The sequence below is a fragment of the Falco punctatus genome (genome assembly GCF_963210335.1).
Source record: "Falco punctatus genome assembly, chromosome: 5".
Lineage (NCBI taxonomy): Eukaryota > Metazoa > Chordata > Aves > Falconiformes > Falconidae > Falco > Falco punctatus.
The window spans coordinates 27,280,735-27,424,913 of record NC_137584.1 but is presented as its reverse complement, the minus strand read 5'-3'; the positions used below and the strand labels follow the sequence as shown (position 1 = coordinate 27,424,913).

The 144,179-nt window shown below is 41.9% G+C and overlaps 3 protein-coding genes across 6 annotated transcripts; 1 reads left to right on the top strand and 2 right to left on the bottom strand.

The window, feature by feature from the left end:
* Positions 1 to 40,958: 40,958 nt before the first annotated feature.
* On the bottom strand, positions 40,959 to 108,698 carry RNF144A (ring finger protein 144A). Of its 4 annotated transcripts, none has more exons than XM_080388703.1 (9): positions 108,515 to 108,649; positions 93,453 to 93,542; positions 72,340 to 72,485; positions 53,754 to 53,858; positions 53,482 to 53,542; positions 52,231 to 52,438; positions 50,222 to 50,369; positions 48,813 to 48,902; positions 40,959 to 45,717 (listed from the first exon to the last, which is right to left on the bottom strand). In XM_080388703.1, exons 3-9 carry the CDS (start codon positions 72,472 to 72,474, stop codon positions 45,586 to 45,588), a joined length of 879 nt encoding a protein of 292 aa, XP_080244829.1. In that variant the 5' UTR covers positions 72,475 to 72,485; positions 93,453 to 93,542; positions 108,515 to 108,649; the 3' UTR covers positions 40,959 to 45,585. The 4 variants fall into 4 exon arrangements, with proteins under 4 accessions (XP_080244829.1, XP_080244830.1, XP_080244827.1 ...); XM_080388704.1 differs by lacking the exon at positions 93,453 to 93,542 and adding an exon at positions 88,937 to 89,011; XM_080388701.1 differs by lacking the exon at positions 93,453 to 93,542 and having other exon boundaries at positions 108,515 to 108,698.
* Positions 108,699 to 110,012: 1,314 nt separating this feature from the next.
* RSAD2 (radical S-adenosyl methionine domain containing 2) lies at positions 110,013 to 118,905 on the bottom strand. The gene is made up of 6 exons (XM_080388705.1): positions 118,199 to 118,905; positions 117,856 to 118,017; positions 117,181 to 117,410; positions 115,730 to 115,879; positions 113,917 to 113,949; positions 110,013 to 113,364 (listed from the first exon to the last, which is right to left on the bottom strand). Exons 1-6 carry the CDS (start codon positions 118,563 to 118,565, stop codon positions 113,200 to 113,202), a joined length of 1,107 nt encoding a protein of 368 aa, XP_080244831.1. The 5' UTR covers positions 118,566 to 118,905; the 3' UTR covers positions 110,013 to 113,199.
* A 171-nt stretch (positions 118,906 to 119,076) lies between these two features.
* Positions 119,077 to 131,448, top strand: CMPK2 (cytidine/uridine monophosphate kinase 2). The gene is made up of 5 exons (XM_080388706.1): positions 119,077 to 125,091; positions 125,205 to 125,319; positions 126,117 to 126,318; positions 127,754 to 127,987; positions 131,194 to 131,448. The coding sequence occupies exons 1-5, from the start codon at positions 124,996 to 124,998 to the stop codon at positions 131,312 to 131,314; spliced, it is 768 nt and encodes a 255-aa protein (XP_080244832.1). The 5' UTR covers positions 119,077 to 124,995; the 3' UTR covers positions 131,315 to 131,448.
* The last annotated feature ends 12,731 nt before the right edge of the window (positions 131,449 to 144,179 follow it).

Sequence of the window (144,179 nt, the reverse complement as noted above, 5' to 3'; positions counted from 1 at the left end):
ACCTTCTGTTTTCAGAGGGGGCAACTCACCTTAGAGATAGCATTGACATGGTAGTAAAACAAGCTGCAAGGGTACTTTTGAAGATATTGGGAGCCCGTTTTACTGGTATAACTCAGGTGATCAACCCAGCAGATTTTCCTCTAAAGGCAAGAGATTTTATAGCCTGAGTGAAATTATTCCTTTATGGTAATCAAGGCTCCAGCAGGGCCACCGTTCTCCGTCTGACCAGTCACCACTGGAGAGGAAGGATACCATGCTGAAGAGGCAAGAACAGTAGGAACAGCAGCTGCCATAATCTTACACCAGTGCTGAAGAATGTAGTGTTTCATGAGGCACTCAATCCACTGCTATCATTTCTAGTATTAAGTAGAAAAGTCATATAGATATCTAAAATTAGTGTCATTGCTATCAAAACTACATTGAAAAAACACACCTCCACCCTCTCCCTTATTGTCCTATAGGAAACCAACACCTTTCCTCTTGAGGGAAGTCTGTCTACATGATTTTGGCCCTCTGTGTATTAAGTCAGATCAAAGGTTCATCCAGTTTAGTAACTTGACTCTTACAGCGAGTACCAACAGATACTCAGGAAAGAATAAGAGTAGGTCATGTGTAGAGTGCTCCCTTCTCTGTTACACTGTAGTGAGTTTGCACGGCAAGGTTTTGGTAGCAGGGGGACCACAGGGGTGGCTTCTGTGGGAAGATGCCAGAAGCTTCCCCCATGCCCAATGAAGCCAGCACCAGCTGGCTCTGAGCCGGTCCTGCCACTGGCCAAGGCCGAGCCCATCAGCGACGGTGGTAGCACCTCTGGGACAGAGTATTAAGGAGGCAGGAAGTGGGGAGGAGTGTCTGTGCCAGCGGAAAGGAGGAGTCAGACTACATGAGAGCAACAACTTGCAGACACCCAGGTCAGTACAGGAGAGGGAGGAGGTGCTCCAGGTGCCAGAGCAGAGATTCGGTTGCAGCACATGGTGAAGACCATGGTGAGGCAGGCTGTGCCCTGCAGCCCATGGAGGTCCATGCTGGAGCAAGTGAATGCCTGATGGAGGCTAGGACCCTGTGGGCAGGCCATGCTGGAGCAGGGTCCTGGCAGGACCTGTGGCCCCATGGAGACAGAGGACCCCAGGCTGGAGCAGGTTTGCTGGCGGGACTTGTGACACTGGGGTGGATCCACGCTGGAGCAGCCTGTGCCTGAAGGACTGCACCATGTGGAAGGGACCCACACTGGAGCACGGGAAGAGCGTGAGGAGGAAGGAGTGGCAGAAAACATGTGTGATGAATCAACCATAATCCCCATTCCCTGTCCTACTGACCTGCTTGGGGGGAAGGAGGTAGAGAAATCAGGAATTAGGTTGAGCCCAGGAAGAAGGAAGGGGTGAGGGAAAGGTGTTTTTTTCTGATGTGAATGGTAATTAATTTCCCAAAGTCAAGTCTGGTTTGCCCAGGATGGTAATTGCTGAGTGTTCTCCCTGTCCTTATCTCATCCTACCAGCCTTTTGTTATATTTTCCCTCCCCTGTCCAGTTGAGGAGGGAAGGGACTGAGTGACTTCGGTGGGCACCTGGCATCCAGCCAAGGTCAAACCACCACATACACACTTCTAGGTTCTGATAATCTAGATGTAGTCCATCTTGTTGAATGAAACACACAACTTCATTCTGTTTTGATGCAAAGTGATGTCTTTTACTTTTAACTTTTTGTTTGTTTGCTTCTTTTTAATCTGTTGCCAGCTAATTTCACTGTTTTCCCTTATTGTACTTTGCCTTACCATGGTCCACAGATACAAACGTAACAATTTTCCAAATGCACCAGTTGCTCTAATTAAAGATACAGTCTCTTTTCCTGCAATGGTCTGCCATTGGCTGCTTTCTAGTTCTAGCCTTCTGAAATATAATAATGAATCTACCCTATACGCTTTACTCAAACAGTCCATGGTTTTATAGACCTTATTATATTCCCTTCCAATTGCTTTTTTCTAGATGAAGAGTCCAGGTCTAGCCTCACTTCTAATGGAGATGAGAAGAAGGTGGAGGTATTGGTACCGTGTCTGAGATTCTTAGCTGAGCTGGTCAAGGATATTTCACCAAAGTGCTTATTCTTGGAAATGCCAGTTTGTAGAAATGTAACATTTTTCCAAGAATGTTTCAGTCTTGAAAAACCTTTTGTAAGAGGTTTGTCAAGTCAGGGTAGCTTTTCTGGACAAAATAAAAAGGAGAAACAAGGGAATAACTGCACATCCTTTAGCTGTTGGGATGGGTGAACACAGAAATGTAAATTTCATCATGAACAACCTGTCTTCAGCACTGGAGCGTTTATACTAATTTTAAAAAAATGCTCACTGGATAAGTAGTTTGTATTTTTTCCAGCTCAAAGAATGAACCAGCAGAATGGTATATGGAAACCCCATATTTTCATGCTTGTGGCATTGCTCTAATCTCCCTGGCACAATGCACTTCATTCTCCTTCATGCTAGAGCTTTTTTACTAAGACTACCGATATAAAGAGACTTCAAATTGTAAAGTAAGAACAAATTATTATCCATTTTCATGTCCTGCTACACTACCGGTGTGCTGCTGCCTTAGAATCAAAGAAACTGCTCTGAAACTATAATCAAAAGGAAAATCATTCACCAAAACTGTGAAATCTGCCTTTGTCACCAAATTGTGGCTTGAGCTACATCAGGACACCAGGCTCTGTCTTTGTTGAATTTGGTTTCAACATTTTCTTTTGGAGGAGAGAAAGATGAGAACAAATTCATCATTTTTCATTCAGGAATCTAAAGACTGAGGTATCTAGGGGTCATTTCTGGTGAAAGGCAGGTTTTGGGTTGAATGCCACAGTTCTCAGATACTCAACATGTTGCTGCTTATTTTGTATAAAGTCAGCTGTAGTGCTAGCTAGCATCAAGGATGTCATATTTAACATTTTATTTCTTGGCTCAGTTAAATATTTCAGGGAAGATGCTGCTGACTGTGAAAAGTGGGGAATGAGGTATTTGTGCATGGAACTCGGTCATGAGTAGCTGTTTTAAGTTAACTTTAAAAAGTTTCAAGTTTTTCTTGTTTTCTTAATTTTAATACTGATATTATTTCAAACAAAACAACCAAGACTGAGCCTTCCAAGGGCTCAATTTCCTCAGCTCCAGCCGAATTCCACATTAAAAGCAGCTCTGAATAGCTAGTGTGTGTATATGGTACAGAGCAGAGCAATACAAAGATACTACCTGGAGTTGTATAGCACTATTATCAGTGCAGTAGTTCCTAGCAGATATTAGCAGCACAGTGGTTCCTAGCAGCAAGGCAGACTGCTACACCGCTTCCAGCCCTGGACGTGATGTGGGTAACTTCACATATGAGTAGGTAATTTCTCTAACCTATCAACCCAAAGGGATAATTAAAAATAAGTATGCTTTGAAAAAGCTGCTCATTTTTTTCCGCATGTAATTTTCTTCTAGATTTGAAGGGTCTTGTCTCTCTATCCTACTGCTAAGGAGGCAGGTAAGCTTTCAGTGAAGCTGAACCAAAGCAGAAAAATCAGTGAAGCATCAGTGTTCTTTACTATTTAAGCACCATGTATGAATACAGCTTGGAACAAATTTACCTCTGCTGACAGGTGGAAGAGATAGACTTACTTGTGTTGGTATAGCTATATGAGAAAGGAGCTAAATTGTCACTTTTCTCTGCCATTCAGTATCCATGCTGGGAAGAGAGCTTATTATCGCTATGACAATTACTCTCCTGTGCATTGCGATATGGAGAGTAGCTCAGCTACAGTGTGCTGTCTCTGATGAACTACAAATGACAAATCTCACAAACTCATATTCAGTGTCAGTTTCTCCTTTGTTCTTCAATTTTTGTAATCCACAAGATTATTATCCTGGCTAAACTACTTAACAGCTACAGCACATACAGCTTTATTGTTTTCGCGTTATCCAGCACATCAAAACCCAAGCCAAAACATAGCCACCCAGGCATAATTTTTTAAAGGGTGGGGCTAAGAACAAGTTTTTCTTTGTGTATAAGAAATCATTTATATAAGCATTTGATTAAGACTGGGTACTGTACAGCCAATGACAAAAACATCTATTTCTTCATGACAGTTACAGCAAAATGTCTCCTGTCCTATACCGTACTGTTGGCTAAAGTGCGCAATACAGTTTGCACCTCTATTTTACCTACACCATTTGTTGGTGTCCATAGTTCTCTGCATTGCAATGAGTTTACAAAAATGCAAGGTCAGGTGAGGAAAGCCCCAGAATGATGATGGATGTTACCTTCAGACACAAATATAACTTGAAGAATTATCAAAGATAAAGAAGAAATCATATACAGAGAAAAAACATACAAGAACTTTGTAAAATGTTTTTATATCACTAAAAATATTTTCTTAACCTGCTAAAAAGCCCCAGTTCTTCAAGAACCATAGATTTAAGATCTTTTCAGGAAGGTAATAAAACTGATTTTTCACTAGTATATGCATGCCACTTATAATTCCAGTCTTAATTAATTTTTCTCAGTCTAATGAAAAATTTCATATCTGTATTCTAGAATCAGATGCTTGCACTGAATCAGAGGCTTTACAGAAGGCCAGACAGATTAGATCTTCCAGATTTTCTTTGTCTCAAAAATCAGATATTGTCTCAAAAAAAAAGCCAACAAGCTAGTACATATAATCTACGATAAACTCACTTTTTATTGGGTTTGCAGTAGTACCTTGCTAGGCTTAACTATTTCTTTTACAGTTTGTTCTACAGTCTTGCCTGCTTTTAAAGCAAGACCAGCAGCCCCCAGCAGTGCCTGCAGCAGCCACACGGAGGGAGGTCCTGGCCCAAGCCCCTTCTCTGCCCCAGACTTTTGCAGGGATCTTGCATTATTTTATTTGCCTGTGACTCCAGTCTGAAACAGAACTGCCCTTCCTTTCAACAGGGTTGGGAAGCAATTTGCAATAGTGATCAGTCGAACTCTATAAAATACATACATAGCTGTGTACATACATTTACATGCACACACCCAGCTTTTTCATTGACCTCTTTACAGCTTTTACAGCCACTCTAGACAGCATGACAGTACTAGGCGATATTTCTTCTCAGGCAACGTGTCTTTCTGTCAGTATTCATGAGGTTGATAGGCACATCTAATTGGGTACCAACCAGCCTCTGATAAAGGTTCTGGATGGCCTATAGGAAAGGAAACGTGACTTGCAAAACATATATTGCTATGCTGCAGAAAAATCTTTTGATGGCTCCTGACTGCATGTGCTACCAACTATTGCCTTTGCAAAAGGAGGTAAAACATGAAATTCAAGGCACTTCTACATTGGAAGAGGCATGAAGGGAAGCAGAAGGAATAAACACTGCAAATGTAGCTGCAGGGGATAAAGCTATCCTCTTTCCACTAAACATGTCTGCAGAAAAACACTCAAGAGAAGCTTCATTATCTTTCTATAGACATTTTTCTAACACAGGTGGGAGTCACTTAGGTAACTAGCAGATGAAGGCTTTGCTCAAGGTCAAGCAGAGTCTGTCAAAGTCACTGCTAAACCCAGTGAAAAAAAATTACACTGAAAATCTCCAACAAAAAAAGAAAAAGAGGCTCTTCTTTCTTTGCAAAATGCAGATTTTCTGAGGGAACAGTTTCTCTTCTTTTTTCCAGTTTTTCCATTAAAGGCGTGAATAAATGTTTGATTTTTAATTGTGATTTTTTAAGACCCTGCATTTTTCATGTCTTTCCAGAGTTTTGTGTGGACAATACTGCTTCTCCCTTAGCTGTAGTCAGTGCCAGTTGTGGAATCTGGAAGTACTGATTTCCAGACCCTTGCACTTAAGTATTTCATTTTATGCTATAATATTTCAGAAACATGTTTAAAAAAAAAAGAAAAAGAAAAAAGAGGAAAGAAAACTCCCCAAACACAGCTCCACATTATCTACATAAAGCAAACAGAAATGTAGATACTGGAATGTGTCCAGGGCTCCTGGTTTCCTACAACACTTACAAGACAAAAGTTAGGGCAGCAGGCTGCAAAAGGATACTGAGCCTTTCCAAAGTAGACAGACTTTCCATGTCTGCAATGCAATGGCTATAGAATTAGCTGTCAGACCCAAATTATCTCTACCGCAGGCTGTACTGCCCAGGTTTGCAAGGCCATAAATCAAATTTATCCCCTGGAGATGGGCAGGGCGAAGCTGGGCACTCCTGGACTCAGCCTCTTCCTCCCTGGCAGCTCCCTCAGAGGCGTCCTCTGCACCCCGCCTGGTGCGTGTCGGTCTACTGAAGTCATTGATGGATCTATGGGGAGAAAGGCCAAGGCTAGAGCTTTCAAAAGTATGACTCCAATCCATTTGTGTCCCAGTTTTGGCTGGGATAGAGTTACTCTTCCTCCTACTAGCTGGCACAGTGCTATGTTTTGAATTTAGGATGAGAATAATGTTGATAACACACTGATATTTTAGCTGTTGCTAAGTTGTGCTAATCAAGGACTTCTCAGTTCCCCGTGCTCTGCCGGTGAGCGGGTGCGCAAGAAGCCGGGAGGGAGCAGAGCCAGGACAGCTGACCCGAACTGGCCAAAGGGATATTCCATACCATAGAGCGTCACGCTCAGCATATAAACTGGGGGGAGTTGGCCGGGAGGGGCCGATGGCTGCTCAGGGACTGGCTGGGCATCGGTCAGCGGGTGGTGAGCAGCTGTACTGCGCATCACTTGTCTGTCTTGAGGTTTATTCCTCTCTCTTTTTATTGTTTCCCTGATCATCATCATTATTATTATTATTGTTGTTGTTGTTGTTATGTTATATTATACTCAAATTATTAGACTTATCTCAACCCACAGGTTTTACCTTTTTTCCGATTCTCCTCTCCATCCCACCAAGGAGGGGAGGAGGGGTTTGAGCAAGAGGCTGTGTGGTACTTATAATTAGTTGCCAGCTGGGGGTAAACTGCAACAGTTTTTTAACCTTTCTGGTGTTTTGCTTGGTTGTTTGGGGTTTTCCCCCCCTCTTGCTTATTATTTTTGTGAAGTGATTCACTCCATGGGAGCTGCTGGAACAGGCATTGGTGGGAGAAGACTACCACGCCTTCAGAGCTGACTCTTAATTAACAACTGAAGATATCTAGAAGCAAAGATAATCTAGAATTAAAATCTGAATTTAATTATTGCTGAACTGTGACCAGCTCAGGCAAAAACTTCAGATACAGACCTGTACCCACAGAAGCATCTCAACCAAAACAGCAGAGCTGAACTCAAAGCTACTTTGAGCTAGGTCCAAAATAAGTGGCTTGATTACTTGATACTGGTCTTTGCTGATCCCCACATTAGCAGAGTGGGGCAGTATTTGTGCTCCTTTTTTATTTTAATTTTTTTTGTCTTCAGAAAAATCGAAGTGTTTCAAGGGAGGGGAGAAAAATATGTGTGTGTCAGGGAGGGGGGGGGGGTGTCCTGCATTTCTGAGCAATCACAGTGAAAAAGAAAATTTTCATCAGAGTTGAAAATCTGAACGTACATCCCGGTAGGAAGGCAGCAGGCAGCTGAAGTGCTACAGCACCATCTCCTGGAAGCTGGACATTTCTGAATTTCTAAAACCAAGTTAATACACAGTCACACAGATAGATGAAATTTAATAGTCAAAACTTGGAGTGAATTTAAAAATTTCTCTTTAAAAAAATGCTTTAACAGAATATGGAGCTAATGAAAACAATTCCCATGACTTGCAATCTTTGCAAATATTTTTTCTCCATATAGGAGATTGTCATCATTGGGCAGTACTTACTCCATAAATTCAAGCATTATATACTAAACCATGAGAAAATGATAAGTCTTAAAAATTGACAGTAAAGTTGATTAGAAATTGTCCTTCAACAAAAAGAATTTGGTTAGTTTCTCATTGTCTGTGGTGAGATAAAAAACGATAAAAATATCTAACTAATTCTGAAAAAAAACTTTAAAATTAGCCTTTGATGTTTTGAGAATTTTTAAGTTATCAAGTTCTGCTGTCTTAGAATCATCTTTAAGACCTGGAAGTATGAATCAGCCTTTTAAAAGAATGTGATAGCTAATGCATAAACATATCTTTTAAAAACAAAATGCAAGTGTGATATTTTTCTGCCATGAGCATTCTTGATGATCTCCTCCAAAATACTTACAGAATTTTTTTAGTTGATCATAGTATCAGTCTATGCAAGTTTTTTCCTGAAATCAAAGGGTTTCTTCTATGTTAAGAGAGCAGTTTCCCACTCCTGCTGAGAACGTGACTCCTTTACGTGCGTGTTCACATGAGCCGTTTATCTCCCCTTCTGGCTTGGGCCCTATCCCCAACATGAATTGCTCACAGCTTCTCCCAGCTACTATTGGAATCTCTACCTGAAATAATGTCGACTCTCACTACATACAGTTGGGTGAAGAGGACAAGCCACAGTCTAAAGACACTGAGTGAGACAATTCACAAAGAAGATGTGGTAGTTCAGCTCTGTTTTCCAGTTCAAATATTTTGCATTGGCACAAGACTTTCTCTTCCCTCTATTTTTGCTCCATATTCATTTTATCTGCAGATGGGTGGACCCCACTCTGGAAAAAGAGTGGAAAATACTGAGTTTAGGAAGCGGAATTTAAGTGATGCCCTGCGTAAAATAGCAATTCAGAGAGCCCTGGAAAGGGCTTCCTTTTGCTACAGCTCAGTTCAGCAATATTGATAAGCATAACAGGCACTCAACAGCTCTCAACAGGCTTTGTGACAATTTGCCCTCAAGTACCACTGCTGTGGCATATTTTGGTTTTTTATACTGGATTCTTCTCTTTTTGCCGCCTGCTCGCTGCAAGAAGCCTTGTCTTGTTGAGACACATCCAGAAACAGCTTATGTTTTTGCCATATTCAGATTTCTGTTTTAAATTTACAGTGTGAAATGTATCAGCCAAGTTTCGCAGTTTCGGGCGGATCGCTCCATCCTGTGGCAGCACTGTTACTTGCAGCAGCGCTTCCAGGCTCCCCCCGGGCGGGATCCGGCAAGTCAGACCCCAGCACCCGGCCATAAATCGTGGCAGCACGCTGCTGCAAAAATCCGCACTGCCTGCAAAAGCTGCGAATGATGCCACGTGTTCTTTAGTGCCATTGGCACCCTGTCAATACATGCTGCACGTTCTCTCTGCAGAGTGCTTCTTGTAGCGCTTGCCTTGTGTTATGGCTCGTGTCAATGTGCCAACTCGGAGTATCACCTGGATCCATTCCCTTATGGCCAGCGAACAGTCCCCCAGACAGCACGAGAGAGACCTCAGAGGAGGCAGGGGCTTCAAATTTTACTCGTCTGGGTGTTTCTGATCCCAGCTAGTTCCACCAAGAGAACTTGAACTGAGCACACAGAGGGTTAATCCAACAGTGCATCCAACACGGAAAGTAAAACACTGTGTAGACAAATCATTAAAAAAATCACATTTAAAGATAGCATTTAGCACAGGGCTTTTCCAAAATTATTCCAGTAGTGAGTGAATCATGGCCAAATGCTGATGTCCTGTTTCATTTTAAAAAATAGAACCTTAGAAAAAATAACATTAAAAGGGACCTCAAAAACCTACTGCTGTATGACAAGATCAGTTATACTTCCTAATTATACCCTAACTTTACCTTGTAATTATAGATATATACTATATCTACACCTTCTAACCTCCAAGCAACATCTTCCGCTGGTTCACTAACTATTGTAGTAAGCTTTCCCAGTGTCTGACATGAGTTCTGTTTTTCTTCACTTCCCTTATTTTTCAGTGTATCCCTACTGGATATGAAAAACAGATTATCCCTTTCCTCTGTGCACCAGCTCTCTGCATACTTGAAGCCTGTTATTTTGTCTTCCGTTGGGTTTTTCTTCTTTAGTTTGCCCTCACCTCCCTTCCACTATTTGTGTCAATATATCCTCATGCCTCATGTTTTTTAGACCTCTAATTCAGCTTCCAGACTCTCCAGTGGGTCCACATATTTCTTGTAGCATGGTACTCAGAAGCACGGTACTCAAAACCAGCTGCAGTGGTCCAGCCGAGCCCTTACCAGCAAAGCAGGAAACTTTTTTTAGTGGTTGTTGTTAGTGACCTTGCCTTTTATTTTTGCAGATATGTAGATATGTCTGTTTCCTCATATGCTCTTCTGGTATTCTGTCATCAAATGTATAAAATATTTATTATAATTATTATTCAACATTCCAAAATGAATAAAAGCATACCCACCAGCTTGAAATCCAGAGTCTTCAGTTTTGCATGTAAGCTTTTCAAAGCCAAAGCACTCTGGCCCTTGAAACAGAGATTCGTTGCATATAAAATATATTAAAGATTGACTATGTGATGAATGTTACAGTCTAAAAGAAAGTTAGAAACCAAATGGGCTGAGAATTTGGTTCCATTTAGAACAATGGCAAAATGCAGTTGGCCTGGGTTTCTATCCATCATACCTGGCTCAAAGGATTTCTAAGCTAGAGAGTCATGCTGGCATCAGCTGTCGATTACATATTTTTATGATTTTGTGAAATTCCAGGAGAAAGAATGTTGAAACACTGCACATTTTACATATCAAAACCACCTGGACAGATGTTGCTTCAACTATTGACATTACATCATGACAACTGAAATAGCATTGCATAAATCTCTCTAATACCCTTCATAAAGGTCATCAATCATTTTTGAATGTGCATAACACTGAAGTGTAAGATAGAGAAGGTAGCATTGCTCCTTCAGATTTAAGGATGCATGGCACTTAGCCACAGCATTTTTATTAAATTCTCAATAATGAGAAAGTACATAGTGGTATGATGATGGCCTTGATTTGTAACTCAGTTACACCTGACAGTTGTAATGTTTTATTTTAAAGTAACTTAATTTGTAGTGTTTTTCATTCTTTACTTTCTGATACTTGTAAAATGGACTTACTTTAAGATGCAGTTTGAAATCGCTTCCTGAGCAGAAATATTTAAGGGACCTGGAAACAGCTTTCATTTTCACATCTAGATAATCAGGATAGAGTTAAGTGAAAATTAAAGCCTTTCCCTAAATGAACTGGTTTATGAACTTTACAGCCTGGTTTAGGAACAGAAGAAGAGGTATTGCATTGTAAATGTTGTAAGGGTCCTACAACCTAGAACAGACTGGAAAAGACCAGGGCTTTGCACTGTCTAATAAAAGCTACTAGGAAGAACAGCTGGGCATATAATGAGGGACAATATTAAAATGAAAACTACATGTCATTAGATGTGCAACTTATTTCCCCTTTCTTCTTTTCCTATAAATTATTAGCCCATGAATTTCCTGCACTTTACCCTGATGGGCACACTGAGCAGCACCTGCCTGTGGGGGCAGGGAACCCCACACGTGCCACTTTTCCCACACCAGAGAGCCTTGCCGACCACGGACAGCCCGGACAGGTCCAAACCCCCAGGTGCCACATGCAGACCATCCCTACATCATCTGAGTGCCATGGCGAGAGGTTGGCCCTGATTTACTTCTGTGTACAGAGGCGACGCTGCAGGTGACTGTGCCAAGCAGCTGGGACAGGTATTCCTCCTCAGTGGTGCAGTCTGCCTTATAGACCTGAAGGATCAGGAGACAGGAGGAAAGGAGAAAGGATGCTGAGAGAAGGACACTGTAGCTAATGAAAGGAAAGGTGGTATAAATTGTTGGTGTGAGAACTGAAATTAAATGTTGGATGAAGTTCGGAAAAAGCCTAAATATCTCATCCTCCATCAGGCCCCAAAAGGAGAAGAGATGCTGGGAAACCTTGTAAAACACGCCCTCCTGGAGCAGGTGCCCCATGCCAGCTCATCCCTCCTCGCTCCCTTCCTGGCCAGGTAACCTGCACCTCTACAACTCCCTGTGAGTGGGAAGTGTATTAGATTTATCCCGCGAGAAGCGAAGCAGCAGTTCGAGGAGGAGGACAAAGAGCCTTTTAGTCCCATTGTGCTGAAGGCGAAGGGCAAGGAAGAGCAGTTTCCACTTAGGTAAGCACTAAATCCAGGCTGAATGAGCGGGAAGGTCAGTTTTGAGTCATTGACCCTGGAAATGTCGGGGAACAGACTTGACCACTTAGGAACAGAAAGTAAAACAAGGAAAGGTGGAGGTGAAAACTGCATATAACCAGATGACAGGAAAAGGGGGGTGCGAGGGAGCGGGGAAGGACTTGCTAAAGGAATTAAGGGTCAAAGTGACTGAAAGGAACCTGGGAGAGAACAAAATTGTAGAATTCAAAAAAAAAAGGGCAGTGCATCTGTACTAAAAACAGCATTTCGTTAGGACTGGTGAGAGTTTAAGAGAACCTGAAGAGTTTCAATTACACAATTACACAAAAAGAGGACAAATTATATTAAATTAAAGACACAGTAGAGATTTGGATAAGCTCAGGAGAAGAACAGCAATTTGAAAAAAATAGTCACTGAAACAAGGCAGACAAGCAGGCTCAGTAGCAGTTGCTTTTAAAAGCTGAAATAGTGCTGCAGTTTTACCATATTAGGGGAAATCCAGGAAAACTCCTGTTCCCTTTCTGCTTCTCATTGGAAAACCAGGAATCTGATAGGACAGGCACAAGAAAAGTGAGATGGTATCAGAAATTGTATATAGAGTACAAACATACAGGATAGGAGGAGGAATGGGAAGAATTGGATTGAGGATGTGGCAACACTCTAAAGTTAAAAATAAACCAAAGCAAACCAAAACAGTAACTGTTTTTCTGGAAATAAAGACTTTTTTTTTTCCCCTCACTGCCTGCTGCCTATGAATAACATGTAGCAACAGCTATTCTGGTCCTTTGCCCAAACATATACTGAGCCCACTGATAGCTCCGTAGTAACCGCAGGATTTAAAAGCCTCTGTCAGATTTCAGCAGATAAAAATATACTAATGCTCTTCATTAAAAATATGACAGCAGGAAAAAAGCAGGAGAGTGTGTACTACATCTTGTTCTGGAAAATCTATCATATCATAGACATAACTCTGATTTGATGTAGAAAAGTAACCACACAGCAAGCTGGAAAAATAAGTTTTGCCGCTTTCCTGCTCTTTCTTGCCATCTCTCCACACCTTCCTCTGTCATCACATCACAGCATTTAGGTGATGGATAAAAGACCTGGGTAGATTTTTTTTAGAGTTCGAGATTTTTAAGGACCTCTCAAAGTACTTTGCAGGGGTTTCCAACTGAAATAGTAATAGTCTTAGTCTTATGCCACACTGTTCAGCAGTAACTCTCAAAAGATTTTCTAGAATAGGCCTGTTTGATTTTTTTTTTTTCTTTTCTATCAACAAATGAGTAACACCTGGCTCACAGGTGGCTCTTCTTTGAATGGAATTTGCTTTTAAAATATGATTGTGGTAGCAGTTGACTAACAATCTGCCTGCTCTGAAGACTGCTGAAATCAGTATAAAAAATCCCAGTACCACTAACCCCACCAGCTTAAGTCAGACTCAACTGCATCTTTCCTTTAGCTTCCTCTTCACATCACCTGCCAAAAGCTATTGACCTTGTTATCCTTCACCTGCCTTATGAAAGGTGCCGGCGTAGGAGCTGCAGAGGAACAGGCAGGGAGGTCAGGTGCGGAGGTGTGCAGAGGGCTGCTGCTGAGCTCGCTGGGGCGGTCAGTCCCACAGCTGAGCGGGGCCCTGGGCAGCCTGTGGTGCTTAAGCACAGAGGTTTGGTCCGGGCTGCTCATCTGATCTTAACCGTGGTGGCTCATACACAACCTTTGTGGGGGTTAGCTACCACCTGAGAAATGCTGGTTAGTAAGATGTGACTAAAAACCTTTTCAGGTCATCAGCTGACAGGATATCACATTGTGATTTAAAATTTAGTTTCAGCTTTGAAGTATTAAACCAGGGACTTACTGAGAAACCCCCTTTCCTATGGAAAGGTTGGGATCGCTTAACCAGCAACAGAGGGCAACAAAACAGAACTTCATAAAGAAATTGGAATAAACCAGGATTCAGAGAGTTTACAGGGGGATGGAAAAGAGGGTAATAAGGCTGAGTAATTTCTCCTTGCTAGCGCTGACTCAGCAGCCAGCTCTTCCTCTACCTGCCCTCTGGGGAGCTGCGTCCAGCTGAGGATCCCAACCGTAGATTCTTTTATACAGGTCACAGTCTGGATTTTCAGTGAATGTGGTTTATAGCAGAATCCAGAGAGCCAGGAAATGTAATTTCCTAGAAATCAAATGGAAGAATTACAGGAAGGGAGGGTGGGCTGAGAAGCATGAGGGAGCGCAAAGACTTCATAGATGTACTAGACATGGAGACTCCAAGAACAAAGAAGCTGAGGTCTGCAGAAGCCCCAGCAAAGGAAAAGGAACACATTTGTCCACAGGGGGAAAGCTGGCTGTGATCTGCTATTGCTGGCAGATGGAGCTTCAGCCTCAGCTGGCAATCTATCAAACTTTAAAAAAAAGTAGTAAACTGTGTTGGTGATGAGTGGAAAACCAACTGCAGTGCTGAAGGAAGAAAAACCACATGCTCTGACAACTAAGTGGTTCACGACCCCTGCTTGCAATAGAAAATGAAAGGTGGTAGTAGTTGGTGACTCACTTCTCTCAGTAATAGAAACAACCATTTCTTGGAACGGAGAGGTTCTGCCCAGATCAGAGCTCTTGCACAAGTTTGCCAAGGCTCATTCAGCCATCTGACACCTTCTCCATGCAGCTCATTCACTGGGGAGCTACTGCTCTAGGAACAAGCTAGAGAAAGCCATACGAAACAGCAAGGCTCCTGAAGTGACAAGGAGACAATCAGAGCCTCAGCTGGTGTGCTTATCGATCCCATCAGAGAGGGTAAAAGCCTGAGCAAGGACAGACACATCCTGGAGATAAATATATGGCTATGCAGATGGTGTAGCTTAGAAGACTTGGGTTTCCTGAAGGGGGGAGGAGGTATTCATAATAGGGTCATAAGAGGGACGAGAAGGAAATGACTGAATCAGTCATAGATATGTGTAAAGTATTTTGCCTTATATGATGCAGGATGCACATGTTCACTCTGAGATCTGGAAGCTGGTGGGAGACAGACCTGCTGAAAGTCTCCAGGGTAATAACAGAAGGAGGAAAGGGCACCTTTGGGAAAGAAATAAGGCAGGACACAGAGAATGCAAAGCTGGGTGTGTTTAATTTTCTTTTAGCCTTTTCATAGTTAGGTATCTAATTTAAACTGGTCATGTAGGCTGATATTGCGATCAGCCCCTTCCACCTGTCTTGGACTGCTATTTTAGGACAGGAAGAATTGCATCTGGAGAAGTCTGTCTTTCTACGTAGACTATGGAGGAAACCTAGGTAAAAAAGCATCCAAGTTAGTTAAAATCAGACTAAATGAGTATCGCTTATACTGAAAATGTTGTAATAAAGTGCTGAGTGAAAATCAAACTCTTCTCAACTTGATTCTGATCAAACAAGAGAAAATGAGTGAAAATGAGGAGGGGCAGGCAACTTAGGGGACAATGGTCAGTGAAGTGGTAGAACTGATAAATCCTCAAAATGGAAGAGTAGAGAATAGTGGGGAAAAGGACAGTGGGCTTAAGGAAAACAGATTTTCATCCCTCAGAGAACTGATCGGTAAGACCCATTAGGAAACACTACTATAGGAAAAAGAGTCCAAGGGAGCTGGCAATTTCTGAAATGGAGGCACAAGGAAGATGAATGGCAAAGCAAAAGGAGTGGCCACCGCAGGGACAGATTTAACTTTCCAGTTTAAGGGATCCAATAATGTATTCAGCAGCCTTGCAAACCAGAACAGAGGAGGCTCCTTTCACTCCCTCAAAAGTTTCTTTCTCCCTTGCCTCTTAATTTCTTTCATTTGTAATGAAAAATAATCTTAGTTATAAGTTCCACCTCAAATTCTCCTTAATAACAAATATATGAACTTAACAGTGAGAGGCTAAACATGGGTTACCTCTTCAGAAAGAAATGAATATAAAATAAAAACTGGTCAAATTATTAATGAAAAGCATGAAGAATAACATAAACATGAAGTGGCAATGTCAGAAAGACCAAAATACTGGATAATTTCAATACTTTGTCACAAAACAGTAATAAGAAAAAGAGTAACAAGAAAGCATTCTGTAATTTTTTAAGTAGTAAGATTTAGTCTTCTGCTTAATGAAAAAGGAAGGCTAATGACAGATATTGCCAATGGTCCAATGGATCTGAAGAGTTTCATGGTGTTTTGCTGTAGTCTTCACCCACTGTGATTAGATAGCTAACACAATTATCATCAGTGTCAAAGAAGCATAAAATCAGCTGGCACAGAAAAAGAGCAACTTGGAGGCTATCTAAATATGTTAAATATTTTCAAATATTTTGATACTCTGTTTAAATTCTCCTCAGAGATATTAGGACACTGTCTAGGGCCATACCAAAAAATCTAGTCATTATTGAGGATAGCTGGGGTCCAGAGGATGGAAAATATAAAATATGGTGTAACACATATAAAAAGAGAAAAGGTATCCTCAGTCATTTATAGAGCAGTGGAGCTTAACTTCAGCTCTAGAACGACACTGGAATGAATAAAATGGCTAATAAGCATTTGACATGTGGATTTGTAAAGGAAAAAAACTGCTAAGTCTATTGAAAGGCTTTTGATGACAGAAGAAAAGGCTGTGTGGATAGGAAAGAAGAAATAAATATGACACACCTTTGTTTTTTAAGCTTTTGACTTTGTTTCCTAACCCAATTCCATAAACAGTTTAGGAATATGTGGTTAAAATAAATGTGTGCACAGAATTAAATAAGAAAATAATCCCAGCGTTAAGTAACATTCAGCTGGGACAGTGCATAAAGATGGGATCTATAAGGTTCTGTGCTCAGTCTGTGGTAGTCTCCAGTATCCACACTAAATAACTTTGGCAGCAGAACAGAAATACGTTTCAGAAATTTGAGGTTGTACCAACCTGGCATTGCAAATATAGCAGATAGCAGGATTAGAACTTAAAATGACTGATAAATTGCATGCATTCTTGACATCAAGGATGGCACTGAGAAATTGAATAAATGATATGAAATAAATGGGACACAATTCAACAAGGTTGTGTGCAAAACATGGCACTGTAAGAAATAAAAAAGATAAAGTACAAATACCTCAGGAAATCAACTGCTTACAGAAAAAGCTCTTTAGCTATGGTGGGTCACACACTAAACATAAATTGATGGAGGCATGCACTATAAAAGGGCTAACATCACACCGGTAATAATAAGCAGGTGTATGGTGTAGAAGACATGTGATGGAATCCCTTCCACTTAAGTAAGATGTGACTTCAGCCAGAGCTCCATTTTACATGTACTCCCGAAAAACAGGGCACTTGTGGAGAGGGTCCAGAGGTCAGTGACAAGTCTGAAATTTGAAGATAAAGACTTAGCAAGAAAACTTGAACTAATTGCTGCTTTAAAAAAAAAAAATAATATGTGCAAATAAAAGAAGTGAGGGAGAGACTTCAAAGCAGTTTCCAGCTATATCAAAGTTTACTGAAAATGGAAAGAAATGTTTGTTACCAGTTGCTTTGAATTTTCTTTTTTCATGCAGCTGAAGATAGAACAGGTACCATGAGTTTAAACTGCAGCAGTATTAATTTGCATGAAGTTTTCTGACTTTAAGGAGAGGGAAATACCAGATCAGTTTGCCAATGATGATTATAGATCCTAAAAGTTTGTAGACCAGGCTAGGCAAACTCCTTTAAGAAACTTTCATCTCCCAGATGAGACTCACCGTAAAGCATGCAGTTACTGAGCTTTCCATGTGCCTAGGTTTAGAGTTATTTTTAGATATCCTTGGTTTAGACTATAGTGTATCTCAAAGGCTTTGAAATCAGCGTAGAGCTTGGAAGACAACTTGTGTTGCTGCCAGGTTCATAATCTAGAGTATGGTATGAAATTAGTCATAATTTGGGGAGTGAAAAAGCCATAAATAACTGTTCCTTTTCCTTATCTGTCAGGTAGAGCATTCTTTCAGCAGCAGGATATGACTGAAAATTTTACCCACGAGCACCTCTGCTTGAAATCTTTGCACATAAGTCAAAACCCCATTTCATTTGGGAGAATAATAGTAGAGGGCTGCACTCAGTTTTAAATATATATAAAATAAAAAATGATATTGAAAAGAAAAAACAGACACAACAGGAAAACACATCCTTTCAGGTCTTTGCTTAGTAAATTTTGTCTCATAAACCCTAATGAAAACCGTGTATGACAAGCCCCTAAAAATGTAATGTTTATCTGCAAACTGTGTGCTACAGACAAAAAGAAATCATGCCAATTCCTTGATTTAAAAAAAGGTTGATTTCTTGCTTTATGTGAAAAGCAAATAAACAGAGGTACTCTCCTTTATGATAACAAATGTAAATATTGATTTCAGTTCTAATTACTGTGAAACTGTCTTACCTCCCTTCTTTTCTGATACATGCCTTAATCCTAGTTTCATCCTTACTAAGGGCAATTATAATTTTTCTCATGCAAGTATGGGAAGAATTAGTATTTCAAGGAGGTTTTCATTGATTTTGCTTATGTACTCCAAGAAAAAGAAATTAAAAAAATAGTTAACAGAAAAATCACCCAAGAGACATTTTTATGTGTCTAGAGAATCTACCATTATATGAATTTTTTTCTAATACATAACTGCCCTGGTCCATTTACATTTATATACTAGCTGAGGAGGGAAAACTCAAAAATAAGTCTTCAGCAGTCCCTTTAGGTAGTTGAACATGTTTTTCTAATGTCATGTGAAACATGGGATTGAACATATTGTAGGCCCTTACAGGCCTTTTTGGTGAACATTTATTATCAATTCTGTCTAATACAAATTTAATATTCGGGAACTAATAAAAAAGAAAACTTGATTGGTTAAAGACAGAGGATTATTTTTTTAATATGCATATTTCATTATGTGCACTAGAAGTTTAAAGAAACTGATTCTAGAAATCTTTCCAGGGGCAAAGCTTCTTATATGTCTGTCATACAAAAATACATGAGGTTTAGTCTAGGATAAGTCGGTCAATGATTCTATTCGTCCCAGTTTTACCATGTCAGAGGAAAAATGGTCCATACCTTTATTGTTCATTTCATCTGAAAATGTCTTGCTTTTCAAGGGTGGTATGTACTGAAACTGATTGCTGGTTCACTTAGATGTTGTTTCTTCTTTTGGAAAGGTAGAAAAACAGTCCTTAGCTGCTCTTCTCCCTGGCAAGGTTTTTCAGTGCAAATAACCAACGCCAATAAAACCAATTTAAGTGAGCTAGCTAAGTTTAGAGTTGACTTTGAGTTTTTCTTACACAGAAGACCATGGATTACTCTGAATGAACTTTGTGTACTTTCCAATGCACAAAGGTCTGGAATAGAGGCCATGTATTTTGCATTAGTTTTGTACTAACTCAGTGACATTGCAAGGCAAGCGTGAGGATCATACAATCTCCATAATATAACTGTTGGATAAAACCCTTTGTACTAAAAAATGAGAAAGGTAAGTACTAGTGGAGCGCTACAGAGGAAGTGTGGAGCAGCAACGAAGCCAATCAATGTGTCTGTGTCTTCAGGGCATTAAATGGGCAATGCAGCTGTTCTAGAAGTCTGCTGAGTGCATTTAAGGTAGATTTCTGCTTCCAGGTTTCTAGTATGACCAAACCAAAATTAACCGAAACTGCTGAGCAAATAAGAAATTCTGGGCACCTCCACCCACAGAATCACACATTCACAGAATCACAGATCTGTTGAAGCTGGAAGGCACCTCTGGAGATCACTAAGTCCAAACCCCTGCTCAAAGCAGGACCAGCTAGAGCAGGTTTCTCAGGACTGCATCATGTCGGGTTTTAAATATCTCCAGGGATGGACATTGCAACCTCTCTGAGCAGCCTGTTCCAGTGTTCAACCAGCCTCACATTAAAACAAGGGTTTTTTCTGGTGTTTAAACAGAATTTTCGGTATTTCAGTTTGTGACCTCTTGTCCTCTCACTAGATTCAACTAAGAAGTCTGGCTATGTCTTCTGATCAAGTATTTATATACAATGACAGGACTTCCAGTAAGCCTTCTCTTCTCCAGTCTCAATCAACCTTTCTCCATATGTCAGATGCTCCACTCCTTTTATCGCCTTTGTGGTCCTTCATTGGGACTGTATGTACATGTCTTTCTTGTACTGGAGAGCCCAGAACCAAACCAAGCACTCCAGATGTGGTATCCAGGGCTGGAGAGGAAGGATCTCTTCCCTTGACCTGCTGGCAATGCAGCCTTAATGCAGTCCAGGATGTTTTTGACCTTTGCCATGAGGGCACATTGCTGGCTTATGGTCAGCTTGGTGTCCAACAGAACCCCCAGGGCTTTCTCTGCAGAGCTGCATTCCAGCTGGCTGGCTCCCAGTGTGTACTGGTGCATGGAGTCATCCCTCCCCAGCTGCAGGACTTGGCATTCCCCTTAGCTGAACTTCATAAGATTCTTGTTGGACCATTTCTCCAGCCAGTCGCGGTCCCTCTGAATTGCAGCACAAGCACCTGGTGTATTAGCTAATCTTCCCAGTTTTGCAACCACATGGATACAAGCTGACACCATGGATTTGCTTGCAGCGTTGGTGGCTCTCCTTTACACACAGACATATATACAGATGAATATACATATTATACACCAGAATATATAGAACACGTGCATAGGCAGTGGGACTAGATGAACGTTGTAGGTCCCTTCCAACTGAAATATTCTATTCCATTTCACTTTATTCTATCTGTATATATACACAAATGTGGGTATGTGTGGGTGTGTATATATATATAAAAATATAAATACACACACTGATATCCACATAGGTATACCTTAGATGTAACCGACAAGTTCATGGGCTGTGAACAGGTTTTAGGTAGATAAATCCCATTTTAAGCACATTTTAGAAAGTGTCAGTCCCATCCATATTCCACAGACAATGGAGAGATGTTTATGCACAGTGATTCTGCCCCATGCAAATCTGATCACCAGCACATGCCAAGCACAGCCACAGGGACAGCACACATGAACACTCACCAAGTCCTATACATTCTCCAGAAAATCTGGAGATTTCTGTACATAGTATCAAGGTTCATTGAAGCAAACACGTACTATCTGTCAGTCACTTGAGCCAAATATACCTACCTTGACAGTAAACTGCTGGGAAGATGGAATTAAAATGCCTTTACCTCTGTCCAGAGTAATGTGAAGGCAAAACTTCTTTTAAAAATTCTCTGCACTGCAAGAATTGTGCAAGCTGTTAGGGTCAGATATTCAAAATTTGGAAGTCAGTCCCACTTTGTTGAGCATTTTAATTAAACGGTACCTAAAGGTGGGCTGACATTCTGGAATGTCCCTTAATAGGACTTTTCAACCAATATTGAACCTAGAAAACAAGCTGTGTTTAATGTCCTTAGTAAAAGGGCTTGAACAACATAGCCACAGCAGGATCTAAAAACTGGGTTTATATAGAAGCAAGCGGATGATTAGACTGAAATAGATTTAGAGTTGAAATTCAGGCAGAATGGACAGAAAAGATGTAGATGGGTAGACACAGTGCAGAGATGGAGAGATGAAGAGATAGATACAGCAGATAGATTCTCATGAAATAGTCTTTCCGTGTTTGGTGTGCAGCTGCATAGCACCTGCCTGACATTTACAGCAGATAGCTTTTATTCATTTCATGGGATATTCATCAAAATGTGGTTGAGAGATGGAGAAAATTCCAAGTATGTGTCATCACTTTACTGGCTTGTGCAGCTGTTTCCTAAAGCACACAATGATGTTGTGTTGTTAAGGAAATACACTGTCACCCTGCTGAACAAATAAAGCATTTAGTTTTATTGAGTAACATTACAATAATGATGGGAGATAATAGACTAAAAATACTGTTTATTCAGTGAGAATGGACAAAAACTTTACTGTCCATGAAAGATTCCCTTCATGTACAGAAAATAAAAAATCTGTTATTTATTTAGCTAATATTAATTAATTCAAGCTACCTTTTTAATAGTACTGGTGTAAAATACTTCCTGACATAAGCTCTGATCAAGGATAAGAACCAACAAGCATCCTTAGCAGCAGAACTCATCAGAAATACCAGAGCTCTGACTACTGGAACCAGACAGAGGACTGCATCTATTGAGTCTAACAGACAGCAAATAATTATGCTGAGAAATGCATAAGCTGAAGATAGATAGGGGGATTTGTTGTTATTGTTGGGATATTGAATTCATAAATTTCTGATCATACCAAAGGCTCATGTTACCCTTTCCTGGGAATAAACCTGTCTTCATTTTTACATCTCTTTTCATAAGATGCTAAATATTTCTCAAAACAGGATGTTTTTACAAACCTTTATTTAAGATATTTCTGATGATGATATTTCAGGCAAATCATTAAAGCCACAGCTCCACAGGACTAGACCGTTAATTGTATGGGACTTTTCTTTGCACTGGCAAAACTAGCCCAATATCACGTTTTCTTCCTTTCTACTTTATTCCTTTAGATTTTACAACTGCTGTAGAAGAAAAAGAAACCTGCAACAATATTTCCTTCAGAGGGGCAACTGGGACCCATTTTCTGGCCATGGTTTCATTTGTAATGATCCTTCATAAATTTTTCTTATGCTTGAACCTATGTTTTGAGGCTTTTCCTTGAATTCACCAAACCTTCACAAGAAAGCTCAGGCAAAAGATACAGGTTTTACATGATCTGTATGTGAGACTGTGTGCTGGTTCAGATTGGGTCAAAGTCAAACAATTTCAAGCATGCACTGACTCATGTGCTTCACTTGCCTCACCTCGAGCCTGTCACCAACCTCCCACACATCCAAGCTGCCCTTCTGGGAGAGTCACCAGTGGGGACGCTGCACCCTGCACCGCCCCGCACTAGCTCAGCAGCATTGCTGCATAGTATAATGGCAACCCCCCATCCCTGGGCTCAGAAAAATGTTTCCTTGAGGATGATCCTGAAGTACACACAACCTATGACAAAAACAAAACCTCATCAGCCAGGATCACCCAGCAAACCAGTATGAGCTCCCCTTGCATGGGTAAAGGCCAATGTGCAAAGACAGGACACCAGCAGTATGTGACATGCTATACCTGCCTGGCTGCAACAAAGGACTGCAATGGTGCTGGAAGCCAGGAGAGATAAAAAGAGGAAGGTTTCTACAAATGAGAGGGAGCGGGAAAAATGTGTTCAATAAGCTTATGATGCTTATTTGTTTATTGCAAATCTTAAAAAAAAAAATCTAAGAAGAAGCTGCTGCAGAAGGCTGAATGCTGAAATGCTGAAATAGTGATGTAAACCCTTAGGAAGATCTCTGCAATCACAGCTAGGGTGACATGCAGTTACTGAACCCATCTAGGCCATCTGTGGTGGCAGCTGAAGAAGGTAGTTGAGATGCACTGTTGTAATTTATGGAGAACGTTTCAGAGCTCCCTGAGAGCCCTCACTGTTCTAGAGGCAGCCCTAACCACTGCAGCCACAAGCTTTTCTAACTTGAGCACTCGGTAGCATCCTCTCAACTCAAAGGATAGTGGATTCAATTCATAATGCAAACCGTCCATTGAAGCCTCCTGCAGCTCAGTAAGGAACTCACGAGGGCTGGAACGTTTTAGGCTTTGTCCTTTAGAACAAAGTTGTTAAACTATGACCTCATGGTGCCTCTATCACTACCATGGCCTAGATCCAAAGGCAATTGAAGTCAACTCCTATTGACTTCAGCGGGCTTTGGAATAAGCCCTCTTCCACTTCAGCACAAGGCTATTTTTAATGAATCAAGACAGCCTCATCAGAATCCGTTTTGGCCTTTAAAAATGGAGTGTACTGTTGCACTGGAACTGAAAGTCTCATCATGATGCTTGGCTATGATATCAGGATGGAAGGAGAGATAAAAGCCCTTTTCTTGCATCAAGCTGCTCCTGCTGGATCTGCCTTTTTCTTATTTCTTGTGGCTAAAATAGCAGTACTATTATTTGCTTTTATTGGTCTCATCTTTTGGGATTTGGAAATCCCTTCTAGGGGAAAGGAAGGCAAACTGTGCCTACACACACTCAGATACAGACACACCTGTCTTGTGTGCTCATTATTGTCTATATTTCTGCAGAGGTATTTTATTTTCATTGTCTACAAGTCACTGGTTGTCTATTCAAAATAATTTTTTTCCTTATTTATAATCCAGGGCAGATTTCCCAGAGGAATCCACTACCATATGGCTCTGCACAAGCATTTTTTCCATTCCTTAAACATGTAGCAGAACAACTTTCATACTACTTTTTGTGCTTAAGGGAGACTTGTTTACTTTATTGCCTTTAGTTTTCATAGTGTGTTGACCTGTCTTAAAGGATCAAACAATTTTGTTGTAACATAAACAGGAGATACTGATTAAAAAAAGAAAAAAGGGGGAAAAAAGGAGTTTTCATTCCTTACTATGGTACTATGGGGCAGTTCCTTCCACAATCTTAGAACAACAACCAAATTTCGATTTTTCAGTTGTATTTCTATCACGTTATGATGTGTTACAGGCATTGATAGTTTTGCATTTCAGACAGTAATTAATGATAGATGTTTACTGTCTTATGTATAAAAGAAGAAAATCCCATTTCATAAGTAAAGTATAAAACTGAAGAATGATCTCTGACTTGGTATTTCAAAATCTGAATGACTTCTTAGTTTATTATGTTTTATAGAATTTTTTTATAAGCAATACATTGTTCTAAATTAGAATGAGAACACATTTCAACATGTTACAATTTCTTACTCAAAATTAATTACAGTTTTTGGCTGGGTCTGAACTGTGAGTAGTAGAAGGTAAGACGATTTATATTTCCAACCAAAAGGTCTTTATCCCATTTGATATTAATAGAACTCATAAGATGAAATATTCTGAGCTTTCACTGAACTCTGTGGATGTAAGTGACTACAGAATTGGAAAGTGTTGTTATTAAAAAGAATAATAGTAATTTCAGGTCCTGAGCCGAAATGAGCCAGGATATGGAAAGAGCCCGATCCAAAGCCCTTTAGAGTCAATCCGAGTCTTTCCGTTACTTGCTGTGGAGCTTGATTCAAATTGTGAATTTCTCATGGTGACATCTGTGCGTCTTTTATTGATGGATGTGGTGAAACAGTGCTGGAGACGATCACAGATAGATGCCATTGCTGCAAAATGACAATTTCCTGGCTTTGTGTAGCATTTCTACAGTTTTTCATGCCATTCTTTGAATGTCATCATTCATCTGTTTCCCATGGCTCTTTTCTGTTTCCTACTTTGATTTATTTCTCTCTCTCTCTCTTTTTTTTTTTTTCCTTTCACAAGACAAAGTAATAACATATACAATCAGATGTAGAACATTATTTTGGAATATTACCAGTCAGACTTTATAGCCTGTTATACTCTGTAGTGTTTTGTTTCTTTGCAACTATTGAGATTGTGTTTTTTTTCATTCTGTACAATACAATACAGGTAAGAAGAGTGGAAATGAAGTACAGTATTGCATTTGTGACAACCTGAAGAATAACGCCTTCCCTCCTTTCCCATGAGAGATTAATTTATGAGTCACACCTTTTCCTGCCACTACTCCATATGTAAATTCTGCTGCTATCTTACATTAGAAATATGCAGGGAAAATGAAAGTGCAGTTGTCTCCTTGCTTTTCACCTCATAGGAAAACACATTAATAGGATTTTATTCCATTGCTTTGGGAGTAGGGGAGAGTTCAGGTCCAGCTGGGGTCTACCAAACACGTGCAATATTGTGTGAGATCAATCTGTGTAAGAGTTGCATGAGTACTACCGAGCCTGACTACCGGTCCTCAGTGCATGTATTGTTCTGCAACATAATTGTCCAGCTTATAGCTAGCCCAAAGGGACTAAGGAAGAACACAGTACACATCTGGAAAACAGCAGCTTGCCAATATGTCCCTGGGAATGTTATCTTCATGTTGTTCTGCCCAATGTGGGAGCAGGAACAATTTGGTTTTGTGCAGTGTGGATGTGTAGGTTTAGAAATTGTCTCTAGATTCTGGATACCCCATGGTATAGCAGGCTTTTGAGAGATGATTTTACTCCCCTAAAACAATAAGAAGACCAAGAGAGTAGACATTTAGTCTGTTGACTTCTCAAGTAAGTCTGACTTGGCAAACAGTGCTGCCTGCTATTCTTTCCCTTCAATAAAAGCTTTCCTTAAGCCCTGCAGCTGATAACCGCAGACAGCAAGTCTTGCCTCCAACCAGAGAAGTGTTTCGTTCTGGTTTAAATCTAGTCAACCTGGCACAGCTGGTGTGCCAGACTATCCCACTGTTTGGTTGTCAAAAAGCGAATAAGGTTATTGAATGTGTCTACCTAAGATCTTACATTCTGGGCAAGTAAACTTGTCTTCTGTTGTAGGTATGACATAGGCTTTTGAAACAAGGCTTTCCCTTACCGGCGTTTTTTGCCTAAATACCCTTTTCTCAGGGTCATTTTGTTTCTTGAGCTCTCTTCACTCCCAGGCTTTTGTGGAAACTATTTCAAAGCCAGATATTTTGCCCTCTTACTATCTTTTTCCAAAGTCTCTGTAAAACTGAGCCCATTGCACGGGGTGGTCTGTCCTTTCATTTTCACTGCCTTTATTGTGGGCTGTTAGAAGGGCAAGGAAAATCCTCTTCCATTTATTAAGCAAGACTTTACCTCTTTTTTTCACAAACAGCAAGTTAATAATGATATGAATACCTACACCCCCATAACTATGTGAAGCAGCTGCTGAGACAGAATAGGAGTGTTTGCTCCATGTGCTATCTGGAGCACTTGCTGCCAGGGAGCGAGGCTGTGGTAGCATTCCTGTATTATAAAACACCTTAGGGGCTATATGAGTCATCCAAGTGTCTGGACACGCATCTGAACTTTCCTGAAGGTTTGTAGTAGGTGCTACTTGAATGGTTATTCAAGTGACACACGGTCTCATCATGGACTTAGAGTTGTTGGACAGCAGAGTTCAGAGATGTTTCAGGAGGTCCCAATCCACCACCACAACACCCTTCCTATGAAATAATTGTCCAGTCTGTTATTAAAACCTCTAACGACAGGAAATCTCAAAATCCTTAGCCTGCTCTGGGGCTTCACTAACTTAGCCATTAGTAAATCTTTGTTTCTAAGTTCATTGTCCTGTTTGGTTTTTGGTTTGTTTGTTGGGGTTTTTTTTAGGATAAAGCCACTGTTTATGCATCCATTACAGACAGAACATACCACATCCATCCAACACTTCACTCTGAGTAAAACAAAGCAGCTCAAGCATTGAAGGGTAGCATGCGACAGTGGGAAAAGGTGATAGTAAATGACCACAAAGCCCTGCCAGGCAAATTTTGAGATAAACTTTGATTTAGCTGTATAAAGTACATATTTTCAAATTACTCCATATCTCCTGGTTCATAGCTCAGAAGATTACAGTTTAGGTTTGCGAGGGCTGAATACCTGCAGATGCAAGCAACTGGCTGGGGGGTGACTAGTTTTCAGATAGAAACTCAACACCCACACAACCATTAGGAGTGTCCAAACTGAAAGGAGCTGAAGGATCCCTTGTTTTTGTTACACAACCAGCATGACCCCCCTGTGCAACTGGGATTACAGGCCACAGCCCACCTGACAGCCAGGAGTTGGGGCATCCTCTCCAGACACCACCTCATTTGCCCAACTCAGCTTATTGTGTGGAGGGTTGCAATAACCTTCCTCAAATGCCACATATAAGTCAGCAGCCTTGTAGGCTGTTAATTGCAGAATCCTTAAAACACTCAAGTGACTAAAAAAATAAACTATTTTTATTTTTATTTTGTTCCCCAGAACCTCGTCACTTTGAGTTGGAATGGGACTTAGAGTACAAAATAAAATACAAAAAGCAGTAATAGGTATTTCATCCTAGGTCTTAGTACTCCGGAAATAATATTATTGCTCACGGTCTTCAGATTAGTAGATTATTATTATTTTTCAAACAAAAGTGAATCTAAGATCTAAGTGTGAGCCTTGAATTTTGCCAAAATACATCAGAGAGTGAAGTCTTGCCAAAAAAATTTTAATAGCAACAGTAAGAGAATTTAATTTGACCTGTATTTTTTGAACTTTATTTTCATTAATAAAATATCATTTTGGAAAATCAGACTGCTCAGAAACAGACAAATATTTGTCTTAAGCAAGATCTAGAGAGTTACACCATTTGAGGAATTGTTATTTAGCATATTTTTTAATAAGAAAAGATCAAAGCATTCATCCTTCATCAGGATTTTTGAATGTAACACACCCATCTATTTTAAAACTGATAAATTGCTTGAAAAACAAAGATCAGTCAGAAACAACAAACTAAAGGGGACTATAGAATACTTACAAATATTCAAGGTGAAGACATGCTTTCTGGCATTGGTGTTCTCTGGTTACACTGGAAGAAAGACACAAGAACTAGAAAATAATGGAAAGAAGGAATAATACCTGAAATTATATTGATTTAAACTCTGAATGTCCTGATATGGACCTTTTTATATATGGGCTACATCTGGATATATGAAATTATGAACTGTTAGCTGGAAAAAGCACACCTGCATACCTGATGGGTATAAACAACAATAAACAGAAGAGTTGCAAAGATGGCCCCACGTGTTTTAGGTGAGTGCAGGCAAGTCTGCTGCGCAGAGAGCTCAGCTGGCTGTTTCTAATCACAGTTCAGAATAGAAGACACAAAAGTTTAATGTTTTGCCATTCTTAGTATTAATCAAATTCAATTTGCATTTCCATGTGTGGCTGTTTCAAGTGCACTGTTTCCACTTTATTCAGCATCAGGTGCTTCCCTGAGGAATTCAACTGCGTGATACAGAGCGTGTGCAACACTCTCTTCATTTCCCAAAAAGGTTTCTAGACATTTTTTTTTTTTTCAGAAATAACACTTGAAAACAGCAAGTGTATCTTGTCAACTCAGAAACCAGAATGAGAACTGACCTCTGTAGTAAACTGTCAGGAACATAACCCTCTAGCCAGTCCCACAAAAGCAAACACACAAAAGAAAACAGAAATAAAATTATCTCAGGAAGTTTAAGCAGCTAAAAGTCATTCACCTCAGACCACAATTTTACAGTGATTTTGGTGTTCCTTCTGATGGCCTCCTAAGTAAGTATGTGGAAAAGGATCCCACAAGCTCCAGTGTTGGTTCTTGGGAAGGGACAAGCCAAATGACTTCTGGAGGAAAGTCCCATACACGCCTTCAGGCAGGCTGGTTTGGGCTATGGGAAACTAGCCCCATGCTTCTTCAACGTTAATGGACTTAAACAGTGAGCACTTCATCTTATCTCATCTCTCAGGCACCAAACCTACAGACAAGTCTAAATTTCACATAACTTGTGAGATAAGCCCCCTTTGGAGGCAGCTGTTTCTTTCCATTGCATGCAACGGGAGACTTTGCTGTCTAGCTATCTAATTTGTAGGCATCGTGTTTGGGTGAGATAAAAAACTATGAGAATCGGGGTGAGAAATTCAGTTTTGGGCTCCTCACTAGAGCTCTGAAAGGAATGAATTAATAACTTTGCAGAGCAATAGAGATGAAGCACACCAAATGTAAACACTGGAAATCGGTATGTATGTGCGCACGTAAGAGGAACGGAGAGATAAAGATTTTGAAGAAATAAAGCTGTTTTGCAAACCTCTGTTTCTTTTAGACACATTTTCACTGTTGCTACCCACATCCCAGTCCCCAGACTGAAGTGGGATGGAAACTTGCTGTGTTACCCCAAGGTTTTATTGCTTGTTACGTGACCACTGCCAGAGCCATCACTGCTGTTCTGATGCAGCTTCCTTTAATGTTTTCTTAAATCAGAAGTTTCTCCAAGAAATTTAAGGATTTGCCGGTTTGATAGAACGAGGTAAAATAAAGAGAAGATGCTGAATAATATAAACCAAGTGACTTTTGCGTCCATTTTTTTGACTGGTCTTAGCATTTGCTTCTAACGTTTAATACAATAAAGTGCTCTTAGAAACCAAGGACGGGGAAAATCAGGGTTAGAAACTTTGCAAAGGTGGTATGCAGCTGTATTCTTTTGGAAAGACATCAGGCCCTACCAGCAGGGCCAGCACAGGCTGGGACCTCTAGTCTCCTATGAGAGGCAGCAGTTCCCAGCTTTGTCTCCTGAGGGGTTTGAGCCTCTCATGAATGGCACATTTTCTGGCTGAGAAGCAGTGCCTCTGGCTCCCAACAACTTCCTACCAGCCTGCCTAACCTCTCATTTGGGCAGGAAAAATACTGACTGGCACAACACCCTTGAAAGGATGCCAGTCCCTCACTTCAGCCCATCTTCTGCCAAGGTCGAGATCTTCTCAATTTCCAAACTCGTTTCATTCAGTTTTACCCCCTGTGATTGAGAAAAGTTTCCCACGGACACCTTTGGAACCACTTCATCATTCTTTATATCAACATAATTCTTAAATGTTAAGCTATGAGATGCTAAAATTACAGTATCGCAAGGTTTGGTTCTTGAACTTGCCCTGTATGAAGATGCAAAGTGTCCCCTCTTCAGTGACCCTGGCTGGAGGGTGGAAGGAAGCCAAGCCTGTTTGTGCTCAGCCAGGCAGGAGCGCTGCTGCCACTACGGAAAAGTATCCTGACAGCAGCCCTGGCTTGAGTAGATTTGCACAGCAGGTGCAGAGTAATCCTGATACACACTTTTCTACACAGAGAGCTTATCAAACACACTAAGAGCCTTTTACACGGGTATTCTATGAAATAAAATATGTATGGTTTTTCACCTGCTCAAGAATACAGCTGCATACCACCTTTGCAAAGTTTCTAACCCTGATTTTTCCCGTCCTTGGTTTCTAAGAGCACTTTATTGTATTAAACGTTAGAAGCAAATGCTAAGACCAGTCAAAAAATGGACGCAAAAGTCACTTGGTTTGTATTATTCAGCATCTTCTCTTTATTTTACCTCGTTCTATCAAACAGGCAAATCCTCAAATATCTTGGAGAAACTTCTGATTTAAGAAAATGTTAAAGGAAGCTGCATCAGAACAGCAGTGATGGCTCTGGCAGTGGTCACGTAACATTTTACACCTGCTCAATTTGCATTTGGTGTTTTTTCTCCTTTCACTTGTATTTGCATGGCAGTGGTGTGTGGTTGTTTTTTTTTTAATTCCACTACTGTGTCTTTCCCTTTTTTATTAAATACAGTGTCCTCTTGTGCTCTACTGGATGCTTCTCCACCAACTCTGAGCTTTTGTCCTCTCCTCTGCTATGAATCTGCTCTGCCAGGTTTTCAGCTGACACGACATCGCTCGTACCCAGGAACTTTCTGGGCTCCTACTGCTTTCCTGCTCCTTGTTAACTGTGGATTAAACACACAGACTCTCTTCAGCTGCCTGCGAGGTCTCACTGTTCTGCTAACTGGGACCACATTTTTCAGAAGTAGAAATTTGGGAGCACGGTCCTGGGAGAGAGGGGTTACTGGCACATGTCAGTGCTTTTGATCACTGCTTGTTTGTCAGTCGGTATGGAAAAAAACTGGGTCTTAGTATCTCTGCGCACAAAAGAAACACACTCATTTAAAACAATATCCAAAATAAATGGCAATACTCATTTTTTAACTATCTGAAAACATGCTAAAGCAATACAGATGCTATAAATCCTCCATTGTCATCTGTGGCTGTAAACAGGGCGGCTGGCTACAGGCAGTACAGATACGAAACACAGAAAGAGCCACAGTAAGAAAGCCACAGCTAAAGCACTACTCCTCAGAGTAATTGCGGACTAGTAAATCTGGTTGCTTCCTTTATCATCCCAGGTTTCTTCAGAAAGCTGGTGCTAAAGTGGTATCACACAGCAGAGTATCTCCAACCTCCATCTTGGGCAAGCATCTACACCCCCCAAATATTTCTGCTGAAGACCTGAGTAACTTCCCGTCTTCAAAAACTTGGCTAACAGAGTCTTTGTTCATCTCTGATGCATTCTATGTGGAGACAAGAGGAATCAAGAAAGGTGCCTGGATTTCTGCCATACATCTGGTAAGTGGATCAGTTCTTGAACACTCTGCTTGGAGGACATGTGTCAGTGTGTTGTTCAGTGCTTGTTGCTACTTTTCCCACATGTCCTTCTTCAGTTGTTTCAATGAGTAGCTGTTCTTCTGACATAGAAATTAGTCACAATATTCAGAGATTATTTATGCAATGTTACTGATCCCTGATGCCAAAGTCTGAGATGTCAATATCTTCTGGAACTTCCACTGTCATCAGCCCATCTTGTGCAATAACTGCTAGAAATTGTGTTGAGACCACAGAGGCAAATAATGGCGAAGAGACTTACAGCCAAAGTGCCCTCCAAGTAGCTCTGACTGCATGCAGAGGCTTGAGTGACAGTGATGTTCACAAGCCTTCAGGACTGCCTAGTGCTTAATTCCTGAGGGATTAACAGTTTAGTTCAAGGTCTTTTTCATTCTTCATTTAGTCAAGAACTAAATGCACAGTAACACCTGAATATAGCCTTTTTTTTTTTTCTCCAGATGGATATAGCTTTCCATTTCAATAAAAATTTCCATTTCTCCTTCTATTTAAAAAGGAAGAGAATATCATGTTTAGTCATCTGTAGGTTGATTGTGGCTACCTGATACCTGGAACATGTAAATCAGGACTGATTGGCACAAAGGAAATAGGCTACATGCAAAATATTTCATACAAAAAAAAGTATAAAAAAGTAACACTTTGTTGGATTTATTATTTATTCAGAAATCCTACTTTTGGAACTTGTGCTGAACCTCAGTTTTGGTTTTGGTTTGTTTGCTTTGCTTTTTTTTAAGCACATTTATTTTTGTCTTCATGATGAATGAAAACTTGCAGATATGGATGCTTAAGGTTCAAAAGCCAACAGATTGTAGAATCATAGAATCATTTAGGTTGGAAAAGAACTTTAAGATCATCAGATCCAGTCATTAATCCAGAACTGCCAAGTCCACCACCAAACCATGTCCCCAAGAACCACATCTACACATTTTTTGAACACTCCCAAGGGTTCCACCATCTCCCTGGGCAGCCTGTTCCAACGCTTGACCAGCCTTTCAGTGAAAAAAAAATATCTTAATATCCAATCTAAACCTCCCCTGGCACAACTTGAGGCTGTTTCCTCTTGTCCTGTCACCAGTTACCTGGGAGAAGAGACCGACCCCCACCTGCCCACAGCCTCCTTTCAGGTAGTTGCAGAGGGTGATAGGGTCCCCCCTGAGCCTCCTTTTCTTCAAATAAACAACCCCAGCTCCCTCAATTTCCTTTTTCTTTAGGATTTAAACCTTCACATCTCTCATGATTTTCAGGAAGCTGCCTCATAAATGGGTCACTTGTTCATCATATGGGGGTTATTACTGTGTTATGCAGAACAGAGGCTGCAGGAATCTGCTGCAGGGAAATCTCAGTCCTCACAAGCTCTCGTGCCAGCTGTTGTCCCTTCGCAGGATGCACAGCACGTCTGAAGGTGGAACTGCAAAATAGCCTTGCTGGTACTGATCTGCAGAGCTGTCTTTCCAGGTGTAAGAATGCTATCTAATGGTTAAAAACCTGACTTTAGCCTTTTATATTGGAAAATGTATGCAATATATAACTATTTAGCAATGCAAAGCAGAATTAAAAAATGAATAATTTGGGACTTTGTGTTTGAATGAGGAAGTGAAACACCTGTTAGGTTGGAAAGCCTAATTGAATTTTCATTGACTTGTCTTTGTGTAGCATCAAAGTGCCTTTAAGGGTTAAAGCATCATCATATCAAGGCAGGTACTGAACATTTCTCAGATTAAACACATTCTTACATCTGATTACTAAGCCCATAAATCAAATCTTTTTAGATAAATTGTTAACAGCAATGTTCGTTCAGCTGTTCCTATTAAAAAGAACATGCTTTGTTTTACTCATCGGGTTTACTGAAGTTTAACAAGATCTGTTTCTCTTAATCACTTACTACCTTTTTCTCTTTTTTCCTTTGAATCTTCTTTTGTCTCATATCGTTATATTAATTCAAAGTCATAATTTTCACTGACAGCTTGTTACGTGTTCAAATAAGTGACCACAAATTTATTTACCAGAGAAAGAAAAATCCTTAATAGCAAAGAGTGTCTTTGATATTGTTTTGGCATAAATAAAATCACAAGGCCAGGCTAAACCCAACATATAATATAAGTAGAGGCCATCTTGCCTGAATTATAATTAATTTCGAATTCTTCCTGTTGCCATGACACCATGCATGAAAAGAAATAAGCCAGGCATTGTGCAGCACTCCAGAGCTTGTTGGAATTTGGGGTTTTGTTTCTTATGTTTAAAATAGCAAGAAAATTCCATTTTAGTGAAACAAAAGTCAGCAGCAACACCAGAGAGGTTTTCTGCTCTGTGGAGTGGGAGAGGGGTGGATGCAAGATATCTTCTGAAATCTTGCTCATTGAAGGAAATAATAATAATGAATCAGAGATGTTTGCTTAAATTGCCTGATACTACTCCTGGCTAATCAAGTGATAATCACCTTTTCTAATCATTGTGGACTACCCTTATTTAATGTTCCTCTGTGGCCACCCCCTCCCAGCTGCTTCAGGGCAGGGATTAGCCAGAGCACAGCACACAGCCCACACACCCATCACACAAACCTTATTTTGAGTCTTCAGTAGAAGCTGAGTTCTTCAGGCTGGAAATACCTGTTTTACACAAAGGACATCCAGGATGCTCTAGAGAGTAATGGAAATGTTTTTGGACCTCATGTTCTGACTGCTTTTATGGCCTTTAAAGAGATTATGATATTTTCCTGTAAACAGAAGCGGTTTGCCTTCCCCCACCAACATGTTGAGTGTTCCTTGTATCCAGGAGCTTTTACAGTTCCTACTGTTACACATGTGGTTGTTGAATACTCAGAAACATAAAGCCCTATAAAACGCTTCCACTGGGGCATCGTTACTTGTTTTATGGGCATATCCCACCCAACACAGCCTCCTGGCTGAGACCATTAACTGTTGCTCGAAGCAAGACACCAGGAACCCCACAGTCATCTCTGTGGGGCTGTTGCCCACCCGTATTTAGAGATGATCATCTCTGAGCAGAGGCAATCATGGCCATTTCTGCTGAGTGCTCCGGGCGCTGCGAGCTGCAGCAAAGGGGCAGGCAGGCAGGCAGCTCCCAGCTGCTTTGCTGGCACTGGGCAGCAGCTACAGCTCCTCTGCGAGCTTCATATTCGAGTTGGAGTAAGAAAAGTCATAGTCCAGCCAGGCAAAGGAAATGTTATAACCTTAATGAGTTGTGCTGACAGGCTGCACATTTGAGGTTGCCATCAAAAACTTTATAGACCTTAAGTACTGAGTGTCCTGAAGGGTCATTAAGATGTCCTGTAATTTAAAGCAGATGTTGCTGGAACCTCAGGCATTTCTTTTTTCTTTTGTCTCACAGAATCAGCCTCTGGCCAGACCCTGTGGCTCAGAAGGGGTTTTCTCAGGCACAATGGTAAAATCTGTCAAAGAGAGATGTTTGTACCCTACAGAAATCTTTGGGTTTCAAGGGAGCCCTGGCATGTGTCTAGAATGACCAAAGATACTGCTTGCAGGTACTGTAGCTTTTCACGTTCAGTTTGTTTCCACGACAAATGTCAGAGAAAATTTAATCTGGGTCAATTGCCTCAGGTTAGTGCAAAGGAGAAGCTGAGTCAGAGGGTCAGCTCTGACATAAAGGTCTCACATTTTAACCCAGTCACAACTCCCCCTCTGCCTCCCTTACCAAGTTTTAGTTGTAAGGAGATGCCAGTGGCTGACTGTGGAGCCTGCAATGCAGCACATCCTAAGATCGCAAGTGAAAGGATAACAACCGCTAGTAAGAGTGATGGCACTAAGCATCAAACCTACATTTCTATCTGCTACCATACAGGCAGAGGTGGCAGAGAGGAAAGTGGTCTTTCTTGGTACCTCTACCTTTTGCTGCTCTGTATCTCTCAGCTTTCTGTTTCGTACTCTGGCAAGCAGTGAGACGGCCCCTGTAGACTTGCATCTTCCAAGGGCCATTCTTCAACACACAGCACTGCTCTGCACCTAAAAACCATACCCTGCTGCTGGGAAGCCAGGAAAAGTTGGAAGCAGCATCGAAAGGTTGGAGGCATCCTGCATTGAGAAAGTCTTCAGTCTGTAACCACCTGACCAATGCTGAAGACTTGGGAGATCTGCTGAACAAAATGTAGCGATATGGTGGGACCAAAGTGTTGGCAGTCTGCTAAGATACACTGTGCTACCCCAGTCCTCTAATCACACTGTTTTGCATCAGATAATTATGAGGTCCTGAAAAGGAAAAACGAATCCAGCTGAAAAACATGCTCCAAACATCCTTACAGGCTGTAATTGGCATGAACCAGAATTTTCCTGGGAGCCCCTGGAAGTTTGGCAGGGAGATGGTGGCAGCCAGGACAGCACATTATATTTTCTTTAAAAGTTAGAGTTTGTGTTAGTGTTGGCAGGATCCTGAAACATCCTAGGCCACAAAAAATAGAAGAAACTAACTTTTCACTTTGCTTTACTCAGATACACCTGGGAGGAGGGGGGAAGACACACGAACATTGGAACACACATAAACAGAATGAGGTAAAGGCAGAAGGAATCACAGCAACCCCCTGTTGCAGCTTGCCCCCACTGCCAAACGTGTTGACTACTAAACGGCTGGTTGGAGTTATTGTTTGGACAGTTGCATTGTTTCTGCTGAACATCTGTATTGAGGAACACAGCTACGACAGCAGGCGTGGGTAGGAAGGGGGAAAAGAATAATTTGGCTCAGTTACAACATCCGTCAATTATAAAATATAGAGGAGATGCAATGTTATTAGCCAATACTTAATCTGTTTTGAACTAACTGATTTTTAGTGTTCCCCCTTCTTCTCTCAGTGTGATTAATCTCAGTACTCTCTGAACACGGCATTTTGAAAGAGACCTCTGGTTTGCACCTCTCATTTTACATTTGCAGACTGAAACATCTCTATGTGTATATCAGTTTTCTGAAAATTCAACTACTTAGGCTTTTCCATTTTCAGAAAAGGTTTATATACTCTCAGAGAGCAGGAGCAATAATATATGTTAATACCCAGAGACTAAAACAGCCCCAGCAGAGTGTGCAGGCCCATCGTAACATCGTTATTTTTAGCCATGATATCATTACAATTAACTCTGCGGAGGTTTGGAAACACAGACTTTAAAAGCTTGAGATAGAAACCTTGTTAATAGGGATTTCTCGAAGCCAGCGGGTCCCTATTGCTGCAGCGGCGTTCAGAGGCTGCACCCTGCTGGCTCTCAGCAGCACCGCTTACCGCCGGGGCTTAAAACACCCTGCTTCATGTGCTCTTCTAACGCATCAAAAAAAGTGCATCCCTATTCCAACCCAGGTAACCCTCACTAGATGTACACCCACCATAGAAGTTACACCAGAATTCAACAAAATGAGTAGACTAATAATTATTGAGGTGAGAAAAGAAAGAAACAAATGCTATGTTACGCTTACCTGCCAAGGCAATTTTAAAAGGAAAATTTTGCACAGTCTCACACGTTTCTCCTGTGGCTAATCCCACAAAACAAGTGTTGTTCTCAAAATATAATGAGGCCTCAGGATTTTGAGGCACCTCAAGCATTTCTGCCACCCACCAAAACGCAAACATCATCTCAAGGGAGCAAAGAAAAAAAAAAAACAAACCACAAACCCAAACTAAAATGTGTGCTTGTTTGTAATCATTCTCAAGACTAAAACACAGCAGCGTAGATCTCAGGAATGGCTGAGTCCACAGACTTTAATTTAGACTGGTACGAGCAGGTCAAGCCTACAGAACCTGCTAAGCTAGTGCGTTATGTTCACTCTCCTTTAATGATACATGTTTTTCTCTTAAAATCCACAGCAAAACCAGTCTCTTGTATTTTGCCACACAAAACAGGTCATGACAACTGAGGCAAATCACTGGCAAAGAAAACCTGTCACACGAACACGGCAGTCTGTCACGTGTGCTCTCTTACTCAGCAAGACAAGCTTGTGGCTCACCTAAAATGAAAATCCAAACTCACTAAAAAGTAATGGAAAGGTTAATCCCTTTTCATGGGCTCTGAGCATACAATTCATAGCATACATGGAGTCCCACTTATTCAAGCTTATAGACATTTATTTTTTCTTTTCCAGCTACTCGGGGGGGGGGGGGGGGGGGGGCTTGGGCGTGGAGAAGGCAGTGTTTTGAAGGAGGAAGTGATTTAATTCTATTCCTAATACACTTTCTTCCATGCAAAGCTACAAAAAATAACCCAGAACCTTTATCTATCTATCTAATATGGGCAATCTCCATTGCTCCAGGATCACATTTCTTGCTCTACAAAATTACACAGTAGAATTTCTTCTTCCTGCAAACATATATAAACTACACTGACTAGAAGCCACATTTGACATTTAAGGACATGCTGTGCATAAAAATAAAGTACCACACAACAGCCAGACACCCATATTTACATTCAGATTTTACAAAACAGCATTGAGTTAGGATACCTAGCATTTACTCCCAGGGACTCTCTTCTTTGTGACCCTAGGTTTAAGTTTAGTGTTTATATAGTGATTATAGTGTTTATTTCATTTTTGGCTTTAAAAAAAAAAAAAAAAAAAAGGACCAAGGAACACCAGGAATAAATTACCAGTTAGCAAATCCAGCTTGATGTTGTTCTTGTGCACACACCACAGAAGAACTGGACTATTCAGTTCTTCAAGTGCATTTCCATCACTTGCACGTGTGAGTCGGTTCGCATGATTTGCAGCAAATAAACATTTTGTGGATGTGCCACGTGTTAAGTTATAGACATCACACACACAGACACACACTATATGGGAGCAGTGTAACCGGGTTCTCATTTCCTCCACCAAGGTGTGCCCTGGTATCTGAAAGCACTACTTCTGGTAAGGCACTCTGCAACAGTTGCTCTCAGGTTTAGCCACGTAAAAGTTGTGAGTCTGAGCAAAGACAGTTGCCTAGATTTCTTCTGTCATCAGAGTGGGCGGGGAAAAAAAACACATCTGTGAAGCATCTTGAGAGGCTAAAAAAGTTAAGCTCTCTAGATGATTATCTTTGTAAGCAGTAAGCAGTATAGGATGGGAAGGGAAATGTCCCAAAGACCCAGAATGGTGTCTTTGCGTGACTACCACGAGTTAAGGCCAGACACCTGAACGTTAAGACAAACCTCATAATTAAGTGGTGTCAGATTCAAGGCTGGATCTTGGTTCCCAGAGTGCAGAGTCTGAGTAGCAAAGCCATCCGTGTGCAAGACAGCCTTTTATCTCTTCTTATTTTCAAAATCAGAATCAGCAAAGGTTCCATCAATTTCTATATACCCTGCTTAAAATAAGTATAGATGCACTGCTAACAGGCAAGTACCCACAGCATAAAATCTCCTATGAGAAACATCCTAGATGATCTCCAATTAAGAAAATAAATTTTTTTAAAAAGAGGTTTTGCGGATATTGTGGATGCACTGTGCTTGCAGGTTGGCACTGTCAGTCTCTAGAATTCAATTTCTACATCTGCATCTCTATTAGCACCATTATAATTAGCAGAATGCTCGACCTAGCACAATGTTTTTGTGCTGTGGGATTCAATTGTGCCAATTGTTCAGTTCTTACAGGACAGTTACTGGCATGATTTTGACCTGAACTCTCCCACCCAATGCCCAGGTGGGGTTCAGGAGTTACTCTGGGCCTGGGGTCCCTCCTAGCAGAACTTACCACTAGGGATGCGGGTCGCCTCTGGCGACTGAATGATGCTGGACACTATTTGCTAGAACATACATGGGCTACAGTTTGCCACTTAAGAATTCAACTTAAATAATCTGATTTTAGACAGTTGAGACCCTGAAGTCTGTTACCTAGAGTTTCTGAATTGCTTGATTCTGTGATTACAGACTTGTGTAGAAACCCAGTCACAGAGCTGAAGGCTCTGTGTAAGAAAAGCAAGGTAAGCCGAACAGGGCAGACAGACTGAGGAGATGCCCAGGGAGCTAAACGTTACTGAACTACACCATACAATTGCAAGTGACTGAGAAACAATCCTCCTTTCTGAAAGAAAACTGCAAAGCACAACATACCCTAATTGGAATGAACAGACTGTGGGAGCAGGGAAAGACAGGCGATTGCTTTGCTAATGATACCTGCTCATAGAATCGGTCAAAACCCCTAGTGGCATTTATAGACATTTTTCTGCCCAATTGAACAAAATATATAAACTGATCTTTCCCTTATGGAGAAAAATCATTATGCTTCATGCAAATGACAGGAGGCGTGACTGAGTAGCAGCTATTATGCAGCCTTGGTTTTTCTGAAGTTGTCAGATATAAAGCACATACACGCATCAGTTATGCATACCATTTTTTTTAAGAAATTGTGCCTGTGCTTTTCCTAGGGATATAGACAAATTGCACCCTAACAAGTGAGAAAGAAACTAAGAGCACTGAAGACAAGACTGCATCCTCACCTGCAGTTCGGGCAAAATGCAAAGTGCGTGTTGATGGGCTGAGAGGTATGAGAGCCAACTCCACTGTCAGAGGGAGTTCAGTATGCTCTGTTGTTCAGGTGATTGCACTTTGCCTTTGAAAGTTTCACCTACACAACACAAACCCAGGGGAATACAAGCTACTCGCATTTATCTCCACCAGACCTAAATGTGTGGTGCAAGAACATACACGCATCTCAGAGTGATCCTTGGAGCAGCACATTCACCCGGCTAGGGCGTCCATCAGCGGACTGCAACAGGAGCTGGACCAAAGACCCAGCTGTGGGTCAAATTATCTCTAGAGATACCCAGATTCACTCCTACGGCTAAACTGGGAGACAATGAGCCAGAAACCTCAGTTACACCCAGAAACGAGGCAGGAGGTCTCCAGGCTACAGGCTGTGCTTGCTCAGGATCAAGAGGTGGGTAAGCATAGGGAGTCCTACCATAACAAAAGCACTTTCCTTTAGTGAATGTATAGCACTGGGAAGTCACTATGAAGAATCACAGGAGACGCATTCATTTAAAATATCTATTGAAATTACAAATTAAACTCTTCAATATGATTCAAAGTACAAAACACAACATTAAAAGGCATTCAACAGCTCTTTTATACATCACAGTGTTAGTGGCACAAAATGTACTTACATTTCAAATACATCAACAGAACTATTTTTACACTGGTCAAATACATTATTTATAGATATGCATGACTCCTTCATGCTTATCCCTATACAAGTTTAAAATACATCCATGGTAAAATGATCAAGAAAGGTTCAGTTATGTACCATGTACCTGTACCTAATGTTCCTGGAATTCTTATAAGAGAGATACACAACTCAAAGCAATAATGAAGACCACAGGGCTCTAAACACAAACAGCATGCCTTACTTAGTATAAGTGCATTAGCAATTAAGCACTGATGCAGGCTTTTTTGATGCCTTTAATATCACTGTCATCAACAACCATATTCTACCCGTCTTCCTTAGGATTTTAGATTATGCACATGAAATGTACCAACTTTGGTTTTAAAAAAGCAAACCTGCACAAAGCTTTATGCATGCTGCACCTCACTGGGATGAAAACAGCCTGTATCAAATATATTTATTCCTATACAGTAAAAGGCCTACAGATGAAATGCACAAAACTTCATTTTCGTTTTCCTGCTCATAACAAAAGCACTTCATCTTTTTCTGATCTATGAATATCAGCTCCACAAACAGGAGATCTTTTCACTAATTTTGATTGTGTTTCCTGCATGTCAGGAGATGAACTGCAAGCCGAGAGTTGATCCAGTTAGCTCTTATTTGGGATTTTGCCTAATTCATAAGCCAGAGTATTTGAGGAAAGATCATGCTGCTTGGTATGTGGGGGAAAGCATCCCAAATTCTTGGCATGCTAAAGTCAGTAGTAGGAGGTTTCAGATGAATGCCAACATGAATAAAACTGAAATATTAACATAAAACTACAGTAAGCATTTATATACAGTCTTTCATCACAGGATCTTGAAGAGCCTCAAAACCAATGAATTTGCCCTCACAATCCTCATGTGAGGTAGGTAAACATTGGTCCATCCATTTAAAAGATGGTTAAATTGAGATAAAAGGAGATAAGTGACTTGCCCAATGTCACGTGGGGAAACCACATTGCTACCACCATTGAAGGTGGTATGGGCTGTGTGCTCTGACCTCTCAGGGCTGACTTCAGCCCAAGCAATGAATGTCAAGTCTAGGGAGATGCAAAGCCTCCGGAGTCTGGACTTGACACTCGCTCGCTAGACATGACACCACTTCATCCCAACAGAACATGCAAATTATGTATTGTTACAAACGCCACTAAAAATAGCTTTTAAAACAATCCAAACTCCCTAAATAATAGCATAACCATAATAAACTCAAGAGAAATCATGTGGTGAACCTTATTTTTCTGGTGAAATTCTAAAAAGCCAAAGCTGTTGTAACAGAATTTCATCTGGAAAGCAGCAGAGACAAACATTCACTTCTCCATGGCAGGGGATTTAAAAGTCAGAGTTTAAAATAAGGTACTTACAGTTCAGTTTCAGGGTATTGAATGTCACACTATCAATGTAAGCTGTAACATTAAAATGCCCCAAACTCAATACACCACCACCAGAAGTTGCTACTTTGGAATCAAATCAGCATTAAAAAAAAAAATCAAAAAAAAGAAAAACAAAAAAATCCCCGAGAAGAATACAGATGGAACGACATTTAGCAAACCTGAACAAATTAGGTATTTGGTAAACATACATAGGCATATAGTCTATCCCAACAGCCAGGATGTGAAACAAGAGGTAACGTCATAAAAATCTCCAGTAGAAATTCAAATATGTCGAGATCAGAGAGATATACTGACAGAAGTACACAGTTTTCTGATACATAACGTTACCAGTGAGCATCAATTAGAAACTATAATGTAAAGATGTCTGTATTTGTAAAAGACTTTTTTTCTTTTAAATCTGGAAATGCATCAATGTTGACATTGATTATTAACTGGCCACACAGTACCGTGGAAAACTCAAGTTTCGCTATACTGCCGCAAAAAGGCTGTCTCTGAGAAAGGCACAGAGAACATAAACCTCATACCAGGAGGACACTGGTACTGTTAACAGGCCACTGCACCTCTGCTGTTTACTGTCGTCCCAGCAGCCGAACCGGTCATCAGAGCCACTGCCGCACACAGCAAAATCCCTCAGTGCTGCTAGTTAGAAAAGTAACAGCTCATGAAATACTTTTACGTCCTGTGGTCCAGGTTTTTTTTTTTTCTCCAGTTAAATAGAATTACAGGGCCAAGTATGAAAGGCCACTGTTCAAGCTTACCTGCAGGAAGCTGTCCCTTGCAGAAGGGTTTCCAGGACTTCTGCACACCGAAGCAATGACTCGGCACAACCCAGGTGCTCGGCTTGGGGTACATGGGGGGAGACGGACTGAGCTGCTGCCAGAGCCGGGTGAGATAACCAGATCCCTGCCTGCTGAACTCAGTGCCTCACACACACCCTGGGGGCTGGAAAACAGCCGTCCAAGGCACTACCCTGATTTCCTTCCGCAGGTATTTTTGAACAATTACGCATTTTTTAATAACACAGATAGCTTACAATACTGAAAAGACTCTGATAACAAAGGATCTGAACAGCGCATTGCCACAAACAATGTGAAGACACCATGAAGGGTTCAGACTTGCTGGAAACCAGCTATCCTTTATCTTCACATTTAATGGCTGAACTCATTAAAATCAAGCCAGATAAGCAAATTGCAGACAACCTCCAGCTCCTGAAGCTGAAATCTGTGGTCAGATACAGTTTGAATCTGGATACCAATAAACTTGGAAGAAGGAGAAAGAGAAGCAATTCAAGAGTTGTTTTATAAAAATACAGTGGCCCTTTTCAAAATTGTACCCTACAGTCTTTTTATTTAACAGACAGTATAAAACAAACGTATAAAGGAGGAGTCACTTCCTTATGCCTGAGCTATGAAAACATATTCCCAGCCTGTGACAGCAGCCAGAAGCAGTTGCATTGAAGGGTCTTAATACATTTGTAGTGCAAAGCTATCCTGGCTTCAACATATTCATCCATTTCAGTACATTGATAATGCACAGAAATAAATGATGATGAAAAAAACACAGTTGAACTTAGTCCGCAAGCCATTCAAAATAATGTTTTCCTTCAGTACTACACACAGACATACACATTGTTTCAGGTGCTTTATATTTCATAGCAAGAAGTTATTAGTCAAATTCTTGTAGGCTTTACAATCAGAGTAAAATGTTTTTCAAAAAAATATCTCTAAAGAGAAATTACAATGATTAATAGTATGTTGACTAGCACGCTTTACTATCCTGGAAACACAGCACTGTGAATTCCACAAAATCATCAAATCAAGTGATTATTTTTCAAATAAAAACTTGTTTCGTCACAGTATTGTTATTAACAGCATACACCATACAACCTATGATATTAACTCTGAAAATGGGCTAAGTAGTTTAAATGTAAAGTACAACTTCCACAAATATCCCAGGCATTTTTATTCTTAACTACAGGGATAACCCTGATGTATTTTTATACTTAAAAGGAAAGATTCACTGATAACCCAAGAGTCTGCTAAATAGTAAAGTTAGTCCTGTATTTTTTAGTAATTGCCCTAAAGGCAGAAGCAAGCTATTTTGACCTTCCAAAATCTTTCAATAGCACAGCTATTTACACATTTGGTTTAAATACGATTATATATCTCTCTCTATATATATATAAAAAGATTAAGATACCTGGATTAGAAGTTACATAGCCCTATAAGTGTAGCAGAACCCTAAACAACAGCAAAAAATAACAATTCAGAAAAATACTAGTGGTCCAGCGGTAATCAATACCATCAATGCATTTTTAAAAGAACCTTGATTAGATAGCAGGTTTGTGACACCAAGGTTTGTGTCAACCTTACAGCTTCATCAATTCATTTTTAAAATGTAGCTTTCAATCAAACAAATTTATATTAAGACTTCAAAAAGTTCCTGGAAGGCAACAGGACCAACTTTGTCCCTCTAACCCTCCCCAGATTTCAAGAAAGGCATAGGATGGCCTATATGCACCTTATTGATTTTCTTATACTTGGAAAAATAGGTACTGAAAATGACATTGCGATGGCTTTAACAAAAACAGATGTGTAATAAACATGGCAAAGTCACAGTAAGTTGACTATCTGGTTTAAATGATAGGCAACAAATACATACAGGAATAAGAAGACATCAAATATGTAAGCGAACAGATATGCAGACGTTTAGGTTTGTATGCATTTTCAGCTTGTTTTGCTGATGTCATTCTGTACAGTTCCCAGTCCACCAGCAGGGCAGCAGAAACCTTTTGCATTTTTTTTAGCAGTATCATCTCTTCATCTCTGATAGCTACTCAGGTCCATGGTCTCCCTTTAGCACCAAACTTGCCTTCCATTACCCTCCTTGTCTATCATCAATTATCTATGCCACAGTAGTAACAACAGTTTCTGGAACCAAGATTGTGTGTCAATGAAAAGCAGAATGGGGCAAGTAAGGCTACACCAATGTAAGTGCAAGAGGGAAACAGCAACAGCAACAATAAAATCAAAACACATGTTGTGATGAGTCCAATCTTCTTTCAGTCTAGGTAGGCAGAGGGTCATCATCTCCTTTATTACATTTGCACTTGCAGCACAGAACAAATGGTGTAGCAAGCAGAAGGAAAGGGGAGGCCACCAAAAGTAGAAGACCAAATCCTGCAAAAATTCCTACCACCTGCAAGAGAAAAGAATACCATTGCATTAGGGATAGCAATTGTCTGCATTCTGCTGACATCAGTGCACCACCAGTGTCCTTCGATAGGATCTCAGCAAGTGCCATTGACCTTACCACAGTGAGGACTTCCCCCCAAGAGTACGCTACAGTCAGCTCCTGCGATCAGCAAACATGAGTGAAATCAGAGAGTGAATGTTCATGTTTCATGGCTCCAGTCAACATCGTGCCACACAACTCAGGTCCATCACACAAAGTGATGCACACTGTTATTTGCCTTTTTGAGTTCTGCTATATCTCAAACAACTAATGAAGCAACTGACTAGACACTTTTTTCTTGATCAGACGTAAATATCAGGATCAAGACTAGAAGAGAGTTAGAGACTTTCACTTCCAGGTGCTCCCTTTTTTCTGGAGAAAGCTCCAAAATTAATCAGTCAAAGTTTTCATGTTGTTCATGGACAGCCAGGTAAGACTCCCACAAACTTCCCACCAGCAGCAACACAAGCTTGGGGATCTCAGCCACAGCTTACAAACACTATGGACTACAGGAGGACTCTGAATATGTAATGGCTTTTTGCAGTCAGACCTGAGCTCATCCTGCTGCTTCAGGGTACATGACCTAGCTCTAAAAGCTTTTTTTAAATTGACATTTATTGATCACCCTCTTCCCAGCATGGGCAGAGGACCACAGGCCTACCCATCCTGTCAGCGTGCCAAACTCTATTAGTTTCTACAGAGTTTAAATTTGGAAAACTATTAAAAAAACACTCAAGTTGAGGTTCATCGCCTGAGGAAGTTTCCCATTTGCCACAGGCAACTGTAAGTGTAATGCTGCAACAACATGCCCGCAAATTATTTGAGAAAATAATTTAGATTAATTCACATGAGAGAGTCTGTGAATAATATTGAATAATGAAGGCAGGAGCGGAATGCTAATCTGCTAGCAAAACCCCACAACAGAAGGCAAAATGAAATTAAGAGTGCAGTACTCATTAAGAATTCTTCTAGCCGGGGCTAGATACGCCACTTCAATTAGCTGGCAAATATTTAATTAGCCATGGTATAGAAGCGATGATTTACTAGTGCTTTTGTCGGCCACGGCCAATTTCTCGTTCTGATTACTACGTACGTATTTCCGCAGCTCCAGCACCGGGGCCGGGGCTGGGCGGCGAGGCTGGCTGCAGGAGGTGGCGCTGCGGGACAGCGCTCGCCGCCCTCGGGCTGCCTCCCGCCCTGACCGAGTCTTTCAGTCCCGGCTTTTAGCTGTCCAGGGACCAGGAGCTCAAACTTCCACGCCCCAACAATTTTATTTCTTGCCAAGAGCAATTTCTTTTTCAGCTTCAGAGGTGTGCACGTTTCGCTACTTATTCTGTTTTTTTTTTTTTCTTTGAGGTGCTGACAATCTGATGCAAATGTCATGTGCTAATCTTTGTATTTACTTCGTACAGACACAAACCAAAGCCAAATCCTCACCTCCTTTAAAAATCGTGACTACTAAAAATGCAGCTGCTGCCATACTGATCTTCGGAGGCAGCACGCCCCTGCCTACCTCCTTGCAGCCCAGGCTAGATGTGTGCTGGTCAGAGCCAAGCTGGAAGGAAGTTAGCAATTCAGTGGACTGGATTGACTACTGCTGATTTTTATGAGATATCTAACTTTCACCTTCCTTTCTGCCTCAATGTGCTATCAAAGAGATAATTAAGGTTCATTTTGTTTGTTGTGGGTTGGGTTTTTTTGTTTATTTTGGGTTTTTTCTTGTGTTTTTTGCTTTTTTTTTAAAACAAAACTGCCTGCTGAGTATTACTCATCTTCTACTTGGTTCTGTTGCCTCTGAAGAAGTTGCTGTCCTACTCAGCATCAAGCCACTCCCTCTGGCCAAAACAAATATTTTCTTTTAAACCCACAAACCACAAACCAAAGGCTCACCTCAATTTGTCTTGGCTAAATACTCAAAGAAACTTCACATAAGGAAATGACTGCAATGTTGATTTGGCTTAAGCAGGTTTAGCAGAATCATATCCTGATTGGCAGAGAATTACCATTTGCTTTCTCAACAACGACCAGAACATCAAATGTATTGTCTATCAAACATATCTGCACTAACTGCTGTAGCTAAGAACAGATTCCAAATATCAGATTAATCACCTCATATTACAGGTACATCAAGACAACTTATCAATCCACACACTTCCTAAGATACCATTGGCTAAGCCACACAAAATTCAGTCCATAGCTCAGGCACCCAGGGGTGTGTGTGGAGGGAGCGCGGTCCAATCCTTCTCATTTTATTTCAGTTTAGCTGTTTGACCAGAATTGGGGTTTATTCTCTAGACTTGGGGTTTATGCTCGAATGGAAAGAAATGTATATTTCAAGAGCTTCATCTCAAGCTAAGGTAGCTTTTTACTGGCACACAGTTAATTTAGGAAAAGATGACTCAGAAACCCAGATGTCCCTGTATCTCTGAAGTGACTGTAAAGGCAGTAGATTGGACCAAGTCACACATTAGCATTTATATTACATGCATTAAAGTAGTGCAGAGAGCACTTTCATTAGCAGCATTCATGGTGGGTCCAGCAAGACCAGGTCTAGGCTACAAGAGCCATCCCCACGCTCTTTGTAACTGTCAGTTTGAATCTGTGTTTGAAACTACCGATGAGCTCGTGGGGTTACCTTCTGTCCATGAATGAGTCAACTGGAGTCCATAACAAGATATTGAGCATACTCGGGCTAATTCCTTTCCAGTTCTGGATCTGAAGCTAAAGATCCCTTGCAGGATGAGCTCTCCTGTTAGTAATATGGATGGTGGCAACCTAGACCACCCTCTACGTTTACTGAGAACGCACTTGGACTGGCACTTAACTGGCTCTGCAAATGTACCCCTTCTAATTCTCAGTGGCTTTCTGCCCAGGAGTGTCCTCTCTGGGAGAGCAAACTGTTCCTCTCTGAGCTACTGCCATCTTTAACAAAATCTGCTATGAAGATCAGCTACCATTTAGCACAGAATTTTACCCTAAGGTGTTAAAATGAGTAAGGCAAAGGAAGGCACTATGACAGCAGTAGACCTGTAGAGAGCCTTTAAATATCTGAGCTTTACCTGTGTTCTGTGCCAGATAACAGATGCCCTGGAGTGTCCCAGCTTGTTTCGACAAGGTCCTTTGTCGTAATGTATAAGGAGAAAATCATCCTAAAAAATATTAAAATAAAAGGTAGGCAATAAACAGAAGTGTAAACTGTTCTTCAAGTAATAAACCACTATTTCCTGAGAATTTATAACCAGGAACTGTACAGGAAGATAAAAACTTAGTAAAGTGGATATGGCCAGGTCTAACCTTTCCAAAGTGCTTTGTTTACAGCTAAACATCTTCACAAACAGGGCTGTTTAGCAAGTGTTATGTATCTGTAATGAATTCTTCTCCCAAAGGCTCTCAAGCTGCATATTTAAATGCTAGCATGGAGTTCAGCAAGAGGATCCGAGAAAAGGACTATTGCATACATTTTACACGTACAGAAAGAACAAAGGAAAACGAATACTTGTACTGCAGACTTCCCACAGTTGGTTCCTTTTACTAGTTGAAAGTAAAAGGGCAACACAGATCTTTGAGAAATTATGTCCCTACCTGTCCTGCCATCCTTTTGCAAACCAGTGAAGACAGCAGGCCTAATACCAAGGGAACGCTGCTTTTTAACTGAGCACATGAAAAGCCTGTGAGTTAAGGACTGTTATTAAAGCATTCAAATAGGACAACCCCAGGATTTGAATAGTCAGAGTAGCTTTCAGGAACTTCAAACATTTCCTTTGCTATTGTTAACAACGTTATAAAATAAAGCAGATGAAATGGAAACAGATGTTGTATATTCTATATACTCTGATCCTTGGGCATGATAACAGGCTGATTTTAAAAAGACAAACATATGACAGCAGCAGCTTATAGACTGGCAAACTCCTGGTGCTAGGAGAACATTGTATTCTTTTTCGTATGTCAGATGTATTTCTTGTCCCACAGAACACAATGAACGGTAAAATCTGACTGCTAATCTTCTACATGATGACGCACCAAATCTAGTTTGTTAAACTTCCACTAAGGAAGTCTCAAGACTAAGAACATTGCTGTACTCATCCTGTAACTCCTTCAAGAAGGAGAACTTGAAAAGTCAGTATTAAATGAAGTATTAGTGGGGAAAAAAAAACACAAAGCGAAGCAACGTCCCTTCCCAATCTTACTTGCCACTAAGTAAGATTGCAAACAGAGTATTTTCATGAAATTTTACTTTTTAATGATTACTTACTGACTCACATCAGCAAAATGCTAAGATTGCACAGGTCAGACAAGTGAAAGAGAGCACAAATCCTATCAAATTACCAGGATCAGGTCTGGCGGGTTGTGGACCACCAAGTTGGGCAGAAGCTAGTGAGATACTATTTAATTGATTACTGAGCCTGCTGGATGGCAAAGCAATGAAATTCTAAGTTTCTGAGAACCAGACTCCATGGTATGTACTCACATCAAGAGATTCCAGACAGTACCAGCAAAAGGCATGTTTGCAGTTCTTACACATCATTTGGGCACAGCCTTCATCTCGTTCAATGTAAACTTTACACTTTGGACAGCGTTTGATTGGAGCATCATCTTCTTCCATTTTAAAAACTGAACTGTGGGGGAGAGTGAGGAATTAGTAAGTACATGGCCATGTCAGTTTAGAGAAGAACATGTAAGAACCATGCTGAGAAGGTAAGCCTACTGTTTCATTAAAAAAAAAAAAAAAAAAGATAAATTACTAGAGAACTAGGTATTCAGCTGGGTTTTATTATTCAGATATTTTGGCTATTCTCTATTTTTCAAACATATCTCTAGAAAAAGTGTTTAATGACTGTTTAATGTTGAGTGCCTACGTGAGAGTCAGGACATTTTCTTTACCACATATTTTACCAACTGTTTTTGTTAACTAGAGACACTAACAGATACACAGCTTTCTCCTGGAATATATCAGAGGAATAGCAGCTAGTTAACACCTAAACGCTTTGTACATCTAAGTCATTTGCCTTTCTCCTCCCTCCTTTCTCAGAAAAGAAGAGGAAGCAATCCCTTGATGGCACAACAAGCCCAGACCACATTCCTTTGGACCGGGATGCCAGGGAAAGATTGCTTGTCTCTGCCCTCCTTGACGATCCTCCCTAGAAATTTCCCTCCAAATCAGGAACTGTGAGGTTTTGGGGGCACGCCATTCTCTCGGAGTTGATCTCTTCATCTCCAACACTGTCCTAGCAAGACCACTGTTCATGAGTTAGGGTCAGCACTGCCTTTTTTTGTCTTGCATGACTGTGCAAAACCACAGGACATCCCCTTGTATAGCGAGCACAACACAGAGGAATGTGGAAACACTGGAAGAACATTTATTTCCCTTGAGTAGCTCTCTACCACATGGAGGTTTTATGCACACTAACTTAAATGTACCTTAACAAATGACACTTCCTGCAGCCACTGCCAGTGGGAGACACAAGAACAACCGATGGGGAATCAACAGTTTGCTGGAAAACAGGACTGACCCTTGACTGACTGACTGATTTGCCCAACGGCAGGATAAAAGGACACACACACATTAGTCACACTAGGGGCAACTGTATTACAGAAAAATGCTTTGAATCCATAAACTGTATATGAAACTCCAAATGCATGGTAGCACAAACTGCTACTGGCATATTATTCTCCAAAACAATGAAAAAACAAACCTCAACAGAGTAAAAAAATGAAGCAAGAACTAAAAGCATCCAAAACATGAGGGAAAACAGATAAAATTTTTACCTTGTGAAGTTTAGTAAGCTCAGTTCTGGTCAAGCACACACAAAAAGCATGTGCAAAAGTTACTATATTTAATCAGGAACTCATCATGACAGCATCCTAGCTAGTCATCTGTTACAGCAAAGCTTGAAAGAAGACAACGTATGAATAGCTAAGTCCAAGGCTGGCCAGGTCTTTAATGATACCTCAAACTGCTATGCAATCTTTGAAAAAGCCCAAACATTAAGTGGAACATATGCACAATGGCCTTTCTTATTCACTGGCTGCAGTATGCCACTGGAAACAGCTTGAAACAGAACTTAAGATCATTGGCCAAATGTGCAGCAGTTAGGATGATCAAGAGAGTATCCTAAAAATCACTGTCTGGCATGATGTTACCAGCCCTCACGCCATCCAGAATAGCAGCAGCAACAACAAGATCTTCCTGAAGGGAAGCTCATGAGCTGCCTGTATATCGTGTTTTTCCCGCTGGGGCAAAAGGGCCGGTGACAGAGGCTCCAGCAGCTCCTTTGTGCTTTACCAGCAATAGTGGCAATGAGCAATACTGCCAAGAGCTATCCAGTTTTGGAATACAGCATTACAAGAACAGGAATGACTAAGTGAAGGAAGCAGCTTTAAAACAGAGTATCAGGAGAATGCTACTTTACTATTCATACTCTGGTTTGTTCAAAGATTGTTTTGTTTCTAAATATTTGATCTTTTGCAATACTTTACCTTGTTTCTCCTGGAAGAAAAGAGATTGGCATGTTCTCTTGACAGCCTTGACCTGGATGCCAATTAGATTTGCAAGCAGAGCAGAACTCAATGTCGCAGGCTTTGCACTGGACCAGCTGGGGGTCCTGTGGGCTTGATTCCTGGAGCTGGCAAACTGCCTGGCAAGTAGAGGATGGACACCAAGTCCGACACGGATCCAAAAGCACTTCTACAAAGGGACATAAAAGAACAAAATTCAAAGGCAGTTACAAGACTGGCCTTCCATAACAGTGTATTCAAGCTGAGGTTGACTGGCAGGGCATCTGAAGACACGCATTTTTAAAAGAAGCCTTTTAATTTATGCTGCCCATTCAGACATAAATCTGGCCTGCTTTGCAAGCGGGCACCAAGCTAAAGTGAGTTTCCTGAGTTTGAATTAACTGCCCATTTTCATTCACTGAAGTAAACTTGTTCTGAGAATGAGGCGGTGTATTTTTCTTCACTTGTACTTGAAGATAAATAGAGCACATACTATGCAGGTGTAACCCGTCAGAAAGTGTTTTTACAGTGCCTTGCCCAGTAGGACTCTTACTTCACGGTGGCCTCTGCCCTAATGTAACCACATAATTAACAATAGCATAAGACTGTTACACAGTTTCATCCCTTTCTGGGAGGCTGTTTGCTGGTAAGTTATTTCATGTTTCAAAGCCCATTGAAGCCAAAACCTGCCAATGACTTCAGTGGTTTCTTGGACAGGTCCTGCCCTCAGTAAAACACTACTCTAAATTCTCTATGGCCACACAGTTCCACACCCCCATAGGCACCCGGTCAGCTTATATCCTCATAAAAATTAACAAGGTTCATGCTATCATTACACACAGAACTGCCTGGTAATTCTGCACCAGAGGCCATCACAGAAGATAATGGTGGCTCCATAAAAGGGGTCAGTCTACCTCCCCAGCCCCTAAAGTACTGGTAGTCAACTCAAACAGCAAAGCTCTAAACAGAAGTAGCTCCCTCCCTTAGTTATGGAGCAATATAATACATAGTAATTTTCTTTCCTTAGTTTATTCCCAGAACATTGCAGTTCTGCAAATCACTCAGGCAAGAACAGAAACAATGCTTTTTGGGTTGTTGTTTTTTTGACAACTGAACAATTAATGCACAATGCTACTGCATGAACATGTGCAGAGCCCGATTCTGATTTATGGGGTCGCTCAGGAGCGATACCATTCCCACAGCCTTGCAGTGCGTAGTGTTAACATGTGTTACCTCTTTCAAACTGCAGCTTCTTATACCTTTGCATGATTTCTGATGCAACCATGCACTCAATCTGTTGAAGGAAGGAAAAGAAAAAGACAAATTTCCGATTAGAACAGCAATAATCAAAAGCATTTTCAACAAACTGAGACAAAATATTCGACCTTTGGAAAATTATTAAAAACGTATGCTGGCAACTATGGCAGCTGTAACATATAGAGCAAGACACATCTAAACATCCTGGGAACTAAAAAAACCCACCCCTATTTGCAGTAAAAGTGTACCTCATTTTCTTGCAGATGACCTCGCTTTGGGCAGGCAGCATCAGGGCAGCTGATTGCTGTTTCTAGACCTTCTTTGATCAAAAGTTCCACATACTGTTTTAGGCACTGTAAGAGAGCCAAAGACTGAGTTAACCATCCCATCAAGAATAAATCACTCAGTATTTTAACAGCTTTCCTCTGAAAATCTGAATAACTCAAACTTCCTTGAAAAAACTGATACTACTGTTTTTTCATGACCTTTTTACATCCATCGACCATGCTTACAGCTTTTCCCATGGTTATACCTGTAAATAGAAACCAGCAAGTTCATTTCACCATCAAGTAACTCTTCCTCAAATTAAAACACGCAGCAAACTGAAAAACAGCAATAATGGGGAGAAGCACAAATCAAACAGGGAGCTAGGATGGGGAAAAAAAATAATAAAACACCACCAAGATAAAATTAGATTAATGACACTCCAAAAATCTTTATGTGACTGGAAACCACAACACAGCTTAGTAAGCAGTAACTACCCATAGACAGACATCTGTCAAGCACACCAGTCAGCAAAAGGGAGTGGTGTATCTTGCCTTCTATTTCTAGAAAATAACTATCTGAACTTCATGGTTAAAGATGTATCTTTTCCATAGGAAGGAAAAATGTGAGAATTAGGACTCACGGAAGAACCACAGTTTCCATAGCGACCAAACAATAAATATTTGTAACACTAATACTTTCCTCCCCTAGCAACCACAGCATTTTACCCAAATTATAACTGAAAACATAGCATCTAAAACAGTAGCACACAGCACGACCATCAACACAACAGAGAAGAAAGGTGGTTATTTTAGACTAAGGGCAAATTGAGACCAAACCTTGTTAACCTTGAAGAGCAACCACCTCTCTCAACCTCCACACCTCCACATCAAGGTGAGAGCTACTACATCGGTGTCTGGCTGGGGAGGCAAGGGTAGTGATGCAGAGCGCACGATATCCTCCTCTCTGCAGATACCGTGCAACTTCTACCAGCCTGACACTACACAGAGAACAAACGAGGGTCTGCTTTCCAGCAGATGGGTCACCCTGTGGTGTTCTCACTCTGCTTGTGAGCCCAGCTGGCAGTGGCAAACCGGAGACAATTACAGAAAGCAGGTACCTCTCTGTTACCGGGTATGCGAATAAAGAGCGAGGCTAGACTGACGGTAGCATGAAATGAAGATACGAAACAAGCCCAGCGTACGGTTGGGTGGGAGGCAAGAAGGATTACATGCTGCAGCAAGCTGGCAAAACAAGGACTTCACTTACCATTTCCAGACAGAACTTGCAAAAGGTACACAGCCGCCGACTCAGCACCAGCCTGGGGAGGCAAAGGGCTGCACTGACCCTGCCAAGTCCAGCACGCCTAACTGCAGGTCTGAGCACAAGGCTGCTGCTTCCCTCCAGCCATGCCATCGAACAGGCCCATCAACAAGCACACTTCCAGCCTAACCTTTTGCATCTGGCTTGTAGCTGGACCTTGTAGGTTGAGACTTTGACACTACTCACCTCACCTCTTCTCTTTCTGCTCTGCCTCTTGATATGTCTGTTCAGCTCCTTTCAGAGACCCTACTGCCTATATTAACGTTCTAGTCTAGATTTTACCTCTTGCAGCTTGATTGCAGCAAAACCTTCTCTTCCTGCCCACACAATTTCTGCTGCTCTGGTACACAGCTTTTCTGGTGGCAACATGCCACCACCTTGACAGCACAACAAATCATTTTGCCACAGTCCCCTTTCCTGTGTCTCCTACTCAACAGAGATAGCAGGTCTATTTTTTCTGAAAGAAAAATGGAGACTGGATAATTGATATCTTTAAAAGTTTTACACGCGTAAAAAATCCACATGATAGATTATAGTCTATGTCCCTTTTTCATCAGTAGGGATTTAATGAAGACAACCGTTCACTTAGTAGATATTTGGCTTGCAGAAGCTTTCCAAGCCTTCACTTTGAGCTCGGCAGGGTGGGTGGTGGAGCAGTTCAAGAGAACCACCAGCAGCAAACACAGCAGGCTGAGCCCTGCAAGAACCAGATCCTAGGCTGTGTGCCTTGGCAAGCTGTGATTTCAGCTGTAGTGAGGTATTAGTGTTGCTGTAATGATACTGTTGGCTCTTCCCTTTCCCCTCCATTTGCAGATGCCAAGTGTGGATTAAAATGAAAATGCATACATTTTTAATGTCAGCACTTAGCACTTACAGAAAGTACTTTTCAAGCTGAATGAGCTCTGCCGTCATTAATCATTAATGTGGTTAATTCTCCTCCTCAACCTGTTTGGGACCATTGCCAAAGGCTATTCGATTTGCTTCCCTTGCCTCACATTTATAGCCTTGACAGAAAGGCTATGAAGATATTTTCTGTCTTTTCTACTCTTTTCTGTCTAAGGAATGACACAGTTCACCCCTGCCACGAGCAGTGTCCGAGGCCTTCCCCTTCCCCTGATGTGGCACTAGAGCCTACTTCCTCAAAGCCAGCACAGCCAAAGTGTACTTCTTATGCTACACCTTCTGGGAACACAGATGCTGTCTCGAGGCTGTGATACACCACTGTAAATTAGCCAGAGGATAAAACACCCTGTCCATTCAAGATTTCCTCACTTCAGAGATTTCTTGGGTGGAGAAAGAGTAAGCCAAAGAGCTGCAAGTGAATTTGAAGCACAGGGTACCGGTGGCTTCTCTTGAGAGCAGACACAAGATGTGCCACTTGTGTCAGAAAATTTTAAACTGGTTATAGTACTAGAAATGCACCAGCACACAAGCAAAACACCACAGCAGGATCAGGTACTCAGTTATATACTATGAAAAGTTACAAAACAACTCCTAAAAGGTGACAAATACATTGTTGATCATTTTCTGTGCCACTTGTAATTGATCTCATGCTGAAAGAAAATATCTTCATAGTCTTTCCATTAAGGTTATAAAGTATTGTATAGGATAAAGTAAAAATGTGGGAGTGTAAGTCACCCCAAAGAACTTTCAAAATTAACTGTATTACATAATTTCTCTCAGAGAAAACAGGAGCTGAAATTAGGTACCTAAGAGCTAAGCTTGGAATAAGGTCATGAGATATCCTTCTTGTCGCATATTCACCCTTATAAAACCAATATGCTGAGAGGCATCTTTAGTCTTCCTTTCATGGATGTGTGTCAATGGAAAGTTATAAGCATAAGGCATTTGACCAAAAAAAAAACCAACAAAAAAACCCCAAAAAACCACCAACCAAACTCTACTGAATTAAGTAAGTCATAAGAAGAAACATTTGCTTTCTATTCAGTTTTCTACTTCACTTCTGTACTCTGACAATCTTCACCTGGAATACTGAAGAAGCTGCCTAGCCAGCGAGAAGGGAGGACCAAGTGTGTAAATTTTTAGTCATTAGTTCAGCTACAGTAAAAAACCATGTGTGGGCTCTTACTCCTTTCCCAATTCAGAACTAAAACATGTCAGTTTGTAACAATTGTTAGGGAAGTTACTTTGGTTTAAGTTGCAATTGCAACAACTGAACAGGTAACTGTAGTAGCTTAGATTTCTGTCCAGCATGCACGCTCTCAGCAACACCAAATGAGTGGGGAGGAAACAAACTGTTAGATGTTGGCACTTCAGGACGCTACTGAGGCTGCTTGGGTTCCTTAACTATACAGATCTATACCTTAACACTCATTTTACAACTTCAAATAATTATAAATTAAAAGGAGATTGTAATATGCTACCATATATGACTGTTAGACAGGGAATCCCATGAAAACTGCCATATAACTTTTGTAATTTCCTGTAGACAAAGGAAAGCAAAGCACTGTGCAACATATGTGCTACATATAAACTATATACAGACTATATATATATATAAAAACATATAAATTATATTTCAATCTTTATATAAGGCTATGTAAGCTGCATGTCAAGATGAATCGCGTGCCCCGATTGCTGCTAAGATCAGTGAGAAGAGACCAGTTAGCTCCCCTAAGCATTACACCTGTATTTTCCCTGTGTATGCACACTCCTTGTGCATCCCTGCTGCACATCACTGCTGTCCTTTCGGGTGTCTGGATGACTTTTTCTTTCACCTGGTAACCCAGGAATCCTACTGCCATTTGCTGTCCCCATGACAAAGAGCAGGAGCACATCCACTTTGAGGAGTTTTGGCCCAGATCCACTCTCATAGGGATCAACTGAGAGCCCAACCCAACAGTGGTTTTACTATCAGCTGCCTATATAAATGAGAAACACTTTGTTTGGTGGGTTTTTTTTGCCTCAGCCTGAGAGATAGATGGTTAATAAAGGAATGACTTCCTTTCTGAAGCTGCCAAGCATCACCTAACATTTAGAGTTCCGCCATATGTGCTGTACTTCCAGCTTTTGTACATCAAGAACCGTGCCACACAGAAAGGTATATTCAGTGACCACTGATGTGCTGCTGCTTTAGAGCTGCACATCATTTTGTCTGATGTTATAAAGATCAAAATACCCTGTGACAATCAAAACTGTTATTTTTTGCCTAATTTCCAAACCATAAAAATTTTACTCTGCTGCATTCAACAAACCTGCACAGGTCACAGCAAAATCTTGATATAAAGAATTAACATGTCTGGCTTTTAATTTTCTTTTAGGAGAATTCAGGCAACACTTATGCCTATAAGAATGCTTGTACTTATTCCTCCTGACACCCAAAACCAAATAAAATCCTTCACAATTCCTAAGGAGGAATCTGACTTTCATTGCTTCCATGTGGGGCAACATTTATCTACCATCTCCTTTGACAGAGAACATGTGTTCACTTGGTGGCTAAGGTAATTTTTCAATATAAGATGCATATAATTAAAACCACTTAAAGATATTTTTGGTTAACATCTTAATTTTTTTAAATTGAAGAGCAAACATTTTTTAAAAGTTACAACAAATTTACTTTTAAGAAAATGTTATTGCTGCTATTGCAGGAGACAAGGAATGTCACGTTTTATTTGAGAGTTAGGCAGGCAAAAAGATTATCTTGTATTCTTCTCTTAACAGCTACTAGGTGGATTTTGTCAACATGCAGACTTCTGACTACGCTAATGCTGCAGATGCAATTGCAAGTCTTATGAAAAATTTTTGTAAGTCAGTCAATGGATTTGGAAAGGCCAAAAAAGCATGACAGGACTGCAGAGCCAAGTATATCATCACCATATCATTTATTTCTGAAAACTTTAAATGTATTTTCATGCTGGCACTAGGCCACAGCCATCCCAAAACAAAATGTGCACTGTACGCACAATCATCATGTGCTGGTATTGGTAGAACATTTAAAAAAAAAAAAAACCAAACACCTACTGAAAAAAATAAAAGGGAAAAAAGAAGCATTTACCAAGTTCTAAAAAAGAAAGGGAATTAATTGTTTACAATGCATTTATTAAAGGTAGACAATTGCACTTACTATTGTGCAGAAATATTAACCAGGTGAATAAGACTTCACCTTGGGCAGACAGCCACTAAGAGTTCTGCACCTCATTTCAGGAACACAAGGAAGGGCTGGCATGCTTTTCCAACAAGGGAGGAATTTTTTTTAATTTTATGTGTTATTTTGTTATTTATTAACAAAAAAAAATCTTTTTCTAGAACTAGTGGGCCTAAGTTTCAACGCAAAGAGGAGAAATTGAAAGTAATACTGGGAAGAAAGTTCAAACTGAACAAGAAATTAAGATGATCATTAACATGTAGCCTAAATTGCTGGTCTCTCACATTCTGTATCACCTGCAAACCAGGATTAGATGAACTTCTAAAAATATACATACATATACACACATATAACAATTTGCATTTGACCACATGAAGAGTCAGGAAACACTGGTTGTTGCTTTATGATCCATATGACAAATGACATCAGGCTAGATGAATGTAAAGATCCCTTTTGGCCTTAAATTCTGGGAAAGAACATGAGGAATATTGAGTGAGAAGCACTTATTTAGCAGTGTTTCGTAGCTACAAATCTACAGTTTGGTCTATGGGTAGGTTTTGTGCTAAAAGGATACTAAGCCAAAGCTCAAAATCCATGTGATGAGGCTACACAGATGAACAGAACTACTGCAACAACTACTTTTAACATTATTTCATAATATTTTTATGTTCTGCACACCACGTATTTTTCTTTACATTACTTAAAAATGAAGACTGAGAAAGGGATACCTTTTCTTGCCATAAGACAGTGTAACACCAAGGTTACTCCACTGCTCCATGCTAATTACACCAAGTTAATTCTTCAGTCAGTCTAGTGACTAGGTATTTATACTCGTAGGAACATTGTCCGTAAGTCTTTTGGGTAATGTGATTTAAAGGTCATTTTTAGCTTCAGATTAGAACAGTACATAGTGATGCACTGTGCAGGACTCACGTGGGGAAGGGTAAGAGAGTGTGCATGAGAGTGAGTGAATGGCTCAGGTACACGTCCGTGTCCACATCTGAGGTGGAGACTTAATACTCTTGGAGTAATCGCTCCCCTCCCTTTTGTCCAAACAGCAAATTCACTCTGGACTAGGGAGCTTTTCCCTGAAGAAAACATTAGTTGCTAGAGAGACTTTCCATTCAGACAAAACTGAACAATCCAAAGAAGAAAGACTCCCTTAAAATAAGCAGCCTACAGCTGGTGTTCTCTGAAGAGGAGGGAAGAATGGCAGAGTAAGGTTTGAGCCCAAGTCTTCCCTACTCCTGAAAAGCACAGATTCCTGTAGCCACATATAATTGTCATACGCTACCTTTTTTAAGTGTTTTGTGGATACTTCTAAAAGCAACAGGAATGCTCATCTGGCCATAACACAAATTATAGAATCACAGAATGGTTTGGGTTGGAAGGGACCTTTAAAGATCATCTAGTTCCAACCCCCTGCCATGGACAGGGACACCTTCCACCAGACCAGGTTGCTCAGAGCCCCATCCAGCCGGGCCTTGGACACTTCCAGGGATGGGGCAGCCACAGCTTCTCTGGGCAACCTGTGCCAGCATCTCACCACCCCCACAGTGAAGAATTTCTTCCTTATACCTAATCTAAATCTACCCTCTTTCAGCTTAAGGCCATTCCCCCTTGTCCTATCACTACATACCCTTGTAAAAAGTTCCTCTCCAGCTTTCCTGTAGGCCCCCTTTAGGTACTGGAAGGCTGCTACAAGGTGTCCCCCATGCCTTTGAGTGCAAGCATCCAGCCAATTCTTTATCCATCAAGTGCCACATCTGTCAAGTGCATGTTTCTTCAGTTTAGAGGTCATCACTGTCACGCAGGACAGTGCCAAATGCTTTGCACAAGTGCAGGTATATGACGTCAGCTGCTCTTCCCTTACCCACCAGTGCCATAAACCTGTTGTAGAAGGCCACCAAACTTGTCAAGTTCGATTTGCCCTCAGTGAAGCCTTGCTGGCTGTCACCAATCACCTCCTTATTTTCCATGTGCCTCAGCACAGTTTCCAGGAGGATCTGCTCCATGACCTTGCTGGGCACAGAGATGAGACTGACTGGCCTGTAGTTCTCTGGGTCTTCCTTTTTTCGCTTTTTAAAAATGGGGTTGTTTCCTCTTTTCCAGTCAATGGAAACTTCACTGGACTGCCACGACTTCTCAGATAGGATAGATAGTGGTTTAGCCACTTCATCCACCAGTTCCCTCAAGATCCGCTGATACATCTCATCAGATTCCATGGACTTGTGAGCTTTCAGGTTCCTTAGGGACCTGATCTCATGCAGTGGAAGGTTCTTAATTCTCTCAGTGCCTGCCTTTGCCTTCCACAACTTGGGCGGTGGCTGGGACACTCGTCGGTGAAGACCAAGGTGAAAGAATCATTCAGTACCTCAGCCTTCTCTTTATCCTGGGTAACCAGGGCTCCAGTTTTCTTCAAGAGAGGGCCCACATTTCCCCTAATCTTTATCACCAACAAACCTATAGAAGGTTTTTCTTGTTGCCCTTGATGTCCCTGGCCAGATTTAATTCCATCAGGGCTTTAGCTTTCATTACCTGATCCCTGACTGCTCAGACAATTTCTCTGTATTCCTCCTAGGCTACCTGTCCTTGCTTCCACTCTCTGCAGGCTTCCTTTCTGTGTTTGAACTTGTCCAGGGTCTCCTTCAGATTCCTGAAAAGGCTGAAGTCTGCTCTCCTGAAGTCCAGGGTAGCAAACTTGCTGTGTGCCCTCCTTGCTGTGCTAAGGGTCTTGAACTCCACCATTTCATGGTCTCTGCAGCCAAGGCTGCCCTTGAGCTTCACATTCCCCACGAGCCCCACCTTGCTGGTGAGAACAAGGTTGACACAGCACTTCTCCTCGTTGGCTCCTCTGTCACTTAGAGAAGGAAAGCTATCATCAACACATTGCAGGAACCTCCGGTATTGCTTATGCTCTGCTGTGTTGTCCCTCCAAGGTGATTCAAGTCCCCCGTGACGACTAGAGCTTGTGAATGTGAGGCTGCTCCCATTCACCTATAAAGGGTCTCATCTGCTCAGTCTTCCTGGTTGGGTGGCCTGTAGTAGACCCCCACTATAGTGTCACCTGGCCCTGCCCTCCCTTTAATCCTGACCTATAAGCTCTCATCAGCTCCTCACCCAGCCCCAGGTGAAGCTCCATGCACTCCAGCTGGTCACTGACATAGAGGGCGACAACTCTTTCCTCCTTTCCCATCTGTCCCTCCTGAAGAGCCTGTATCCTTCCATTGCAACAATCCAGTCATAAACAGCCTTCCCACTTTTAATCTCAGTGTTTCACAGAACAAGAAAACTACTTCTGCCAAATTTCTGTGGTACGCTTAAAGCATGCAAGAAAACATGTGAGAGAAAATAAAAAAAAAAGGTACATTATTCCTCAGAGAGCTTTTAAGCTTCTTTCAAACTTCCCACATGGCCTCTTTGTGTAAAGCAGTAGTTATTATCCTGCCTCAAATCTATTCTTATTTAATCACAGGTTCAACTTTGAAATACTCCTGCACTGCTGCTCCAGCGTGCACAATTCTTTACGGCAGATCTACAATCTCGCTTTTTAAGGTACCACGCTGATTTTACTTGGTTGACAAGTGACTTACTGGGAAACATCTATACATGCTTAATCAGAGAGATGTTTGAGGCATACAAATGACCGTGGGAGTGATATTTTTTTCCCTTTATTAGATATGCTGTTAGCTACACTGACCAAATCTAAGAACACAAACTATATTCAACCTCATAAACCACCTAGATCTGAGACAAATACATATTGCACAGATGTTTAATGTTTGTGATATTACTTTGAACTTTAATAGATCATTTCCACTTCTATAAACATCTTCCCAGAGACAATCTACTTTCAAAGAAATCTTCACTATCAAAATTCAAATTTTTATTATCCCCGCAGCTGATTCATCATCCTTAAAAGTAAATCACAGAAGGAAACAGTCACTTATCTTGACATGCAGCACTTCAAATCTACAAATGTGAAAGCAGTAACAAAGAATAGTCTTCTTACATGTTTGCTCTTTATATCCTTTGTTTTTTTGCAGAGACAAAAATCATGCTACACATACAAAGACAAGCACTTGCAAGGCTCTCTAGAGCTCTGCAACAGGGAAATACCTAGTGCACAAAATTGGCCTCCTATGCCATGAACAAGAAGGTACACACCAAGAAAGGGAGCTCAGCGAGGACCAGAGATGGACAGCATCACAGGTGATTAACTTTTATCCCAAAGTGGCAAGTAATTTGAAAAAGTTCTGTTTGACAGGCTTCCTGCCTCTACTTGCCCAACACTTGGCCTCTTTTTAAAGATTTTTTTGTTGTTGTTAAAAATTGCCAAAGGCAAGTGCCTTTCCCCACACCCACACTGTCAGTTTTTAAAGGCTGCACCAGCTATTCTGCAGCCCTGCTACAGCCTGTATTGTCAGCCTAAATCCAGTCACATCATCTTGCCTGTGTATGATAGCCAAACATCTTGGCTGGGGAAGATTAATGTAACCCACGTGCTTCCATGTCTCAGGGCAAACCACATAAGCGTTCCTCAGTGAGCTGTAAAAATTGGTCTTGTCCAAACGCCCTTGTGCTCCCATCAGCTGGTGAAACCTCAGGATGGGAACAGCCAGCAGACTGAGAGGAGCAGGGACTCACCCATTGCAAATGCCACTGTGGTTAGTTAGTGCAAACACGGCTGTTGATTTATCCTGTGAACAGCAGCACAGATTTTGCTGCTTTGGCTCTGCCTCTGTTCAAATAGTTTCCAATGTTACACCCAAATATCACAGTAGTCCCTGGTATACACTTAACTGATGCAAACAATGGCCTAGACAAGATACTTTAGGGATGAGGTACAGCGCCCCTCTGCTTGAGGGCAGCCACCAAACCCTCTGCGTTGGGGTAACTGTGCCTTTGAGCACAGGGAAGTGTCAGCATCAGGCCATCAGTCAACAAATCACAGAACGGTCAGGGTCAGAAGGCACCTCTGGAGATCATCTAGTCCAACCCCCTGCTAAAGCAGGTTGCACAGGATCACATCCAAATGAGTTCTGAATACTTCCAGAGAAGGAGACCCCACAGCCTCTCTGGGCAGCCTGTGCCAGGGCTCTGGCACCCTCACAGTACAGAAGTTCTTCTTCATATTCAGGTGGAACTGCCTGTGTTGCAGTTTGTGCCCGTTGCCCCTTGTCCTGTCGCTGGGCACCACTGACAAGAGCCCGGCCCCATCCTCTTGGCACTCGCCCTTCAGACATCTGCAGGCATTGGTAAGGTCCCCTCTCAGTCTTCTCCAAGCTAAACAGGCCCAGATTGCTCAGGCTTCCCTCCTAAGTTGCTTAATCACCTTTGCATCCCTCCATTAGACCCTCTCCAGTAGTTCCCAGTCTCTCTTGAACTGGGCAGCCCAGAACTGGACACAGCACCCCAGACACAACCTCACTGGGGCAGAGGGGCAGGATCACCTCCCTCCACCTGCTGGCCATGCTCCTCCTGATGCACCCCAGGGTCCCACTGGCCTTGGCCACCAGGGCACACTGCTGGCCCATGGGCACCTTGCTGCCCACCAGCACTCCCAGGCCCTTCTCCACAGATGGAGGTGAGGGAAGAAGAAATGTACTTATCATTAAGGATACAGAAGGAGGAGCCCTGCTGACTTCTTCAGCTTGAGAAATACTAGATCATGACAAACATCCTTTGAGACACAGCAATCAATGGCTGTGGAAGGCACAGGCAGGACCAAGCAACAGAACTAAACAAACCTGGAAAACAAATGTCCATTTCCAGTTGCACACCTTAACAGAGAAAGGGAAGGCAAAGACGACTTACATCTGCCTATCCCTTGAAATGGTGGTGGCTTGGTTTGGGTTTTTTTGAGGGAGATTATATACACATTTATATGTGTGTACTGTAAAATATATAGATGAACAATTTCTTTTCAGAGAAGTCTTTTAGATCAGTAGTCAGCAGAAAATGGCCAATCAAGACAAGGATAGTATCTTGCAGTTTGCACATATCTTCATCTTAGCATAGATATTTCAAGTGGATGTACATATAAATTTTTTCATGTTGGATTTTTACTACTTCATTAGCTTGCATAAGCTGCTTGTTCTCACTTATTCAGGGCTGCAATCAGTAGAAACACCTGGAGTAAACGTTACAAAAAGAAATTTGTTTTCAAATGCCAACATATGCAGGATAAAACTCAAATATTCAGGAGGCAAAAACAACAAAAAATTCAGTCTTCCCTTATATGGTTGTTTGAGAAAAGTTTATTCTATTTTAGAACAGAACGAATATTTCTGAGTGGGAGGACAATACACCTGCAGCAAACAAAAGACCTTTTATTTTCACATGCAAAACATGCAGACAAAAATGAACTAGTTTTCCCAACGCTCAGATGAAGACAGATAACGTTAATCTCATTTAGTAACATCACACAGGAGAGGGAAGAGCTGAAGGCTCTGGATCAAATTTAGTTTTCAGTCAGAGTTCTACAGTTCCCAACCACATATTAATTACTCCGTAAATAGTAGAGTTTATTATTTAAGCAGGGGGGGTTGTCATCACAGCACCTACAAGACAAGTCAGAACCCAGACAGTCATGTGAACTGCTGTGCAAACACATAGTGACCTCTAACCATGAAGCCTCTACTGACATGTCACGTGTCAAGATCAGTATCGGTTCTCTGCTAAGGTCTGGGGGAAGCGAGCACAAGCGGCAGGCTCCAGGCTTTGCCAGCAGCTGGTGGGAAACAGGAAAACATTACAGCTGCTAGGAAGTACCCAGAGCTCTACAAAATCTCAGAAGCCATTAGATTTCCCACACTCATATATAAATATATATGGGTTTTTTATATATAAAACACTTATCACCATATTGATAAACATTCTTCGGAACCACTCTTGATGGCAGAGGTAAGAACAGGAGTCAGTCTGTTAGTACCTCAGCACTTTTTTTCCAATCAATTAAAAGAAAAAAAGCCACAAGCAGGGCATCTTGTCTTGATAGAGGTAGGGACAGCCTGGCCTCAGCCCAGCACTGCCCTGCTAAGGCAGGTTTTCCTTGGCAAGCAGGGACAAACCATACAGGACAGAGAAGGCAACCAAGCCACCTGCTCCCATCCGCACCGCTCCTGGTGTCTGGTCTGCCTTGCCCCAGGGCAAGGAGAAGGTGATGCTGCCTCTGCCTCATTTGGAATGAGGGATAACACTAAGTAAATCATGCTTTTTCCAGTCATTCAACTCAGAGGCCAGCAAAACTATCTGCTTCCAGTCAAGCATTACAACAAGGTGGGAAAGGGGGGGGGGCGGGGAGGGGCGGCAGGGAAAGGAAGAAAACACGAAAAAAGACGCCTTCTGCCACTTACTGGCAGGATAATGATATTTTCCTTGCTGATCACAGGGTCTGCCTTTCCAGTCTTCAGCCTATGGAGAAGCTCTATTAGGGGGATGATTAGAATTAAGTAGACATGTATGAACAGTCATGATTAGGCAAATGCAGTAATCCTGGTGAAAGCGGGCCAGTGATAGCAGGAGAGCCCATCACTGTCATGCTACTTGAGATGGAATATATTTTGCTATAGACTCAAATCACAGTTCTACCGAACTCAGAGGGATGCCTAAAGGTCCAAGGAAAATTAGCTAGCTGTCTCAAGGGCTTAATGTAGCGCCTAGGAGTAAGAATCAGAGTACAAGTATCTACTGAACAGACAAAACCAACCTAGCAGTGTTACTTTCAAACACCGCAAAGCTGATCCACATGTCCACAGCTGGACAAGAAGTCACAGACAAGGAACAGAATGTAGGTCTTAACATTAGGTTTGTTACTTTTTTTCTGATTATAGGATCTCTCTCTCATGTACCTGAATAGCAGTCTTCCCCTCCATCAGTAACAAGGTGGATTGCAGGTGAGCAATCACAATAAATTTTTCCATCAAAGACAAGTTGTCTCTCAGGCTTTGTATTTCTTCTAGATACTTGCTTGCCTGGACTGCCAACTTGACTGATTTTCTTTTTAAACCTGAGAAAGGTAAGCAAGTGATGACTCTAGTACTGGAAGACTTGGAATATGTAACATCTTGAAGGGAACAGAGCAATCTAATGTGAAGTCAAGAGGAGCTGAGCTTGTCTTGAGTAACAGTAGCATCACTATACTTGCAACACATCGACACTTCTATGTGTATATTTATATATATAGCTATAAATTATATATATGTACACACATTTATAATGTGTGTACAGCTAAATCAGAACAGGTTTAAGCAACTGGTTGACTTCCATGCAAGAATATCAACTGGAACAAACCCCGTTGTAACTTTAGTACATACCCAATCATTAACACATCAAGGGAACATCCTGTCCTTTAAAGACAGGAGAACATCATAGGTTATAAAGTGATCAGAATTTCAGGCAGGAATTGGACTAAAATTGCTCCCTCTCTATCCCCTCTTCACCCCCAAAAAAGCAAAGGCTAAGTAATAACTGGAAAAGTTTGGTGCAGTAACTAATACAAAACAAATTAAACAACAAAAAAGTGATGCCCTGTTTGCTTTACTCTTCCCTTTCCTTCCTTAAGGAGAGAAGTGTGGTAAGAAAAACTTTCTGCAGAAAACATGCAAAATCAATTACTTCTGCTGGGGCAAGCAACTGCTGACTACCTTGAAATTTTAAATTACCAGCTACGTACAGTGTGCTATTTCAGTAGGAAAAAGTGATTTAATAAAAAACAAGACATTTAAGCATTTTAGTCCAAAATTTGAAATATATTTCAAATACTTCAGATCGGTCCTATTGCTGATGTGATTGCAGAAGAAAAGAGATACTAGTTTGCCCCTTGACAATACTCGGAAAAACAAACAAACAGAAAACCAGCACAGCAGATAAGCTTGTTTTTCTTTCTACCCTCTAGACTTTTGTTCCTCTGGTACCTCAAGCAATCCAACAACGGATACATGCCTAATGGATGAGATATACAAAACCCGAGAGCTCACAGCATTGTGTGCACATTAGTGATCATAACGATAAAAACCATAATGGAGTATTGTACTAATAGCCACAACTGGAAAAATAATGCGATGGGAAATTGTAGCATCTATGCCTTATCAGCAGAGGAGTGGCAGTCTGCTCTATTCAATCCATGCACAGCTCTGCCAGAGAGCAAAAGGAAACAGTGTCCCCATTCTCTCTTTCTGAATAGCAATGTTGTGTTATTGTGTAAGTGTTGGGAAGAGACAATCCTTCATGAGACCACAGCACTTCTATGGTTATAGAGAGTGAAGACTTGCAGACAGAAATATTATAGGATTGAGAAATCTGCCTGTTGATCTAAATTCTGCCTACGTATCAGTAGCACTGCACTTCAAAGATCTCTTTGTAATACATGCAGCAGGCTGAGACAGCGCGAGTTGTTTAGACAGAAGGGCTAGAGCTTGGAGCAAGAGCTGTGGCAAAAATAGTTTTCACACTTGTGACGGACATCCCTTTTTCTGTTTTGCTCATATCACTGCAGTGCCCGTTAGTTACCTCAGATCATTTACATAAAAGCAAGAAGCCAGAGAAAAATTGTATGTTGGTCCATCAAGAACAAAACAGAGACAGTCAAATATTTCTCCAATTGTATTTCCACTTATCCTAGTATAATATACTGATCTACCGTACATAGACTCCATCCGAAGTCTTCAGTCAAAAAGATAATTTTTTCCTGTGATTTTCAATAACTTTAATTTGGCTGTTTACAAAACACAGTTGATCTAGAGGACTGCAATGATCATTTCCAAAGACACCAGTGTCAGGCTGTCCATGAGGTAGAGATAGAGGCCTTGGGTTTCAGTCACGCTGAATTCCTGGGCTGTAACAGGTTTATAGTTATTGCCTCTTGCAATTACTGGGACTGATTCTTACTTCCTCCCCCACTGCCATCAGTGAAAGCAAGGGTAATATTATTTCCTATTAATTCACAGGAAAACTTAAGGGTAAATAATTTTTCCAGTGCACTCAAATGTCACTGTAGTGAAGATCATGCAAATAGCAGACAAAAGGCAGACAAGATAGACTGATTTGCTTAAACAGGACAAAGCTGAATGAACTATTCAAGACAATCAAATACAAGTTGTAAAAATGGACTGATGATTCCACCTGAATACAGTTCGACACAAGAACCCAATGTCACCGCAGCAAGTTTCCTTATGCCAGGTCCTAAGAATAGGTTATTAGCAAAGGTTGCATCTTCAGCATCTATAATGGGCTCTATCTTTCGAAACAGCAGTAAGAGTCAATAACCATATTCTACCACGAAGAAATGGAAGATCAGTGATGGCAGCAAGTGTCAGAAGGAACAAGGTGGAGAGCAAAGATGCATCTGGTAACCCAGTCTTCCTTCTGCCACTTAAATGTTACTGAAAAATGAAATTAAAATTCTCTCCATGTCCAGACAACAGGGAGACACACTGAAAACTCACCTGTAAACACCAGGTCAGCAGAGAACAGTTTTAATTAAGTCTATTATTTTATATACTTCTGCATGCTTGAGCAAACACTCCTTTCAAAGTGTGGAACAAAGCAATACTTATCCTGTAATTGGGCAGGCACAGTGTTTGCAATGGATTATATCTGTTTACCTGCCTGTGTGCTCACTTTCTCTTTTCCCAAAGACCATCAACATTAAAAGTTACTTGTAACAACCTGGGAGTTTTTAGAGTATTACATGTATTAAAAACTGAGCAAAACAGAAGCAATGCAAACAGCTGTTCCTGTAAGCAACAAAAAGAAGCTGTCTGTTTTATTGGCAATCCCCTGTATTTTCTCAATAGCCATCAGAAAAAAAAATCTATTATTTAAAAAGGTAGCATTTCCACGAAGAAAAAGATATAGAAGACAATTTAAAAACCGCTTACTCTTCAACGTAAAAAAAACCCAAATATCAAAACCAACTTTGTTGAAAAAAACTTGCAAGTTAAAAAAAATAAATTACTCAATCCTATGTCTAAACTTAAAATTTCTCAAGAGTTTATAACATGGTGTTAGAAGTCTGAGCATCACTTATCCCAGAAATTATATTCTTACTGATATTACTGTAACTTTCCCACTGCCGAACAATCTTTACAAGGTTTTTGGTGTACCTGTACCTATTGCAAAATTAGAGGATCTAACATTTTCATTCCAAATAATCATCAGGCACAGAAAGCTACTACTACTTTTATTTCTCTGTTCATAAACCAGCAATACCTATTTACCATAATGATGATCTTTGCTACGTACTACAGTTATGTTCACCAGCATTTAGTACTTAACTGACAAGATGCTTGTTTTTCCAGGCATGCAGTTGTACAACATGGTAATGAAAGCCACTTATATGATTGTAACGGTGATACAGGAGTACTAGAATCTGTAATACATTAAATACTTTTCTAGTTGCAAGTGCGTGCATGGCCATACTGTGTACTATTAAAAGGCATTTAAAGAATGATGCAATCATCAGGCACAGTCAGCATGGGTTCACAAAGGGGAAGTCCTGCTTAACTAGTTTGCTGTCTTTCTACACTAAGGTCACCTGCCTAGTGAACGAAGGGAAGGTGGCAGATGTCGTTTTTCTAGATTTTAGTAAGGCTTTTGATACTGCCCCTCACAGCATCTTTCTGGACAAGTTGTGCAGCCGTGGGATGAGCGGGTTCACAGTGCGCTGGGTGAAGAACTGGCTGCAGGACAGGGCTCAAAGGGTTGGGTTGTAGTGAAAGTGGCTACATCTGGCTGGCAACCGGTCAGCAGTGATGTTCCTTCGGGCTCAGTTCTAGGGCCACTTTTGTTCAGTATGTTTACCAATGATCTGGGAGTTGCAGGAGTTGAATGCACCATCAGCAAGTCTGATGATGATACCAAACTGGGAGATGCTGTTGACTCTTGAGGGATGAGAGGCCTTGCAGAGGGATCTAGGTAGATTGGAGTATTGGGCAATCATCAATGGGATGAAAATGAACAAGCTGAAATGCTGGATTCTGCACTGGGATGGAGTAATGCTGGGCACATGTATAAATTGGGAGAGGAGTGGCTGGAGAGCAGCCCTGCAGAAAGGGATCTGGGGGTGCTGGTTCACAGCAGGCTCAGTATGAGTCAGCTGTGTGCCCTGGCAGCCAGAGGGCAAGCCCCATCCTGGGGTGCATCAAACACAGTGTCACCAGCTGGTCCAGAGAGGGGTTATTCTGCTGTATTCAGCACTGGTGAAGCCTTGCCCTGAGTAATGTGTGCGGTTCTGGGCCCCACCATGTAAGAAGGGTGCGGAGGTCTTTGAATGTGTCCAAAGGAGATTAAAAAAAAGCTGGTGAAAGAGCTGGAAGCAATGTCCTGCAAGGAGCAGCTAAGGACTTTAGGCTTGTCTAGTTTTGAGAGAAGGAGGCTGAGGGGCGACCACATTGCTCTCTCTCTACAGGTCCCTGAGGAGGGGACACAGAGAGGGTAGTGCTGAGCTCTTCTCCCTGGTATCCAGTGACAGGATAGGCAGGAATGGGTCAAAGCTGCATCAGAGTAAATTTAAACTGGGCATTAGGAAGCATTTCTTTACTCAGAAGGTGGTGAAACACTGGAACAGGCTTCCTAGAGAGACGGTTGATTCCCCATGTCTGTCAGTATTCAAGAAACATTTGGACAACATCCTGAATTACATGCATTAACTTTTGGTCAGCCTTGAAGTGGTCAGGCAGCTGGACTATATGATTGTTGTGGGTTCCTTCTTAGTGAAAGATTCTACTCTAAAGTTAAAAGGAAAAAAAAAAATCACAAACAAAAAACCCAGCCCAGAAAAAAACAACTGCCACACCAAAAAAGACCAAAAAAAAACAACTAACCGAAAACAACCCAACAAATCCAACCCAAATCCAAGCCACTGACAGGCAAAAGGCTAAGGGTGAATAACCTTCCTAAGGAACTAAATGTATACTCAGCACTTCAGTACACTGCCGTAAAAACCTTTTATTTTTTTAAAAATAGGAAAACCAGAAAGTTTACCTGCTAGCATTTGCGTCAAGTACACAGCAACAGTATTCATTTCCACTTCAGCATCAATGCTTCAGGGTGAAACCCACTCAGCAGAAACACACGTGACTTCTGCAGCTGAAATTGTGCATTTTTTTTTTATGCATAATAAAGAAAGGAAAACTCACCAGGGTACAGAAGATACATTGGCATTGTGCTATTGTTGTCATCTGCTCCACGGGATATTCACCAAGACAGAGCTTGCAGGACACTAATGGGTCAAGTACCAAGTCCCAAGTAGGCCTATATCTTGCTGTAGTCATTGCAGAGCAGTCTGAAAAACAGCACAAAACTCCATTATTTCCTTATATTCATAGTACATTTCTGCCACTGAAAATCTCATTGTCAGCTGCTGCCTGTCAGCTCTACAGGAAAAAAGAAACAGCTATAAACAGCAATGGCTAATTTGACAGTGTCAGCACTTGCAGCAGACTATATATCCTCTGCCTGACCTGATAAAACATGCATAAAGCAAGCAAAAGGAAAAAAAAAAAAACAGGCCACAATACACTGACAAAATATGAGAACAAGCAGGAAATATCCTTAGGTCAGACTTGTCTGACACTATACATGCAAAAATCTCATCCCCAATTCTTGTCGTTTTAACCACCAGTTACAAGCTTATACATTCCTTAACCCCCACAACTCCAGCTACCCAGGCAAGACCCACAAGGTCTTTCATGAACCAAGCACCTATTATTCCCCTTTTCCAGCCTGATAATATTGCAACTCACAGACCAAGATATTTTTGTTCCTAAAAGCATGAGAGATCGATCAGTTTGCCAAGTTATTTTTAGCAAGAACAATGAATATTCCGAGTACACTCAGAGTTTTAGCCTGCATTTTTCTTCCAAACCTTGCAATATGCTGAGAACACAGCTTTGCTGTAGCAACAACCAACTGGGGCAAGTAAGAACAAAGTAAACTACAGAAAAAGGCTGTAATACCTATGTAACCCTCAAGACAGCAATAAGTTAGGACCACACAGAGCATCTTTATCCTAGGCTTCAGGGCCCAGACAGAGAGCTGTCAATTGACTAACTGGAAATAAAATAATTTCCCACATAACAAATGTATTCCTACAAAGAGGAAAGCTAATTTAAGGTACACACATGGGGGGGGGGGGGGGGGGGGGGGCGGGGAAGAACCAAACCAAATCCCCGCCCCCCCCGGACATCTTAAGGTAACTTATATAGTATGTCCAATCTTAATACCATATTTGCTAGCATTGTTTTGTCACTGACATGACCTTCAAAGTGTGCAAAATTCACATCCCAAGACTGCTGGGAGGTCCACATAATCTTACTTCCCTCCTCAAAAGTAGCTGGTTCCTTACCTTCCCCACAGTGGCAGTTACATTATTCCAACCACAGTTATGGTTGGTGGGGCGGTGGTGGTTGTTTCCCCTGCCCACCCCACCCACTCCCCGGCCCTTTTTTTTCCCCCCCTTCTCCCTTCATTTGCACTTTCAGGAACTGCTTATATCCAAGTTTATTATCCATGAATTATTCCCAAAACCTCCAGAACTGCAACAAATAAATGCTTATTACACTAGGCTTAGGCAGATGCTCAACCAAAGCATACTCCTTGCCCCCAAAGAAATCACACTGAGAGTTCAAAGAAGTGTTTGCGAAGTCTTTGATATTCAATTAATTGTGGACACGGATCCACCCAGGTCTCTATAAATACTCTGAAACAAAGCGAAGATTTTACGTTAGCCCTCTGTTCAGTCTAACTTATTAGAAGATGCCCTTTATAATGTACATAAAGGACACCAAAAGTGCAGAGCCTAGTCATACTTATTTCTAGTGCAGCCATCAGGCAGGAGAGGGGGAGAGAAAGATTAAACACCCTAATTTCCAGGGATGCTCTGGATCACTTCCTCTGAAAGGCCACACACAAACTCCCCACCGTTTCAAAGGAAACTGAGGCAACAGTTCTGTAGAATGGCACATGAATAATGACTCCATGTCACAAACCAGGACTTCTGCTGCACAGTCATTCTGAGACCTTGACGTGACAGTCTGACACAGCGATATGAAACAAACCCCAAAATCTTTAAGGCTAGACTGCTTCTTTACTGTCAATTACCTATACTTTTCCATTCAACACTGAGTATCAGCAAAAACAATTTTCTTCTTCCAGGCTTTGGTTTATGTGACATTTGCAGAGACTCATGAAGTATTTGAGAAGCAGTGATCAAACACACCTGAGCTATTTGCTGTCCTGCCCTGTTTATTTCACATCTGTTGCTTATGGCAGCAAGCAAATGAAACTAGCAGTTGAGCAATGAAGAAGGATAAATTTAAGTCAAGGACACACTTTAATACATGCGGCAGACAAATATCCTAGCAAGTTTCATGGAGAAGATGTAAAATCTGACACAAATCAGACTAAAAGCTTGCCAAACATTAATGAAGACAAATAAGAATAATCCAAACAAAAAAAGAAATCTATGTATTTATTCAGTGTGGGTCAATAAGTGATGATAAAGAGGAAAATATTAACCTTTCAGTTAATAAAGCTTGCTGCCTAGGACTTTCAAAAGAGGCTCTTTTGCAGCACAACTATACTGCAGTTAACACCTCATTGGGAAATATTTATCCTCTTTGTCTTCTGTAAGGCAAAAGTGAATCAAGGTGAAACTTATTTCAAGCCAGCATCCAGCAGGCCAGCAGAAATTTGTTGCCCTACACAGCTGGCACATAATCCATGACGAACTCAGCCACAGAGATAACAGAAAGCAAAACCTGAATGAAGCCTCAAGTGGTAACAGAGCTATTCCTCCTCACCCCTCCTTGCCAAACACCTTGTAATAATGAAATCTTACAGCCATCATGGGGTGGGGGAATATCCGTTGTTGCTGGTGGCATTAGTGCAACAATAAAGAAATTTGCCACCCAGCCTTAGAAAACATATACAAAAAGCTACCACATCCCACTGCAGCATCTCTACTGGGTATCTCTGTAAAGGAACAAAGAACAAAGCTCTCCCAAAGCACAGACTAGACCCTGCTTCACCATCACCTGCTACACTGTTGCAACTAAGTAATAAGCTTCCATGATTACATATCATGAAGCTTAACAAAGCTTTTTTAAAAAACAAAACCGAAGCAAACTCACAAGATATGAGTGGAGGGGAAAAAAAAACCCTCACACCTTCTGTCAAAAACAGGTGTAGACTCTTACTGTTCCATAGCTGTGGTCCGTTACAGCTTCAGATTGTACTCTCATGCTTTCTAGTGATATGCAATGCAATGTGACTGCGGTCACGTTGATGTAACAATATGTTAATATATTTAAAACATGACTATTATGCATTCTGGGAGATGGCTATGAAGGGGAAGGAATCTTTCATTATTTCTGCACAACAATTAATGAATTAAGTGAATACAAACTGGATTTCTGAACAGTAATCCCTCAGATTTTGGTCCACCTACACAGCCTACATTTTCAAGTGACAACAAATGGCTGACTATCTCTGGTAAGTCAAGAATAGAACAATTCTTTCTTTCCAGGCTTCAAGAAGTTGCAGAAGACAGTGAAACAGAAATACTGTGAAAACTTCTGTGAAAAACACTGTAATCAGGAAATAATGCAACTTTATTCCATGCAAGTCATTCAAGAAATCATAAAACAGCATGAGTTCTCTTACTGCAGTCAAGTATTTCATGGCACTGCACAGTCGAGATACAGTTACATTGTCAACACTTTATAGATACACGACCGACCAGTTTACGAGGAAAAAGGGACTAGAAAATACGGTTGAACAAGACAGTCATACACAGCACGCTTTAACTGGTGGGTCTTTTTCACCAAGAAAGACTCAATATAGAGCTTTCAACAGAATCTAAATTTCAGCTTTAGGTCAGGAACGGGTTTAACTTCTAAATTAAGGGCTTCAGTTCCCTCTCCTACCAGACTAGTTAATCAGCCACACTTAATTCATCTGCCTTAAGGAGTTATCTTAATCCAAATTCACTGACATGATGGAAAACAGCCCTCTTAAGTCAAAGGAAGGAATTTAAATGGGATTTAAAATTAGTTCTCATTCCTGTTGCCCCTTTTTGTCAAAGTAATGCTAGTTAAAATAATCCAGGCTACTAGATGAAATCAAACACATCTGTTATAGTGCAGTTTTAGTTTTGTATATATATTTATCTAAGTATATGTGTGCATATGTCTGTGTATATATAAAAATAATACAGGCTACACTTCTTCCTACGTAAAGTCAAACACATCTGTCACAGTACAATTTTCTATATTTTATATGAAGTATGTTTATATATTTAATATTAATACATATATAAATAAAAAAAAATTCTCCCATTTTTTTACTTATGTGGAAAAAATGCACATTTCTGAAGCGGAGTCATCTGCAAAGGCTAGTACACTGCACTCTGGAACTGGCACTGCCTGCCACATGTATTAAGTGATTATTTTGACTTTGACCTAAGCAATTCTGAGCCTTCCTATGTAGCTACAGCCGTAGGTCACTGCCTGTGAATCACTAGCAATCTCCAAGACCCCAAGCCAGCAGGGGCTAGTTCACATGATCCAGGTTGGTGGCTGAGGGTGTTCAGCAACAGTCCTGAAGCTTGGATTATTTGTTTCCCCCTCTGTCAGAGTTTGAACTTGCATGCCATTTTTCTCTGTTCCTAGGCTCTTCCAAGGATCCTCAGAATTACATGGCTAAGGAAATATGAAAGAAGCCTGCATGACATAATTGACTAGTTAGCAACTATTTTTTGTTGGTGTTGCCAGTTTTTATTACGCAACTGTACCATAGACTGGTAAGAACATTCAAAAGTCCCCCACAACACAAATTAATGAATAAAAATTTACCCACTAGGTAGATTTTATGATTATAAAAGTTGACAGGCAGACTTAGTATCTCTCACTTACCAATCCCAGTTTACCAGGGAGGTAAGTAGAATAATTGTCTCTGCTAGATGTCAAGCAAACACACAGAAGACAGGATTTATATGTTTAGGTGTTTAGAGATTACTAACTTACAGAGCTTTGCTGCCTGCCTGACTTAAGTTCTTAAATCCTGCCAGATACCTACCTAACTCTGAAGGCTCACTCATAAATCTGATCCACAATAACTGCATGAGTCCAGCAGATATCAGTTGTCCTTTGAATTCCAGGCAACCCCAACCAGTAAAGCCACGTTCTGTCTTCCACCAGTATAACATGCTGCTGTTTTTCAAGCATAACTCTTATCAACACATAAGAAACTTTAGCTTGTACAGAATATACCGCAGAAAGTATTGTCAACACATAGGTCAACCATGAACTCTTCAGACCTGAATTAAGTCCTTACACCGGTTAACCATCAATGCCAAGACCACCATCTCTGTTCTTATTTTCAAGCTATTCCATGGCTTCAGCCCAGAAGAGATAAAAACATGTAAAAGCTTAGAGTACTGTCAGCAACTTCAATCTTCTGGCCAGTATAGCACGTGGGAAACAGGCTCTTCCCTGAGTTGAAAAAATTATTCCAGGGACTTCAGTCCACCCCAAGAATATCCACTGTGTTTCTTTGCTTTACCTTCCTAACTGATAACCCCCCCCATATTTTAAATATATATAAATACCTAATATAGATGCACATGTATGTATAATATTAAAATATATACACATATAAAGGTTACATTCAAACATTCCAATGCCCAAATAAAAAAGAAAGAACAGCTGGTTTCTCACTGATAAAAGGTACTTAAACAATAGCACCAGGAGTGAAAGAAATCTACTGGACTACTTCTGGGACGAGTCACTGTTAGTGGGAGCTAAAAATCTTTTTGCTAAATACCTGGCTATCAATTTATCTTGTTTCTTTTCCTGAGAAATTAGAGTGTTATATAAGAGGGGGAAAAAACATAATAATGTACTCAGCTTGGTTTGATTACGGCACAGACCACAAAATATTTTAAATGTTAGAACAACAATGGAGATCTTCCAGATCTAAGGATGTATGTAACAACACTGCCTATCAAATGTGGGTGGGTAAAGAGGAAAAGATACTAACTTCTAAAGAATACTACAAATAGACATGCTACAAATAGATAAGCTCATCTTCTCTCCATGCAGAAGAAACCTCAGAGGGCAAAATCCTTTCATGTATGCCCAGAAATACAGCTACTAAAAAATGTGACAGTGCCAATACTTTTCTGACCCTGCATTCTCCTGTGTGTGTCACCAGCTCTGGTGCAATTGTGGCTTCTCAAAGCACTGCCAACAGCAGTAACCTGAAATAAACCGGGTGTGGCTGCTTTTCAGACCCCATAGGCAAGGGTGAAAACATTTCAAAGAGGTAAAAAAAAAAAAAAAAAAAAAAAAACAAGAACACCCACTTTACTCCATCTGAAAGAAACTGCAGTCAGGCAGAAGGGAAAGCACTGGAAGATTTAAAGGCATGGAGGAAAAAAAAATAAACCAAAACATTTTATTAAAAAGAAAAAAGGGGTGAGAAGGAAGACAGTAGAGAAAGCAGAAGAGACGGGGGGAAATGAGGAGAAAATAGGGCAAAAAGATCTTCTTCCTGGCTGTTGCCAGAAGTAGTATATTTTGTTGTACGGAGTACAATAACAACTGAAGCGGGATTCCACTGCATTGTGCCCCAAAAACACTCGTGTAATCTTTTGGGGCTATTGAACAAAAGGACAGGGATGTGGCAATACTACAGAATATTGCTCAGAATTCAAGTGCCTAATCAATGTTTGCTGTCCAAGCGACTGTATGAGCCCCGGTGCAGCAGAGCACCTCAGCCCAGAGCCGGGAGGTCCTTGCACCATCCTGTTTCTCTGGTGCCCCAGCCCCTCAGCACACCCCGGGCACCCTCAGCAGCCACAGACATGGCCTCACGGTAATGCAGAACAGCTAGGCCAAAACAATATGCATTTTAAAAGCATTCTCCCCTGTGCTGGGCAGGAAAATTCCACCCCCTCGTCATACTGGAGAAAAGCCCAGACACTGTAGCACAGGTGTATCACCTGCAAGAATGCAACATATTTTGGTCTGGAGAGAATGAGCCTGCCCATCTCCTTGGCTTGCTTTAAGTGATGAACCCATTTGATCCTCATTAAAAAATCCCATGAACTTTAATGCCATTCCTGTTGAAAAACTCCCATAAACTCTAATGCAATGAATCCCTGCCTTCGAATACTAGGGCCAAGAGCAAGGTACCATCCATGAGTTTCTGTGGCAACCACTAAGCCCATGCAAAACTGTGGAAAACCATGGGTTAAATTATCAACAGCTAAGAAATATTTAAGCTCTGTATTTTAGAGACAGGAATATCAGCTGCAAACAGAATCTAGGAATAAGAAAGATTTTCTCCATATGAAAAGCGATATTCTACACTCCATTGTTCTCCTCCTCCCCAAGTTTCAACAAACCAGAACTAAGACTACATGACTGAAACAGTAGCAAGACGCTGAGATCAAGCACAGATTAAAACAACCTATTGGCATCATGACCAAAGGAAGAAGGGTAACTGAAAAAAAAAAAAATCTCAAACTTTTCCTTTCTACTGACAGTTGAATGCAGAAAAAGCAATGTGATCTTTCTTGAAAGGAGTTGTGATATGAGTAACTATTTCAGCAAATGCTGGCAACTACCAGAAGATTTTCAGAGTGAAGGAGCAACATCCTGTTAACTTGGCTTTTTTTGTTACCAGAAAACAGAATCAGTAACAAACTCAAACTCCTTTTCCTGGCTGGATGTTTTCAGCTTTTGCTTCTACTGGAAGCAAGCTGATGGTTACCAAGTTTTCAGATTTTACAGAGTATCCTGCTCCTTGTAGCCACCACCTTTTAACACAATTCATGCTCAAAACCATGGGTACACACAGGGCTATGCAGGTAGCGTTCATCAGCCAAGGCAGGCAGCTCAACACGGTTAAGTCCTACTCCAAATCAATATGGCTAAGAAGACACCTTCACGTTTTCCAGCTACAGGCTCCTATTATCATCATGGCTATAGATACCTGCTTTAGGGTATGCTGACTATTTTGGCACAACTGCTGGCCATACCAACTAGAGCTGCACTACTGGCCACAGAAGCCACCTGCATTTAAACCACCGTAAGCCTTAGGCTGATTCCCACCCATACACCTTGCCCTCTCGCCGGCGCTAACTCTGCCAGATTCACCCCGGGCTCCTTTCATTGCGGGAGACTTGAACATCTGGAATAGGTCTTAAAGCAAGATAAAGATGTAGCTGACCTACAAGAGACTGGTCTTAACCAAAGCCAGTTGTAACCTGAGGACGCACCTTGCGGCTGCAACAATCCCAGAACACTGTCCAGCACTGAAGTCCCTTGTGACGCTCATGTTCCAGCTTGTGAAGGCCACAATAATAACAAGGGCACAGACAATTCCACTGCTCTCTAAGGTAACATCTTGTTACTTTCCAGAAACTCACAAACCACCCAGTCAAAAATCAACTGCTTTGTTGTGCCTTTCCTCCCATCCCTTACATTTCCCCCTGTTTTTATTTTCTCTTCGCCAGCTCTTTCCCCCTCCACCCCTTTCCTTGTTTCCTCCTATTCTTTGCTCCTCTCTGCTTACAAGGAACTGATGAATTACCTCACTCCGCACTGTCTCCACAATAGCAATAAATCAGTAAGGAGCAGTTTGAAACTAACATACCACAAGGTTTTTCCTTCTCCACAGCTGACTCTCCCAGAAAAGTAAAAGCTGTGTTTACACAAAGCCCAAACACCACTAAGCTTGAGCTCTGTAGGTTTCTTCTTTGTTGGGGGGGGGGGGGAAGCCTTGGAAACTTAAAGCTAGAAATGACATTTAAAGGTTGCAAAATTACCAACAAAATGTGAGCATGAGCAAGGGAAGTAGAGCCCCAGTTCTGACCAAGACATCTGGAGAGACCAGCTGAGCAAGTCTCTTATTTCCACCAATCAACAGGAAATAAAAATTGTCTTTTTCCCTGCAACTATGGCAAAATGCATACTTGGTGCACTGCCCAGTGCTGTACTTCCATTGTGCTTTACAAGTCTCAGGTGCAGGAATAAAGTGCACAGGACTGAAAAAACCCACCACAAATCCTCTTACTGTCTGTCACACGTGCTAACAGCAGAGCTCAGGTCTTAACCACCAGCTCACACCTTAGCTATAAGACAATACATACACAAGTACCATCCCTTTGTATGCTACACCTGAACTGCAAAGCAGATACACTAGTAGCTGAAAACAGCAATCAGAGCTGGGTGAAGCCTAGCTAATTTACTCACAGCTCTCCCTGTTCCTGTGACTCAATAACCACCAAATTCCAGGCAAATATTTGTAAGAGACGGCATTTTTCACAGCTCCCTGTGTGGACAGCAAGTTCCCACTCTCATGTCCCAGATCTGCCCCTCAGAGAAGTTCTCCCTTGTTCTAAAAGTTATCTTCCGCTAACAACATTAAGAGGGAGAAGTACCAACACAGCACATATAGCCAATAGGACTAGGAAGAAAATACTGCTTAAGTACAAAAAAAGAGGAAGACTTCATAGAAAGAGTAAAACTTCATAGGAATGTTTTGTGCAGTAATTACAGCCATCTGGAAAATTACTTTTTTTTCCAAAACCATGCCTAAAAACAGCAGCTCTAGCTAGAAGTTGGACAGCTTTTCTACAGAAGTAACAGCTTCTATTATACCATATCGCCCCGTGCATCAGCTATGACCCAGAACTACCCTTCCAGTCTTCAGAGGACAGAAAAGTACAGTAGATTTGAATTAGATGTCATGCTATAAAAACTCATAACTTGTTACGCTTTGTGTAACTTTTGTTACTTTTGTGCACAAAGTGACACACCAGACTATACATAAGGAAAAACTAGGATGGGATTCAGACTTAGTCACCCTATTGTTGGTGCCTAAAGAAGCAGGTTTTCCAAGATAACTGCCTATATTACCTACTCAGTGAGAGGAAGGGAAGCGATTTTGAAGGCCTTCAGAGGAAGATTGTGTGTCTAATACCAGGCACCTCAGCCAAAGAAAAAAACGCACCCAAACAGAAAAAAAAAAAAAAAACAAAAAACACCAACCAAAACCATACACATCGTTCTGGAAGAACTCCATCTTTTGACAATAAATTTAATAGCTTGGGCTCTGCAATTACCTAAATCATAGATCAGTAAAATGATCCCACTCTACCCCCTCATCTCTTGAGCACTGAAAAAACTCTGATCCAGCCTGCTCAGTACATCCTGCAAAGAGGATCTAGCCTGGTCAATAGTACTAGCTACTCACTGCTGCTCTTAATAGTACTATCAAATTTAAAAATGGATAGCAGAAGAAAATATTTAATAATTTCCATATGTCTCACCAACCGACAATGCTTCATTTAATTTGATGCTTTGTGTGATAAAAATGACACCTACGAGCTAGGACATTTTACAACAAACTTCTGGTCTGACAAACTTGACTCAATTCAAGTTTCCTCTGCACACTGGTCAAATCCAATTATCACCAATCCTCTTAAAAGTTTTGTTTTCTTTTCTTTGCCTTTTTATCTCCTTGCCTATCTATAATACTGTTGCTGTTATTTCCTCCTGCTTGAAGCAACCTGCTCTCATCACATCTGCATTGCAATCCTGCTCTTCGGCCTCCCTTCCCCTGCACAGTATCCAAGGGAGGACAGCCCAAGTCAGCCAAACAGGAGAGTTCAGGGTGCCCTACTAGGAAAGCAGCTGGAACAAGTTTTCCTTTTTTCTCTAGGATACCAGCAGTTTGCCTTCAAGCACAATGTTACAAAATGTAATCGTATTGTGGTCAATGTTAGTACCTCAGCTCTGCTAGCTTGGGGAGTAGGGTGATGTCTGTTCCCAAGTTTCCTTTTGCACATGCAGAATTAGGCATTCCAACCACAGCTCTCCAGCACATGCCTGGGCACAGACCTGTCACTCACACAGGCTAGGGAACTTCAGTCAGTCATTACGTAGGAACACTTTGATAAGTGACAGATGCTTACTTTGGTCTGGTTTCTTCATAACGGTCCAGTAAAGTAATTTTTCACAGGCCTTGAACTTCACAATCCAGAGAAAGTTCTTATGTCAGTATGAACCGCTGAGATTGCACGCACCAAAAAAAGATGATGTTCTAATCACTAGATCATCCCGAGTTATAAGAAACTACCGACAACTTCTTCTACCTCAAGCTGACTGCGTAACTGAGCCGCTCACATTGCTTAGCCCTGCCTCTGACCCATCAGCTGGTACCTGCCACACCACTTTGGCTGGCAGGTAGATGAGCAGTGTGTTAGCTGCCTGAGCGCACATTTCCCTTCTGCAGAGTAAGAATCAGCATTTACAGTATTTTCAGAGGTGCAATGCACTGGCCTCAACATCAGCCGCTGCTCTAATCCTTCACAGTAATATTACCGTTGCACAGTAATCCTTCTGGCTTTGTTGGTAGTGGCGATTTTTCCCCCCTCTCCCCACATTTCACAACACCTGCAGTATAACACACTTAAGTAACATGCATAAGTTTACTGTGGAAAGCAGCAGCACTGCAGCACCCCATCTGCATGTGGCAGACAGCAAGCCTAGAACCTCCACAACAGCAATGGCAGAAGGACCAAAAACCAAAGGCTGAAGCACTAAGGGCATGCACAGACAGCAGAAAGCTAAGGGGGAGAAAGGAAGAGTGCAGGTTGGCCACAGTGGGAACACTCCCTTCAGGTATCCTCATGCTACAGTTGTCTTGATAACAAGTACCGGTAACTTACAGACCTTTGATTTTGGTAACACATGCAGGGGAATGCTATTGGGATTTTTTTTTTTTTTTTTTTTTTTTTTTTCCACAGCACTGTACACTTGAACAGAGCTCATAAAAGTCAGTAGGTGTTGGACCTTATTATTTCTAGACGCCATTTAACTTTCTCCTCTTACTCATTGATTAATTGTAAATTAAGATACTTTTGGAGCTTGAACTAGTTTTTCCTTCCTCATTTATAACATCTTAAGAGCAAACTATGAGCAGGTCTACATTTGTAAATGGCTTTCCCTGCCAATTAATTAATTTATTAAGGACAGTATGGAGTTGATTAGGACTTTTGGGGGTGTTAGTCTTTAATATTATGGAAGACACTTGGCTTTTGAGTTACCCAAACAGGACAAGTATTGAAAATTAAAGGAAAGTGCCATCAGTACAGTATAGCTATCAAAAAAATAGAGCTGTTCTAATATGGCATCAGTATAGTCTATTTGAATTGCAATTAAAATATACATAAAATAAAAAAAGCACATGGCTTTACATGTCACTGCATTGTTAGAAAGAAAAAACTGAAGGTGCTTAAGTCTGTCCCTTAAACCTTCTACATACCTGCATAATTCATTCTGCCAGAGAAGGAACAGCTCAGGTCACAATAAAGTAATGCAAAAACACCCAGCGTGATCACAGTTGACTTTGCTATAGATTTGATATGTAGTGAAAGTGACAGCCTACTCACAAGATAAGAATTGCCTGCTAACATTCTGCACTGCCCCTTAGCAATCCTAGACCTTATTAGCCCCTTGCCCAAACTAACACGCACACCGCAACAGGTACTCAGCTCTGGCATGTTGGGTGTATCCCACACTGCACATTGGTAGAAGCAGTTTTGGTTTGTGGCTCTGTACACACCACTTGCATTCTGCTCAATCCATAAACTCCTACCTACTCGTGAATGTGGGCAGGAAGGATACTAAACTGCTGCACACTTCTTGAGGGTTGTAGTGCTGACCTGCTTACTAGCAAGAAGCACACTGGGCACAGGGATAGAAGACATACTCGTTCTTCACAGTTTCCCAGCAGAGAGATATGGCATGTAGCATAAAGCCAGGGAAATTTGCATAGACTGATTCAGGCAAGGAGGAAAACATTTCTAACACAGCTGAAGTCTGGGGTCATCATATAAACCAGGGGTTTATAAAGAGCAGCTTTAAAAACAAAACAGCCAAATGAAGAGCTTTCTTCAGTATTGATCACAGAATGGTTTGGGTTGGAAGGGACATTAAAAATCACCTAGTTCCAACCCCCTGCCACAGACAGGGACACCTTCCACCAGACCAGGTTGCTCGGAGCCCCATCCAGCCTGGCCTTGGACACTTCCAGGGATGGGGCATCCACAGTTTCTCTGGGCAACCTGTGCCAGTGGCTCACCACCCTCATAGCAAAGTATTTCTTCCTTATACGTAATCTAAATCTACCCTCTTTCAGCTTGAAGGCATTACCCCTGTCCTGTCACTACATACCCTGGTAAAAAGCCCCTCTCCAGCTCTCTTGCAGGCCCCTTTAGGCACTGGCAAGCCACTATAAGGTCTCCCTGGAGCCTTCTCTTCTCCAGGCTGAACAACCCCAACTCTCTCAGCCTTTTCTCACAGAAGAGGTGCCCCAGCCCTCTGATCATCTTTGTGGCCCTCCTCTAGATTCACTCCCATGGGTTCATGTCTCTTAACATTACCAGAATTAAGTCATTTTACTTCCTAAAGAAGTAAGGAAACAAACAAAAAAGTAGCAACACTTTTAATTAAAGCACTGACATACACAATATATTCCCAAAGCCACTTCATAAAATGAGCTCCTGCTGTGAGTCCAGGTGATCATTTATTACCTGAAAGGTAACTAAGGCTTGTCCCACAGGAAACAGCTAACAGCTCTTTGAAGACATGCTTCTCCTTACGTAAAACATACACCAAGCCTCTCGCCTCAGACGTGAATTGGGTCTGAAAAAAACATTTTCAGGAGCTTGACAGATACTCTGCACTGTTAGAGCCAGTTTATTAACAGGATTTAAACAAAATACGTTTATCACTAGGTCAGGTCTTGCTTTATAGTCTAAGATACCCAGAACAGGGTCAGCATCACCCTCAGACTGCATACTTCTCTGTGGGAAAAAGATTTTTCTTTTTTATTTGCATAGCGCACACTGCAGTGGACAGCAGGTTTCAGAACTTAACATCAATACAAAGTTATAAAACAATTCAACTAATATGAATAGCCTTGGTACTAAATTCTCTGCCTCAGAAAACTGACAAGTAGCTGAATTGAGTGGACAATCATTCTCTAGACCCATCTGGGTGTCAGGAAGTATCCTGAAGCAGTATTGGTCTGAACAGTTGTGACTTCTGAGCTTCCTCCCTTTTGCATGCAGCCTAAAAAGTAGTAGAAGCAATAACATCAACCATTTAACATTATGTCAATGTTAAAAAAATAAGAGCAGAAAAGCCTTAGTACAACAAATTCTTACTGGAAAAATTTATTAAAAAGGTTGAAATAAAAACCAGTAGGTAAAGACATTCTAAACTTTCCAGAGGCCATGTGTTGAACATTTTAGATAGTAGAAACCTTTCCAAGTTCAACTCGTGCTTTCCCAAACCAAATAAGACATAAACCACAGAAGCCTGCCTTCTTTTCAGCTTCTGGGAAGATCACAGATGAGGTCGTTCATTACGGTCTCAGCCAATTAACATGGTACGCACACACACCACCCACCCAGCTCTTGAGACATACCCTCCCTATTTAAAGGGAATCCACTGTACTAAGAAATGAAACTTTTTTTAGTTCTGTAATTGTTATTTTTTCCTATTCACTTTTAATGGTCACCATAGCATTTAAGTTAAGGAGACTGTGAAAGAGCAGCCACAGCAGTCTCACATACCAGTTCAAAATAGAGATGTTTGGAAAGGAACTGCTCCAGAGGTTCTAAACCAAACAACATAGATTGCAACCCACTGCTTAAAATTAGCTTTTGTGGTTTGTTTTTAGATATTCCTAGTAACAAACTCAATCTGATTGCTCTCCCTTGGTTGACTTTATTGCAACCAGCAATCTAGGAGACCAATAATAGAAATTTCATTTAAAATATGGCTATTAATGTTCCTAAAGATAGTCTATTACATGAGCAAGCCATGTCAGAGGCCTGAAGTCATTCTCTAGATAGTTTTTTCTTTTTGTCAAAGGACAATAAGTGCTTGGCTAGGACTTAAGAGCTCTACACGTTTGTAGGATGAAACAATTTGTCAATATTAAAACTAGACAGGAAGAAAACTTTCAGAAGAAAGGAACTGAACCCTGGAATGTTCTTGAATTCCTATTCCATACTAAACCCCCCCCCCCCCCCCCCCCCCCCAAAGAACAAATGCCTAACCATCAAAAGGTATCCCATATTTCTTTTCTGAAATCCTTGGTTAACCTACACCGTATACCAAGGCAGTATTTTGTCATAGTTAATTGGCAAAGGCAGCCCTGTAGTTTCTTTCCAAGAGGAAACCAATTCAGTAGATCCAAGAGCAAAGCAATGCTACTTTAAAGCAAGACAGAGAAACACAGTAGCTGGTTGCTGCCTCTAGAAAAGAGTTGGAACAAGCGATTTGTTCAAAAGTCAGAGCCATAAGGACAGTACATCTCCTTTACACGGGTCAGCACAAATGGGAACAAGAGCATTGCAATTTGAACAAAGGTGCTTGGTGGGCTTCAGAACTCATTTTGGTGGGAAAGGCCTGAGCAGTGTAGGAATGCAACAGAAAATGGGAAATCCAGGGTTTCTTTCATTCATAACTAATTGTGTTGTAAACTAAGAACAGGGAGGTTTTTGCACCAGACACAGTGCACCAGCTATAAGCCAAGGCAATGCTATGTAAGCTTTAAGCCTCTGAAGTCTAACAGCTGAGGTTACACAGCTGAGTTAACAGGCAGTTTGGGAATATGACTGGCAAAGCAACTAGGTCAGTAACTACTGGCACATTTGTAGTGTATCCATACTTCAAAAGAACAAAAAACCCATACCCCACTAATGAAGGACTACAGAAGACAGTGAAAACAAGAAGCACATGCAGAGCAGGAAACATCCAAATACAAGACTTAAAAACCTATAAAGCATAAACTGATTTCATGGGGCTTTCTAACTATGCGGTTGTCTGTAAATGACTAAAAATAACTAACCATGTTTTAAAATGCCTCCTAAAGAGGATGAAAATTAGTAACAAAAGAAATAAATCAGAAAGCAAAATAAAAAAATTATGGTCACAGAAAAACGGCCCTAGAGCAGCAATTCAGGTTGCTGTGTGGAGACCCCTTCTCCCAGGCACTGGTCAGCAAACAGGCTGTTGCACTTGGGCACAACACTAATACCGAGTAACAAACTGGACTTAACTTCTACCCATAGGTACGAATCACATGAGCTAGGCTGAGGAGGATGCACCAAAACCTGCTAGCGACCTGAAATAACCAGGAGGCCTGGGTTCCTGCAGTGCCAGCAGCGGTCAGAGACTCAGCAGATGGAAAAAGCAGGCAAAGTGGTATGTAGTGCATAAGGCAATATAATTATACTGTCTCACAGACAGTTTGTACTCTCTCCTGCCTTCTCCACTCATACTCAAAATGAAATGTTTTCTTCTGGGGAGATTGGCTTTGTGTTTTGGTTAAAGAAAGCGTGGTTGAGAAGTGGTGTTGTGCTTGGAACAGCAAGCAGTGAGGTTTGAGAGGGCTCCAAGTTCCTGGGGAAGTTCCTTCCACAGCTCCTGAGAAAACTGCTTCAGTTGTGCAGCTCTGCTCATGCCTGTGACAAACCAGCAACCAACCTGCTCCCTCCTCAGCCCTGGGCTCTAGTCTGTACAGAAATGGGAACCAGCACCTCAAAATTATGACAGAGGCATTAAAAGGACTGGTGATTAATATGGCAAGCTGTAAATCAGCCTTTTACCATGGTGGCAAAGGAAAGGGATGAAGCTGACAGGTCACCTTTCAGATGCAGAGATCTTCAGCAGCTTCATTCCCATTGGCAGTTCTTATCCCGCAGAATGGTTTCAAGACAACCTACAAATTTTATATGAAAGTGAAACTGGATTGAGACATGCAAAAAGCAAACCAGAATGAAGAAAAAACAAAAAAAAAGCTGAATTTTAGCTGTTGAGCATGGGAGGAAGATTCAGTAACACCGAGATGACAAACAGAGCTATCAATTCCTGTCAGGATCAATACACTAACAGGAGAATGAAAAACTGAATAGAGAAAATTAGAATCCCCACTGTAATGTAGGAAGGGTCAAGAAAATTTCTCACATGCTGCTGTGAATATATGTATAAGTTGTATTCAAAGTAGAAAAAGTGGAAGTTCTGCTTGTGAAAGCTCAGGAACCAACTTTGCTATGCAGCAGCTAGACCTTTTTGCATAAGGGAGATGATTGCTACAAGGACTGGTATGCAGTGGTTGCCTAACTCTTCTCTATGAAGGTCAAAAATCATAACAGCAGACAAGTGTCTAAACTTGTGCCTCTTTCCCTACTTTGTACGTTGCCAGTACATTCCAACACACTTAAGTACTGGAATGCTACTGCTTTTCCATGTTGCTCTGCATCTGCAGCAGTCACTGTCCTCTACTCCCTTCTCACCTGCTGAGCAGAAGGAAGGAAAAAATAAAAAAAAAAAGCACACCAAAACTCAAAACTACCCCCCAACTCAGACTCTTGCAATCCTCTCTTAACAAGAAAAGTGGCCAGTTATACAGAAGCAGGAACAAACTATTCCAAAAGCCAATTTCATATATGCATCAAATCTGTTCAAAAAGCAAACATTTGTAGCCAGATACCAGTTCTACAGACTAAAAAAAAAGGAGAGAAGTAACTCCCATTCAGGCTGTAGTGTATGGCACAATCCCAAAACGTCTTATTCAATCTGAACTTACTAGAAATTAATACTAGGGTTCTTTTTTAAAAAACAAAACAAAACAAAAAAATCCTAAACAAAAAAAAAAAGAGGAAAAACCCTCCAGTATTTGAAATAAAGCCTCAGAAATGTGACATCCAGCTATACCAATAGGATGCTAAGTTCTTCTGTAGTAATAGTGAGACATTCAGAACTAAGAATTAAAAGCCTCAAAGACTGGGAATGCCTTGGCCAAGCCACAAACCCACATATATAAACAATCAGGCAAACAAAGAATACAGATGGGCTCTAGAATGAGCTGCTGTAATTTACTTTTGCTTACTTAAAAAAAAAACAACACACTATTACTCACCTTCAAACCTCTCTTTGCTATTGGGGGAAATTTTTGGTGTACTAAAGCTAATGAATAGCTTTAATCTTACATAATGTTTGATGAGCTATAATTAAAAACCGCTTTGTGGCTGTCACCACAGAATGAGTTTGTCACCTCTGCAGTGCAGTTCTTCCTTCTTGTCACAGGCTGAAAAAAACACTACAACTTCTGTAGGCAGATTATATTTACATCTTTATTAAATTTCCTTTTAGCTATCAAAGTTTTATATGTTGGACTAAACCAAGCTGTGCCTTTGGCTACTGCTACAAGATGTAACATAATAATAATAAGGCAAATTATGAATGTGTCACTGGAGCTAGATCGTCCACACTGCCCACTTGTCATTAAATTATGGTACACAGACTCACAGAGGTCTCAGCTGCCATTAAGGTTACAGACAGCTACTTCGAAAACATTATTTTTACCTGAAGCAAAGCAAAAATATTTTTGTGGCTTCCCTCCACAGCAAAATGAAACATTACAAATATTTTAAGGTTGTAAATGAGACAGACATGAACAACTTCATAAGAAAGCCCCACAATTTCAAGCCAACACCAGATCATTAGAGAAGAATTTGCCTTTTACTGGCAAACTCTTGACTTTCCCCATCTGCTCCCTTCTCTGCAGACTAACGAGCAGGAGCAAGCTACATCTCTGACAGCATCTCTAAAGATGGTGAGACACACAGGCTTTTCTCTAGATGCTTAGGAAAGATCAGTAAGTTCTGCCACGATGTTTGCTACCACACTGACAGAAGTGGCAGGCTCTTGCCTGCTAGATGAGGAAATTCAGAGGGCAACACTCCTCTGCTCCATATTAATAGTCTGAACTATGTATGGTATGCTCTTGCTCATTACACAAATACCTCACAAGCATGCATATGCCACAAATATTTCCCAATACAGATCTCTGCCAGGATATGCTCCATTTCAGTAATCCTGCAGAGCCATTTCAGTGAAACAGGGTTGGAAGGCAGCAGAAAGATTCAAAACGAAGGCACATGCCAGCTATGTATGTGCACAGCATGTCAGATCTGCTCTCACACTAATCACAGAAGTCCACAAAAAGATCGTAGAAGTCAGAGTTGTTTCACATTTGGCAGAACAGTGACACTAAATTGAGGTTTCTGCTTTTAAAAAGAAAAAAGGATGAGCTTTGCATGCTTTTCCAAGAGACTGGACACCGGTCCCAAGAGCACTTTATGCACACTTTTCCCTTTGCGTTTTCAGAAAATGGGATATAGTGCCTGGAGAGGTCTGAGGTTCTTTAGAACACCTCAGCAGAAAGCTAAACAAACAGGGAGGTGAGAACTAGCTGCACTGCTGGTGAGAATATGGTAGGGAATAGGCACAGAAGTAGACAGCTATGCCTGAAGGCATGGGACACTCCAGAAGAGGGATGGAAAGATCATCTCACGGAAAGAGGCTAACGGACCTTGGCTTATTTAGCTTCACACATGGAGATCAAAGAAGAGATATGGTCACTCCCAGAATAGACATAAGGCAGAGTAATTTGCGCATCACACAAGGGATGAGGAACTATTTAAACTAAGAAGCCATTAACCACAAAGACAGACATATAAACTTGCTATCGTCCATTTATTATAGAAAGTTTCTTCAAGTTTCTAAGCATCACAGATGCATTATATGTTTCTATTACAGCTTTCCAAAAGCAGGGGGAGCAGAAATACTGATTGCTTTAAGCTGGAAGTTTATGAAAGGAATTCTTACCATCTACAGCCCAAACTGTGAGGGACCCAAGAAATCCTTTCCATTTCTCCACATTTAAATTTTAAACGAGTTAAAATAAAAAGCAATGAAACAGTATAATTGTTTTTTGAATCTCAACTTGCTTTTTAAGTGATACAGAAAACAGTATCAGATGTGTTTTTAATTTAAATTTTATCTTGCTTCCTTTCCCCATCCCCCTATTTTGTTTTTTCTGCTAGTAAAAATGTGACAAAAAAGGTTTTTCACTTTCAGTACTAAAAAAAGCAAGCAGAAAAAAATCCCAGATGAAAAATATTTCAACAAGCTTTACAATTAAACAGTACTTCTTTACACTAAGACATGTTACTCAAGCTGAGCATACAGTTTGTTACATGGCTCCTGTACTTAAACTCAAGCCAAGGACAGCATGATTATGGCTCCCCCACAAAAGGTTTTTCCTGCGATCAGAAAAAGTCAAGCAAGAACATCACTACACTTTGATAATTAAGTCATTAATACGAGTTTCAAAGGAAAGGAGAAAAAAAAATTAAAATCTGTCAGTCTGTAAGTATGACTTTTCAATACTATTTCCAGAAGATGCTTGCATGAGAAAGTGGCATTGCTTGGGAAATGGAAAGCTACCAACAGGAAATCATGAGCTCAGGCAAATGAAGAATCTAAAAATGTCATTATTTCTGCATATAGCCATGTATTAGTGTAAGCAAAATGCAGCATTTCCAGCTGTAGCGATATTTACAGGATGCTCTTTTCCAAACCATAGAGAAACTGATAGATTTCAATTATTTAAACAGAATTGTTACTGCCTTCTAGAAGACAAGATGATAAATATGTACTAGTATTTTTTTTTAGTTTACTGGAAATGCATTTATCAAATATATCAACAATTACAATGGCTTACATATAGCTCTGTAGCCATCCCAAATCACGTCACTTGCTTATTTGGACTATGGATTTACTGCTGTTTAGAACTGAAGATGTAGTGTTGTGGAAGCTTAAACTATTAAATCAAGGACCGTATATGAAAGCCAAACAGGCTCTGTTATAGAGATAAAGACATATATGTTACATATGTTATTTTATTACATAAACAAAAGCCTAGTGAACCAATCTGAAGTAGTACCATAAAAGTGTGCTTCAAAGTTATTGGACTGCGTCAAAACAGTGTTTTTCTCTGCGCTTAGGACTTTGCTAGGAAGTTAACTAGAACACAGATTTTGTTTTCCTGAATACAGTTGGTAAATGAACCACTCTAGAGCTCCATAATTAAAAGCAAAGTTTGACAGATTCCCTTCTCTATAGTAGCTGGGGCTACGTGGTTTTGATTTTCATAGGGGAACACAACATCAACTCCAAATACTATAAAAACTATCTCTTGGGCACTTTCCCCCTGCCACAGCTCCTGTTGGCATGAGAGTCCTACAAAAGAGCGGCTGCATTGGAAACTGCATCTGTCTGTGCCCAGGCCAAGAGCTGTCAAGGCAAATGCCTACCATAACAATCTCTCCTTTGTCAGTCACAGGGATCCCATGAGAAAGCACCAACCAGCCTAGGAATTTGGTGCAAGGTAGTGTTAGCCAAGCCTGAAAGACAAGAAATAAGGGTCAGACTTTATTTAGATTGACTGTATAAAACCGGAACCAACAGCTCCATTCTGCCAATAAGCTTCTAAAATTCTGTGGTGGCACAAGTTGTCTTAGCAAAGACAGACAAAATTCACCTCTTAACCCTTTCTACTCTCTGCACTTCCTGGCTCAGTTAGTACTTACCAGTTTGGACAGATTAATCTCATCACACAAGAAATAATGAGAAAGAAAAGCAATTGGTTTCCAAGCCTGAAAAAAAAGTCACTGCACATTTTACTATCATCTTACATAGCTGCAGCCTCCATGGCCCAGAACTTCAGAAGAACACAGTCTGAAGCATTCCAAGTTGTATCCAGCACAAGGTTCAGGGACTTCTTATATACAAATCCAACAGTGAACTACAACAGCTTTCCAAGCACTTAGCAAAGCACTTCTAGAAACCACACCAGGAAAACACATACAAAACCACACACAAAGCCCACTGCTTTGAGCACAGTCAGTATGTAGGCAGAGCATTTTAATAAATGTGATGAACTGCCAGAGAAGAGAAGGAATTTAGAACACAGCAACTGGGAGAAGTCCTACTGTCACTTCAAGCTACTTGCCATTTTCAGATTTATCCAATAGTTTTATTTCTGAAAGAGAAATCGCCAGCTCAGTTCCTTTCCAAAGAATACTCAGAAAACTTAACATCCTCAAAATGAAGTATGTGGATTTTTAACGTAACACCTGTCCTTCATTACCAAATCTAAATAAAGGCAGCCTGAAATGGGTGTGTAGCCAAACACACACACAAGATTCTGGTCTTCCTTATTCACCTTGAGCTTTAAACAACATGCTATTCAAGAAGACTTGTAATTATTCAAGCATGCATTAGCCTTTGAAACTTCTAAAAATGAGCATATAATTCCTGCAACATTCTAATCTTCCACTCTGATTGCCATTTACAGTGATGTGATACGGAAAAAGTATCTGCCATACTTTTAGAAAAACCCAAAATGGTAGTTAAAGGAAGGGCCAAACAACTCAGGCAACCTTTACTTGAACAAGCTCAGATATACATGCACTGTAACATTCCAGGCTACTGTTTAGTTACTCAGCCAACAGTTGCATCGCCAAAAAGAGGTTCCCTCCTCCCTTCTTGCACATCCTCCTCACTTTAACCTTCCCCTCCTACTTGCTGCTTTGCCACAAAACCTGCTTGAAAATCAGCAAATCTTGACAAAATTAAGTTATTGCCCTCCTCCCACTTTCCCTTGACATTTAAGAAGAAAAAAAAGTGACAAAATCTATTTTCCTTATGGTGTATCTGCTTGTAAAATAAGAAAATGGGCTTCCTGGAGCTGATCAGAAGGACCACTGGATGCATTAGTTTGTTAACCTGAACACCGCAAATTATTGCTCATTGTCTAAGTACCGTGAAAGGCAGAAAAGTAACTTGTACATTGCTAACAAATACTGCCTGGACACGTGACCTGCCTTGGGCTGGACCCTGCAACAGATCTGCCACCTTCTCTAATGGTGGGGAGGGCAATTTACTGGTTTGAAGAGCTGCAGCCATTCACCTTTCCTATTAGATCTTCAGCCAGTGGTTCTAGTTACACCTCTCACTCTCTAAATGGGAGGAAGAGAACAAAAAACAAAAAAAAAAAAGGAAGCAAAATAAAGTTAGTAGAAGATACTTTCTTGTCAAGGCAGCTAAGATGCTCAGACTCTTCTCGTCCTGTCGCGGTATGGTTAGTTTAAGCTGTCTGCAAACTCCTTTCCTACAGCTCTACCCCAGATGTTTTCCAGCTCTTCTGCCAGCCCTTCTTTCTTAACACAAAACTTGTCCTGGCCAGCGCTCTCAGTCATTGCATCAGCTTCAGCCAACAGGCACCTCCTGACCTCCTTCCTCCTAAAATCCCACCCTTGCCAGCACCTCACTCGGCACTTTTGCTGACCGCTCTGGCTGGGGCCCTCTCTCCCACTTCTTTTCAAAGGCAGAAGGGATCCTGAGGAAAAAATGCCTTTTTAACAGTGGCATTTGTGCCTCTTCCTCTTTGCTCCTGGGTGCTCTGCTCGCTGGCAGCCACAAAAAAAAAAAAACAAACCAACAAAAAAAACCAGTTATCCTCTCCAAAGGGATCTACCTCCCATTCCAAGCCTCCCACTCCTTACCCAAACTGGAAATTTCAGTTCTCCTCTCTGACATTTCCTTGGAGATATGCAGCTACCAGGTTAAGCTCTGCACAGAGCCAAACAAACCTCTTACCTCCCCTCCCACACAAGGCTTTCCCAAGAGGCTCTTCCCTGATGAGCCACCATCCTGCCAGTCCCCCAGCCTGCAGGCTGAGTACATTCAACAAGAACCTATATGTCTAAGCCCTGTAGAAAGAATATGCATTACATACATAAAATGCAGTCCTTTCCTTTTGATGTCAGATAGCTAAAATACTCACCCAGGCAGTCAAAATCCTCCTCTTTCTTGGGCTTCAATCAACAAAATTTGACTTTGAGAAATATTTCTGAAGGGAGGTAAGCAATGGTTATCTCCCCTGCATGCTTCCTTGCCATTTTAACCCCTTTCTTTGCCATTTAATTCATGTTAAAAAAATACCAAACTCCGTAACTTTAATAACCTTCTCAGCCTGTTTCTCTTGATCATTTTTTACCAGTGTTTAAAAGCCAGCTGCCTACTTCTTATCACCAGTGACATTGCCCTCCATCACCAACACAGCAATCTATCTCAGAGATGGACCTGACACATCACTCCATCTTTGGACATTTGTCTTTGTATGAGATGAAGCCTACCCTAAAATTATCTAGATAGGGATCCAATAATTAAAAATAAAACAAATGCAGGAAAAAAAAAATCAAAAAACAAAAGCTGCTCATGCCCTACCCTTTCCACATTAAATCACTACCAGGACATTTTTCACCACTAATAATCCTTGTGGCCCTTTTTTCTACACCTCCTGCAGGTTTTCAAAAGTCTTTTTAAAGACATGACAACTAGAACCAGATACAGAATTTGAGTATTACTATCATTAATGCTGTACAAAGAGAAAAATGTTTTATTTTACAAATTACATCAGCCAAGGATCAAATTAGCCCATGGTGCACTGGTAAAGTTCTGTAACGAGCCTGATCTCTAGTATTTTTGCAGAGTCGCTGCTTTCCAGGATGCAGTCTTCCCATGCTATGGACACCCAGAACACTTGTCACAGATCTGACTGCATTCTGCCACACCCTGCATACCTACCACCTTTGAGTTTTACTCAAAAGTGAAGAAATCATTGTGACTCCTTACTTATTAAAAATCTTGGAATGACAGACTGGTAAACAGCATAATTCACTGCCTTTTTTTTTTTTAAGGCTTCTGCCTTACAAATGTTAAATGGTGTCTTGTCTAGAACCAGTCCTGGAACATCTTGATTCCCAGTTCATTTCTCACAATGATCTACTTGTTTATATTTTGCAGCCTGCTGCTGGCTCCATTCATCTAGCACGCTTTTTGCTGACATGCTGTAATGGTTTTCCCAACAAGCAAGCTCCATTGTTCAGAGCCACAAGCTGACAGGCAGGATTAGGAAACCTGTGTCAGGCTCAGCACAGGACCAGTGACAGATGAGAAAAGAAAGCCTGTAGGATCTACTCTGGTTTTGTGTGTGACAGCCCATGGTTCATCTGTTTTTTGTGTCAGCCAGGAGTAGCTAAGAGGCATGAATGGCCATGAAACTCATATCCTTCCACCTCATCCTGTCAGAGCTGATGATGCAGCTCACAGCCCAGCAGCCACAGGGTCCAAGGGCAAAAGCAAAAGGATGCATGGGAAAGCACATGACATTTGAGAGGTTATATGCACAACAAGTAATTTCAGCTTTGGATTCTCACCTTTACTTATGGCAGTGACAACATGTGATTATGTAAAACGTTATGTCCCCACCAGCCTCCTTAGCCTTGTCAGGACACTGCATGAAATGCAGTCCTACACTGTCACCCCTACAGAAAGAGGTAAGAACCGCAAGGAGAAAGATGAGATCCCTCAGCAGCGATGGCTCCCACATCAGCCGGGAACACAACGCACTTGTCACAGGGAAATTCTGCTGTGCAAGGTACTTACGTGCCACAACCAAACTGAAGCCCTGTGATCCCTGTGCCAGGGCAGAACTTAACGTGTTCAGTTTAGCAAAGAGAGAAGCACATACGAGCTTAGTAAAGCTCCTCTTTAGTAAATCTCCTCGCTGTTCAGCACCAGCCAAACTCAGCTGTCGCTCAAGCCAGGTCAAATTCCCAAGGACTCCCTGGGGCAGAGTCTGAGGCTACCCACCTGCCACAGTCCTTCCCCTCCCTCCGGTTTACATATCCACATCATTTTCTCTTGGCAAGTGTTATTCAGGTTACCACCGCTGAACAGTTATTAGTCTGACTGGATCATGACAATAAGATGCTTTTTATCAGGTCAGATGTGGAGAGCTTTGTAAAGGCTTTTTACAGAAGGCAGCTACAGGATTTCATGAAGACAGAAAAGCTTAAAGCATGGTGATAAAAGGTATTTTAATAGATCCATTCACACTAACACAGGAGATACTGTGTGCTGAAAACAGGAAAATAAATTACATTTCTAATGTGATAGGCCAGAAGATTTAATTACTAGCTTTGCTTTGAACCTGACAGCTATTACTACTCTAACTCCTGGATGCACTTGCAAAAGCAGCCTTGTCATTTTAGATTTGTAAGACGACATGGTCTTAACTTGGATTAACTACCAGGTTTATCATAATATGTAAAATAGAAAAGCACACACAATTAAGCTTTCATGAGAAGACAACTCCTGACACACACACCTGCTCATTAAAAAGTTGGAATGAAAAAACATCTTCCCTATATTTATTTTTCCCTCCAATGAAGAACACTCAGTCAAAACCTACTGTTAAATACAAAATGATGATTTCATTATGTTATCTTACTGGAGAAGGTTCTGTAATCCTTCCATATGATCTTCAAATGCAGCAAAGCTGATAAAATACTGTACCAATTCCTATAAAAAGGGATATGTAGGCATGTCACACCACTTTGAACAGTCTTAATATCGTGTAGGAAAAATGCTTTTTCCATATGGCTTGCTAGTGTAGTTTAAGGAGAAATATTAAAATAATTTGACTATGACTTGGATGGACATTTCAAGTAGTGTAAAAAAGTTCGAACTTTAGAAAATTTGTATCCAACCCTCACACATGTATGAGAATATGAATCTACGTTTTAACACCTCTATTTGCAAATATTTTTGAATGCTATTGTTCACTTAAAGTACCAGAAATTTAACAAGAGTCTAAGGGCAGGCTCAGCCTGACTAGAATTCCACACAGATTTAACCTGACCTCATTCTGACAGTCAATCACAAAGGAACCAGAAAAGTTGCTGCTCATCTCGGATACTTTGTACATTTCAAAGTATTTGCCTGGAAAAAGGGTAGTTTGGTGTCAAGTGGTGTATTTATTTTTAATGAAGGCAATTTTCATTTGAAATGCCCTAGATTCACATTTCTGCTGTCCTGAAGCACCTGCATTCCCCCTTGAAACTTGAGCACACCACAGGACAACTCCTTTCAGGCCACAAAACATCAGCACAACAGTCGACAAGAGGTACAACTGCACTTTGTTTAGTCCACAGCCAGATGGACAGACTTGACAATGGTTCCATAAGGGCTGACTGGCAGTGAGCTACACAGCCAAAATAAAAGCAAAATAGGAGGCATGGAGAAACTGATGCAATGGCCTTATCCCAAAGCATACACTCCCTATATGCCCAGACCTTTGTGGTACTCTTCCCTGCACCTGCCGGGTTAGAGCTGTACTGTGACCATCAGTGCTCTTCCCCTGTATTTTGTGTTGTATCAGCACATTTACCAAAAGGCACTGTATCGGTTAAGAGAGAACTATGGTTCTTTGATGGAAAAATGAATTAGAAATGCCATTTATCCTCAGTTCTCTGCCCCAAGTTTCCCATGTAGCCTCACAACCATGCCACTACACACACAGCAGAACACTGGGAGAGTGCATAAAGATGGGAATGATCTAAACAAGATTTGTCAGGAAGGAGAGTACAGCTCTGTATACAGGATACACAGCCCCTTCTCTGTGTACTCATTTATAGCGTGGCATGCAATGCTGTAATTCATAACACCACAGTCGTCAATGGCCCCCATTCAGCCCAGTTGCCTCCACGGCAAACACCAGACAATCCTCTGAGAAAGTTCTGAAATAGCTCACATCTTCCTAGTCATACAGTACCGCTCACTCATTTACAGACACACCAAGTTTTTACACACTAAGAGTTCATAGACTTTTAAGATGTACCATCATGTGCCCAATGCTCTTGTTTTGAGGCAGATTGCCCTGAAGCCACTCTCTGCACTTGCGTGCTTTGCATACATGGTACTTCCCCAGAACAGATGACATCTGCCAGAGCATGCTGTACTGAAAAGAAAACCACTGTATTTACGTTATTGTTTTCTGATGGACTCAAATCTTATTTTCTTTGACAGTTCCATTACATTACTTTAACATCTATAGGAAGCATCAACATTCAAAAACAGCAAGTATTTTTGGAAGCAATTTATGCAAAGTATCCCTGTTTCAAAATATCCTCATTTCCTTGTTTCGGCGTACTGAATGGCTGCTGAGTAGGACGAAAAAAATGAAACCGGAGGAGGTTTTTTTTATTATTATTATGAAAAGTAACTGTTGTTTTAGAGAAATACAACAGAATATCCAGAAAAAAGTTCTTGGGCAAATCAGGAATTTTTTCTGACCCTTGCAGACTTCCCATCACTGTAGGTATATATTAGTTTTAAATGGCAAGTGCCAGCTTGATTAAAGAAAGTCAATTTGGCAATTAGACTCCCTAAGCATATAATGAACCAATCACAGAAGATACTGCTACCACGAAGCCCTCTTAAGCATTTACAAATGCATTCAAAACATGTACTTGTATCTGATGTATGTATTCAATCAAAACATGATGTACTTGTATCTGATGTATGTATTCAAAAATGTTCCTATTAGGTATGAGCACCTTATGTCTTCCAATTTATTTCTTATTATCAATTTACAGCATTTACCATTTTCAAGTACTAGAGTTCTGCATATTTTCACTGAATGGAAGCAATCAAAGCTCTGAATGAATGTCTGGAAGGGATCTGGCTGAGGAATCTCTGATTTTCTCCCACTCTAGCACTAGAACATCTGGACCACAGACATGAAGACTTTGGCTAACGTGCAACACCTAAGCTCAGGTCTACAGCTTCTATAAAGAGCATTTCCGACATTTCTTGGAAGACCTGTTGCTGATGGTCAGACACCAGCCTCTTGCAACCTTTCAGCAACTTTCAAGAGTACAGACACCTTCTGCTTCCCAGTCACCACCTACAAATACCTGCTTAGAGACAGGCTGTTCACTCAGCTTCACGTAGTTCTCAGTACATCCTTTAAGTTGCTCTCTTTTATCAGACAAACACTGACCCCACAGCCTTTCTTGCTAGGTGCTGGTCTTCTCCTTCCCCTCCTGGAAGGCAGGGGAGCAGCCTGCTACCAGAAGGAACAGGCCATTTTGACTCGGTAGCACTTTTACACGGGCCTTGCAGTAATGCAGGCAGTTAGGCCAGATAATTGCTTCAGAAACAGCAGCCCTAAGTTGCACTTCACTTAAAGGTTATTTTCTTTGCTTGATTCAGGCCCTCTCCTACAATTAACTTTTTAGTATAACTGGCAAACATTAAACAGGAAAAAACACCCCACAAAGTCCATAAAGCATTTATCAGAAATCTTTAAATCAGTAAAGATCTAGACCTTGCCATAACCTGACAGATTTCTACTGTCTTTCATTTAAGCCTACTTCTCTTTAATTTCCTTGACTGTAAAGCTTTAGAGGGTTTGGGTTTGTTTTTTTTGAGAACAAGAATTTCCTCCCTTTCACATCAAACTCCAGATACTATGAATTCTTCAAAACCTCCATAACCACTAGGGCTGGACAATTCCCATGTCACCCATGTTAAGGGAATCATATGAAAGCTCCCTTGGTACCGAGATGACAAGTGGATTTTTATGTTGGTTGAAGTGACTTTGATATGACACCCACATATTGCTTTACCCTGGTACTCTCCAAGTTGTAATTTAGTAACACTCAGTCCAGTGTAGCACAAACTGTTTTGTTGGAGGTTTTTTGGTGGGGTAGAAGATGGGGGGGACATAAATAGCACCCTTTTTGCCATCTTCCACAGTTAAAGATCAGAATTAGTTAATGCCATAGCAAGAAATATAGCTATTTCAATGAAAAGAACAGTTCAGTCTCAAGGGGTAAGAAATGAAGCTGTATGAGAAAAAGATACCAAGGTGAGAGGAAAAAGCAGAGATCCTGAATGACCCTGCTGTCCTTCCAGTGATCCCTCCTGAAGCTGCCACTAGCAGCAGCATTGCCTGCCAGGAAAACGGTACATAGCTATTATTAGCACAACGAGGGGACACAATGGTTTGACTCTTCCTTATATCGGCAACTATCTTGCATCACCTCATCCAAAAGCAGCAATTCCCATTATAAAGTAACAAAGACAGACCTGTGTTGGTCTGGAGACCAGTACACTACAGTTGTAGAGGAGAGGAAAACAAAACCAAAAGGAAAGAAATCCCAGAAAGCCCATGCAGACCTTTCAGACAAGAGAAAGCAAAACAGATCTTCCCAAGAAAGAGCAGCCCCTGAAAGCACATTTACCGGTAACGATAATAAAGCTTTGCAGCAGTAATCTAAATTGAAAGTCAGGGAACACAGTCATAAACACTGCATTTCATTCAAATCTGTGAACTTCAGCAGTTTAAGGAGCTAATGGAAATATGAAGTGACTGGTGAAAATACTTAGTGCTGACAGTTTGCTACGGAGACTATCACTGGATTTACGAGTAGTCTATTGATTTGACATAAATTTTAAACTAAATATCTAACTTGAACTGACCCTAGAGCTACATTGCTGCTCCCTCTGAAGTGAGATTTTTCAATGGATATGTCAACCTGGAACAAAAGATGAAAGAGCAGTGGGTTATCACCAGCCTAACGTCTCTTTGCAGATGCAAAGGGGACACTAAAACAAGCAAGAACTATACATTTCACCCTCAATAACAGTCACTGGTAAAACATTTGAGAATGTATTTTCAGACATAAATCCACACAAAGTACATGCCCAACACTGCTGCTCCAGCAGAACATCACATCGTGGAAGAAAGGAGATAAATATGGGAGGTTACACATTCTGAACACCACCACAGATGATGCCCAGTGATGGCAGCAACTCGATGCAAGCCAAGCTCCGGCAGCACTTGCTCAGGCAAGCAGCAGAGGTGAGAAGCTGCAGCAGAGTTAAGGATGAACTCGCACTGTGGGTAACAGCTCCCTCAGAGCACCCGAAGTGCAGGGCACAACTGAGCAGACATACAGAAGCCAACAACAGCATGGACAGGTGCCAGGGCCAGCAGCACTCTTTAGCACAAGCCCTGCACAGCACACATGCTCCTATCATAACCTTTCCAGGGCCAGGGACCATCGCATCACAAGATAAAGAAAAATGAATGAGCTTGGAACCTTGAGATAAACTTACACCCTGCAGCTGAGTACAAATGGATGAAAATCCATGAACGTAAGAGGCTTTTTACCTGATTACCATCAGAGCTGCATGTGAGATAACACACCCTGCACCCTTAGGAAGTGGTTGGCATCAACACATGTAGCAACTTCGAAGCTGACCGCTGTGTTGTGCTTAACAAACAGCCTTTACAGATTTCACTTGTCTGTGCTTCATAGGAAGAGTTGCCTGGTCTGTTTTACCTGCAGGTTACCAGAGGCACAAAGACCACAACCCCAGCTTGGTCTCAGGAGCAAGCCAGAGCCCAGCAGGCTCCAAGTCATGGTCCTGAGGATCAGCTGAGACCAAACCTCAAGATGCAATGAGCACCAACAGCTCACCTGAGCTGGCATGTGCATCCTGCAGCTGTGACTGTGGTTATCCTACCTCTCTCAGCTTCAGCTAGTGAAACCTGGTGATAGTCACTCCATCTCTGTTAGAAAGCTAAACACACACAACTAGGAAACAGCAACTGACACAAGCACAACCTAGCAACTTAAAAGTAGAGAGAAATGTCATCTGCAAACCTTTCAAAATCTAAGATGTCAACAAATACCAGAAGTACAAAGAGCATCAGGAAAAAAATTTGAAAGCTTCTTTTGACATTTAATCATGGACTGTCTCTCCACAAATCCAACATCTTAAAACATATCCTCAACACGTACATTTGGTCAGCACTTTTGCCACAGAAGTCAAGACAGACACAAAGTAACGCACAGTTATTCTAAAGAAACTAGGCGTACGTGTTTTCTTCTCTAGGATCCAAATGCATGACAAGAAATGCATTATACATGAAGGAAGATGATGGCACAACATTAATCAAATCAGCACAAAGACACAAACAGAAGACCAAAAGATGTATTCAACATATCAGTGTGCAAAAGCAATCAGCTAATTGAAAGGGTCACAAAGGGTATGTTTATGCAAAAAAAAAAAACCACAGGAGAAATACAGAAATAAGACTGAACTGTTTCAGTTTGTGTCCTACTAAGTAACACGCTCTGTTCAGGGAACAATCTTTATACCAGACAACTACAAGAATCCTAAAAATTTCTGGGTGTCTAAAGAATTGCTATTACATGACAAAATTAGCAAAAGGATAAAGAGAAAAGTTAAAGTAATTATTTTAACAAAAGGGAATTCACATAAGCAGAACACTATTATAATGTATGAAGAACAGTATTAGGATATGTTTAACAAAAAAACAAAGAGCCTTTCCTTTCTTATCATGGACTTTCTGCAGTATTATAAAGCACCAGCAACAGGCTGCACAACAACAGGTCTGCCACCCTTTGTGCATACCAACTACCTGCAACAGGAGGAGGCTATCCCTGATCTGCATTGCTTGACAAAATGAGAGCTTCATTATCAGCACACCCAAATCTGAAGAGGATGCTTAAGGGCAAGGTGGTGAGAAAAAGACAGACACCAGAAGTTATAATAACAAGTGCTTCAGGAAAACCACTGTGGGTGGGACAGCATGTGATCGCTGTCGACAACTCTGCCAGATCTGCCCTCAAACAGACATTGTTTAGAGAAATTCAAGTGTAAAAATATATTTTATATATGTAACAGTATATAACTTATATTATATATACACACATATATAACTACCTATAAGAGGAAATTAATATCCGTGACATGAGTAAGTCCACACACAGTTCCCTCTCTACAGATCCTCACCAGCAGTAAAACATGAAACAGACCATCTGGTAAAAAGCAATAGCAGAAATAATAAACATAGGAAGAAACTGATCATGTAACAGATTGTGGTGGGCCAATAAAGGACTGTTGCCTTAATCTATTTTGCTAAATTCATCTTCATATTCCTCACTAGCTAGCTAACAGCTCTCCACAAGGGCTGGATGCATACAACAGTTGTCAGGTATTACCCAGTTTCTGTACTGTGTATGCCCCATTTCCTAGCAGCTGGAGCTGAGGCGAAGGCAGGTCAGCTGGAACTTTCTCCTAGAGCCACAGTGGTAACTTTCACAGATTGCAGTCCCAGTGGAGTTTTATGGTAACAGGAATTAACCCCAGTACTCCAGAAACAGAATGGTCAGTAACATTTCCAAGTGAAAGTCAAGAGTAAATACAACAACTCCAAAACTTTGCAACCTAGCTAGCTGCTCACAAGCAAAGTAGTGATCACAGCAAAGTTGAACATATGTGGTGGAAGAAAAAAAAAAAAAAAAGCATAAAAATGCTTGAACCTGGTAAGTCAGAATCTGTTATTTTCCAGACAACCTTGAAGGCCCATCTTCACTCTGAAGTATTTCAGATGATCCTTTGGATATCATATGGTACAAAAAGGAAGTATTAAGTAATCTTTAGTCCCTTTCTTCAATTATAAGCCATTTCCATACAGGACAAACAGGATATAGTTTTATTAAACTATCATAGTGGTACATAGAGGATAACAGCAAAGTATTTTAATGCAACAATCTACCACTTGCTATTCTTCGAATGAAAATATGAAAGCGATGCTATAAGAAGGAAATAACATTGTCTTGCCAAGGCTAGAACCATCTGACGAAATACCTTTTCCCCTCACAGTAAATAAAACTATCAGACACATCAGTTCACTTTCTCTGTTCCTCATTTTCTTCAGCCTTTTTGAGAAATGACACTTAGGGTGTCACCACCAGCAAACAATTCAAGCTATTTGAAAACCCATTTTGTACTAGCATTGCCAGCTCCAGTATTCACTGACTGCACATGCAGAAAAACTGTAAGCATTTCTGATCTGATTATGAAATAGAAAAATCATTTCCATCGCTTTGCAGCAGGCAGCCAGAGGAGCAAGTGTATTTTCAACAGCTCCTCCCAGCCATCAGAAGTGAAAAATAGAAATTATCATTACGATCTTTTTGTCTGATCTCCTTCAAAAGGTCAGGGAAAGATGAGTATTATGAGCTCATTTCTGCAAAGCAGAATAGAAAAGGATCCCGTCTTATAAAAAGAACAGCTGACCACAGCCTAAGTTAGACACAGCAGAATTGCTAAACCATTCAAACTGAGTGGTGGGTTGGTTTGTAATTGTTTGCCATTTCCTTTTTGTAAGTCAAGATACAGAAAAGAACACAGTTAGAAGCAAGTCTCCTAATCAAACCATAGACAGTTACTAACTCAACTGCCTAACTATTAATACTACTCCACAGGAAACAGTGACAAATATAACAGGTTCCGTTTCCCCTGCTACATCAGGTCTCCAGGAGAGAAAGAGTCTATGTGCGCAGATCAAGCTGTGGGATCATCAGAGTTGTTATTTTTCCCCTGAATCAGCAAACAACTGAGAGGGCAAACAACAGTTTTCTGCCAGCCTATGAGAGCATTCTTTGAAACGCAGCAGATATACTGAAGCCATTCATACCCCCAGGACGGCACTGCAGCCAGAACTCATAGTTAGGACAGCAGCCTTGTCCTCTGGCTTAACTGAAAGTTGTCACAAGTTATAAAAAAAACCACAGAAGATGTGACAAAGACTTGGAATGCAGTACTGGACTAAAACCAAACACGTTAGATAGAAACAAAAGCAGTTAAGTAAATATATAGTCTTTTTTTTTTTTTTTCCAAAGAAATACTATTGCCTAAAAATACTGAAATATGCAAAATCCAGACTGTAAGTGAAGGTAAGTTATAATACTGTGCTTCAAGGGCAAAAGCCTGCAGTAACTGCTTGCAAAGACAAACACATGATTTGATTAGCAGCTGCTAGAATGGGAATCAGAGTGATTTAGAAAGGAGGGGAAATCAACCCTTTGTTTTATCTAAAGGATGGCTCATTCCAAGCAGTTATATCAGGTCAAAACTTCCGTTATTGTACTCTTATTTCAGTCACAGATGGTTTCTCCCCCTCATGAACAATATACAGATTGCACAAGAGGATAATGAGACATGATGGCCAGGAAAAGGGTAAAAGAATTCATCCGGGGAGGAGGTGGGGAGAGGGGCGGGGGGAGAAATACAGTCTTTTTCAAGTAGGTCCTAAGCAAAAGCAAAGCTTTTCCCACCACTGCTCTTTCCTCACTTGATCTGGCTTCTGTTGGATACTTAGTAAACTTAAAGCCAAGTCACTCTGACACCCTAACATTACCAGGAGACAGGTCACTCAGAACCTTCCACACTGTAAGTCCCATCTAAGCATAAACAAAGCAGTTTCTTTGAAGGCACAAACCTGCTGCTCAGCACACCGCACCCCCACACAACCTTCTCCCACCCCTTCACCTCACACCTACATGGGAAGCAGACACACAAGCAAACAGCAGGGCCATCAATCAGGCACCAATCCTGGTGCCACCTCTCCGCAGCACTCTGCCCAAGAATGCCACAACTTCAGCTGTGCCCACTCCTGGGTCAGCGCTGATAAGCCAACGCGAAGCGAAGCCATCCATCTCACAGTGTAAACAGCCGTTTGGCTACACGGGGAGCAATATAAACAAACGGATCTATTTATAAGTCATCATTCATTCTCGTTGTAGAACACAGAATACTATGTTCCAGGACAGAAATGACAGTATTTCTAAGAAAACAATGGAAATTCAGGCAAATTGCGTCTTCTTCAAGTGTCCTGCCCCGCTGACACTCCTAGGTTTATAGAAGCAATAAAATCCAAGCCATACAGCGCTGGATTCTGCAATTTAAAGGGTCACTAGGGATCCGGGGAGGGGGGGCATGGGGGAACCGATCGTCATACACACGGTTTCTTCCAACACCTCCAAGTCAATGGTAGCATCTGTACAGCGGGGGGGGGGGGGGGGGGGGGGGGGGGGGGAGACGGAGACACACACCGACAAAAAAACCATACAAGCATCAAAAAAGAGCAATCTACTCCTGCTTGTTCCGCGCCTGCAGCCCACAGCAGCGCTTCCACCCCAGCTGCACGGCTCACCTGCAGCCCGGGCTGCGGGCGGCGGTGCGCGCCCCTCCATCGGGCACCGCCACCCCCCGGCGCTGCCCGGCCCCGCGAAGCTTCAGCCCATTATGGAGCCGCCGGGCGAGAGGCACGCGAACCTCGGCGGCCGGTGCGTTACGTGCTCGCCAACACGGGCCGGCGGCAGCGCCCGAACCCCTCGGGCAGCCCCGGCCCCGCTCCGCGACCGAGCGCCCCCGCCCCGCGGGGAGCCGGCAGCCCCCGGGCGCAGGGACGCCCCCGCCCTCAGCGCCCCCGCGGGAGCCGCGCAGCCCGCCGCGTGCGCCCGCAGCCCTTTACGTAAGGGGACTCGGGTGCCGGCGCGGCCCCGCCCCCCGCCGCCCCACCGGGGAGCGCGGACACCCCCCGCGCTCCCGCACACCCCCCGCGCCCGGCACGCCTTACCCTGCCGCTCCAGCCTCTGCCGGCATGGGGCGGCCCGCGGAAGGTGCGCGGCGCCCCGCGCTATCCCACGGAGCCGCGGCAGGGCGCCGCCGCCCCGGGCATGGTCTCCACCCCCCGCGGCGCCGTCAGCCGCGGAGCCGGAGTGTGCGCGGCGGGCGCGGCGCCCGGGCTTTTCTCCGGCGGGAGCGGAGGCGGGCGGGGTGAGGGCGGGCGGGGGCGGGCGCGCCCACAGCCAGGCGGGCGCCATTAACCGCTGCGCTGCCGCCGCCCGCTTTGAAGCGGCCGCCCCGCTCCGCCGCGCCAGGCACAGCGGCGCCCCCTGGCGGCCGCGGGAGGCGCCTCCCGGCCCGGCGGGCGCGGGGATCCCGGGGTTTCCCTCTTGGCAGCGCCGGGCGTTCCCCGCACCGGTCCGAGCAGCGGCGCGGCCTCCCTGGGCGGGCCGTGCCGTGCCGTGCCGTGCCGTGCCGTGCCGTGCCGCGCCGCGCCGCGCCGCCGTTTTTCCTTTTTTTTTTTTTTTTTTTTTAATTTAAGGAATCGCATCTCAGGTTGGCGCGGCGGCCCGCGGGCCAGCAGGTCGCCCAGCGGCAGGAGAGAAGCAATGGGGCTCGGTGTTACAAGGGAAAGCCGAAGGGTTTGCCTTGTTGCAAGGAAAGGAGGAAGGGGAACGCAAGGAAGCGGCGGGCATGGCTGTTTTGCAAGCGCTGTTTAGCAAAAGCAGCTGCTTCCCTGTTGCGGGGTCGATGCGCGGAGCACGGACCGGCTTCCTTCTGTAACGCGCGGAGACACAAAAGAAAAATCCCCGAGCCGGGGGGTGCCCGGGGCTGCCGGGCCCATTCCCTGCAGGCACCTTGCGCCCCCGGCCCAGCCGCAGCCCCCGCGGGCTCCGCGCAGCATCCTGCTGCCGCGCTGCTCCAGGCACCCCCGCTCCGCCGCAACGCGTAGAGAAAAAGCTGGCAAACACGAGGGGGGAGGGGGGGAGCGAAGCCTCCCATCACACACAACGAATTTCTGTGAAAAGCTCAATTTCAGGCTGCCTAGTGCAAGAGCTGATGCTGCAGCCCCAACACGGGAGATGAGCTTAAGCCGCCTCTTGTCTCTGCTCCTCTAAGTTGCCTAGCCGTTCAATCTTTCTTTACCATACACAGCAGATAATCTTTTTTTTTTTTTTTTTTTTCTCCTTACATATTTATGGATAGCTGTGTCTCTCGTAATGGCTGTCATCTGAAGAGCAGAAGGTATTTCAACTGTCTTCTCCCGGCACAGCCCAGTCCACTCAAGCTTGCAATAAATCCTTCTCATGGCAAGGAGAATCAGCGCTATTGTTCTCCGTTTGGGGCTAGATGCTGCCCTTGGCACCGTGCAAGCAGCCCCCTGCGCTGAACACAGCCTGCATCCAGAATTACAGCTCTCCTGTGAATGCAGACACACATCAACTTGCATGTGACTTGTGAATGCAGTCACAAATTCTGCTAGTATGGATCTGGGTTATATTTAAAAAAAAAAAAAGTACAGGCAAGTTAAGAAAATAGAAACATTTATTGAAATGTGCAACATCCTTGTGAAATATTTAGCACTAATTATGTCAGAGCATCATTTAAAAACTCATCGTTTTTAACATTCAAATATATTATCATTCTTCACACTGAAAAAGAGGACATCTTAAATAGCATCTTAAGTGACAGTTTTACTCATTATCCAAGGCATATTCATAATTTTAACTGAGGTCATTCTTGCAAATGCTCATTCTCTACAAATTTTACTGATACAAACAGCTGCATGATGCCAGTAAACTGCAGTGGAAGTTCTCTCCCAGTTCAGCATCTTTAGCAAGTGCTTAGCTGCAGTACTGCGAAATTACACAGGAAAATACAATTAAGCATATCTGTGTTTACGGGACTTAAATTTAAATCCTGAGTATTCAGGGTCACGATGTACATGTAATCTCTAAGCCTGGGAATAACCCTGTTGAATTCATTATTATTTTTCAAGTCCCATGCTGCAGGTTAGGCCCAACTACAGAATAAATGCCTAAAGTCCCTTTTTGGTACCGTGTGAACTGTGTTTATAGATTAAATAAAATAAACTAGGCTAATCAATCTGTAGGCAACAAAAAAATTTTTTTGAGATTTTACACAACAATGAATTTTGCATATAAAAATACCAATGACTGTCCGTCAAACTGTGTTATGTCCAATTCTTATTTCCAACATACATGGACTGGCATTTCCTTTGGAAAAAGAGTACCACGCAGAGCAGAAACTTTTTCTTAATTACTTATGGGATCAAGAGGCAATGTGAAATCCTCAAGATTTTATGAAGATAAGAACTTAGAATTTTTTGATATAAGCCACCTTCAATGTCTTTGCATTATTGACTCGATTTTCGCATTTTCAGCTCCAGTTTGTTTATCCTACAGCTTCCTCCATAGGCACAGAGGATCTCATGCAGCAAAAGAATAGCCATTTACAGAGCAAAATGCAAAGCAAAGAATGGCAGGATTTCTGAATCTGAATGGGAGTTTGTGTACCTCGCATCTGTCTGCTGTGATACAGCTGGCATTTTCTGCAGAAGCAGCAAGCTGGTAGATTTACTGTTACACTGACGCACTAAATCTTTCCCCATGCTGGGACTGAGCCAGCAGCAAAGGAAAATGCTTCTTTTCTACCATGCAGTGGGGATGCTAAGGAAGAGGTTGGATTTAACATCTGAGCAATGGGAATGCAGAGGAAGTCAAGCCCCAGTTACATAAATTTGCACTGCCCATAGTTGCTACTCAGGCAAAACTCCAACTGAGGTCAGCTAAACAGCTGCCAAAAGACTGTGGGGTTAATGTGTGTGGGCCACATTCTAAATGTCACTTAGTAGTAATACAAGAAAAAGAAAGACCTGAAATGTTACAGTCTAGGAAGTGTTGTGATTGCAAAATGCAAAATACAAAGAGACAAAAGAGCACCACTGAGACAATATATTTACAGTTAGGATAGTAGAAATGGAAACAAAAGGAATCATAAATGGAAACATTTTCGCAGTGTATTCAGAGATGCACCTTCCTTTATGCAGAAGCAGCAGCTCCTACTTAAGCACTTTCCCCTTCAACTTTGAAGTGCATTAGATAAATGCAAAACATTTCTCTTTAAAACCTCTCTAAAAAAATCAACTAGCATTATCAGAAAAGTGAAAGAAGCCATAATTTTCTCTACGTGGAACATTCAGTGCATGCTGCCTTCCAAATGCTGCAAACATTTAAATGTGTCAGACAATCCAGGCATTGAGTCCAATGGACAGGACAAGTAAGCAGCACCAGCTCACTTCTGCTCTGTGCAGTGCTTATCCCTGTGCCTTTCATACAGAGCTTTGTGTGTGGGGGGGGGGGGGGGGGGGGGGCGGGGGAGACTAGTTAAGTTTGGAAAACTGCAATTACAAAGCCCTACCAATTGCCAGAAAACCAAGACTGAGGACAGCATATTAGATTATGGCTTTTGCAGGCATTTTTGACCTTTTCCCTATTTTATGTTGATGCTGCCAGCTCTTACAATCAGGCTGCTATCACAAAACTCAGGTAGTTTCACCTGCATGTTCATAACCAGCAAGCAAGAATGATTTGGAGCCAAGCAAGCTTTAAACAAGGTTACATGATATATGAACTTTGTTGTTCGTAATCCTAAGGCTTAGCAAAATAAAAAGTATGCAAGTAACACAGTCAGTATGCAACAGAAGATACCCATTAGGTGTGCTACATAGTGCTAATTAATTTCAGAAGGAATCTTCATCACAACTGTATGTACAGGGAGAGAAAAACATGTAAAAAAATAAATATTTGCAGATAAAAGGAAAATGGAAGCAGTTATTAATAAAATGCAAACATTGTCTTCACCGTAAATATTTGTGAGAACTAAGGCCATTGCCAATGTGAAATAAGAAGTTGCTCATCATTGGGTAAAATGCACTTTTATGTTATAATATTCTTCTGTGACTAAAAATATGTTTCCACAGAAAATTACATCCCACATTTTTGCAAATACTGCGTGTCCGTATGGAGGAGAGGGACAAGAACAACAGATGATTTTAGGGTTAAGTCCTAAAGAATGAAAATTGCTGATTTTTTTCATCCTGATTTCCTTTTAAATATAATATTACAGACAATGATTCCTAGATTCTGACCCTCTGTTACCCCCAAAAAACTCCAGGGCTGCTTCCGAAGGCCTGTCAGCTGGCTGTCTTGTGATCTAGTGAAGAACTGCAAGCCACCTTTCCATGTGAACGAGGCACAATATCTTCCTGGTAAGTTTACATTTACCCATAATTACAGCTGTTGATAATGAATTAGAGATTAGGGTGGTTTTCCATTTGTTTTCTGGCATGTACACTTATGTATTATCTTAAAACTGTTTCTTGTTCAACATTATACTAACGCTTTGCACTTAAGTCCTTCATACAATGGTTGATTGTTCAAAGTTGATTTCAGAGATCTATTTACATGAAAACTCTGAAGGTACTTAGTAATGTTCAACCAAAAAATAGACAAAACCATAATCTTCATCCTAAAACCATTTAACACATTCACATATAGAGTTATGTTGAACATCAATCTGTATAATACACCAAGTGTAGTCAAAACCTTTAGATACATACATATAGACCCATTTTCTTTACATAATGCACCTGCCCTGACTCAGTATATTGAGTTACCAGTCCAGTTTCATGTCTGCTTTACTCCACACATACTTTCCTCCTCTTTTTAGGAACATCTTCTCATCAAATCCACTGAATTTTATAGCTGCTTCCACGCCAATATCTAGGATAGACTTGGAAGGCTCTTTCCGTCCATTTCTACAGTTCAGAAAACGCATCTGGAATATCAGTAGATTAAAATGTTAGAAAGTTAATTTGTAAAAGCTTGATTTTCCTATAGAATTAAACAAATGGCACTGCGATCCCACAAAAACCTATGTAAGTGCATGAACAGTTTCACTCTATTCCTTAGAAGGCTCAGAAGCTCACAGTTAAACAGTGACACATCCTAGCGGGAACAAAGTCATGCCATAATTCCTGAGGATTAAAAGTTTGCTCTTCAGTCACATGTAAGATACGTAAGCTCTTTGAAACCTAACTTTCAGGACAAGTTCTGTATTTTTAAATTAAAGGAAAAAAGCAAAGATGTCCTGCAAAGATACACATCTGCACTTTAATATTTGTGATGCAATGATTATATATGCAACCTAACGGCAACTTCCTCTTGACCATAAAAGTTCTCAGTATGTTTGAAGGGAAGAAATTGCATCTATTCCTTGTACTACATTGTAAAATTATTTTTTAGAATGCACAGTAAATTTAATTTGTTATCAACATTTTATACATACATATATTAGCATACAAATACCAAATATCAACCAAAGACTTACATATTCATCCAGAATGAGGTATGAATCCCTCATCTGTAATAGATCAAAAGAAAAAACTAAATCAATAAACAAACCAAAATTCCATAGTGAAAAATCAAGGACAAAAAAATCAACTATTTTTTTAAAGCCTGATCCAAATCTTTGAAACAGGTAATATCTTACTGATGTTTCAGTGAGCTTAGATCAAATTCACAGAAATAAATGACAGGATTGCTAGCATGACTTAGTGTATGAATAAGCCAGTAATTCTTGGAATATGAGTTTTCAAGTGTCTAACTGAAATGTGGGTGCCCAGCTGGATAAAGGTGTTTTAAATAATAATCCAAATCTTCTATTAACTTCTACACTAGCAGAACGTACACTGTTTTGTATACTGGAATGATTATATCATTTTTCCAAACAAATTACAAGACTGTTTAAGCTGGTGTGTTTGATTATCGTTTCAGCAAATAAAAGTGTTCTCCCAGCTCAAAAAGTTCTCAGGTCTGCACCAAGAAATAGGCCAACAGTTGAAATAAGACATGTTTGCTCAGCTAACCAGGCACCTCCTACACGATCCTCTGGGTAGCTGGAGCTTGCTACTGTGCAGAACGGGAAATCTGTTTGATCAGTCTGGTGCCCATCTTTCCCACAGGTTTAACAGAAATCAGAAAGTGTCTTCTAGAACCAAACCTACTGAGGGAAACCTACTGGGGGGTTTTTTGTAGGACTTATTACATGGAAAAAATGCAGAAACCATTATGGGTTCTCATCTAAACACCTTCTCTTATGAGAGCTGTCTCCCACTGAATGTTTGAAATGCTAGACGTGTGTGTCTTACATAGTACAGGCAACCCAGTCTGCTCACTTGAGCTCTCCGTACATTAAGGAATAAACTGTAAATGCAGAGTCTTAATCTGTGGAACACGAGGTGAGAGATTTAAGGCATTCCTGAACTTAGTTCAACCTAGCATCTCCTCACTCAATTCATAAACTTTCTCAACAGTGAGTCTTCTAACTCTCCTCATGCCATGTATAGGGTCTGTAGGCATCTTACAAAATGTCCTGAGCTCCACCCTTTGACACTAAAGTCCTTTACTGCAGCTAACATAAGCTGGATGGCAGCTCACCAAGCTCACTGCTGGGCTCTGCAGTAGCACAAGGAGTCTCCTTGTGAATAAAGAGCCCAAACGTGCAGTTCAAAGAGGTTCAGACAATGTTAAAAATGTGACTTTACTGTGGGAGGGAGTACCCAGTAAGATGTGTCACAGCAAGAATACTACTTCTTGTTCTCAATACCCAATATAATGCTGACTGGGATGTGTTACTTCGTGTAGGTTGATGACACCGCCGTAGTGTAACATCACAGTGAATCTGTATTAGGAAACTATGCTTACAGTATAAAGTGTGTTTACATTAACAGTCAACCTTTTCAGATGTTATGCCTTGGTGGGGAAGAGCTATTAAATTCTGAAAGGCTTAATTATTTTTAGAGTTCACTATTCAGCTGTGGAAATCCCAGTTTCTCCTGTTTCTGTGCTGATACTTTATACATCCATGTCACTGAACAGAAGCCCACATGATGCTGTGAGAGGACTCCCACTGGTTTCCACAGGAATGGGATTGATGAGTTATTACTCTTCTAATTAACAACTCTGTGCCCAGTAAAATCCTTAAAGAGTATTAAAACCCAGTTGCTGACAGAGTTGTACTGTACCTTTTCTAAGCCAATACTAATAGGAAAAGCATTAAGTGCCATGAAAGCTTCTAGTTCCTTTCCATCTTTCCAACTGTATTTGAAAATAAGGTTTTAAAAGGACAAGTTCAATTTTACCTTCTGATTAGATTCAGGTACCAAACAGGAGACATCTTTGTGGCGATCTAGGAATCGTTCAAAGTCTTCATCGCTGATAACAAATTTCTCTGCTTGTCTCAGGGCATCATCACCACTGTTCTCCCCCTCAATTATCAAGCACTGGAATACCTGAAGACAAAAGACACCTGGTTAAGAATTTATGTTTTCATTTGCCTTGAGGATAAGAGACTGTTACCATGACAAAAACTTTCAGCTGTCTCAGTAGCAATGTCTTTAATTTCTGTTAGTGAAGCCACACTGACACAAATTGTGGCAAGTGAATACTACACAAAGGGCATGGTGTAGATTTATTTTTAGCAAATTAACATTACATAGTTCTAAATGTAATTATACTGTCATGGTTATTGATCAGGTTTCCACAGAATTCTTAACTGCCGTGGTCTTAATAAGGGCACAGATAATCAAAGTTCAAATAAACTTTTGATTGAACCTCAAATAGTATGGCTGTTGTAAATGCCAGTAAGTACTATGTACCATGCAGATTATCAAGTCAGTCTTTATTCTTAAAGATTTTAACCTGACTGGTGACTGTAAGTTTAACTAGCCTCAGATGGTCACAGAAAAAAAATAGGGATGACTCCCCACAAAAAAAATTTAACAGTTTGTCTACTTAACAGCCTCCTTCTAAAAGCCGAGTCCTCAAATACATTCAGCATAGGCTTTGAGGGTAAAAAAGGCACCTTTGCCATCAGCATGCTCTGTAACACCAGTAAGAAAGCAGGCCAGGAAGCTTGATAAAGTATTAAAATTTGTGTCATATTTTCCTTACAATCCTTCAGTAAGACCAAGATTTTACTTACAGTGATTTTTTTTTTTCCCCAGGAAATCATGTGGGTATACCACTTTCCTTGAAGCAATTAGTGAGAAATTATTCTACAAGTTCTCCCATATTTATGTCACATTATGTCTACCCATTTTCAAACTGATAACATATTTAATAAACTTCTAGTAGAAAATATCATAATATATGCATGCTAACCACTAATATGCTATAGCAGAACACTAATGCCTAATGTACACTTCTATATTGCTAGCAATATATTAATTGTAATGTATCATTGTACACTAAGTTTTCCTCCTTTTCTCTACATGATAGATTTTCAAATGTTAAAACCCTTCCATCTTATTTTGAATATCATAAAACCCCTAGATCTACATATGCTGAAATGCTCGTTTCCTGTAAATATCACAACCAGGAAGATGCTTGACGTATTGGGCTCCATTTAAGTGCAGAAAGAGACAGAACTGTCTTCAGCACCATGTAACACTGGTAAGAAGTCTGCTAACATGAACACAAGCTGGAGCTGGAGATATGACTGAGGTCATTAGAGGTTCAGACAACTCCAGGACTTCACTTCATTATTACTTTTCTCTGAAAAGTAAACCTATGGTATACATCAATTTCTTACCTTCCAGCGCACAGGGTTGAGTGCCTTGATCTGCTCATTCATATCTTCCTCAACATTAAATCTGTTGATCACTGAATTTATTTTGAAAGCAACAGCATACTCTCGGCACCATTGTCTCAGTTTATGCAGATTTTCCACATGGTTCTTTTTTCCTTGACCACGGCCGATTAACACATTGACATCCTCATCAAAACTATCACATGAAATTGCTAAAATGTCTAAATATTCACCTGAAAACAAGTTTAAAAAATGGATTAATATTCACTCTCTCACAGAAAGCTGTCAGGACTCTGCCCAGTTTCACTTCCTTGTGATCTGTCATGAAGTGCCATGTAAATATATAGTTCTATGGAGTCATCACTTGAACCACAAAAGCCACAGCAGCAGCACCAAAACATCTTGTTTGTGTGTCTGTGTGTCCCCAGAATTGTGGACATAGTCTGAGCTATTATTTTATTATACTATTACACCAAAGAGGCAATAGTACAAACTGCCTATGGTTACAATATATAATTAACAATATTTCACCGGTATTTATGTTTGGTTTGCGTTTACTGTAACTGAAGCGCTAACAAACCATCTCTCACTTGCACCAAAACCCATCTTTCAGTCAGGCTGCCCCAAGGAGGCTCCCGAGCCCTGCCAGTGCTCCTGTGCGCAGTGGTTTTTCCTTACCGTACTTCTTGAACCACCGTTCTCTAATCAGGCTGCCATTGCTAACGATGCTGACACTCGGCAGCTTCAAGTCCTGCTTGCAAAACTGGACCAGTTCGCCTACAAATTCGCCTCGGTCCTGAAGAAACGGTTCTCCTCCCGAGAAATTTATTTTCTCCATTCCTAGAAAAGGACCAGAGAAAGACGCTGTGAACCTTTGCCTGCCCACTGCCCGCCCCTTCCACAGGCTGCCAGTGCCCGACGGCAGCGCTATGGAGAGGGGGACACACCCGGGACAACTTCGACGCCCCTTGGTCCCGCTGGGAGGCGGGCGCCGCGCATCCCGCGGCCCCCCGGGACTCACCTGCCTCCTTGAGCATCGCCAGCCCCCGCTTGGCCTCCTCCAGGGGCAGCACGAAGGAGGTCTTGGCCGTGTGGAAGCAGAAGCCGCACTTGTAGTTGCACTGCCGGGTGAAGTGGTAGTTGACGCTGGTGGGCGTCGGGGACGCGTCGTCCCACTCCGGCTCCCGCTCCCGCCGGGAGCCCAGCGGGGCGGTGGGGCTGGGGGCCGAGACCCTCCGCCAGCCGGGCAGGGGCAGGGGCAGGGAGAGGGGCAGGGGCAGGGAGAGGGGCGCCAGGCTCCAGCACAGCGCGCCCAGCCGCCCGCGCAGCGCCGCCAGCACCGCCCGCGCCACCGCCAGTGGCAGACGGACCAGTACGCTCAGATGCATGGCTCGGCTCGGCTCGGCTCGGCTCGGCTCGGCTCGGCTCGGCTCGGCTCGGCTCGGCTCGGCTCGGCTCAGACGCGCCGCCGTTCACTTGCACCCGACGGGATGCGCTGCAGTTCAGTTGGACCCCGCGGGGCTCGGTTCGACTGGTGTCGATCCGACTGAACTCGGCCCGGCTCCGCTCGGCAGGATGCGCTGCCGTTCACTTGCACCCGGCGGGATGCGCTGCTGTTCACTTGGACCTGGCTGGGCTCGGGCTCGGTCCGGCTGGACTGAGCTGGGCTGGGCTGGGCTGGGCTGGGCTGGGCTGGGCTGGGCTGGGCTCGGCTCGGCTCGGCTCGGCTCGGCTCGGCTCGGCTGGCAAGCTGCAGCCAGGCGGCCGGCGCTCCGCACTTAAGAGCGCGGCGGCGCCCTCCCTCTCCGCCCCGCCGCGCCGTGCCGGAGCGCGGAGAAGCGCTGGGTTTCGCTTTCCGTTCTCGCAGAAGGGAAACTTGGCACCGAGCCGCCGGTGCCGGCTGGCGGCTTCCTTCAGCCCCCCACCCCGCCACAGCCCCGCTTCTCGGCCCGGCGGGGCCACCGCGAAGCCCCGCTGGCTGCCCGCAGCCGGCACCTGGGGTGAGCAGCTCTAGGGGTGAGCAGGTGGCACAGCTGAGCACACCCCGCACACCGCTTTTGATGAGCGTGAGCTCGGTGGCTTCAGTTCTTCTGGTCACAACCGCTGTGGCTCGTGAAGCGGGGGGAAGGCTGAGCTTGTGCAACTGTGCTGCATCCTGCGGCATCCTCCTCAGACACAGCCATGAGCTCCTGGAAGTTTAAACGGGTTTGCATTGCAGAGCAGTCCAGGTTAGGGAGCCTGAGAACTTCAGATTCATGAAAAGAAAATGTTTGAAGGTTCTTTAAGTCTTGGTCCCCAATACTGCCTAAAGCACCGCAAGCAAAGTTACTGCACCAAGCTGAATATACAGTTAGCTTTTACAGGAGGAAAAGTTGGCAGCTGCCTGAGCTGACATGGGCGAGAGAGATGGCTGCCCCCTCATGTGGACACCAGGACAGATCAGTACCAAGCTGCCACTTGTCATATTCCTCAGTTCCTTGTTGGCACAACAGCTACTGCTGGAGAAGGAGCACCTCCATCATAGCACCAGTTGCTATCTGCAGACCTCCAGGTCCTACACGGCTTTCAGCCTCACACTGCCTTCAGTCAGTCTCCTCATTCTTGCGTGCGCAGTTTAGCGTTGCCACTGCTGCCAAGGTACGGAGCCATACTCGGATCTCAGCACCTACCAACTGCATGTTGGCTACAGCAGGCTTAAACTGGAGCTTCACTCGCTTCCATTAACTGACAGAACTGCTAATGTAGCAGGACATTCTTAAAGACAATTGCAACACTTCTTTTTTTCTTCTACATCTCAAGAAATATTGTGTTGTGTCTCAGTATATACATATGTGCATACATATATATATGTATGTATGCCATCGAGCTCACAATCTCTGCATATAGCTTTGCACAGAGATCTTATTGCAGGTGAAAAAGTATCATTTATCTCACCTTGTCTCAGAAACGTCCCTAACTTTCTGAAAGTTTTGGAATCGCAGAAGATTCACTGAGGCTGGCACAGTGACCTAGACCTATTGCAACCTCAGCCCTGAGCTTGTTGCCTAGTGCCTTAGTTGGATGGGAAAAATAGGTTCAAAATACTTTCCTAAAGCAGGAAATCAGTAAAAATTCCTAAATCACTAAAAATCTTTGATGAATACTGATTTTGCTCAACAAGAGACATCTGATACACAAACACTCCAAAAGCATGTCAGAAGAGTGTTGCTCAGTGATTCAGTAAACCAAAACATTAACATTTGAACTGTTTTTCTTTGAAAGGGAAAGTCTCTGTTTCAAGGATCAAACCACGCAGGGAACCTAACACTCAAGCTTACTCAAAACTTCCTGTTCTCTGTAGTTTTATCTATCCTTTCTTAGAAAATGGCAGTTACAAAAACCCTCTTTTTTTTTTCTCCCTCAACTAAGTATGTCTTCAGATTACACTCTCTGCATGTAAAGCCCCACAAAGTAAACCCAGACCAGGGTGGGCCTCCTACAGATGTACAAATCCTAGCAGTAATAAGAAAGACTCACATTTTACTTCCCAAACTGTTCTAGCTCACAGGCTCTATGGTGAGACCTACAAGAAAACATAAATATGCATTGTTATACACTAGCTTTGGATCTACAAGAAATGTTGCAAGCAGGAACTGTAATGAAAATTTCTGTCCTGGAGTCTTCTAGAAGAGGCTCAGAAAAGCATGATGTTCCTTGAAAGTGGTAGGAAGTCTGATTCCTTCCCTTTCTTTCCCATAGAAGTCATCTTACAGTGGCACGATGGAGTCCCAGTACTCAAAATGTTTCAGTTCTGCAAATCTGCACTGAAAAACCTTTTAAAGATAAATATAATTTTTCAAAAATGGTTGAATAATGTTAGTAATGGTGCACTGGGTGGTACATAGGTGCACAACTAGCATGGAAGAATCGACTGGATAAACATGGATAATGCTGTTGTGCTCCCTAGTTGCTAGGAAAGCAAAACTTTAGAACAATGATATATTGTTTATGTAAATAATGTATTTTTATTTATTTAAATGAAGAGATTGCTTTCTCCAGTGTGGCTAGTTGGCAGTTCTAGTCAAACAGTGTCTTCCTTGGGAAAAGCAAATTACTGACATGAACTTGTAACATAAATGAGGTTAAAGAAGGAGTCATTATCAAGTCACCTGTGAGGACTAGAAATGGTCCAAGGACAACCAGGGAAGTCATGCAACAGCAGATGTAGTTTTTAGCATTTGATAAGTGTATTACTTCTTGCTCCACTCCCAGCTGGAAATGATCTCTTCCCTGCTGCATCTGCAGCACCATAAATGGGGGTTTGTCAAGGGCCTTGTAATTGCAGTGACTCATTCTTCCTTGGGATGCAAGAATCCAAAGGGTGTCACTGAAATCACCAAATAGAAAATTAAAACCCACGTGCAATTAAGTTATGAAATGCATATGAAACACACAATATAAATATAGACACAGATTAGGTGTGTTTGAAAGAAGTCCGCCATGGGCCTTTGATGGTATATATGTGATCTCCAGCTCAGGAAGTATTTAAACAGAAGACTCTTAGAATATGGGAAAAGATCATAGAATTATAGCATACCAGGTTGGAAGGCACCTCAAGGATCTTCTGGTCCAACATTTCTTGGCAAAAAGATGTTGGGAGGGGTTCCTTCTATGTCCTTTCCTTACTCTTCTCCAAACATCTGGCACTGGCCACTGGCACAAGCAGAACAGGAGAGAGTCTTTTGTCTTGACACTGTACTAACTTCTGTGTTCTTTTGGTCTTATCCCCAGAGCTTTGTCTTTACCGGAGGGCCCTTTACTAGTGTCCTTTAAAGTTTATTCTGCATGAAAACAGCTGTGTTCTATTTGCATGTATTTTATGTACCTACGCATTTCATGAGCCTTCAACTGTAGTAATTCCTGCCTGTGTCTCAGACAGCTGTTTATCTACAGGTCAGGGCTGTGCACTTAGATATACTTCTAAAGCTATGGATTCATTCATTTTCAGGTTGTTTTTTCTCTTTTTCCACTTTGGTCAAATGAAAAACATTTTGAATGGTCCTACAGCTTCTTGTTATGCCTGTATCTCAAGCACAGTGAGCCCTCAAAGATGTCAAGAGGCTCCAGAACAGTGTTTTTCATATAATTAGCATATTTGCTCTTCAACATAATTTAATATTATACAGACATCAAAATGATAAAGGTCCTTGTGAAGAAACTGAGTACTTACTGTAAGTTAATTTCAAAACATATTCATGCTCTCTACACTGCTTTTAAATACAAAGACCTGTCTTGGACATAAAAAGCAATTCTTCCTATAATTTTACCTGAACTCTTTCTGTATCATCTGGTGGGAAAGACCTAAAATCTTGCAAGAAGATATTTTTAAATAATTAGCAAGGAGGACAGACATCACATGCCTATTATAAATGATCTCATAAGCATATTATAAAAGAGGTTGGAAGCACCACCAGCTTGGCTCAAGAAAGCTTGTAAACAAGGTTTTATCAAAGTAGTGAGAGGGGAAAAGGAAAAACGAAAGTAAGCTCTTTCTGTTTAGTTAGCAGGGAAGGGAAAAGTAACGGTGTATCAGGAAAACAGAAACAGAAGAACAAGAGGACACACAGGTCAGTGTGGGACGCTGCCATCCTTTCAAGTGCTTTTGAAATGAAATGTGGCTGCAAGTCAATGACCTAAAAAAAATAAGTGAACAGAAATGTGGTAAATAAGCTTCAGTGTAGAAAAAAGGGAAGGCAATACATGCAGGAAAGAATAACTGAAACCTTTAATAGCTGACACTGAGCTCAGTAGTAGCACTAAGTTCTCAGGAAAGAGATCTGGGAGTCACTTTTACTACCCCTCTGAAATCAATGGCTCTGTGAGAGGCAGTAGCAAAAAGAGACAACAAAAAGCTTGGTTATTATCCAGAAAGGTACTGAGAACAAGGCAGATGGCATTATTTGCTGTTCTGTGAAACTTTGGTGCGTGCAGCCATAGCTTGGCTAGTGGTACCGTTCAGCTCTCCACATCTTGGCAGGACCTTATGGAGTTAAAGACACTATCCCCGTATCTAAATGATCAGGGGGACGAAGCAGTTGCCTCAGAAGAGGTGGGGGCTCTCATTTCTGACATGAAAAAGCTGAAGGGGGAAAATCTGAGTCAGCTTTACAAAATCATGACAGTGATAAATAAGCTGAATGTTGAACTGTTATTCACCAAAGTCAGTAGTATTACTGGAAGGGGCACTTGTTGAAACAAGTAGGATATGACTTTAAAACTTATAAAACAAAACTGTTTTATGCAACAGATGCATTGATGGAATTTAAGACCACAGGGGCTTGTGGAGGTAGACTGTACCGTAGAGTCAAAAAGGGATTTAAACAGAGGTATGAACAAGGGTCCATAAATAGGTGTTAAAAGGAAGAGATGAGGATGTGCTGTCTAACATTCTAATTCAGTGACTGTGAATGCTGGATGAACACAAGGGCTAGGAGCAGGCACCATGGATAAGCCAGGCTTATGCACAGCATGTCATTCTACCAGACATAATATTGGGCAAGAAGAGCCACTACTCTGACTCAGTAGTGCATATTATTATGTTTCTAAAATTACCATCTATTTGTTTCTTGTATAATGAACCATGTTTCACTTTGTGTCTTTTGGCACCCATACCCAGCTGCCATAGCCACGTGTTTGAGTGATGTGGAACAACACAGGAGTTCTCAGGTATGAAAAAGGGCATGTTTCACCTTAAAATAAAGTCAGTTTTGGTACCAGCTGCTGAGACTGTATTGAAGAGCCTCCAGAGCTGTATTCCCAGTTCCTGCTGTGGCTCAGCCTTCCAGCAGCTTCCTCAGCATGGGTAGTTCCCAACTAGTACAGCTATCTTTAGCTAACTGGTACTGTCTACCAGCTGCTCCCCTCTCCCTGCAGATACACCAAGCAAAAGATATATATGTGCAGCGTGTTTGAGCTGACCAGAGGAAGACATCAAGTGTCTGAGGGATTTCTTATAGAGTGTGCTTGCTTGCAGAGTATAATTTTTCAGAAGATGCACCAGAAGTTTAACTTTAGATTAACTGAGAGTTTTCCAACTATTGAAAAGGAGAAATAAGATTCTGCAGAGGTGCAGATTCTCCTTCATTTCAGGTTACAAATTTTGAAAACTCAAAATCCACATTTTGGGCAACATTACTCATAGCAGCTGACGTGGGACTAAGTGTGCGTTGCAGCTATTTGCAGTGCTTCTGGTTCCTGCCCCTGAGCCGATGAAAGCTGAAATTGGCCATCACAAAGTTATGGAAACACTGCAGGCTTGGGAAAGTCTGTTGTACTTCCAAAATTATTTGAGCCCGTTGGTCTTGTTATAAAGCTATTGAGTAACAGAATAATGGGAATAAGTTACCGATGTGTCCCGACAGCTCGGTGCTACTTGGGCACTGCAACACAGAAAACCAGTTCAGTGTGGTTTATGCCTTGCTTATCTCTTTGGTCGAGTCCGAAGCAGCGGAGTGTATTTGTGTTGCCTTTTTTTTTATTATTATTATTTATTTTGGAGAACGCCAGGATTTAGCCGTGGGAGGGGCTGGCAGACCGAATCCTGGGGCTAAGACCTCAGCTTTCACTTTCTTTTCCAGCCAGTCCTTGCACGGAGCCATTTCCCACGGGGACCGCGCCCGTTCACCCCAGCGCCGCTGCGGCGGGGCGGGGGTGCCGCAGAAAGCCCTCCCCGCCCGGAGCGGCCCCTGCCTGCCGAGCCTTCCCCGGTAGCCAGGCTCTCTCCCTGCCGGCGGGGCTGGTTTCGTTTCCCTCCGGCTCCTCCTCCCGGCTACGGCAGCGATGCTGCGGCGCTGCGCCCCGCTCCCGCCTGTCCCGCAGCCCCTGCGCCGCATCCTGCCGCCCGCCGCCCCCGCCGTCCGGCAGCGCCTGCGGGAGGTGAGCGCCCACCGGGGCCGCCCGCAGCGCTGCGGGAGCGGGGTCCGCGCCCCGGCGCCTCCAGCTGCGGGGCCGTGCGGCGGGCGGGTGTGAAGGGTCACGTCTCTTTGCAGTGCGCGGCGCGGATCCCGGAGGCTGGAGCGCTGCTCGACCTGCTGGAGAAATGCCCGGAGCGCCAGCAGAAGGGAGGTTTTCCCGTCGTAGTCTTTGAGGGGCTGGATGCCACAGGTAAGGGCAGTGTGTGGTTGAAGAAACACGGATGAGAAATTGTTGGAAAGAGCAAGCGCTAGGGCTTTCAGCCAGGCGTAAGACTTAAAAAGTCAAAATATCCTGGAAACCTGTGACAGATTTGAAGGAATTAGGAATTAGAAATACCAGTCTGTCTTCTCTTGTAAGAGATCAAACAGTCTGTGCTAATTTTCATTCAGTGGATGAATTCTTTATCTACATAAATGAAAGAATACACAGAGTGGAGTGCTGGAAATTACATTTCTTGTGCAGGTGATGAAACACGCTTTTACTGGAGAGTTTTCAAATAAATGAACTGAAGTAGTGGTAGACTGGGAAACTGGAAGCAGTTTGGCTCAGGGAGAAGTGTTAGCTGCCTCTGGATAGCTTTGTTTTCTGACTTATAAGTTAAGGATAAATTAAAATCCCCTCTAAAAAGAAAGTACTGGCAGACAGCATGGTGACATCCACATGAACTGTGACCTAGAAAAATATTGTAGATGCATATATAAGGAAATTGTCTTGCACTTAATGCATTTAAGGCAGCAAAGACCTAAAGCTGGCAAGAGGGAGGGGTGGAAGGTGTTGAGAATAGGAAGTGGAGTAGGTCCTGCAACAATTTCTGCAACTAAACTCAGAATAATTTCCCGCTGAAAACCTTATCGCAAGATACTCTGGTTACATAGGTGTCAGAATATGTGCTCTGAGTGAATGGATAGGAGCAGTTTTCAGTTTTTAAAACTCAGCTGTATCTGTGCATAATGTAACAAATATTTCCTTATGTAAATGAAATGCAGGCAAAACCACCGTAACCCAGTCAGTTAAGGACACCCTGAATGGCATCCTGCTAAGGTCCCCACCAGATTGCATCAGTCAGTGGAGGACAGTGTTTGATGATGAGCCAGAGTCCATTAAAAGAGCATTTTATGCTGCGGGCAACTACATTCTTGCTTCAGAAATAGCAAAAGCATCCACTCAAGCACCTGTGATCATAGACAGGTTTGTATATTTAAGAAGTCCTCTTATGTCAGTGCCATCATATAGTTGTTCGGTGTTACAAGCAGCAGTTACCAATCATAGTGTCTGGGTTTCCTCTTCTTTTCTTTTTTCTTTTCTTTTTTTCTTTTCTTTTTTCTTTTCTTTTTTCTTTTCTTTTTTCTTTTTTCTTTTCTTTTTTCTTTTCTTTTTTCTTTTCTTTTTTTCTTTTCCTCTCCTCTCCTCTCCTCTCCTCTCCTCTCCTCTCCTCTCCTCTCCTCTCCTCTCCTCTCCTCTCCTCTCCTCTCCTCTCCTCTCCTCTCCTCTCCTCTCCTCTCCTCTCCTCTCCTCTCCTCTCCTCTCCTCTCCTCTCCTCTCCTCTCCTCTCCTCTCCTCTCCTCTCCTTTTTTCTTTTCTTTTTTTTTGGAAGCGCTACTTTGCATATAGTCAGATAAATATTAAATTCTCTAGAGAGAAATACTTCTAATTAACAGTAAGATGGGGGACTTCCATCTGTGTAATACTCATAACTGGCTTTAGGACACATGGAAAGTCTTACATCTTCTGTTAGGAATAAGCGGAGGCATGGACTGTGCAGCCCAAGACAAACTAGGGCTCTGTGACCTGCAGAGAATGAGGGCTGCTGATGCCTATCTCTAAGAGGCATCTGAGGTATGAACGGATTAGAAGGACCGAGTTTTAGGTAGACTTACTCCTTGAGGATGTAAAGCCAGAAATATACTTCCCACTTTTTTGGCTTTGTTTATGTCGTTTCTTGTTTTCACCAGCCGTGTAGGCAGCTTTCAGTATTACTCTTACTAAAGTAAGTTTAGATGCACTTTGAAATCTCTGGCTTATTTCAGTACATGTACTTTAACCTCCTGCACAGCACACATACACGGAAGCTGTGTGTGTGAGTGCTAGTTTCAACCAGCCACAAAACCACTGAAATACATAAAATACAGTGCCTCAGAGTGGTGGGAATGCTAAATGCAAGTGGAATGCATAACCCTTAGCAAAGTCTGTCTTCATTCACATGTGGTTGAAGACTGCATGTTCTCTGCCAAATCTGTTGCATGAAGTAGGATAGGTACTGCAAAAAAGGGACAAGAATATTGGATTTTGACATATAATGTAACTCTTCTTTTGACCTCTCTCTCTAGATGAGAAGACTTTTCTTTTGATAGGAATAATTGGAACACTCTTTGCATAATGTGTAGCTTCTGCCATATGTTTTAGTTAATATTTCACAGTAATGCTGAGTACTGTGTTGCATATTACCGCTCTGTTAAGAAATAATGGATGGCAGAGAACTGTTCTTTACATTTCCCTTCAAAATCACAGTGTCACCTACCTTGTCATTATTGCACTTGCCATTATAGTGACACATGTCTCCTATGTTACTGAAGAATTAGTGTCCTCTTTAAAATTTTTCTCTCCATTTATATCTTCCTGACAGATACTGGCACAGCACAGCTGCCTACACAATTGCCACTGAAATAACTGGGGAAGTCCAGGGTCTTCCACCAGCTCATGATGAGGTATACCAGTGGCCTGAAGATCTGCTTAAACCTGATCTTGTTCTTCTCCTGACTGTTGATCCTGAAGAGCGAGTCCGGAGACTTCAGCGTCGGGGGCTGAAGAAAACAAAGGAGGAAGCTGAGCTGGAAACTAACAGTTTGTTTCGCCAAAGGTACACTTTAATGAGGATTAAGAGGATGGAGGCAATCTTGGCTCCTGTCTGATCAGTGGCAAATGTCCCACTCACATTGCTGAGACAAGGCTTTCCTACATCTAAGCTTTTGGGTTGGGGGTTGGGTTCTTTTTGGAAAGGATTCATGGCTGACAAGGAGAGTAAATTCTGTCAGTTCTGACTGAAAGTGTTTGAAAGCCGCAGGTGAAGAACTTCATTCTCCTGCAAAGGAGCTTTGAGTTAAAATACTTGTATTTTGCTATGTGCTACTTTTGTTGTAGCACCTTTGTGGCAGAAGTGGAGGAAGCAGGGCAATAAGCAGGATTGCAACCCTGGCCTTCAGGAAAGCTGACTTTGGCCTCTTCAGGGACCTACTTGGGGGAATCCCACGGATTAGGGCTCTGGAAGGTGGGGGTGTCCAAGAGAGCTGGCTAATATTCAAGTATCACTTCCTCCAAGCTCAGGATAGGTGCACCCTATCAGTAAATAATCAAACGAAAGGGACAGGAGGCCTGCATGGGTGGTTATCAGGAATAGTGGATTCACCAAGGGGAAATCATGCCTGAACAATCTAATAGCCTTCTCTGATGGAGTGACTGGCTGGGTAGATGAGGGGAGAGCAGTGGATGTTGTCTACCTTGACCTCAGCGAGGCTTCTGACACTGTCTCATAACACCCTCACAGGTAGGCTCAGGCAGTGTGGGTGAGATGGGTGGGCAGGGGGGTGGGCTGAGAACTGGCTGAGTGGCAGAGCTCAGGGGGTTGTGATCAACAGTGCAGAGTCCTGCTGGAGGCCTGTGGCTCCTGGCGTTCCCAGGGGTCAGTACTGGGTCCAGTCCTGTCCAACTGATTCACCCTGGATGCAGGGACAGAGTGTTCCCTCAGCACGTTTGCTGGTGACACGCACTGGGAGGAGTGGCTGAGACCCCAGCAGGCTGCGCTGCCATTCAGCGAGACCTGGGCAGGCTGGGGAGCTGGGTGGAGAGGGACCTCATGGAGTTCAGCAAAGGCAAGTGGAGGGTCCTGCCCCTGGGCAGGAATAACCCCCCGCACCAGTACAGGCTGGGGCTGGCCTGCTGGGAGGCAGCTCTGCGGGGAAGGGCCTGGGAGCTCTGGTGGGCAGCGAGGTGCCCATGGGCCAGCAGTGTGCCCTGGTGGCCAAGGCCAGTGGGACCCTGGGGTGCATTAGGAGGAGCACGGCCAGCAGATCAGGGAGGTCATTGTCCCCTCTGCTCTGCCCCAGTGAGGTTGCGTCTGGGGAGCTGTGTCCAGTTCTGGGCTCCCCAGTTCAAGACTGACTGGAAACTACTGGAGAGGGTCCGGCGGAGGGCTAGAAAGGTGATGAAGGACTGGGCCTGTTTAGCCTGGAGAAGACCGAGAGGGGATCTTATCAATGCCTGCAGATATCTTAAGGGCAGGTGTCAAGAGGATGGGGCTGGGCTCTTTTCAGTGGTGCCCAGCGACAGGACAAGGGGCAACGGGCACAAACTGCAACACAGGCAGTTCCACCTGAATATGAAGAAGAACCTTTCCTGTGAGGGTGCCAGAGCCCTGGCACAGGCTGCTCAGAGAGGCTGTGTGGTCTCCTTCTCTGGAGACATTCAAAATCTGCCTGGACATGACTCTGCAACATGCTGTGGGTAAACCTGCTTTATCAGGGGGTTGGACTAGATGATCTCCAGAGGTGCCTTTCCAACCCTGACCATTCTGTGATTCTGTGTTTCTTTCTTATTGAGGTCATGAAGAAGAGAGACCTAAAAATTCCAGAACTGGGAGGCAAGAAGTTGAAACACTTAACTTCCCCAGAAAATTATGGAATTAAGATCCAGATTAAGAGAATAAAATTTAGATGTCCTCTTGTAGATATCTTTAGTTGCACTAAGTGTGTCAGGTCCCGATATAGTCAGTACATTCAATGGAACCTTCCAGCAGCTTGGAGTTCAGTAATCTAAGTATAACTATCTAGAGCCATTTGATATGATCTGAGACATCTGCGTAAGGCTGGCAGAAGTGATGCAGAACCTGTGGACACTTTCTGGATCAGCAACTGGAAGCTGAATGAGATAGTCCTGAGCATCTCTAGCAGTACTAGATAAATTTGCTTAAGCAACTGAATTGCACCCTAGGTATCCTACGTCAGAGTGTGTTGAATTGCTGTCTAGGCCCCACCAAATGTATTGATTAGATCATCATTGTCTACAGAGGAAACTTAAATACCTAGTGCTCATGTAGATACCTCAGTATAGACACCTGAATGTCAGTGTCCGTATCTACAAATTGCAAAACTGACATCTACCTCTAGGGTTTTAACATTTCTGGTGATCATATACCTTAAAAATATCCATTACTTAATTCTGACAGAAACGCTGTGTGGACACAGGGTTCATATAGTGGGACCTGCAGAGAGATGGGTGGGCTAGGGAGCATGCTGCTATTTAAGAATCTTTTATGTTCCAGTTCTCTTACTTCTTATTTCTGTCAGAAAGCCTTTGGTTGTTTCTACTTGTTAATTATGTCAACCTGGATGTGAGAACATCCAGAATCTTGCTTTGTTTGTCTTATGAATCGCAGCCTGAACGTTTGGCATTAGTAATTGTGGGAACATAGAAAATTATATTCACATCCTCATTCATCCTTGTGTGCTAAATGCAGGAAGTTCTGAATTGTGAGAAGGCTTATAGTCTGAGTGAGGAGGTTTTCTTCCTGTATTTCATCCCAATGTTCATCTGGTTAACAAAGTTGATCAGAGGAAAGGGTTGGACTATGTGTCAACTCTGTAATCCAGTAACTCAAAGCTCAGATCAGTCAGTGAGCACACCTACACAATGCCGTGCCATATAGTTCAGAGACACCTTAGTGGGCTTTGAATAAATTAATACAGGTGTTAGAAGCAGGCTGTCCATTGTACTGCTATACCAGACTGTATCCAGTGCTAAGCTGTAAAGAAAAAAATACTTCAGTGCCACTCCATGTGAATATGGATAGAGTTCTGGGAATCAATGTCAAGGAAACTATGTGCTTTGAGGTTTGCATTTTAATAGTTACAAATGGTTTTTTGCTCTTTGCAGTAGCTTTCATTCTTAGCATACTAGATTTTTTTCCCTTTGTCTCTGCAGTGCAAACACTTTCTTCCGAGACTGATGACTAATGCCATTTCATATCCCTGCCATTTGAAGTTTTATTTCTCTTGTTTTGTTTTTAAATAGAGTTGAAGAGTCCTACAGAAGGATGGTGAATCCTGCATGCCAAGAGGTTGATGCCAGTGCCTCCAAGGAAGAGGTTCTCAAGACAGTACTACAACTAATTAGTAAACACTGTGCTTTGTGAAAGCAATTCCTTTGTTATAACAGTTAAAATACACTTTTTAGTGCACTTAAATATTGCCTCTCTGGTTTTGGTACCTGAAAATGCACTGTGATGTATTTTGTCCCACAGAATAATCTTTCTTCTGTCAACAGTAATCTGTGCAGGTTATCTGTTTCTCTGTTGTTTACTGTACTTTTCTGTATAAGGGGAAAATACCACTCACGTCTATTACTGGGAAGTGTAGGTTCGTATTTAAGAGTGCTGATAATATATATACAGTGAGTGGCATCAAACACTATTGATTGCACACATGCAGTATGTATTCATAGTCCATGCTCTTCTTTAAGCCAAGGCTACTTAGGAAGACTAACAGAACATCAAAGCAGAGTACACCAAACCAACATTCCCTATCTCATGTCTGTTAGAATTAAAGGTCTGCCAGAGGTTGTGTGCCACATAAAGGATGTTAATGTGCATAATCACTCCCATACTTCCTGTTTCTGTGGCATTTCTGACACATTTTTGTCCACAGTGTCTAAAAAGACTGCACTATTACTTTAATGTACATTTGTAACGAATGTAGAGGTTTGTCACTGGCTGCTGAAATGCGGGCAGGTCTGGGAGAGCAGCGGCTGGTATGCACAAATGCCAGCCATCACACACCCAGCAAGAGCATCACCTGCTTCATGTGTTTGAAACTGTTTTGCTGGGCAGTTTGATGGTTACAAGGGTTCATATTTTGGGTTCATTGCTTAAAAGACCTAGAGCTCTAAATATATCCATGCAGATTCAGAAACTTAGGCTGCTTCTTGGTAGCTAACTGTTTTTCTGCAGCTTTGGAGTGTGATCATTGGGTAAGACTGGGAGGTTAGCCCGTGACACAGTGCTATCCTGAGGCCATCAGTCTCTGTCGTGCAGTCCCGAGCATGGTTAGCCCATGCAGCATCCCTGCTTACCTGCAGCCAGCCTATTCTGGAGGCCAGGCATTTGCTAGCACAGAAGGTGGCTGCTCTCTGTCAGTCATCCTCAGGGCACTGGACGTGCCAAAGCATGTTTCTTTTATTACTACCCCAGCAAATTTGGTAATTTGATAATTTACTGATTTACTGGACGTGCCAAAGCCTGTTTCTTTTATTACTACCCCAGCAAATTTAGTAATTTGATAATTTACTGATTTACTAGTACAGACCTAGCTTTAGGATGTGATCCTGAGAAGATCCTGATGCTAAAGTTCTCAGAGCATCTGGGCTATTAGACTGGTAAAGTACACATGCAGAAACTTAATTTCAGGCTTCTCAATAGTTCTGTTAAAGTCAGTAAACCCAGCCCTTACTGAACAATAAAAGCAATTAGTAAATTTCAGGTGTTTCTTGAAGTACAAAACAATACTCTTATTGGCCCAAATTAAGCTGTGCGTACTTTTTAATTATTAAAAAAAGTCTCAGAGTGTTTTAGATGAGAGAATTTTACGAGAAATGCTATTTTATTTGATAGAACTCACTATAGTATTTCAAGCACCTTTGTTTCGTCATTTTTAGTCTCATTTGCTTTCTTTTTTTTGGTTTAGAGGAGAATAGATACTTAAATAAAACGGTATTCTGTTGCTTAAACATAGACATCCACAGTCCGTTAGTCTCCCTAAGGTATCTGAGATGTCTGTGAGGGGCTGCCAGATATGACACGAGACATTTGGTTGAGCTGTTGATCTGCAGAGTGGCAGCTGGAGGCCTGCAGGGATACCATATGGTGCCTAAAATGGCGCTATTCACCCATTTAAGCAGTGAGAGGGTTAGAAAGCAGCAGCGCAGCCTCTTTGAGCTGTGCCTGTGTTAGCAGGTGGCCTGGAACAAGTAGGGCAGACCTGTAGCACAGAGGAGCTGGTGCAGAGGACCCAGTGTGTACCCTCCACGTTATTTCAGAGGTTTGTTTCAGACCAGCTCTAATCAGGTCACATTGACTGGTCTTGTGTTAGCAGCTGTAGTGCAATGAGTGTGCTCCTACACCAGATCTTTTGTTTTAGCCTTGTCTGGATGGGGTCCAGTTCGCAGACACCAGGACTGTTCCACAAGGTGAAGCAAAGCATGGTGAGGAGGGGTAGTCAGGAGGATCACTTCAAAATTGTGTTCCTGATGCAAGCTGAAATGCTAATGTGGATGTATGATGCAGATGTAATGTAAAAGCAACGTGTCTCTCTTGGAAGGGTTTCCTCAGAGCCAAACCAGACTTTGGGTCTGGTTTCTTCTGTTTCCTGATTGAGGGCTAACCTGGAACATGCTACAGATGGTTTTGGTCCATGTTCCCAGGTTGTCTGCAGGGGGTAACCACAGGGTGGGAGCAGGGAAGAGTGGATTTTGGTGCTCAATTGGCCCCGTCCTGCAGTAGTATGGGGTGTAGCCATGGTGCTTACCCAGTGTTGGGAGCAGTAAGTGCTGCTGTCAGCCTGAGAGATGAGGAAACCTCTTGAATACCAAATTTCAGCAGTGAAATGTAAGGCTGGTGTTCAGTCATTCCCCTCCCAAAAATAAAAGTTTGCAAGACAAAGACTAATTCCCTGAAGTCACATGCTATGAGGTGACATGCAGACTCTTTCAGAAGACATGAAATACCTATCTCCACTACAGGTACAGTTTCATAGCCAGGATTTTTACCATTATTTTCTGTAGAGGTAACATGCAATTTTATTACAGGATCATAGAATTGTTTGGGTTGGAAGGGACCTTAAAGATTGTGTACTTCCAACCCCCCTGCCATGGGCAGGGACACCTCCTGCTAGACCAGGTTGCTCAGAGCCCCATCCAGCCTGGCCTTGGACCTTTCCAGGGATGGGACACCCACAGCTTCCCTGGGCAACCTGTTCCTTTACATACAAAGTGATGTTTTATCAAGTAGGATTTCACTGTGCTGAGTGCCTGGAACTAATGCATGGTGGCTAGAGAGGCCAGTTCTTCACCAGGTTTTCTTTACTGTTCAGTGTTTTGTGTCTTTTCCCCATAGCATTACAGCTTCTACAAATTTGCCTAAAAATGTGCATGCTGCCTCCACTATCGATTCCTTACAGTTTCAGAGTCTGGAGAGTCAGGACACTCCATGAGACTCTGATGGAAGGAAAAATGTCTCTCTTCAAGCTCTGGATAAACAAAGACCCCAAAGAGTTTTTATTTTTATTTCCCTATTTTTTTTTTTTTTTTTTTTAAGGAATGAACAATTGTTATTTGTCTGTTAAAATTCATTAGCTTTTTTAGCCCCAGTTCCTCTATTTTCTTAATTTAAATATTTGAAGAAACACATAAGACTGAATTGTTGCTGCAGGGGGCTGCACTGACTTTGATCTTTTAAATGGAAAGCTATGTTCAATACAATTAAATCAGCTCTTTTGTAAAGACAAAGATCATCACCCTCTGGCTTAATTTAGCTAAACAGATGTAGGATTTATGTAAATATACAGTCATTGTAATGGGAAACAAAAGCTAGAATACCCTGCCATTAGTGTAAAAATGCATTCTGTGTTACCAGCTGGTCAGTCATGACCTTTTATTCAGCCATAGAGACAGTGCATGTCATGTACTGCAAAGCAGGGGAAATGACAAAAAATGTTATGTCGGCAAACTCATTGCTTATGAAAAGAGCCAGCCAGTAAAAGCCCCATTTTAAGCACACGACAGGTACAGAATGAGTTCTAGTGGGGCAATTTACTTTTTCTGCTGCTCTTCCCCTCTCCCTGGGGCCAGCTGTACAGGTAAAAGTTTCGTGCAGTCTGCATATTTGCTTGGGCTGTCAGTTTTCTTTCGCAAAAGATGCTGTAGTCAAGCAGGCACATCTTTTCTTGAGAGGACGGAAGACACAGCTTCTGTAGAGGACATATATGACTTCCCAGAGCTGTAAGTCTTTTGGGCTGGTTACTCTGAGGCTTTTGTTGGGATATGAACACTTTTGTAGAGGATCATTTCCAAATAAGCTTTCCTTGACTCTTGTGGTATTGGTGAGACTGGCATGTGGTTGGAGTGGTAAGTAACGACAGGGTGCTAAGGAGTCTCACCTGCTGATGCAAGCAGGTTTCCTCAGGTTTCCGTACTTTGACACACAGAAGATACTGTGCTGCTGTTGTCTCTGAGGTTTGTTCTGTATCCAGCTGCATGTACTCCTTGTTCCCAGCCTGTAAGCTTTTGGGTTGAATGCTCCAGTCCATGACTGCAGCTCCCAGAAACTTTCTTTTCCCTCCTGCATGCCAAAGTGCTGGCAACACAACCTTCAGACACCCCTGATACCCATCTTATCCCTCAAAAAAAAATTCCTCAAACATCTTAAGACTATTTTTAGTTTTCACTCCAAAATGGGATGCAATTCTTCTGTGTCAGGTTGGCAAAAATGGCTCTGTGCCAGTATTTTACTTTGAGTTTTCTAACTCTACAACAGTATTTTCCTGGAGCTGGTTACTTGGGTGTGTCTGTTCTCAAATGACATCCTTAATAATGTAGTTCATGTATTATTTTTGTGTACTACTTATGTGTATTGCCCAAACAGTATGAGTTTTTCTCTGCTTTTCCATTTTCCATATGATATTTGTTTGATAAATGGAATATAGGCTATTTTAGTGAAGGGAAAGCACTTAAGTTAGCTTTTATTCAGCAGTTCCAAGCTTCTGAACTGCCGTTGGGTTTAACTGTGGTATTTGGGATCAGAAGCCTTTAACTGGGTCTGACTCTGATTCCTGGTAGCAGCACTGCTGCTCAGTTATGAGCAGGATTCCCATATGACTCCTGTAACACAGCAAAGAGTTCAGCTCTAGAGTTCATCTACTTTACAATTACAGCTGCCTCCCTTGGAGGATGCATCATCTGTGCAACAAACTGCTCTCAAGGTACTGTAAAAAGCCTTTCCTTTTTCTGTGTGGGAGTTTCACAGAGCAGACAGCTAGGAAATGATCTGAATGTGCATAGGAAATGAAGACTTACTTATCTGCAGCTGCAATTCAAAGGAAGCACCTATATGTAGCATGGCCAGCAATAACCCGAAATAGATTCACTTTCTCAAAGCATTTGATCTTAGGAAAAAAATTGCTTGGCATTTTATGAAGTTTTTCTTATAAATCTGAATCTGTTGGGACAAAACCTGTTGCTCACATAAGTCTCTAGAGACACTGGATTAGGGTTTTTTTGGGATGATTTTGCATTATTCAGAAGGGATAGGGGTTGCTACCATCATCTTGTTCTCCAAAGAAGTTATTTGGGCAGTTTTTTTCAGGGTAAAACAAAAGTGCAGCTACAGGACTGACATGGAGAAGGGGAACAGGATGGTATGCAGCCACTTGTACACATGAGCTCATGGGCCACAACAGTCCCCGACGTCCACCTGACCACAGAGCCCTGGGACACTGCCTATGCCTCAGAAATCTGATCAAACAATATTGCAGGTGGCTGCAGAAAGCTCCTTGAGGAGGGCAATGGGAAACAGGGGAAGTTTTCCAACACAAAGGAAACAGCCTGTGAGCTGCTCTGGGTTTGCAGCCCACCAGCCACAAAGGAGATCTGAGTCAGAAGGGAATCAGTGAGGGCTGTGCTCAGCCCATGCTGTAATGAAGAATGAGATGGGAAAAATAGGGAATATTCAAAAAGGTAGGTTCAAAGGAGCACACATTTCCCTCCTAGAAGGTCATGCCACAAAAAGTACAGTAAATATTCCATACAAAATTAGCAATGGAAAAAAATGAAGAAAATGCAAAGGGTGGAGGCACATCTGTTTCAAAACCTCATAATCTGTGATAGAATCATACTGATGCAAGATTGCAAGATTGCAAGGATGCGAGGATGCTGGACTGGATGCACACCATCCTGAACTGTGCATGTTAGTATGTGTGCATGTGTGTATGTGTGCACATTGTGTGCTGGGGGAATACGTAGGGAATTAAATCTTTCTCTGAATACATAGCTTAGTTATATGACAGAAATTATTTTTTCAGATGCCTCCTACCTGTAAGTTTCGTGTACAACTGTGGGTCAGTGGATCCCACAAGTTCACCTGGGCTGCCTGTATAGCTCACCAGTGGGCAGAAATGGCACATGCATAACCTGATCCATGCAAGGGACACTCCAATGGGTGCAATGCTGCACATACGTTGTTTTGCTTCCCTAGGTCTGAATGACATTTAGCACACTTCTAAAACCACTGCATCTGTTACTCAGTCTGCACCATGTTCCCTTAGTAGAGCATGACTTTTCCCACATAAGACAGACAAGGGTGTTGATTTCCTAATCTTTTCCCCACAGGGATGAAAGAGCAAGAACACTTTTATTTCCGAAGCAATGTTAGCCTGACTCTTACCAGAGAAAAGAGACAAGAGATTGAAACGTTGAAAGAAGAGTAAGGATCTGACCTGTGCTTATGTCTTCTTGGAATGTATTTTGTCAATCTGTTGTACAAAGGAAGAACATTTCTGTCCCTGTGCTTTCAAGGTCAGTGGGTGAGCCCTGGCCAGTCTTTTCACTGGAGGGTACCACCAAGGTGAGGTTGCACTCCTGGGCAGACCTGAGTAATGCATCCAATAGGGAGGAGGGTTTAGTATGGACCTTCTGCTCAGTCTTTCCACTTTGGTACTTGTGGAGACCTTTAAGCTATGCGTAATTGATGTAACAAGTTCCTTGATTGAAGTCTATACTCTGGATGTAAAATGCAGGTACCTCAATCATTCTTCTGACTTCATGTTTGGCAGGCAGATAGCAAAAAAATGATGTATTGATCAATTTTTAGAAAACATCAGCAATAGGGATGGGAGAAATGTTTTGGACATGATTAAAACTCTTAAATCAAACCTAGCAGCCCAACAAACTTCTCAAGAAGCTTCTGAAGCTCAACTTCTCTCATACATACACCTCTCCTGCCTTCACCCAGGACTATAAATGCTGAAGCAATGAGAAATCCTGCTCTCAGAGGGGTCTGTATCAATAAAACCACAGCAGACTTGAAAGCTTTGGGGGGAGGCCTGTTCTCACCATTGTTTCACCTCTCTGAGGGTTTGTTTTTGTTTTGTTCTCTTCCTCGACAACTGTACTTATGAAGAGAGAAAGGAATATATTGTAGATGTTGTTGTTTGTATACTGCAGGAAAAATTGTAGAGGTAAGCCATTTTAGGATTTCCCTTTGCCAGGTTAAGGAGCAGAAAATAGCAGCAGAATTGGAGGTATTGAAATAAGAGGGGGTGAAGAGATGACCAATGAGAAGGAGAAGAAAGATTTCTGTAATCAAACTCTTTGTTCTAGTTTCTAGAGAAACAGCTTTTTAGTAAATACCAAACCTTGGTTTACCTTGGTTTACAGTGTTGGGGAGAAAATAGGCAGAAACATACTAGCACACTGCAGGAAAAAAAGCAAATCATGTGATGATTTAGCCAGTGGTATAGCCAGCTGGGACGGGGAAAGCCCTGAATCCAGTGCCAGTAAATCGAGCACAGCTGGGGCATCTTCAGGTTTGCTTCTGTGTCCTGGGTTTGGCACTGTGTTAAAGTTGTGCACAGCCTGTGGAGCCGGGGTAAGTCACAGGAGTCTGGATCTGGGTCTGAACTTGAGAGGTCGTGGCTGCTTCAGCTGGGGATTTTGGGTTACATCCATTAAGGATTATCACTCTGAGCTCTGATATTCTTTCTCAGTGTGGAATTAACAGGATCCACATGGTGGATTTGGAATCTAATATTCAGATGTGGAGAGCCCTGGGCTCTAAGCCCCCAGTCTTTAACAGGAGCTGTGCACATGCTGGGGCTCAGGTTATCAGGTCCTGCGTGTTGGTCAGTAGTGAGAAAGCATCTCACCCTGTTTCAGGCAGTGGAAGAGGTTTACAGCCCCAAGATATACTTGTTTTCAAGTGCTTCAGTAAAAAGAATCAAATATTTGAAGCAACAGAGTTTTATGGGAAATATTTAAAGGAACTTCAAAAGACCTCCCTGTCCTTAGAATCTGGTCGATAGCGTATAAGGGCATGGAAGGAACAGCATTTCTTTTAGACAAATATGTTTTATTCCTTTTGACAAATGTTTTCTTCTCTAAGGCCTGTCTTCCCATCCCAGACAGAAGCAGGGATCTAGGATTGCATGCTTTTTCCATCACCGGCTGTCTGCCTGCATACGTGACCTATTGATGTCCCTGGTGATCTGTGCAGAGACTTGTACAGAAAGGAGTGCTGCCTCTTGACATTAAGATTCATTTTGACCTCCAGAAAAAGGATTTTTGGTGAGAATTCGGGGAGTGAATTTTGCCTGAGGCAGGCTCCTGTACCATGAAATCTTCCCCTTGCTGGGCCATGGGATCCCGAAGGGAGATGCAGGGAGCTGGGTTCCCCTCCACAAAGTCTGGGAGGAGGAGGGGAGGGAGGACAGAGCCCCCAGCGACCCAAGGGAGGTGACTGTGGGCTTTGGCAGGTTCCCTTGCAGATCAACAGACCCTGGGACTTTATTTGCAGGGTGGCCAACATCTGACAAAACAATCTGCTGGAAGCCTCATTGAAGGAACCTTGCAGACTTTCCTGCTGCTTGCCCAGATTTCCCCACAGAGGGAGCAGATCTGGCACGGGTAATGGGAGCAGTCTGATTTCAAAACGCACCGTGCCATAAATTCCATCAAAGGAAGAAGCACCGTGGATCAGACGGCAGGCTCCGACCCACCCGCCCCACTCCGTTTGCCTGCCTAAATCTGTTGGGATGCCAGTTCTTTTTCTTTTACTTTCTTTTACTCCTATTAATTCAGTATATCAAGCCTGCTTGTGCATAAAGGGAAATCTGCAGCACATTAGATTAACACTGTCTCTTCCGAAGTTGTTTGCAGTTCTGAAAGCCATCCTTCACAGTCGGTGTATAAATAATATCGAGCCACGAGAGGGAGCGAGAGTACTAAATAAGGCAGTTTGGGATTTAAGAGGGGGTTATACTTCTGGATAAGCACAGTCAGCTTTACAGTGATAAAGACACATAAAACATAAAGAGCTGGAAGAACGAGAGGTAGCGTGGGGTGGTGGCTCAGAAGGTAAGTGGTTGTATTAAAAAGCGGGAAACCAAACAATAGTTTAAAGCCATTTTGATACATGTGTTAGGTGTCGGGGTTTTTTTTTGGATTCTTGATTTCTTTTTATAGAGAACACTGCCTGAGCTGCCGAATGGCATAGAGATGTAGCTGTTACAAGTACCTTTATACCATCTGTCTAAGAGAAAGGGAAAAGTGGAGTATTAAATAAAGTGATTAATCTGACCTTCACCTGCACAGAATTTAAACACAATATCTTTACAACAGCACTGCTGAAGCAAGGTTTGCCTTTTCTGTCACTGCTCGCTTGTGTGGCTGTGAGCAAATCACCCAAACCCAGATCCTCAGGGATAATTAGGTAACTAATACTCAGAAAAATTGCAGAACTGAAGTACCTAAATAATACTGTAGTCCTATTTCCCCTATGCCTCATTTGCTCTGTATGTCTGAAGTGAATGTGTTATAACTTCTTCCCCGCACAGAGAAACTAAATATGCTCAATACACTAAAGAGTGTAATAAGGTTATAAGTTGCAGTTACCTGGGGCTCAGAGGCTTGGATTGTTACAACTAGCATAAAATAACTGGATTTTTTTTTTTTTTAATGATGCTATTTTTTGTTTCAGTGCATCCTGGGCTGGTTTTCCATGCAGCCATGCAGAAGGCATGCTGCTGAGGCTACAAGCCAGGTACTCTGATTAAAAAGTCAAGATCCCCAGAGCTCTGCAGCAAGGCACGCACGACATTGATCCGGCTTCCTATTACAGACCTGTCTTTTGTGTCTCCCGAGTTTTATCAGTTTGCTTTATTGTAATGGGTTCGTTCAGGCTGCAATAATTAAGGGCGTGTCAGATTTTTCCATAATACGATCTTATTTTTCAATGAGCTATAAAATTTCACTCTTGGCTGCAACTTGACATATGTAGTTGAGAACCTGCTGCTTTTAAAGCATTTTTGAATGCCTTGAAACATTCTTTGAACCAAATTGGGCCATTAAGAAAAAGGGGACTGCACTCCATAATACGCTGGTTCTAAAAACCTCTTTCAAGTCAGTAGGAATTCCTCCCCCTCCTTCTCCTGATATCTTCTTTCAGGCCACAAATAATGGCAGGATCATATGAATTACTGGTGTTAAAGCTATTACAAAATTTCATTGTGGAGGTAACATATTAGCTCCACAGTTAAGGTTGTATTGAGTTTTGATTTTAAAGCAGGGAAAAAAATTATTGTTGAAAAATTAGTTGCGGTGCCTCAAAAATTACATGTACTGCGTAAGTCCATACCTCTTCTAAACAGTGTAAGTTGTGGTATTTATGGTGAAAGCTGCCTGAAACTTGTCCTTTTAAAACTCCATTTTTAATTTCCCATTTAGTTTCACTTTGACAATCTTTCTGAGTCAAAATATCCCCTGTAGCATGCTTGTGTGAATGCTTTTGGAAAAGTGTTAGCAAAACATCCGGGAAAATCATCACAGAAATGGTGCACTGATTCCCCAGCGTGGCATGCAGGGAAAGACAAGCTACTTCACCCATTTTAGAAAGTTTCAGCCACCATTTTATTGAAGCGCTCTAGCGCATCTCCATGATTTGCATCACATCTGAAACCTGAGTTGTATGCTACTCTTGACTAGGCGTCAGAAACATGCTTGTTGTGTTCACCAAAAAAAAAAAAAAAAGCAAAAGCTATCAACATCTGGCCAAGTCATAAGCCTCTGCAGCCTTTCAACTCTCTGCAGCTCAAAGGAGCTTGTTAAAGAGACCTGATGCTCCCGTCTGTGAGCACGGGCTGGGGCTGAGCAGAGCTCTTCCCACAGCCTCATCACCCACATCCAGCGTCGGTCCTCAGGCAACCGGGCACAACGGCACAGCGCTGCTTCTGCCTGCCCTTCCGGCTCGCTGCTGGGGCTGCTGGCCGGTTAGAAGAAGAGCCCCATGATAGCAGGCTAAGGATCAAAAAACATTGGGATGAGCCAAAAGCGAGGAGCAACATACTCGAATGTGCACAAGGAGGAGCACTCTCCATGCAGAAGCAAGGGGCAGAGCTCATTGTGTTTTGAGGCTCAAGCTGCTGGTGAATGAGACAGGATTCAATTCAGCAAAATGTTTTCTGCTGTATCCCCACCTTGTACACTACATGAGATAGACAGCATTCAGGAGATGGATCAAGATGGGGATTTAGTGAAGCCTCATTAGAAAGGACCTTTATCTCACTATAAAAATAGGAAGCAGTGAAGGGCTTGCAGCCACGGGGTGGCTGCACAGGTTGTTAAAGCAGCGAGTGATACCTGCTCCTGCCCTCTGACTATGAAGCCCTACACGATCCTCGGTGGGGGATAACAATTTTCTCCCCAGCCCCTCCAAAGAAACAATCTGCCAATAGATCCAATGTGGGGCCGATTTTTTTCAAGTAGATGTCAGATTTGGAGCAATCTGCCTGGACAATGTTCAGTTCCCAAAGCTGTCCCCTGAGGAGCCATCTCCTTCCTGCAACACACAGCTTGTCCCCTGCCAGTGGCCTCCATCCTTCGCTTGGTGCAGGCAGATGGGCCAGGCCTGGGGCAGGTCCAGCCGAGCCCCAGGGCTCTTGCAGGGTCAGGTTACTCTACATCGCAGGGCAAGAGGCATAAATCACTTTTTTTTTTTTTTTTTTTTTAACAGGTGGTAACTGAGTGTGTGTGTTCCTCATTGTAGTGCCTACCAGGGGACATCTGGCGTCTAGTCTGCAGCAACACTGAGCTTTCAGGGTGACAACCGGAGTCAGTGGGAAATATGCTTGGAGTAAATAAAGCATCCTACAATAAATAAACTCCTGTAAAACAACATTGACAAAAAAAAAATCGCGTTTGGAATTTCAAATCAAGATTTAACAAATGAGGAGAAGGTTTTGATGTTAATATTTGTGCCTTTTTCCTCATCCATATCAGGTGAAGGGTGAGAACTATTCATGTCATAAGGATACTATCAGGACAAATCCGTTTGCATACTATCCTGATGGAGCCATAGACAAATTTATCATGGAATTAGTAACTTCTTTCCCATGACTGAAGATTTCTGCAGGGATATTCCACTGAAGTGTTACTTTGAAAAAAGACAATAAAAGTAGAACTTTCTCAATATTTTTCAGCACAAAAGATACACATTTTTTTGCTACAAATGAAAAAAGAAAAGGTTTTGATTTGTTCAGAAATGGCAACTTGGCTTTACCCAGGATTTTCTTCCTCAGACTTAATAAAAAAAAAAAAGTTTTTACTTCAATTTGGATGGAGACAGTTTGAAATGTCAGAGGCCCTGTCTAATTGGAAAAAAACCAAACCAAACCAAACTAAACAACCGAATAATTCTCTAAGAGATCTATTATTTTTAGAAAGATCTAAGAGCTCTTTTTTTCAGTGGCTACCTTCAGATGACTTCAGTGGTGCTAGAATTTTGTTCTTTGATCTTGGAAATGCATCCATGGCATCAAAGTGTGTGAGGACCTTAGTAACAGCATTTCTGCTTTCAGATTTGCATAAATCCAGGAAAGAGGGTAGCATTAGAGCTCAGTGTCAGAGATTAACAAGGTACCATGTTTAAGCTAAGTGTGATTATTGCTGACCAAAATGGATAAAGGAATACATGTGAATAAATCAAAGGAATATAAATATTAATAGTGATAAAAATAATAACAAAGCATAATTATGACAGCTTCTGAGGGGTGAAAATCTGTGACTCTACCTAAGATGAAAATCAGGATTAAATCAAATAAATTAAAATGGTGTGGATGACAAGGGCATCAGACCCAGGTTTTTCCAGACAGGCAAGAAACAGATTGTAGCAGGTTTCATTTCAGACAGTACTCCAAAATGGTGCAAGAAATTTAAGTTCCTATATGAAACATAAATGTTAA

Excerpts from the sequence above, each read along its gene's own strand:
- CMPK2 (XM_080388706.1), top strand. The coding sequence starts at position 124,996 with ATGCTGCGGCGCTGCGCCCCGCTCCCGCCTGTCCCGCAGCCCCTGCGC. Across the intron at positions 125,320-126,116 it reads TGAGGGGCTGGATGCCACAG|GCAAAACCACCGTAACCCAG; the intron begins GTAAGGGCAGTG and ends AATGAAATGCAG. Across the intron at positions 126,319-127,753 it reads GCACCTGTGATCATAGACAG|ATACTGGCACAGCACAGCTG; the intron begins GTTTGTATATTT and ends TCTTCCTGACAG.
- RSAD2 (XM_080388705.1), bottom strand. The coding sequence starts at position 118,565 with ATGCATCTGAGCGTACTGGTCCGTCTGCCACTGGCGGTGGCGCGGGCG. Across the intron at positions 118,018-118,198 it reads GGCGATGCTCAAGGAGGCAG|GAATGGAGAAAATAAATTTC; the intron begins GTGAGTCCCGGG and ends GTCCTTTTCTAG. Across the intron at positions 115,880-117,180 it reads TCAACCCTGTGCGCTGGAAG|GTATTCCAGTGCTTGATAAT; the intron begins GTAAGAAATTGA and ends TTTTGTCTTCAG.
- RNF144A (XM_080388702.1), bottom strand. The coding sequence starts at position 108,128 with ATGGAGGGGCGCGCACCGCCGCCCGCAGCCCGGGCTGCAG. Across the intron at positions 53,859-72,339 it reads AATGTATCTTCTGTACCCTG|TGCCTAAAACAGTATGTGGA; the intron begins GTGAGTTTTCCT and ends GCTCTCTTACAG. Across the intron at positions 52,439-53,481 it reads GAAGCTGCAGTTTGAAAGAG|AAGTGCTTTTGGATCCGTGT; the intron begins GTAACACATGTT and ends GTCCCTTTGTAG.